This window comes from Erpetoichthys calabaricus, chromosome 11, assembly GCF_900747795.2.
Source record: "Erpetoichthys calabaricus chromosome 11, fErpCal1.3, whole genome shotgun sequence".
NCBI lineage: Eukaryota > Metazoa > Chordata > Cladistia > Polypteriformes > Polypteridae > Erpetoichthys > Erpetoichthys calabaricus.
In genome coordinates this window covers 82110877-82255055 of record NC_041404.2, presented here as the reverse complement: position 1 = coordinate 82255055, position 144179 = coordinate 82110877, and the positions used below count along the sequence as shown (strand labels likewise).

Genomic DNA, 144179 nt, shown 5'->3' with positions numbered 1-144179 from the left:
CCAGGGCACGTAGGAAAGCAGGACTATTAGATGAGATATCATTGTCTCCCAACAGACAGAAGTCAAAAGCCAGAAGGTCAGAAAATTTTTAAATAGCCAAAGCCCAAAATAGTTGCCAAAAATCACACAAGAATCCTCCTTTTAAAGCTGGTTAATCACAAAGGTTTTTTATTCAGAAATCTAACAGTTTGGTCATCTTAGTTTGATTCATTTTTTGCCTTTTTAAACTTATTTTTCTTGTTTATTATTTTTATTATTAATCTATCAACACCATTTTGTTTCTTGTTTTGGCATTGTTGCTGCCATTTTTTTAATGATCTTTACATGTTTGCAAGTAAATCGGTTACGGCTGCTATGACTGTTGCCAGTCACATGATAAAGAAGTCATGTAATGCATTACAAGATGTATAAGATAGTGGTGTACTGCTTCTGGCATTCAGGCATTGGGATTTGCAACAAAGCACCCTTATTAGTGCTAATTAGGGGTAACTAACTAAGTCAAGTTAATGTAAAGACCTTTTTTTGCTATGATTGTTTTATTTGTCAATACAGATAGTAGAGATCTATTAACAAGACCAGGCGATGGACAAAAGTAATTTGCTGTTTAAAAAGAAACCGAAATATGATAATTAATACAGACCAAAGAGAATGTAAGAGGCATTGCCATATCCATCTTCAGAAGCATCTCCAAAATGATGCATTTGTGCAGACATTAGATAGATAGATAGATAGATAGATAGATAGATAGATAGATAGATAGATAGATAGATAGATAGATAGATAGATAGATAGATAGATAGATAGATAGATAGATAGATAGATAGATAGATAGATAGATAGATAGATAGATAGATAGATAGATAGATAGATAGATAGATAGATAGATAGATACTTTATTAATCCCAAGGGGAAATTCACATACTCCAGCAGCACCTTACTGATACAAAAAAACAATATTAAATTAAAGATTGATAATAATGCAGGTAAAAACAGACAATAACTTTATATAATGTTAACGTTTACCCACCAGGGTGGAATTGAAGAGTCGCATAGTTTGGGGGAGGAACGATCTCCTCAGTCTGTCAGTGGAGCAGGACAGTGACAGAAGTCTGTTGCTGAAGCTGCTCTTCTGTCTGGAGATGATACTGTTCAGTGGATGCAGTGGATTTTCCATAATTGATAGGAGCCTGCTGAGCACCCGTCGCTCTGCCACAGATGTCAAACTGTCTAGCTCCATGCCAACAATAGAGCCTGCCTTCCTCACCAGTTTGTCCAGGCATGAGGCGTCTTTCTTCTTAATGCTGCCTCTCCAGCACACCACCACGTAGAAGAGGGCGCTCACCACAACCGTCTGATAGAACATCTGCAGCATCTTAGTGCAGATGTTGAAGGACGCCAGCCTTCTAAGGAAGTATAACCGGCTCTGTCCTTTCTTACACAGAGCATCAGTATTGGCAGTCCAGTCCAATTTATCATCCAGCTGCACTCCAAGGTATTTATAGGTCTGCACCATCTGCACACAGTCACCTCTGATGATCACGAGGTCCATGAGGGGTCTGGGCCTCCTAAAATCCACCACCAGCTCCTTGGTTTTGCTGGTGTTCAGGTGTAGGTGGTTTGAGTCGCACCCTTTAACAAAGTCATTGATTAGGTCCCTATACTCCTCCTCCTGCCCACTCCTGATGACCAAACCCAGTCGGTTTAATGCACCTGCTAACATTGTTATCCACAAGTAGCTACATATAACCCCACATTTTGGGACCAATATGTCACCCAAAAATCAAAGTCATAAAAAATTGCAAAACAAAAGAGTTGCCATTAGGTTAAAGAAAAGCTAACTAAACTGCCTGCAAAAATTTCATAGAATCCATCATTATTCTGTGCACTTCCGGAATAAATACCAATGCCTAACTGACATTATCTGGTGCAACTTAGGAATTAGCCTGCATCATAGGAATTGTCTAGATCCACGCCTGGAGGGATACCCAGGCTATCTGTCTCTTTTTCCTAAGCTAATGGCTGAGAGATATGGAGGCAAAGGTGACCTTAGGGCCCTTAACGTTCACCGTGCAGTTCCTAATCTCCTAAGGCAGACTATTGTCTCATAGATCTTTAATTAATGCTGACCATTTAGAATAAGCTTTTAAAGCACTGAGGAAGCAGATTCTCTCCCTTTTTTATGTCTTCTCCATTTATCTATATTCACTTATTACTCTATCTATTTGCTTATTTTTATTAGGTTTAATTTTTTTCTGCTGGCCATGCTCTCTTTCTCAGAGGTGGGGGTTGATTTGTTTTCAATCCTATTCTTGTAAAATTGGTGTATTTGTATGGAATGTTGTGTGATTTCAAAAAAATCAATAAAAATTAATTAATGCCGACCAACAACATTCTGTCACTCTTTATCCTAATTGGATCACAACATTATCTTTACTCTATTAGCATCCAATTTAGGTGTTATTTTGACACTAGTGTGTACTTTAAAACGCACATAACAAAATATCCAAAACATGTTTTTTCAATCTTAAAAATGTATGAAAATGAAGACATTTTATAAATATGAAAGATACTGAGAAATTAATTCATGCATTTATTTCTAGTAGAATTGACCATTGTAATGCATTATTCACTGGCTGTTCAAATTATTCTTTGGGGAGCTTTCGGTTAATTCAAAATGCTGCTGTAAGAATTATCATACAAACCAGATAATAAGAACATATAACTCCAGTTCTCAAGTCCTTACACAGGCTTCCAGTTAAGCTTAGGGCTGATTTCTAAATGCTCCTTTAAACATATAAAGGTTTAAAAGGCCAAGGCCCTGCTTACTTATCTAAGTTTATTATTACTTACAAACCTGAGTGCACATTCAGATGTCAAGACTTAAGCAGATCCCTATATAAGAGGATTGATAAAATAACAGTGGGAGGTTGAGCTTTTAGTTATAGGGCCCTGAAGCTGTGGAATGACTTGACTGCTACTATAAGACGTACCCCTTCAGTTTCAGCTTTTAAATTCAGACTGAATACCCAGACTAGAGTTGCTGATTAGCTGTGCATACTGCATTTCTGTTTGTTAGTCATTTGTACAGAAATATAAGCATCACAATAGCTTAAATCATTACTAACCTTCCTTCATTCTGTTTCTTTTCTCAGCATCCAGATGTGGCACTTGCTGCCACTGTTCTACTACCAGGCTGATTTCCTGCATATGGAAAAGTCATCTCAAATAAAGGAACACTGGAATCATAAAATGGAAAGATTCTCTCATCAGAATGGACAGATTCATCTCATCATTGGGTGGCCAGCACAGATTTCACTATAAAAAACCCAGGAGCGGGTAGGTGGACAGTTGGCTAAGGTCTCCAGGACTGTGACTTTATTTTCATTTATCTTGTACAATTTTAATCTCCACTGTTGTCACCTGGCCATAGTTCATCAATTAATTAATGGACAAGTATTGTTGGTTACCATTTATGTTAAATAATTTTCTACCTCATTCTTTGTGGTTACAGCCAGTCTGCATTTATATGTGTACCAGTTCTGTATAAAGCAATTAGTACAATGTTGTATTTTAACTTAGAATTGTTCAAAGCACTCTGCCCTTGCACCTAGTGAAGAGCACTATACAAAAAAAAGTTGTCTTGTATTGTATTTAACATCCTTAACCCTGCTTAACCCTTCAGTGAAATGTCTAAGGTGACACTCCCTCACCTGAATCTCAGACCAGAAATTAACATTTAAAAAGTTTAGTTTATTTATTAAAGCGCAAAAATAAAATGCAAAGATAAAAGGAATAATTGTAATTAATAAAAAAATTAAAGTTCTTACACCAGTTTGGAAATGATGACACAGATTCAGTCCTTCCACTGTATTTTCAAGGTAACACTAACAGCAACATTTATTTGTATAGCATGTTTTCATACAAGTGGAGTGGTGGCTCTGAGGCTAGGGATCTGCACTGGCAATTGGAAGGTTGCCAGTTCGAATCCCATAAATGCCAAAAGGGGACTCTGCTCTGTTGGGCCCTTGAGCAAGGCCCTTATCCTGCAATTGCTGAGGGCTGTGAGAAAAGTGCTATATAAATGCAAAGAATTATTATTAAATAAGGTAGTTCAAGGTGCTTTACAAGATGAAGAAGAAAAAATATATAAAAATTTAGCAATAATAATTAACAAAGAATAAAATAAGGTCCGAAGACAGAAAAAAAAAAACTCCAGAGGGCTGGAGAAAAAAATTAAATCTGCAGGGGTTCTAAGGTCATGTGATCACCCAGCCCCCACTGGGCATTCTACCTAACATAAATGATCAGTCCTCATGGTGTTCAGGCTTCACGTGGAAGAATTAGATGATGACAGTCATGTGGACCTCTAGCTTTCAATCCATCAATGTAGGGATTGCACAGTGCTTTGATCAGGTGGTGGTGGCACAGAAAACCACCTCAGAAAACCGGAAAGAGAACAGAAGAGAAAGCAGGGGTTAGTATGGATTTTGAAGCCATGAAAAAAAAATTATAATTAAATGCATATACAGAATATCAGACATATACTAAAATTAAGCTTTGAGAAAGCCATGTTAAAGTAATGTGTTTTTAGCAGTTTTTTAAAGTATTAGCCTGGTGAATTTCTATCGGTAAGCTATTCCAAATTTTAGGTACATATCAGCAGAAGCCGCCTCACCACTTCTTTTAAGTTTAGCTCTTGGAATTATAAGCAGACACACATTTGAAGATCTAAGATTTCGTTGTGGAGTGTAAGATGAAAAGCTTTCCAAGATATAGGATGGAGGAAGATTATTTAAGGCTATGTAAACTATAAACAGTATTTTAAAGTCAGTTCTAAATGACACGGGTAACCAATATAGTGACATCAAAACTGGAGAGATGTGCTCGCATTTTCTTTTCCTAGTTAAGATTCTGGCAGCTGTATTCTGCATTCTGCACCAGTTGCAATCAATTGATGTCTTTTTTGGGTAGTCCTGAGAGGAGTGCGTTAGAGTAATCTAGTCGACTAAAAACAAAAGCATGAACTCATTTTTCAGCATCTTGAAAAGTTATAAGGAGTCTAATTTTTGCTATATTTCTTAAGTGAAAAAATGCAGTCCTAGTAATTTGATTAATATGTGATTTAAAATTTAGGTCAGAGTCAATAATTACACCTAAATTCTTTACCTCTGTCTTAACTTTTAAGCCTAATGGATCAAGTTCATTTCTAATATCCTCATTATATCCATTTGTGCCAATCATTAAGATTTCCGATTTCTCCTTATTTAGTTTGAGAAAATTACTACTCATCCATTCAAAAACACAAGTAAGACATTGGGTCAGTGAACCAAGAGAATTGGGATCATCAGGCGCTATTGATAAATACAGTTGTGTGTCATCAGCATAGCTGTGGTAGCTCAGATTGAGATAATCTGACCTAATGGAAGCATGTAGATTGAGAAGAGCAGTGGACCCAGGATAGAGCCTTGTGGAACACCATATAGAATATCATGTGTTTTTGAAGTATAATTACCACAACTAACAACGAAATTTCTACCTGCCAGGTAGGACTCAGACCAATTTAAGACACTGTCAGAGAAGTCCACCCATTGACTAAGGCGATTTCTAAGAACATCGTGGTCAATGGTATCAAATGCGGCACTCAGATCTAAGATGATGAGAACAGATAAACGGCCTCTGTTTGCATTTACCTGCAAGTCATTTACTACTTTAACGAGTGCAGTTTCTTTAGTGTGGTTTGTTCTAAAACCTGACTGAAATTTGTCAAGAACAGTATGTTTATTTGAATGATCATTTAGCTGCATAATGACTGCATTTTCTAGGATTTTACTTAAGAAAGGCAGGTTAGAAATAGGTCTACAATTTACAAAATCAGATTATTTTTCTTGAGCAGGGGTTTAACAACAGCAATCTTAAGACAGTCTGGAAGACCCACATATCTAATGATGAATTTACTATGTCAAGAACACTCTCAGTTAGTGCATCAGATACTTCTTTGAAAAAACTTGTTGGTATTGGGTCAAGGATGCAGGTGGAGGGTCTCAGATGAAAAATTATTTTATATAAATTGGGTAAATCTATCCTGGTGAAAGAATTTAATTTGATTAACATGGAATGCTGGGGTTTAAGAGGAGATTGGAGAGTATTGGGGGGATGTATTATCAATTTTGTGATTAAAAAATATAGCAAAAGCCTCACAAGTTTCACTGGAGGTTTTCCAGAGGCATTCCATTGAGTGACCTGGGTTTAGCAAACAATCAATAGTAGAGAATAAAACTCTCAGATTACTAGCATTGTTATTTATAATTTTAAAGAAATAGCACTGCCTCTCAAGACAGACTATGTTGTTGTATTCTGTTATTTTAGCCTTCAATATCTCATAGTGGATAATCAATTTAGTTTTTCTCCATTTATGCTCAGTTCTCCGGCATGTTTTCTTTAAATCAGACACTCTTTGGGTCTTCCATGGTGTAACAGTGCTGGATCGCTCTCTGTCTCTCTTTTTTAACAAATTTAATTCTGTTGGTATAAGAATTTTTTGCATACAGGTGCCAGATTCTTTTTTATCTTAACTTTTGTATCACACTGTACTTTCCCTTCTGCGATGTTCTTATACTTCTTTTGAAATGTAAAGTTTCTTTTTATATTTAACAACCCATAAAACATTTAATTATAATATACACTTCTTTACATTTCTTTATTAATTACATGTATCCTAAGCTTCACGCCTACTACTATCTATTATGTTCTACTATCTACTATTATGATTAAACATTAATTATTCCAAAGCATAATTTTTGAATAATAAAACAGTTACATTTTTCTCCATTCCAATACAGGAAACTAAAAAAATTCTTAAATTAGGTTTTAAACTACTTATGACAAGAAACGACAAAATTGATTAGATTAGATATTAATAGGGGAAGTACAGAAAACCTCACAGTTCAAAAGGTGAGATATTCAGGTGGATTTCGAAATTTGTTATCCTCATTCTTGTGTTTAGCTCATTTCTTAATCTTCAACTTTTCCAAACTGACGGCACCATTTTTCACAAATCAATTTCAGTATTTTTGTATCTCACTGGTCCATTTCTGGCCTGATTCGGTTTTTATGCTGAGCCTTTGCTAGTGGAACGGTGTGTTCTGGTTTCTTAAAACAATGTTTTGCAGAATAATGACAATTGGTGCTACATAGGAAGCAGCAAATAAAAATTACTTACATAATACTCTTAAATAAATATTAATATAAAAACAAAAGCAAAACTAAACAACTTGTACATTTTGGGTTACCCAAACAATGATATTAATGCCCCGAAAAAGTAAGTAGTAGAATTAAGAATTGTTAACAAAAGCAGCAAACTAACTACAGATCATAATAATGATATTTTGACTTTGGGCTTAGTGTCTCTCTCTCTCTCAGCTTCCCTGTATCCCCTTAAGCACTGTAAGCCTTCATGTTCACAGGGTGTTCAATTGTTTTGCCTTAGATGGAAAATTGACAGAGAAAAATGTTTTTGTAAAGACCAGGCAGTGGAGAGGCAAAATATCAGGGCTGGGAAAAAAATACCTATAGAACAAAATTGTGTTGCTACATTTAAGATAAATGCATAAAATGCAAGACCATAAAATTAAAGGGGACAGACAGAGGAAAGTCTTCAAATGGTCAGAGATGTTATGAAAGGACCTGTATATAATTCATTCACCAACTAACAAACAGCAACCTGAAAGATTAGAAACAAAAATAACAAGCAAGAGGCTCAAACTACTAAAGAATTACTAATTTTACTGTCTAAATGTTGTTTTTTTTTATTTGTTTTTGTTTTTTGCAAAATTATCTATAAGCATGGATACAAACTACCAAGTGTCACCATGTTTTATAACAGAACTGTGATAATGTTAGAAATCATAACTTCTGTGGTCAATGAGTAGTAATGGTGCCATTGTTAACAACAAAAAAGTCACAAAATGATAGCCCCCTATCTTTAAAATACTCAACACAAAATGTCTGTGTGAAAAAGTACAAAACATAATGTTTAAATAATGAAAAATATGGAGTAAATAAATATTTAAATAGCATTAAGACACAAAACAATTAGCAATTCTGACAAAAAAGTTAAAAATGGCCCAAGATGCTAATCCAAACTCAAAGCTAAAACCTTTGACTTCAAAAAGTCTTTTTTAGTTCTTCAAAAACTATAGTCATTTGTTGTCCAAAATCTTGCCTGGCAAATAGCAGGTCATTGCCTTTTATACTTCCTAGTTGATGACATCATGACTGCTATGATTGGATTCCTTTTTCAGATTTTTTACAACATTTCTCTGTATCAATTTTGGTAATCTGACACACATTTTGTTTGTTTATGTCACTGAGTTTGTTTTTGACACCCAATTGTGAGTTGTCTCCATCATTTTGATGGTTAATAATTTTTTGGGGATTTGTCCACCATTTTAGTTTTCCTGCATATTGCAATTTTGGAGCCCCTGCCATTAAGGCAAATGTGCTCATTGTTAGGGATGTGTCCTTTGAAGTTGTGACATGACATAATGGGTTGAATAGTCTTCCAGGAAATCACTTCCTCATCCAAGTTGTGGATTCAAAACCATTTCCAATTTCTCTTTCAAATTTTTTTTGCTAAATGATTTTTGGTTAACTTCTTTACTCTTGTTTTTTTACCATAAGCGGCCTTAGCGCTTGTACTTTTTGAACTCCCAGTACTGGCCATTTTTTGGCTTTCGGCTTTTCGACTCACACTCAAACCCAGTTTGCTTGCAAGCATTACACTGACGATTCACTTCCTGGTGTCACATGATGGCAACAGCTCCACGTTGCTAAGAAATACAGTATATAGCCAACGAGTTACAAAATTGCAATGGCCACAATACACAAAATGATGGCAAAATTTAAAAACAAAGTAATAAAATGGCTGCAAATAAACAAAATAATATTAATAATAATTACATTATGTACAGAAACTAAAAAATAAATTTCCAAATCTCCCTAAATCCTAATATTATTATAATATATATATATTATAATATATTAATAATAAAAAGTGAACAATGCTGCAAATTGTACTTTTATGTCGGCAAAACATTTTATGTTTTATGTTTTATGTTACTCTGTCCTATATTTTGGAATACCTATCTCCCTACACTCCATGTTGTGAATTTAGATCTTCGAATGGAGGTCTGCTTATAATTCCAAGAGCCAGGCATAAAAGAAGTGTTGAGGCAACCTTTTGCTGTTATGCACCTTGTCACGCACATGCGATTAGGAGACAGTTTATGGACTCAATAAGTGCATGTTCCTGCCGGACCGGGTGTTGGCGCTGTCCTCTAACTCTTTCTCCTCCGCTCCTACAGAAAAACCAATGAACTGTCAACCTAACATCACTTCAGATTCCCAGAAGACAACCTAGCACTACTTCCTGTTCCAGTCCCAAGAACCCAATTATTCATGATGTCATATCCAGTCCCAAGATGCCACTCTACTATTACATCACTTACAGTTCTCTGATTATATGTGTTAGCCATTTTGTTAAACTCTTCAGTTCTGTTTTGGACTCCTGTCTGTAAAGACATATATCAGTATCAGCCGTTTCAAGTACACAGGGTGGATTCCCTACTCTTTCACATGGTTTTGTGTCTTTTCTTATAACCTAAAATCTTGAATACTTTACCTACATAAATTTTCCAAGCTAATACTGTGGAACATTTCAAAAAACTGCTAAAAACTTATTTTAATCTGGCTTTTTCATAGCCATAGTGGGACATGGATGTTTTTTTCCCAGCACCTGTGAAGAATGCTTTGAGCATTTTGAGTTTTTTTATTTCCAAAAAGATGGCTTACACATGAACTAAATACTTAAGCATTATGCTGTGGTCACAGCCATGGATTAATTGGGTTTGAAAATACATAGATAGATGGCATGCAGTCAACAAGTCTGCACTGCAGTTGTGGTAGACAAGATTACAAGGAAACTTTAAAGGTCTTTGAATAGTTTTGAGTTTCATATATATGTAATGACAATATTCCAACCATTGATTTTCACTGTGTATTAGGAGACATAAACTAATTTCGCTTCTGATGTCTACCATTCATTATTATGTGAGCAGAAGCAGAGTCTGGAGTGGAAGTAAAGATTTTCTTTTCACAACTGCATTGCACACACAACATCTTTACCATCTGGTAAAACTTCACCGCCTATCCCTTAAATTTGTCATGTTTCATCCATATCCTGTTTTTTGATGCTAAAGTTGTATATCTTCTGAATAAGGTGAAATACAAAAGGGAGACTTTTTGAAGCATGAGACAGGGCAGGAAGATTCACTGCACCAGGATTGAACAGTAAATGTGAATAAGATTTGTTATGAGTCCCTAAACTGATGAAATATTGGAAGGTCAGTATATTTGAATAAAATTTGTTATGAGTTCCAAAGCTGATGTAATACTAGAAGGTCTGTTCTAGCTGAAGTGCTTATCTGGGGAATGCAAGACAGCATTAGGTCTGAGCAGAAAGAGAGTGGCTTGGGAAATAACGGTCTTCTTGGCATTAGCTGCTAAAATACAACACTTGCTGTGTTATTTATCTCTCTTGACTTGCGGGGTTTTTCTTTTGCAATTTTAAGTCTCTGAGACCCAGATGCTTTTCCAAAGAGCTTTCAATCTTTGCAACTGCAGGCATGTTATTACGGTTGAATTCTGCCTTTATTACTCTGCACAGAATGCCATGTTTAAGAACATTTGTGTAACTAGAAAAGTGAAAAGAAAAGATCTGTTCATTTTATGTTCAAACATTTAACCTCTGGTGGATACATGCTGTACAGATACTCTTTATACTGGCAGATATCATAGGAAGAAAAGAACATTTCAGAAGATATTGGTTGTCTCCAGCTGGTGCTGTTTACTCCTAAATATTTCTTTTAGTGAAATGAAGCTTTAGGTCCTGACTGCTTGCTCATCTAGGAGCAGGCAGTTTGGAAGGTTGACAAAAATGGCACATAAAAATGGAGAGACATCACATTTTCCTATTATTTTTGTGATAAAATGTTGGAAATTTATGTAAAAATACTTAATGCAGTATTATTATTTATAATTTAAATCATTAAAATAGCAGAAAAACATTTTTTTTTGTCAAAGTCTTATTCACGATGCCTCTTAATAGTTTATTTAACAAAGTTTAGCAAATCAGGGAGAGTCCTAAGTGTTGGGATTCTGTTTTCTGCTGCCTCCAGAGCAATGTTAAAAAAAATAACACTCCTTCTACACAGTACTTCAAATTATTAGTCTAATTACATATTACAATGTTTGACCAATTCTAAAAATACAACACAGTGCCATGCCCATTTAGACATCTGCATCCACTGTACACTCCTCAAAAAATGGTTCTTTATTGGCTCCTTATAGTTCTTTACTGGTTTATATGGTTCCTCATATAACTGATGCTTGAGAAAGCACCGTTTAAATTTGAGACTATTTAATTTCATATGAAGTTGGTTCTTTGTGCTTTGAAAATCCTCCTAATATTTGGAAAAAAGCTGAAATCTTTCATGTACAGTAGGCTACCTACAGGGACGTGCGGTCAGGGGAGGCAGAACCTAACTTATCATCATGAAAAGTAAAAAAAAATAATAATAATGATAACATAAAAAAAATTTGTCCACTGGCATGTGCTATAAATTTGTTTTCTGTATGATTCCAATAATTTTGATCATTTTTATACTCAAAATCGCTGAATTTGAGCATTTCCTGTTCAAGTACAGAGGGGAAACGCGAGGTACGGCAGTAAAGAGCCGAGCCTCACCTTGGACTGCGCTCTCCCACACACACGGGGATGATGCATGCAATTGGTGCATGCCTGTTGCAGTCTCTCTGTATATACACCCTGACTTTCCACAGTCTGGCTAATATCTTTAATGAATGTGTGTGATGTATTTAGTCTTGCTGATCGGACATAAAACTGCAGTGAAAAGGCACAACGTGAGGCAGACAGTACCGTGCTGCCCTGAAGGGGGTCCATGTGAGCCAAACAGGTGTTTGTTGCTGCTCTTCTACACAGAGGCTCTGGGCACCAATACGTTAGCGATATCAGAAAGTCAAGTTCACTGCAGCGGTCCGTTTATTTTTATTTTTTGTTCCGACTGACTGCCAAAATAGAAGATTAAGACTTTTAAAAACTAAAGGAAAATAAGGAGGACTTTTACAAGAAAGTTGACTGAGATTTTCGCGTAGAAGGATAGGCGCATGGACTTCATTTATAAATAAATGTAAGACCATAAACGGTTTTCAATTTTGTAAAAAATGGGATCACACTAAGAAAAAAACAATCCAATATTTAAAAATTAAATTTTGTCCTTAAATAAAGTATTATTTTGTTTTTCTTGTTATCCTTTTATTGAACAGTCTATATTAAAATTGCTTAAAGCATCAGAATAAAAGGTTTAAAAAAACCTAAAAATTTCAATTAAGGTCAAAATTGAAATCCGTTGTTTTGTACACTACTCTATACTGTCATTTGTATTGTATGAGTAAGAATTGTGGAATTGCAAAGGCAAATTTAGAATACATGGAGAGTGCAGCGCAAACGCGCTCTCTCTCAACGCTATAAATGTAATGTTCTTTCTTAGCCAAATATGAACCGTACCTATGTGTGTGTAAAGATTGCTGATGAGATATGAACCATAACCAGTAGTCAATGTCAATTGAGAAGTGAATAAGCTATTCTTTTGGGTTCATATATCTGTAATTCTGACTCTGAAGTAGGCAGCGCCTCACCAGAAGAGACCTGAAAATAGCAGTCTACTGATGGTCTCCATCCAAGGTGACAGAGCTCCAGAGGATTGTCAGTGAAGAACAGTAGAAAATTCCCAAATTCAAGTGTGCATTGCTCATTGTGTCAAACCCAAGAAGACTCTGTGCTGTAATCGCTGCCAAAGGTGCTTCAACTAAATAAAAAGTCTAAATGAGATATTTCATTTTTTATTTTTAATAACTGCAATTCAAAACCCCCATTTTCGAGTTCTCATTCTTGAGTATTGAGTGTTGCTTGTTGTGGAGAAAAGCTAATTTATGATTCCTAGCATTATTGTTGAAGTAATCTGGCATTATTGGTGTTCTGTATGTGATGTCATGACTATAATTATTTGGATAGGTTTATATGGATGAATTTAAATCATCATAGAATGTGGTTATGGTTACCAGAGCGTAATTTATCTCCCTTTTTCCTGATCTGAAGGAAGAACTGTGACCCCAACCTGATTCTGTGTAGTAGCACAACCTTTATAGGGTCAGCCCAGGCCGCTGCCTCAGTGATTTCTAGACACAGATGAAAGCAACAAAACTCAATCTTTTCCTCAAACCACATACAATCATCACTGCAGATATGTATAATTGTTTGACATTTCAAAATCATTTTTTTTTCCAGATGTCCCTAACATATGCTTTACATTTTAGGTGTTTGTGGCATATTTTAAAGTATTGGGTTGTTAAAATTACAACATATAAGAACATTCAGAAGCATGTTCTTTGAAAACATATTTATAGACCTTGGCACTTACTGTTTTGTACTTTACGTATTGTGAAATAAACATCTCTGGGATATATGTTGATGTATGGAATATGTATTTATAGAATGAAGAGTATTCTGTCACAACTAGGCAACTGGCCAGGAAAATGATGGGCACAGAGGCCTGGGAAAAGAAATGTTAACCAAAAAACAAAGTGAAAGGTCAAAACCAAAATTACACAGCTCTGCCATTAGCACCCTGATCTCTTTACAAATAAGAGCAGGTTCACACTGAATGCATGTGACAGACGTGGAACAAAATGGAGACTCCATGGTGAACGTTAAGCAGCCTGCAACATAATCCAGCATGACCAGTTTGGCGGTGGGTGAGTGATCGTCTTAGGCTAGGTAACAATACCCTGACTGTTGTTAGGAACCAGAATGACATCCTCAGAGCCATTGTCAGACCTTATGTTGGTGCCATGGGCCATGGGTTCTTCCTGGTGCAGGACAATGCCCAGTCTCATATGACCAGAGTGTAATTGGGTGGTTTCCTGCATGATAATGGCATTTATACCATTGACTGGCCCGCATGTGTCCCAGCTCTCCTTGTGTAATGACCCATCTAGTGGTATCTCCTCCATGCTCTTGAGACTTTGCTAGGAGACATAGCAAACCTTCTTGCGACAGCACGTATGGATGTGCCATCTTGTAGGAGCTGGACTAGCTGCACAACTTGAATCGGCTGTGCATACCACCTCTTGCTACCAGTAGTGGAAAGAACTATAGCAAAATGCAAAAATAGAGAAGAAACAGTCAGTAAGGATAAGGAGAGAACAATTGTCTGTAGCCATCACCTGCAAAGCCATTCCCTTTAAGAAGGTTGTCTTGCTGTTGCCTCTCCACTGTACCTGTTGTCACTTTCATTTGTACCAAAGCAGGAGAAGCTGATTCACAATCGCTTATGCTTTCTAACTGGACAGACTGATATCCCTGAAGCTTCCCTTAATTTTTGTGAGCATATATTGCTGATGAACTGTCTAAATTAAAATTGCAGCACCTCAACTTTAGAACTGAACAGATTTGAGATAAAAAATGCAAATCACTATAATATGGAAAGAATACTAAACACACTCTGAATGACTTGAACTACAAATCCACACTTCCAGTAGCAGCACTAACAACCATGCAGCCACATGCTTACTGTTCAGTACAACCAGTATGATTTTCTTTCCACATCAGGATTCTATGCATCTATGAAAGAGGAGCATCATACTGCTGGATTCTTTTTCACATGATGCATTCCTGATATTGGACTCTTTTTTTTCAAATGAATGTAGTTTTGTGACCATTTCTCTGGCCTGTGCTGCATGGCCAGGACTGGGAAACACTTAAACATAACAAAAAAACAACAACAACACGTGGTCTTTCTTTTAATACTTCTGCTCGCTTTGCCTGCCAACCCCCCACCATTCCCCCCAAGGCCTGCGCTATGTGCCAGCCACTTTGTGTCTCTACCGCTCGCGTTGTGAAGAGGGGGGCTGAACGCATCTCAAGGAGACACGGTCACTCCTCCAAAACCCCCTTTTATATGGTGATACAATGGGAAACAAATACATTTTTTTACCTCCTCTTTGCTTAATCAGCTGTTGGCTTGCTGCTGCTGCTGTGCTGCGTGATCTGCATCGCGCATGGTGCTTCAAACATTTAAAAGCCTGAACAGCAGCTGTCCTTTTGTCTCACTGCCTTGTCTTGTCCCCCAAACATCCTCAGCTCCTGTTGGGGGTCCTGTTCCTGAGGTGTGCCCCTATGAAGAGGAAGATTTTCTATTCTTTTAATTGAGAGACGGAACTGTCCCCTCTGACTACACACAGAGCTCGATTCACTCATGAAAGAGACTTTTGTTTGTCTGAAGTGTCTGAATAACGTTTCTGTCTCTAAAATCTCCTGTGTATCTGTGCAACTCTGTGACCCAAGCGTATGTGGATTTCGCTTTCACCAAACAACAAATCTTTTAATTCTCGCGGATACGTCTCTTCATTGGGAAGAAACACTACTTTCCCTGATGGCAACACGAATTAGACGATCTGCAAGTCTCCAACTTAAAGTTTAAATCCAAACAATATATTCTATCTCGGGCAGCACGGTGGCACAGTGGGTAGCGCTACTGCCTCGCAGTTGGGAGATCTGGGGACCTGGGTTCGCTTCCCGGGTCCTCCCTGCATGGAGTTTGCATGTTCTCCCCGTGTCTGCGTGGGTTTCCTCCGGGCGCTCCGGTTTCCTCCCACAGTCCAAAGACATGCAGGTTAGGTGGATTTGGCGATTCTAAATTGGCCCTAGTGTGTGCTTGGTGTGTGGGTGTGTTTGTGTGTGTGTCCTGCGGTGGGTTGGCACCCTGCCCAGGATTGGTTCCTGCCTTGTGCCCTGTGTTGGCTGGGATTGGCTCCAGCAGACCCCCGTGACCCTGTAGTTAGGAATATAGCGGGTTGGTAAATGGATGGATGGATATTCGATCTCTTTTCACTATTCCGTTATTTCGTCGAGTAATAATTTCCATTTGTTTGCATTAATGCGATCTTTACTATCATTATTTGGAGACTTTCGAATTTTCGCACTTTCATTATCTCTAACCTGCTCTACATGTGTATCACGCCAACGTTTTTGAATTCTTTACGACATTCTACTTTGTCATCTACTCTTTGTCTCACGGGACGTGAAAGTGTCTCTCTGAGAAAGTCACGTCTCATCTCTCTGAAAAAGTCTTGTCTTCTCCCAAGATTTTCTATATAATAGAGAGATGGGTGATGCTCTTCAAGCCTCATCGCTAAACTGAAAAATTCAGGTTGGACATGTGCACATACATACTCAAAGGCATAAGGCATTCTCCCACTGCAGGAACTTTTTTCAGGAATAAGGGGCTTTTTAGAATCACAGGAACTTTCGTAGCATTCCCACTGCAGGAACTTGAGCCATTTGCTGCTCAAGGTAAGTACTTCCTGGTATTTTTTTTAACTCATACTCCTGGGTATGTACTTTTCATTTAACCAGGAACTATCATGGGTGTGGCTCAAGTGATGCACTGTGTTGATTGATTGACCACAAGCACTGACGCTATCTTACAAATCCATTTATATTTGAATTCTTTTGAATATGGAGTGCCACACTTCACACCGCTTCACTCTTCATCTCCACCTTCCAGGTGTGTCGTGGCATGCACCACATCAAAGCAATAATCTCCCCCATGAAGTCACAATCTCTTCATAGCAATAAGGTACGGTGGTCCTCCATAAACTCCTTTGCATCGCATCAGTCTTCATACCCATCTAATTCATTAAAACTATAAGTGTGTGTTACCCTGTGGACTGCTGAATGCACCTCATTTTGCACTGAATTTCTCTTCTTTGCATGTGACATATTTTGCATAACGGTTACAGTTCCAGTTGTGCAGTGTGAACACAACACACTAAAGTGGCCATAGACTATGAATGGCCCTGCCAATACATCATACAGCAACTCACTATTAAAAACAAAGATCCTGCAGCACTAAAGCACCTATAGACAACACTGCAGGGCCAACTAGTCCAGCCCCAGCTGGAAACATGCTTACAGCACCTGGCATGAAGACAATTTCACCTGGCAAGAAGCAGTATTTTTCTAGATAAGTAATTGCATTGAGAATATGTTACAGAAACTGGAGAAAGTTAAGAAAAGCAAGCATTTTATTAATAAATTAACTTACTGAGGGAAGCTTATTACTTATATTGCAAGACGTCTGGTGGAGCTGTTGAACCGGAAATCATTTAAACATTTAAATGAATTACTTTTCAGTTAGTAGGTGGCACAGTGGCACAGGTGTAGCAGTGCTTTCTTACAGTAAGGAGACCAGGGTCTCCTTACTGCATGGAATTTGCATGTTCTCTCCATGTGGGTTTCCTCCCACAGCCCAAAGAAATGTAGGTTGGGTGGGTTGACGACACGAAATTCGCCATACTGTGTGTGTGTGATATGTGTGTGTTCTTTTGCGATGGACTGACACTCTGTTCAGGAGTTTGTTCCTGCCTTGTACCCTATGGTTGCTGGAATAGGCTCCAGCCCTATGCAATGGTGCTCAGAATTTAGTGGGCTTAGAATATGGTATGGTATCGTGTATTTACATTAATGCTTTAAAGGTACAGTTTTAAAAATGCAAGACATACATTCATAGGTACAGGATATGATTAATACATTTCATCAAATATTTTTTAAACTAATAGTAATGATAATAATTCGTTACATTTATATAACTCTTTTCTCAGTACTCAAAATGCTTCAGTGAATGGGTGAGCCATTTCAACCATCACGATGTTCAGCATCCACATGGATGAATGGACGTCAATCATTGTGCACTAGTATGCTCACCTCAATGACACATTAGCTGTTAGGTGGTGAAGTGGTGAGAGAAAGAGCCAGTTAGAGACAGTGGATGATTATGGGGCCAAAATGACTATGTGGGCAATTTAACCAGGACATTGAGATATACCTAGTCTTTACGAAGGATGCCCAGGGATTCTTTATGACCGCAGAGAGTCAGGACCTTGGTTTTGCCTCTCATCCGAAGGACAGCACTATTTTTTACAGCACAATGCCTTCACTGCTTCGGGAACATTGAAATTCACATTTAGACCACAAGGTACGCACACTCTGCTAGCCTATAAATGTTAGGAAAGAAAAAGATTTACAGAAACCTTAAAATTAGTTAGCATATTGTGACAGTAGATGGCGCTATACCAGCGCTTAACCCAACACAGACAGACGCGGGAGGCACACTTATAAAAACAAAAATGTTTTATTTTTTTTTCTTCGCCTGTGAGCAACACCTTCCTCGTTCCTCACAGGCACAACACAGTCCCAATAAGCACTATCAGAACACACAATACTCTTCTTCTCTTTTGTCTCCTCCACTCCTCCCGGCAAGCTTCATCTCCCTCCTTCTGACTCTGGCTCACCGAGTAGTCTCTACTGGCTCCTTATGTAAGTCACCCGGAAGTGCTCCAGGTGTTTATTGCCCCACTTCCGACTGCACTTCCAGGTGTGGCAGAAGAACCGCGCACACAGGCTCAGGAACAGCTGCAGCGGCCCCTGGCGGCACCCCCAGATCCGAACAGGGCTGTAGATAACTCCATCTCCCATGAAGCCCTGAGGGAGTCTGGGGCACCACTGCAACCCATGGGGGCTGCCATCTAGTGTCCTGGGGGAGGTACTGTTCTGCCCACACTTGCTTCCCCAGTCCTCTCAGTGAAGAGGCATCCCGGCCGGACAAGAACCCTGGCCGTCTGTGACAATATCTATAAACAGATAATAACTAGTTTGCAAGTCTCTCCACCCACACATTTTCTGTATATTTTAATATACAGTAGTGCAGAAATGTTTGTTTAACAAGAAGAGGAGGTGTCTTATATATTTTTCATTACATCTAAGTGATCTGGACTGAAAGTTTATTTTGTTATGGCATCTATATGAAATGGAGTTTTGTTTTCCTCTCCTGCATTACAAACTGGCCCTTTTCTTTCTATTCTTCATGTTTTCTTTACAGAACATAAACACACAACAGAACTTGACTGATATGAAAAGACACTATTTAAATATAAGCATACTGAATATTTTGTAAGTCCACTAAAGACATATATGAAACATTTAACCATACATATTTTTTAATATGGCAAAATATTATGAGCCAAATTTTAATATAAGATATAGAATAAATATATGTAGTTTGAAACTTAAAAAATGTAGATTAATAACATGTGCTAATAAATTTCTCATGCTGTTTTAAAAGAAAGGTCTCCAAAAGTAATGTGATATGACCTCTTCATTTATTGACGTAAAACCTTTTGATTTTTAATACAATGGAAACATCTCAGCATTTCTCTTTCATTATTTATTCATGCAGCCAAAACTCAAGTGACATTAACCTGCTTAACTTAAGGAATCCTTTTGAAATTTAAGAAATTAAAAGAAGTTGTCATGAATTGTATTGTTTTTTGAGAGGTTAAGCATAATTTTATTACATTAGTAGAAACACTAATACACTTGCAAGATAAGTATACAGAGCTGACAGAATTTAATTTAATAAGCTACCTTGGCACAGTGTGGAAAATGTCATCCACTACATGTTCGTATTTTGAATTAATGTTTCAAATATTACTAGTGTATTGCACATTTGACCAGAAGATGTTAAGTAAGAGGCAAAGAGATCTCTGTTTTTGCTCTGAGGTCAAAAATAGCAGGAGCCATTTGGCCTAGCTAACCTGGTTATAACCTGTGATTTTCTGCCATTTAAGTATTCAAAACATGTTGAAATGTATCAAGGTGCTATTTCTTGCATCTTTGCAGAGGTCTAATTCTGTGGCTTAGGGATGTAATTTAACTAAAGGAGCATAAAAGAGCACCCAGAATGCAAAGAACAATGACAATGACAGCCTCAGCTATGGTGCAGAGAGATGTAAAATAGAAAAGATTTCAGTTCTGGGACACACTGTGGCTGTAGGTTTTTGCTCAAAACTGTTTCACATTGAATCAGTTCACCTCTAATTGATCTCATTGTTTTCTCTTATTCTGTATACAGAAAAAAAAACACAAGTGTCCCCTCTGACTACACACAGAGCTCGGTTCACTCCTGAAAGAGACTTATGTTTGTCTGAAGTGTCTGAATAACGTTTCTGTCTCTAAAATCTCCTGTGTATCTGTGTAACTCTGTGACCCAAGCGTGACAGTGTATGTGGATTTCACTTTCACCAAACAACAAATCTTTTAATTTTAAAGTGATTTACATGAAATATTTTTATTTTTCCATCCATCCATTATCCAACCCACTATATCCTAACTACAGGGGCACGGGGGTCTGCTGGAGCCAATCCCAGCCAACACAGGGCACAAGGCAGGAAACAAACCCCGGGCAGGGTGCCAGCCCACCGCAGGGCACACACACACACTAGGGACACTTTAGGATCGCCAATGCACTTAACCTTCATGTCTTTGGACTGTGGGAGGAAACCAGAGCACCCGGAGGGAACCCACGCAGACATTGGGAGAACATGCAAACTCCACGCAGGGAGGACCTGGGAAGCAAACCCGGGTCTCCTAACTGCGAGGCAGCAGCGCTACCCACTGCGCCACCATGCTGCCCTTTTTATTTTTCCTATAGATTTAAATGCATAACTCTCTTTTGTGCTTTTCAATTTAATTTTGTTAGTCTGTGGAGTATGTTAGGTTAATTGTACCAAAATAAATGACAATTACTGATGAGTGGAGTAGACACCAGGGCAAATGACTCTCCGTGTCTGCAGCTACTTCATTCTCACCCCCACTAGCATGCTTATTAGTAAATAGTTTAAAAAAAAACCAGAACACCCACAAAACTGAAATGAAAAGCATGATAGTAATGATATAGCGGCCCTGAAGTGCAAGTGGAAAGAAATTAAAACAAGTGGTACACACAAAATGAGAGATGGCACATGAAAAATAGGATGGGTGTCAGCATTAAATTGTTGTGATTGGTGTTTTCTGTGCCTTTTCTGGATGGCTTGGGGGACATTTCCAGTATATGGTTAAACTGGGTTTTTTAATCCAAGGAATATGTCTCCGAGGTTGATATTTAGTTTCTCCTGAGAGATTGGAATGTTTTTTTATGTTATCCCATAATGCTATTTTGTTTATGGGCACCATCATTTTGCAGTGATCACGTCAGCTGTTGTTATGGCAATTTATTTGGTGTGTGATTCTTTATTCCTGGGAAATGCGTGGGTAATAAACGTCTCTTTTTCAGTCTTTGATTTTTGTTAAACGCTTTTGACATGGCAACATATTTGTTTGGTTTTTTTTGTAACAACTACTTCTATGGTATTTCTGACCATCTAATATAAAACAAAAAAAAACGGGCACGGACAAACTTCAAACTTGCAAACATCAGACCCATCTTTTCATGTTGTTTTGGATGCAAATCCATTTCATCCTTCAGCACATTGTTCCTTGTATATGCTATCTATTCTACAAGGTTTGACGAATAGTGTTTTGCTTCACTCTGGTTATTTTTCCAACTTTCATCTTTTATAGCTTACGACAATGTCCAATTCTAATCTTGGTTCTTTTAGTAGCATCAATATGTGACAAAGTGGCCATTTTACTGTGTAAACAAACTGCTTATTACTCAACAAGCCCCCTTCCTTTGACACTTGATGGTCAGAAATCAGGTCTTTTGACATGAGTGAACACAGCTAGGTTTAATTCCATCAGTACTGTTTGTTTTGATTTAATTTCCATCTTTCAATCTTTTTGTTTGTAGGTTCCCTTGCCCTCTTATTTATTCACTATTTATGTTTTTATATTAGCTGTAATTTCACCAACTGACTTTCCCCATAATTATATGTACAGGTGCTGGTCATAAAATTAGAATATCATGACAAAGTTGATTTATTTCAGTAATTCCATTCAAAAAGTGAAACTTGTATATTAGATTCATTCACTACACACAGACTGATGTATTTCAAATGTTTATTTCTTTTAATGTTGATGATTATAACTGACAACTAATGAAAGTCCCAAATTCAGTATCTCGGAAAATTAGAATATCAATTAATACCAATGCAAAAAAAGGATTTTTAGAAATGTTGGCCAACTGAAAGGTATGAACATGAAAAGTATGAGCATGTACAGCACTCAATATTTAGTTGGGGCTCCTTTGGCCTGGATTACTGCAGCAATGCAGCGTGGCATGGAGTCGATCAGTCTGTGGCACTGCTCAGGTGTTTTGAGAGCCCATGTTGCTCTGATAGCGGCCTTCAGCTCTTCTGAATTGTTGAGTCTGGTGTATTGCATCTTCCTCTTCACAATACCCCATAGATGTTCTATGGGGTTAAGGTCAGGCGAGTTTGCTGGCCAATCAAGAACAGGGATACCATGGTCCTTAAACCAGGTACTGGTAGCTTTGGCACTGTGTGCAGGTGCCAGGTCCTGTTGGAAAATGAAATCTGCATCTCCATAAAGTTCGTCAGCAGCAGGAAGCATGAAGTGCTCTAAAACTTCCTGGTAGACGGCTGCGTTGACCTTGGACCTCAGAAAACACAATGGACCAACACCAGCAGATAACACGGCACCCCAAACCATCACTGACTGTGGAAACTTTATACTGGACCTCACGCAACGTGGATTCTGTGCCTCTCCTCTCTTCCTCCAGACTCTGGGACCTTGATTTCCAAAGGAAATGCAAAATTTACTTTCATCAGAGAACATAACTTTGGACCACTCAGCAGCAGTCCAAAGGCGAGACGCTTCTGACGCTGTCTCTTGTTCAAGAGTGGCTTGACACAAGGAATGCGACAGCTGAAACCCATGTCTTGCATATGTCTGTGCGTGGTGGTTCTTGAAGCACTGACTCCAGCTGCAGTCCACTCTTTGTGAATCTCCCCCACATTTTTGAATGGGTTTTGTTTCACAATCCTCTCCAGGGTGCGGTTATCCCTATTGCTTGTACACTTTTTTCTACCACATCTTGTCCTTCCCTTCGCCTCCCTATTAATGTGCTTGGACACAGAGCTCTGTGAACAGCCAGCCTCTTTAGCAATGACTTTTTGTGTCTTGCCCTCCTTGTGCAAGGTGTCAATGGTCGTCTTTTGGACAACTGTCAAGTCAGCAGTCTTCCCCATGATTGTGTAGCCTACAGAACTAGACTGAGAGACCATTTAAAGGCTTTTGCAGGTGTTTTGGGTTAATTAGCTGATTAGAGTGTGGCACCAGGTGTCTTCAATATTGAACCTTTTCACAATATTCTAATTTTCCGAGATACTGAATTTGGGACTTTCATTAGTTGTCAGTTATAATCATCAACATTAAAAGAAGTAAACATTTGAAATACATCAGTCTGTGTGTAATGAATGAATCTAATATACAAGTTTCACTTTTTGAATAGAATTACTGAAATAAATCAACTTTGTCATGATATTCTAATTTTATGACCAGCACCTGTATATTCCCTATTTTTACTACATAATATTTGTTTTGGTTTTGATTCTCTTGTTCTGACTTGTTGCTTTTAAATTGTAGTTTTGATTTTAGATTTTCGTGGTGTCTTTATAAGAAAAATCCTCACGCAAGCATTCAGAAAGAACTGATTTGTTGGAAAAATGAGAACACCACTTTGGTATATGGAGTACGTTTGCTTTTCAAAAGGAAAGTTCAGGATTTTAAAGGGAAAAAATATGTTGTGTGTATGTATATAACCACCACATTGTTTTTAGTTATGATGCCCATTGCCAATTATATGAACACTGTGTGTGTGACATCATGGAACTGGAGCTAGAGTATCATTTGTTATTCTCAATTTAAGAGGCTGGCGCGCTGCATTCAGTACCTTAGCTTTGAGATAAACTAAGAAATTCAAACCAATTCCTGTCAGTTGCCTTTTTATTAGTGAACCTTTGCCTACTAACAGTTTTGACCTCTGAGTCCTGCTCTTTTTGTCTTTGTCTACTTGATGTCTGGGTTTTGGTTGATGGGAGTTCTGCTGTTTTTGGCTTTAGATTTCTGCTTTGTGTTGTTTGTCTTTGCTCCTTTGATTTTTTTTAATTTTTAATTTCCTGATCATTTTACTTTTTGTTTGGAGGACTTTGAACTGCTCGTTTCCATTATGACATAACAAACAATGCCAAAGTTCTTAATACTAAAACCAAAAAAAAATTGTAAGTACAATGTTAATAACTCAAAACATTAAAAAGACCAAACTAAATGGTCAGAAGACAACTAAATTATAAAAAGCAAAAAGGAGCAGAAACGTAGAGTTGGCATCTCAGACAAACCAGCTAATAATTCCAGTGTTACGAACAGACTGGTCTGAACCAGAATAAAAGAGAGGTGAGCTTGGAAGAATGGAAAAGTGCTTTCTGAAAAGGAATGCAAGACCTGATCAGAAGCCAGAAAGTCCAACCAAATCCTCAAACTAATCACAGGAACAATGAGAGAATCAAAGTCAGGAAATGAGCTGAACTTTCTGGCGCTAAAGTGATCAAAAAAGAATTTCCTTAACTAAAAACAAACTCGAGCATCCCAAAGATAGGATGAACTGAATGTTGCATTGCTGGCTTACATAGTCATCACAAGATGGGGTCAACATTCATCACATTGTATCAATCAGCATTGCGGCAAGCAAACAACTAACCCTTGAACCTTGAAAAAAATACTTCAGAATGGTGACAAGATGGCCAACAAGGCTAACAAAAGAGCGTCAAAATGATAGCTTTAAGTAAATGATATAAAAAATAAGAAAAAGCAATGCATGAAAATGAACTAAAGGAACCCAAAATTCACCGAATTGTTAAAAAAAGATTTTATTATAAAACTTACAGCAATTCACTTTTACTTAATGTCAAATTCTCTCCTTTGAGATGCAATACACTCCTGTCAATGCTTCTCCCATTCCTGTTAACATTTCTTGAACTTATCTTTTGTTACTGTATCTAGAGACTTCAATAGCTGTATTTCTTCTTTCATTCAGTCTCAATTTTAATTTCAGGAACAGAAAGAAGTCACAGGGAGTGATATCAGATGAATGCAGGGGGTGTGAAACAACAACCACATTGTTTTTGATGAAAAACTCTTCATCTGATATGCAATGTGTGCAGATGTGCTTTTTTCAAATGCAGTTTTGTGTGTGTGACATCTACAGATATTTTTTTTTTCTGTTGATTTCCCGTAAACACCTTAGTAATTCAATGTAATGCCCCTGATAAATTGTTCATGGTAGACAAAGTCTTTATTAACAAGTCTGTTCATGTTGAAAAACAAAATGGGGCCTGCGCTGCCTTGAAAGCTTGCATATCTGTTCAGTTAGCCAAAAAAAGGTGTCATTTTGCTTCACTTCTCATTGGATAATTAATCAAAAACTAACCTTTGACTGTGCTATGCTTTGGTTTTCTCACTTTTTGCTAAGTTCTATGGACTCTAGAGTTTTGTCATGTTTTGAATTCTGTTACAAGACTTGTTAGTTTAGTTCAGATCTCCTCTTTTCATCCATCCATCCATTGTCCAACCCGCTGAATCCGAACACAGGGTCACGGGGGTCTGCTGGAGCCAATCCCAGCCAACACAGGGCACAAGGCAGGAAACAATCCTGGGCAGGGTGCCAACCCACCGCAGGACACACACAAACACACCCACACACCAAGCACACACTAGGGCCAATTTAGAATCGCCAATCCACCTAACCTGCATGTCTTTGGACTGTGGGAGGAAACCGGAGCGCCCGGAGGAAACCCACGCAGACACGGGGAGAACATGCAAACTCCACGCAGGGAGGACCCGGGAAGCGAACCCAGGTCCCCAGATCTCCCAACTGCGAGGCAGCAGCGCTACCCACTGTGCCACCGTGCCGCCCCTCCTCTTTTCATTTAGATTAAAATTCCATCTCCTGGTGCAGCCTCTTCTTGCCATGTGCTTGCCACTTTTCACCTAGAGGCAGAAAATGACCTAATTAGTCCTTCATATGGCGAAAGGGGTGTGAAGCCTCCAAATCACTTCATAGCTGGCCTCCTTTGCCTTTGTGGAATAGACCTCACCACAGTGGACTTAATCCTAGTTCCAGTGGCTTGCCTCAGGCTTCACAGGCACAAAAAGGGCATTGAGCCTTAAAAATAAAGTAAAATATCACAAAAAATATAACAAAAGCCCAACAAGAGGAGGGATGGCTGTAAACCACTGACTTGTATAATTTATTTTATTTTTTTTTCCCTTCCATCAGCTTGTCGCCGACGATGAGGTCACCAAATATCACCATCTAGCCCTGTCTGTTGTTAAATCAACTGCTTGCTGCAGACTAATGTGCTGTGATTCATGGTCTTCAATGATGTTATCAATCCAGCATTTTCGTTGTCGTCCTCTAGATCTTCTTCCTGTTATGTGCCAGTGCATGACTCTTTGTGGTAGCCATCTTCCATCCATTCTGTTGACATGTCCAAACCACACGCTTGCGAATTCGTTCACTTAGCATTTGTTCTTGGTGTGGTCTGTTTCTTATGTCTTTGTTTCTTATTCTGTGCATTCTAGTTACTTTAAGAGGCCTCCATAGCCAGCTCATTTCAGTGACTTCTATTCTTCTTTCATTTTCCTTTCTTTGGCACCAGCATTCTGATCCTTACAGCAAAACTGGAATTACCAATGTTTCAAACATTGATACTTTTGTACTGATTCCTATATTCTTGGATTTCCACAATTTGTTTAGTTTTCCAAATACTGCAGAAGCTAGTCTGATTCTGTATTCTGTATTGTTGTATAAAATAGGATCTCTATAAATATAAGATTTCACAACAAAAAAATAGAAATATTGCCAAAATATTAAGCAGAGCAAGAAAGGCACAAAAAAGGATTTGCCTGAAAGGCAATCCACAGCAAACACGTCCAATCCACAGACCAAAAGAAGAATCCAATAACACAGAGAAAGATAATTTAAAAATTATTAACTCCAAACAGAATGCAAAACTTATATGAAACTCCATTATAAATAAATCAGCTTTGAACTTAAAGTTGCATCACATACTCCAAGTCATCAGTGGAAATTAAGGGGGAGTGCACTTAAGGCTGAAGTCAGGAAGCACTTCTTAATGCAAAGAATTGTGGGAATCTGGAACAAATTACCGTAATAGAAGAATGTAGTTGAAGCAGAAACCTTGACAACCTTTGAAAAGAATCTGGAAGAGCTACTGGGACATCTTAGCCAAACAAACTGGATGGTCTCCTCTCATTTGTCGAATTTCTTATGTTCTTATGTTCTTATGTCCTATGAATCATCTGTGACTCCTGAGTTTCTTACTCAGGCACCACCCACAAAATAAAAAGAAAAAACACATTTAAAGAGACAGTATACAGTAAACCAATAATAAGCAAAATTGACAAAATAACAAAAAAATGTGAAATATAATAATACAAAGACAACAAAATAAAATATATAAACGTAAATTAATCTATGACCATTAGGGGTCTTCCCCATTAACGTAACAAACAACACAATGACATAATTAAAATAATGGGGAATAAACTAAACTAAAAGAGGAGCTGAAAGAAAATAATAGTGAATTTAAAAAACAACAGAACATTTGGAAAGGCAGGAAAGAAACAAAACGCAAGAAAAATTGCAGGGCGAGACCCATGAGGACATTTATCAGTACCAATTAGCCAATCATGTAGCTGCAATTCAATATTAATAACATGCAGACAAGATTGGAGGCCTAGTTGTTCTTTAACAAATATAATGGGTAAGACTCATAATTTTTGTAACTTTAATTATGGTTTGATTGTTTTAGCATCTCAGAAACAATTGTCTTCCTTCTATTTTACACATTACAGTACATAGAGAATACAGAGTATAGCAGGATAAACAAATAAAACATGCCCTGAGTTGCTGTAAAGGGAATAACTACCATTTTAATGAAAGAGGTCAAATGAGAATGAACAGACTCATATGAGTTAACATAAAGTCTACTGTGGTTGAGAGAAGAACAGCAAGTCCCATGAAGAAATGTTGGGGTGGGGGGGGGGGGGGGGGGGCAACCTGGTCATCCCAATTTAATCAAAATTAAAAAAAAATCAAACAAAAGTAGCTGCTCTGGGCCCAAAACAAAACACAAGAGTCCAAAAGCCAAACAAAGGAGAAGTCAAGCATTGTAGTGTTTCTGTCAGTCACTAGGGTGGTGCTCCATCCTGCAGTGCGTTCTGTTCACAGTGTGACGCCTCCTTCTGAAGGCCTCAGGATTTATAGGTGGGAGACTGGAAAAGGTGGAGTCAATTACCCTCACCTGGGCATCTCCTCAGTACTGTGGTGAGAATATAAGAGGACATAGTTAGCGCAAGTGCCCCCTCTTGACCCAGGGTGGTAGGACATACCTCACATGAGCCTGGACAGTGATCAATTGACGCACATGAGTGACATACATTATGTACTCAAATAACAGCTGTCCAGCTATTGTGATAGTAAAAAGACTGGAGCTCATGACAGTCTTCCTGTCACTGTAGTTAGCAAATTAGATTGCAGTATTTACAGTTAGCTATATCTTTAAGGCAAATGTGTTTTCTCCTATTGTTAAGATATTCTAAAGGTAATTTCTGTCACATCCATATATCAAAACCCCTACAGACCAATGCCTTAATAAGGCCTTTGCATCATTTGAGTGGCTGTCAGGTTAAGGCAACTTGTCTCAAAAAACACAATTTTATTATTTGCAGCTGTGAGTGGGTTTTGTCAGATCTGAAGAAGGTAGTGTGTTTAGCTGACACAATACATTGTTTGCCAAAAATCTGTAGGCAGATGCAGAGAGTAAGGAGAGAGTGCATTTTTTTTATTTGAGTTTTATTTGATTGCTTCTTTGCAAACCTGTTATGTTATTAATGAAACATAGTATATTTTCAAGTGACCTCAACTTATTTCTACCCATGGCCATTTTAAAAATGGCATCGTTGTTAACAAAAGCATCTTGGAAGGCAACAGAAGGCCCTTTTTTTTGTTTATCTGATTTTAATGAAATACTTGTACAAGCAGGAACATTCATCCAGGTTCTTGTCAGCTGAGGTGAACACCCATCTGAGTTCTTTTTATTAAAACCTAACCAGCCTCTTATTCTTTAAAAGCAGACTCACATTTCATACTGTTATAATGTCTAAAGTTTTAATTAATTAGGCTTTATTCTAATGGCATCCATATATACAGTATACAGAGGCATTAAATAACATCCCACCTGTACTTAAGTGTAACATACAATTAGTGGTTTTATATATTGTAACAAGGAAGGACACCAGACATTGCAAAGGTTTAGGGAAGCCACCCATATAATGTGTTCCTGACTGCAAAAGCAAAAAAAAAGGTTTTAGAGAGAGTAATGTTTTCAAGACAGTGTCCAAAACAGAACTAAAATCCAGAGTAAAGGAGTGAGGTTTAATAGGGAGTCTGGGGGAAGTGATGTCATCCTCGGGGCTGGGACCGGAAATGATATTGTCCTCAAGGCCGGGACCGGAAGTGATGTGTCCCATGCTGAGGTAGTGGCTCCTGGTGGGATTTCCCGGGAAAGATCTGCAGGAGACTTAGAAAAAGAGTTAGTGCACCCCGCCGCCACAGGGGCAGATATGTTACTACCAGTTGTTAAGCCCTTCGGCTGCCTCCTATTCACATGTGTGTGACAATATACACTTGGGGGTTCAACATGGTGCAAAACAAAACAGTACCTGATTGATTAGGGATTGAGTACAAAATCCGCAAAGAGCAATAAATGCAATGGCAAATAATAATAGACAGGACACATATTACTGCAAATTAAACAGGTTGGTGTTGAGATTTGAGAAGCATGATGGAAAAAATGGTTTCACAGTCAAAATTGCTCCAGATGCTCTGGGCAAAGTGTCCATGAGAGAGGTGAGAGAGGTCCTCCACAATGTTGGAAGTCCTACAATCTAATGTTTCTATAAGGTGACCTGAATGAAAAAGGGAGAGATCCCAGTGATATTTTCACTGTGTTTTCCATCTGGTGCAGGGTCTTGCATTTTAATTCTGATACCAGATCCAGCCGATCAGGATTTTTATCCAGCCAGTGAGTCTGGAACGCCTGTCACTAACCTAACCCTATTAGAGAAATATTGCAAGACATCTGCAAAAAATCTGTGTGCTATCCTTGACAATAGTCTTAGCTTGGATAAGCAGATAAACTCTGTAGTAAGAAGCTGCTTTTTCCAGTTAAGAATCATTTCAAAAATCAAGCCTTTTCTTTGTTTTGCTGATTTGAAAAAAGTTCTTCATGCTCTTGTTTCTTGACTATTTTAAGTCATTGTACAGTGGTTTTAGTCAAAGACTTCTCTCTCACTTGCAGTTGGTCCAAAACTCTGCTGCAAGGCCCTTAACTGGGTCATGTAAGCATGAGCACATCACTCCTATTTTGGCGTCACTTCATTGGATTCCTGTCAGTCTTAGAATTGATTTTAAAATTTTATTGCACACTTTTCAATATTTAAATGGTCTGGCCCCGGCTTATCTATCTGACATCCTTGTCTCTTATGCTCCTTCTCGATCCCTGAGATCATCTAACCAGTTGCTACTGGCCTTACCATGATCAAGGTGAAAGAAACGGGGTGATCATGCTTTTGTAGTGAGTGCTCCTCAGCTCTGGAACAGCCTACCGCTTCAGATAAGAGCAGCTCCAACCATGTCAATTTTTAATTCTTTCCTGAAAACATATTTTTTCTCCCTGGCTTTTAGTCGCTCATGATATGTTTTTATGTGCTGTTAATTGTTATTTGTCAATTGTTTATTGTTTTTATTTAATTCTTTTCATTAGATAGATAGATAGATAGATAGATAGATAGATAGATAGATAGATAGATAGATAGATAGATAGATAGATAGATAGATAGATAGATAGATAGATAGATAGATAGATAGATAGATAGATAGATAGATAGATAGATAGATAGATAGATACTTTATTAATCCCAAGGGGAAATTCACATACTCCAGCAGCACCTTACTGATACAAAAAACAATATTAAATTAAAGATTGATAATAATGCAGGTAAAAACAGACAATAACTTTATATAATATTAACGTAACCCCCCGAAAAGTCGCATGGTTTGGGGGAGGAACGATCTCCTCAGTCTGTCAGTGGAGCAGGACAGTGTCAGCAGTCTGTCGCTGAAGCTGCTCCTCTGTCTAGAGATGACACTGTTTAGTGGATGCAGTGGATTTTCAATAACTGATAGGAGCCTGCTGAGCGCCCGTCGCTCTGCCACAGATGTCAAACTGTCCAGCTCTGTGCCTACAATAGAGCCTGCCTTCCTCACCAGTTTGTCCAGGCGTGAGGCGTCTTTTTTCTTAATGCTGCCTCCCCAGCACACCACCACGTAGAAGAGGGCGCTCGCCACAACCGTCTGATAGAACATCTGCAGCATCTTATTGCAGATGTTGAAGGACGCCAGCCTTCTAAGGAAGTATAACCGGCTCTGTCCTTTCTTACACAGAGCATCAGTATTGGCAGTCCAGTCTAATTTATCATCCAGCTGCACTCCCAGGTATTTATAGGTCTGCACCATCTGCACACAGTCACCTCTGATGATCACGGGGTCCATGAGGGGTCTGGGCCTCCTAAAATCCACCACCAGCTCCTTGGTTTTGCTGGTGTTCAGGTGTAGGTGGTTTGAGTCGCACCATTTAACAAAGTCATTGATTAGGTCCCTATACTCCTCCTCCTGCCCACTCCTGATGCAGCCCACGATAGCAGTGTCATCAGCGAACTTTTGCATGTGGCAGGACTCCGAGTTGTATTGGAAGTCCGACGTATATAGGCTGAACAGGATCAGAGAAAGTACACTCCCCTGCGGCGCTCCTGTGTTGCTGACCACAATGTCAGACCTGCAGTTCCCGAGACGCACATAGCTGAGGTCTGTCTGTAAGATAGTCCACGATCCATACCACCAGGTATGAATCTACTCCCATCTCTGTCAGCTTGTCCCTAAGGAGCAGAGTTAATTTTAATTAATTAATTAATTTTATCTGTCACTCTTTTTGATTTTATTTATCTGATTTATTTTTATTTATTTTACTGTTTTCGTGTACAGCACTTTGGAAACCATTTCTGTGACCTTAAATGTGCTCTATAAATAAATTTTGACCTGACTAGACTTTTATGGAATCTCGTGAAGGGATGGCACTTGATCTTCTCAGCTGCAGCAGGAAGTGGAGAAGCTCCAGCACGTTCTTTGCAGAGGAGATTGTATTGAGTGTTCTGATGAGGTCATCCCCCAGATATATAGAGCAGAATTTAATGCTTCTGATGGACTCCATCACAGAGTCATTCATGTCCAATGGGGAGTAACAAGCATGATCCTTCCTAAAGTATACAGTTATCTCTTTTATGTTTTTATATTGTTGCTCTTGCACCAGATTGCTAGCTACTTTACTTCCTATCTGCATGCCACTCCCTCATCTTTTCTGATGAGGCCTATCAATGTTTTGTCATCAGCAACCTTGATGTTGCTGTTTGAGTTGTACTTTGCAATGCAGTTGTTAGTCAACAGGTTGAATAGAAATGGGCTCAGCACATAGCCCTAGTGGGTGCTTGTGCTCAGTGTGGTGGTGTTACTTAATTCCAATGTCGACTGTCTGGTGTCTCTTGGTCAGGAAGTCCAGGATCCAACTGCAAAAAGAAGTGTTAAAGCCCAGTAGGCTTAATTTCCCTTTCAGCTTTGGAGGCATGATGAATTTGAACTGAAATCAATGAACAGCATCTTTACATAGGTGACATTTTTGTCCAAGGCCAGGTACATAGAATAGGATATGGTAATGGTTGGAGCAATAAGCAAATTTAAGTGAGTCATGTGAGTCTGAGACCAGTTTTAATGTGCTTCATAATTAGCCTCATATTGACAAAGTGTGAGTCCGACACTGCATTATGGAAGGAGATAGTTAATTTCTTTGGATCAAGTATACTGGTGGTAGACTTGAAGTATTTGGTGATGACCGCCTGGATTGGGGGCACATTAAAGATGTCTGTGAAGACATCTTCCAGCTGGCCTTCACATTTCCTGACCACATGGCCAAGTATTGCACGGATTCACTTTCAAAAGGATTCTCCCCACTTCAGCTCCACAATACCTAATCACCAGGAAGAGAAGTGATGTTTCTTGTAAGCACACCATTCATTGCCTAAAACTATGCATAGAAGTTGTTCAGCACGTGAGAGTGGGGCATTAATGCCACAGGTGTGTGATGAGGTCTTATAATCATTAATCACCTGAATGCTCTACCATATTTTCCACCCCTACATGTGCTTTGCTGCCCTGATAACTTGCATTTAGTCTTCTGAGGGATGTGTTGTCCCCTGATATGAAGGCAACATCATGGGTTTTCAGTAGCCCACATACTTCATGAGTGATGATGGTCTCTGCATTTGTTGATGTAATTAGTGACAGATGATGCATAATCCTGTAAATTGGTGATATGCCTGTGCCTAGCAGTCTCCTTCACCATATTTTAATCTGTGGGATCAAAACAGCACCGAGGCGGCACTTTCTGCGCATATTCTCAGGGCCGACTCTACCACTTGGGTGAACTAGGTGGTTGCGTGAGAGTGGCATTAAGACAATACAGCCCTTGACTTACAAGCACTCAGGCTCCATATAACTTGTCCGACTCCCATTCACCCTATTAAATTGTTTGGTATTTTTTGTGTGTATTAGCAATGTTTGGTCTTATTGTCTGACGATTTACACAAGCCCAGTTTGGTGGTTTTCCATATCCCAGGATGCACCACCATTATTTTCACAGAGGCACCCTTTTTATATCTAGTGACCTTGTTTTTATACTTTTTTGGGTGCAAGTTCTTAGTTTTACTTTTGTTTTAGTATTGTTTTCCTTTCAGAAAGTTTTTTCTTTATCATTTTTTTCCATCTGCATTTTGACATTGGGTTGATGCAGATTATCGATACACATATTCTTTTTTTCTGTCCGTGTCTTTAATTTGCAAGCACAGTGCATTGCAATTACTAGCAGCTTTAGAATGATGAATCTGACAATATGAGAAACAACAATACTCCAAGGCAGCAGGTCGGCCTAATCGCTAAATTGGTCAGCATGGACTTATAACCTTAATATTTCTTGAACTGCAAATTTAATATTAGGAATGTTATGCCTGTTTTATGATACTATAATGATTATTATTAATCTGTATTAGTATTTACCTGAATAATAGTGAATATTATAGAAAAACCCTATCATACAACGTAGCAGTTATCTGTATACTTCATCTATCTATATATCTATGATTCTTATAGCTTTCAGCAACCCAATCAGTGGACTCCAAACAAGAAAAAAGCAGTTTTGAATTTCAGTAATCTGTATTTTTATTAGTGTAAAAAAGTTTCAATAAACAGTATTATTAGTAGTATTTTCCTTTTTAAAATGCAACTACCATCAATCAACATATTTATAATTCTATAATGTTGTTATATAATGTTGTTATATTATTATATTTGTGTTTACACTTTTTGTAAATAAAATACCCTCAGTTCTATAAAGCTAAATCAAATTTACCTAATATCCATCCATCCATCCATTTTCCAACCCACTGAATCCGAACACAGGGTCACGGGGGTCTGCTGCAGCCAATCCCAGCCAACACAGGGCACAAGGCAGGAACCAATCCTGGGCAGGGTGCCAACCCACTGCAGGAATTTACCTAATATCTGTTGTAAAGTACCAATGACTCCATAGAGAACATGCAGCGCCATTTTTGCATTACAGTCAGGAGGGATGTTACCAGCTACAATAATAAGGACAGTAAACTTTGACAGCAGGTAGTAAGGATTCAGCATTAAAAACACAATGTTGTTCAGCACGAGAGGGAGGCATCATGATACTTAGCAGTGGCTTGTTACTGGCAAAGCATGTATTCACCATTGTTTGTTAATGAGACATTTCAGTTTGTGTGGAAATGGTCAGTCCATTCAGCCGAACAGCCAAGTCTGGGTTGTTTTAATGAAGAAACAATTTAACAAAAATAAAAAGTCCACTGTCTTGCACTGTGCAAATGGATGTAGATGGGTGTGCTCCAATTTGTTGTTTGATGAGTGGACACTGGAAAGCATAATGGACAAAAGAGGTGGCATGGTAGGATTAGCCTTTAGATTGTTGTGAATGCTGAGCTGATTGCCACATTTCTGTTTCTCCGAAAACCACCAGTGGCACCTCCCCAGTCGTTACTGTGATCTTCAATCTCATTTCCATACCTGCTCAGCTATGACTTGGTTACACAGATGTTACACAGGTTCTCCATCACCAAAACTTTCCAAAATTCAGAGGTGTCTGTCAATAAAAGACTTGTGGAATGGTGTTCCTGATACTGATCTTTGGCAAATGTTTCGTTGAATTATGACAAGAAATTACATTTAACACACTTGAAGATATAAATTCCCTAAAGCACTTTTTGCATTTAGATGGTGTCTCACTTGGTTCTGTTCCTACAAGTGAACTGTACTGGGAACACAGGGGGAACCATTGGAAAGGAAATTGAAAATTCTAGATGCCTAACTGCATGGTCTGCATTTTTTTCACAAAGGAACTGTAAATGTAATGGGCAGGTCAAGCTACTGAATGTCCTTAGAAAGTTCTAGTCCAGTCAAGAAAGGATCACTCCATTCAGTTACATGTCTCCAGGAGGGTATAAAAGAAAACAAGAAAGAAGGGAGTCCAGTTCTATGGAGGTTAATACACAGGAGAGTTTTTGGTAGTTTTGAAAGTGAATATAATGCAATCTACAAAAATTCCATTTTTTCATTACTTAGAACCCATAATGCTTTTTGTGGTAATGTTTGCATAAAGAAAAATGTTTTAGGATCATAGCTAGACACATCTCGTAGTATGTAGGTATCAAGAGCAATTCACTTCAAATCAAATGGATACAGTAATGCATCTTTAAGTGGGGTTGCCAACAACCATTTGTTGTACAAACCTAGAACAAGAAAGGTCATTTTGCCTTTATTTTTAAAAGGCGATGGACTCCAAAAGAGAGGCTGCTTCAGGCCCACAAATTACTCATCCACCTGGACTTCAGCAATCTGCATGAAACTAAGTACTAATTGTTTGGCCCTGGTCAGTTTTTGGATATAAGACCACCAAGGAAAAGGTTTGAACTGCTGCTGGAAGAGGTGTTGGTGAGGCCAGCAGGGTGAGCTTGTCCTGTGGTCTTTGTGTGGATCCCAGTGCCCCAGTGCATTAGAAGCATACTGTGCTGTAAAAATTGACACTGTCTATGGTGTATAAAACAGAGGTCCTTTCCAAAAAATGGGTTGTCTTCTAATATTCCAGATAAATTGCCCACCACACCCTAGTTATTCTGTCCCTCTAATCACCCCCTGTCCCTAATTGGCCTACTATCTCTCTCACTCCTTGATTGCCTAATAGCTAATGTGTGAAGAGCATACTGTCCCAAAAATGGTTGCCAATGCATCATTCAGGTGGATTCTGCACATTGGTGGTGGTTGAAATGGTTTCCATCTGTCTGTGAAAAACTCTTTGAGTAAGTGTGAAAAGCACTACAGTATATAAAGGTCATTCATTATTATTACTATTGTTAATATTAGGTGTCCTTACTCTTGCGAATCTGGGATTCAAACTCAGATGTAAAAAAGGAGTCTGCAAAGATTCCCATTTACTTTGTGATGTACAATTCATAAATGATTCACTCTTTTTGAACAATTCTTTTCAGTGAATCATATTTTTTTATTTCTTCAATGCCTTCAGTATCATCCAGCCATCTCCTTTAAGGGGTAAACTCATAGATATGCAGGTGGATGAGCCTATGGTGTCCTGGATAATGGATGATCTGTCTGACAGACCACAGTTTGTGAGACTCAAGGACTTTGTTTCTGATACGGATGTGAGCAACACTGGAGAACCACAAAGACAGTCCTGTCTCCTTTTCTCTTCACCCTGTACACCTCTGACTATAAAAATAACAGCAGATCATGTCAATTGCAGAAATTGTCAGATGATTCTGCACTTATGATGTGTATTGATTAAGGAGATGAGACAGAGTATAGGAGTCAGGGGGAGAACTTTGTTTCTTGGTGCAAAGAGAATTGCCGGCATGTTAACATCAGCAAAACTAAGGAACTGCTTACTGACTTTCACGGCACCAAATAGCCTCTATATCAATAATGACAGGTTGTACTGGACTCAGAACACAGAGGAACTATATAAGAAAGGGTAGAGCAAGCAATTTTTTCTTAGGAGATTGCATTCCTTTAATGTGGAAAGTAACATTCTTCACATCTTCCACAAGTCTCTGATGGCTAGTGTGATATTCTACACTGTGGTGTGCTTGGCTGGTAACATCACTTCAAGAGAGGCCCACCGAATCAATAAGTTAATTAAAAGAGTGGGCTCTGTTATTGGACACACTCTGGACCCCCAGGGAGGTAGTATTAAAACAAAACTGATTGCCATTATGAATAGTGCTGCGCATCCTCTCTCTGACACACCAACACTGAGGACTTTCAGGCAATGAATTATTCAGCAGAAGTGTGTCAAGAAACATACAGGGGCTCCTTCATACCAATAGCAATACGTCAGGATATTGCCTCACTGGGGCTGACAGTTTGTGAATATTTATTTATTTACTTATCAACCTATTTATGTATAAATCTATTTAAAGAGCTTGTATAAAAAGTCCTGTTTCCCCCTTGGAAGAGATAACGTTCTGTCTATCAGTTGGAACAAATCGGTTAGTGGAGCTTAATGGAATCAGTGTTAAAGTGAATGAGTGTCCAGCATGTCGACATCATAGTCTTCCACTTTGCTACTGCTGCCTGCTGGTGGATGTAGAAAGCGCTTGCGCAACAGCCGCCTCACTCATGAGCCTTGACTCAATTGGTTCATGAATGAGTTGCTATGCTAGAATCAGTCAAATTCTCGTAAATTTCTTTTGTGAACAAGTCACTAACTTAGAATCAGTCACATTATTCTCATTCACTTGGGATTCTGTAATGTAATGTCTTATTTTAATTATGCATTCTTAAATGTTTTATCATGCTTTGTGTATGGAAACAGGAGAATGGCATATGAAATACCATATTAAATATATAATCAAATATTTATAGATAATGATTTAAATACATATTAACAAGCAATAGTATTAATTATGTATTTATATATATACACATATGTGTTTATATACATACATAATTAATATTGTGGAAAGCAGCCCCAACACAGACAGGCGGAATCACCACAACATGTTTATTTACAAATACTACTATTTACAAAGGTGCAGACAACCCCAAAACTCCCCCAAAGTCCAGGCCTCACAATGCCTTTCTCTTCTCTTCACAGCCGCCGCCACTCCTCTCCTCCAAGACTTTGTCTACTCCGCTCCCGAATCCAGCCATTGAACGGAGGGAGGAGGCCCCTTTTATAATCACCCGGATGTGCTCCAGGTGCCTCCCGATAATCTTCCGGCGGCACTCCCCAATGTGGCGGAAGTACCGGCTGCGCACCCAGAAGCACTCCGGGTGTCCCTGGTCGTCTTCCCCCCAGCGTTTCCGGGTGTGGCGGAAGTGCTGAGGACCAGAGCTCTCTAGGTATTGGGGCGCCCCCTGGCGGTGATCACGGGCCCCTATAGGGTTGAGCTTTCAAGCTCAGTTCCCGTGGTCCCCAAAGCCACCAGGGCGGTTGCCCCCTCGTGGTCTGGAGGAGGCGTAATCCCTCCTCTGGTTCTTCTGGGCATCCCAGCTGGGTGCCACCCCCAGCCGCTTGCCACAATATGTATATAAATATATATATATGAATATAATTTAAGAATTATTAAAATATATATTTGTGATGTGATCAGAGGGGGTCCACAGGAACTCACACCCACCTCGCTACCTTGAACTACAGTATAAGCTAAACCTAAAAATGAAACATATGAATTAAAAGAATTGATTGCATAAATGGGTAGTTCAAAAGTATTGATTCAGTAAATTGAATTGAAATGCCCATCACTAATTTCACTTTGCTTCAGGTACTCCTGATTGCAGATATTGTATGTGGTACTTTGCATCTAGAGAATGTCATTGTAGTGTGGAAGCTGGCCCGGACACAGACAGGTAGACATGTTTAAATCACCCAACACACGTTTATTTATACAACTAATATTTACAACAGTGCACACAACCCCAAAACTCCCCCAAAGTCCAGGCCTTCTCAATAGTGCCTCTCTCTGTCAGGTCCGCCTCCACTCCTCTCGTCCTCCCGACTCTAGCCATCGAATGGAGGGAGGTGGCCCCTTTTATAATCACCCGGATGTGCTCCAGGTGCCTCCCGATTAGCTTCCACCGGCACTCTCCAGTGTGGCAGAAGTACCGGCTGCGCACCCAGAAGCACTCTGAGTGTCCCTGGTCTTCTTCCCTCCAGCACTTCCAGTTGTGGCGGAAGTGCTGAGGGCCAGGGCTCCTCATGCATTCAGGAGCCCCCTGGCGGTGACCACGGGCCCCTATAGGGTTGAGCTTCCAAGCTCAGGTCCTGTGGTCCCCAACGCCACCAGGGCGGTCACCCTCTCGTGGTCTGGAGGAGGCGTAAGCCCTCCTCTGGTCCTCCTGGGCGTCCCGGCTGGGTACCACCCCCAGCCCCTCGCCACAGTAGTTAATATAAAAGTTAAGATTTAACATTAGATGAGGAAACTATGATGAGTGTTTACAGATTACTATAAGTTAAATACTTGCCTTTTTGGACTCTTAGTTAAATTCTTTCTGATTTCAAAATTCCAGTAATCATCTAAACTTTACTTTTGTAAGTAATCTGTTTGAATATTTGCAAAATTTGTAATGTTATATTCATGCATTAATTCTGTCCATTATAGGTCTAAGAATTTATTTCTGAGTTAAAGTTAAAGTAAAAAAATAAACAAATGGCTGATGTCTACAACAGCATGAATGACTGTGTTATTAGCTGCTCCAAGATTAAATTATCAATCAGTTCATACACATTAGTGTTCTGCTGTAATTCTTATACATTGTTTCAGGGAGCTGGAGCGTACACTGGATAATGCAAGTATTAAAAATTAATGTAAGTGTAGATGAAAAGAATACTTTTTATGAAACCATCTATTCATCTTCTGAATTTTCTTATCACAGAATGCATTGTTATTCATAAATGATATACTTATTATTTTTATTCCTATTTATAGGATAGTTATACACACATCATAAAAATGCTACACTACGAGAAGTTTATTTATATAGGTTAGATTAACAATTCTGGCACAACCACCATTAAATTGATTTGAAATGGTAAAAAAAAGTCTCTCAAATATAGCATCAAAATGCAGAAGGTTCAGAGAAAAAAAAACAACTCAGGGCTCTCAATTAAGAGTTGGACATATTCTTCTTAAAAAGGTCCACTATTTCCAGCATACTGTATGTCCCAGTACCATAACCCAATGCTTGCCAAATCTTTGCCTCGCATTTACACTTTTTCATTTTTCTCAGTTTACAGAAAGAAAAACATTAATTTACCTTATTTATACCATTTAAAGACCATTCCTATGTCTTCCTTCATTAATGTTCTTTCATACTGTTCTTTCTTCTGTTCCACTTCTTAGTTAACAGTACAACTATTAAATCTCAGTATCTGCCATGTTAGTCCTTTTGTGAGTAATGCAAAGAGATCAATGACCTCCAGATAGCATGGTGGGGGCAGCGGTCCAGGTGGGGCCTTGACAGTTTGTTTTGTAACCATAACCTCTTATTTCCAATATACTGTAACCAAGCATTCTACTTGCTTTCTTGATGGTCTCTAAATGTTTTCTAAAGGGGTGGCCTGACAGTGCAGATGAGATGCTTCATTTTCATTGTATGGTTTGATTACTTGCTGTAAGGCGTTTACCTTGAAAAAACTTCATTCTTCTCCTTCCCATCCATACACCTTTATCTACAATAGAAACACAAGTTGAAACTGTATTCTAATTATGAATAATAATGATAAGAATTATAATGTTCCACACTTGTTTTCTTTAAGTGCTATTTATATGTAATTGTAAATGTAAATTTATTGCCAACACATGACTTTTAAAGTTTTAAGTTAATAAATATATTTTATATGGCATACTGTAATATATGTTGTTTTGCAGACAGATAGACAAACCAGAGAAAAAAGTTCTTACAATGTGTATATTATTACAATATTGTAATAAAGTGACCCTAAATCTTACTGGAAGTCTTCTCATCTGTTTTATCCCAGGATCATTCCTCTCTTCTTGAATGTTTGGCTAGATGGAGTCTCAAATACATTTACTAATCATGTTTTCAACCATGTACAGTATAGACATACATCTTATAGGAAGGCACCAGGACAGCATAGCTAAGCAAATAAGCCCAATACTTTAATGAGCTGTTAGCTGGGGATCACATGAATGTGCAATTATCTATCTATCTATCTATCTATCTATCTATCTATCTATCTATCTATCTATCTATCTATCTATCTATCTATCTATCTATCTATCTATCTATCTATCTATCTATCTATCTATCTATCTATCTATCTATCTATCTATCTACTGTCTGCTGCTTTTAAGTAGATACAGTCAAAGTTTATCACTTGCTTGTGGCAGACTGGTTAATACTGTAACCATTATATTTAGTGAGGTTTTGGGGAAAAGCCATAACTTTACATGACAGGAAAATTTGACAAATGTAGACCAAGTAAAGGCCCAGTGGCTAGGTACTGTGCATTTTGCAGACTGTGTCTGCTCTAACTTGCACTCTGAAACAACTGTGTGCCTTATGATATGATGAAAATCTATTTATCTACCGGAAATGCATGGCTGCTGATGCAATGTTTTGCCCCCAGTTAGTAAAACATAATGAACTTTTTGGCTTATCACTCTGTCACTAAAGAAAGGTTCCACTTCCTAAGGTTTTTCTATTCAATAACCCACCACTCTGCTAAAATTAAACCATAGTGAGCCTGGGCATATTATTATAATGATGTGCTGTTTCGCTTGTTGGACATATCAAGGTTTTTATCTGCAATGATGAAATAAAGTCAATTGTGTTTCACTTTGTTGGGGCATTTTTAAACAAAATGCTTTTAGCCTACTTTGATCTGCGTGCTCTGCTTTGTTTTATTCTTCTAATAGAGTTTAGCATACAGTCATATGAAAACGTTTAGGAACCCCTCTCAGCCTGCATAATAATTTACCCTACTTTCAACAAAAAAGATAACAGTGGTATGTCTTTCATTTCCTAGGAACATCCAAGTACTGGGGTGTTTTCCGAACAAAGATTTTTAGTGAAGCAGTATTTAGTTGTATGAAATTAAATCAAATGTGAAAAACTGGCTGTGCAAAAGTGTGGGTCCCCTTGTAATTTTTCTGATTTGAATGCATGTAACTGCTCAATTCTGATTACTTGCAACACCAAATTGGTTGGATTAGCTCGTTAAGACTTGAACTTCATAGACAGGTGTGTCCAATCATGAGAAAAGGTATTTAAGGTGGTCAATTGCAAGTTGTGCTTCCCTTTGACTCTCCTCTGAAGAGTGACGGCATGGGATCCTCAAAGCAACTCTCAAAAGAACTGAAAACAAAGATTGTTCAGTATCATGGTTTAGGGGAAGGCTACAAAAAGCTATGTCAGAGGTTTAAACTGTCAGTTTCAACTGTAAGGAATGGAATCAGGAAATGGAAGGCCACAGGTACAGTTGCTGTTAAACTCAGGTCTGGCAGGCCAAGAAAAATACAGGATTGGCATATATGCAGGATTGTGAGAATGGTTACAGACAACCCAAAGATCACCTCCAAAGACCTGTAAGAACATCTTGCTGCAGATGGTGTATCTGTACATCGTTCTACAATTCAGCGCAATTTGCACAAAGAACATCTGTATGGCAAGGTGATGAGAAAGAAGCCCTTTCTGCACTCACGCCACAAACATAGTCGATGTATGCAAATGCTCATTTAGACAAGCAAGATTAATTTTGGAACAAAGTGCTTTGGACTGATGAGACAAAAATTGAGTTATTTGGTTATAACAAAAAGCGCTATGCATGGCGGAAGAAGAACACCGCATTCCAAGAAAAACACCTGCTACCTACTGTCAAATTTGGTGGATGGTTCCATCATGCTGTGGGGCTGTGTGGCTAGTTCAGGGACTGGGGTCCTTGTTAAAATCGAGGATCGCATGAATCCAACCCAATATCAACAAATTCTTCAGGATAATGTTCAAGCATCAGTCACAAAGTTGAAGTTACGCAGGGGTTGGATATTCCAACAAGACAATGACCCAAAACAGTTCGAAATCTACAAAGGCATTCATGCAGAGGGAGAAGTACAATGTTCTGGAATGGCCGTCACAGTCCCCTGACTTGAATATCATCGAAAATCTATGGGATGACTTGAAGCAGGCTGTCTGTGCTTGGCAGCCATCAAATTGAACTGAACTGGAGAGATTTTGTATGGAAGAATGGTCAAAAATACCTCCATCCAGAATCCAGACACTCATCAAAGGCTATAGGAGGCATCTAGACGCTGTTATATTTGCAAAAGGAGGTTCAACTAAGTATTGATGTAATATCTCTGTTGGGGTGCCCAAATTTATGCACCTGTCTAATTTTGTTATGATGCATATTGCATATTTTCTGTTAATCTGATAAACTTAATGTCACTGCTGAAATACCACTGTTTCCATAAGGCATGTCATATATTAAAAGGAAGTTGCTACTTTGAAAGCTCAGCCAATGATAAACAAAAATCCAAAGAATTAAGAGGGGTTCCCAAACTTTTTCATATGACTGTACCTATCTGAAAACTGAGTTTTTATTTTCTGTTCACGTATGGCCTCTTTCATAAGGTTCTGTTCTGATTTGCCAACTACAGTCTCCTGAGGTTAATTAATTTGAAATCTCTCACCACTTCATGAGTCTCACTTTCTTATACATAAATGTCTTTGCCTTCCAATATATTTTTTATGCACATGTCTTGTAATAAACTTGCTAAAGCACCTTTGCTCTGGCTTTACTCTTTACTGCTCTGCATACATTTTAGAAATTTGTTGCAACTCACCTTGCTTTTGTGGGTAGTACAGAAAAGGTTTGGCGTTACTTGTTTCTCCATCGGAACGCCGACGTAGTTGGACATAAACAGAAACAGGATTGTTGATATAAATGTCAAAGTATTTTGGTGTTTTGAAAACAATGGCATACTACAATTAGAAATTAGAAAGATAATTAAAATCAAAACATTTTTAGGCTTAAATAAAGTCTATACTTTAGTAAGATGTAAATTTAAAGCATTTTAATAAGTTATTCAATTTTATTTTAAGATAACAACAAATTCACTTAATTGGAAAATCTATTGAAAGGTGAACTGAGAAATTCTCCTTTAAGATTCTAGTTCAAGATATTTTTAAACATTTAAAATGACATAAATCTTAAAATGTTTTACTTGAATTTTGTTTTTTGGTTATCCTCTAAAATGTTAGGGTGTTTGACCCACTGATCCTCTTCTTTTGCAATGCCTGTCAATGTGGGTTACAGAACGTTTTTTTGAAAAGAGCAGAATGTGGATGTCATCGCAACAACAGCAGGTGTTTGCAGCAGAGTGTGAGGGTGAGACATCGTAGTACACAGCAAACAAAACTGAGTGCTTTTAATATACAGTTGTGAAGACAGATGTGGTATGAAAGCAAGCCAGAGTATTAGTGGTGATGAAAATGTGTTCTCGCCGAGTTCTTAGAGCTCAGTGAAGTGATGGCAGCTGCTTGTGGAGCTTTTTTTTTTTTAACTCTGAAAAGTCTTAGAAAATGCTCATCAAGTAAAATTGTTTTCATTAATACTAAATATTATACAATAACATCTGTAAAATTTTCTGTAGAATTTTATGAATGCTTATCCTAATTTAGATTTGGCCCAGCTTCTGGTGCTATCAAATGCATAAAGCAAATGAGGAAAGGTAAATTGACTCCGAAACATGGTGCTAGGAAGTTCACTGTGGCTGCTAGTTTAACTGCAGCTAGTGACAGTAAGGTTTTAATTTTACATTAGTGAAGATTTTTAACTGTTTTTTATGTTCATTTGTATAGAACTAAAGTGAACAGTATTTCACTTGAACATCAGTCTACTCTCATCACAACACCAATTAAACTAGTCCATTACTGAAAACAAGTGTCTCAAAAGGAAAGCCTTATGTTGCTTATTTTAATATCAATGACAATTTCAAATCATTCCCTTTTTTATCCAGCAATTTTTTATTTTGATTTTTGTAAAATAAGCAATATCATACAAAAACGAAAAACTGTGAATTAGATTTTTTCTCCTATCCTATCAATGAATTGTCCTATTGATTTGGATAACCCAAATAGAATACTAATAGATTGGATTATTAATAATTCATTGTGACCTCCATTATGGTTGTGAACTTGGCATAACAGCATGGCTTAGATACACAAGTTATCCCTGGAACTATGCATTCAAGGCCTTGAGTTACTGTTAGAGAGGGTCCAGACAAATAGTAATCAAAAATCTGCCAACCATCACGGTTCAAATTAAAATACATGGATCCACTCCTGAAATTGGGATACCAGTGACTTAATGACTTGGTGACTCACACAGTTAAGTCAGGCACACTCTAAAGAAGGGGAAGGGATTAGATATAATGGCAGCTGAGTGACAAGCATTTATGGGACAGATCCAGACATAGTGGAACATGACATTGTAAAGTAGCTCACTATAGAGTTAAAAAGCTTGGGCAGGAGGGTGAAAGTTCCTGGCTTGTTATAGTTTGGCAGAAATATTTCTTTAAGATGGATGTTGTCTCTGTTCTGCTCTAGATTCACCCCAGAGAGGTAGCCCTGGGTGGGTATGGTATAACTCTCAAGACCTGAGGAACACATATCAGTGAATGTTCTAAACACTCCCTGACAGTTTTGTTCAGATAACTTCTGGACACTGTTCAGAAGCCATTAAGATGGCTAACATAATGTTTGGTTATATAGCGGCCTAATGTGTAGAGTACAAGTCCAAGGAGGTTGTGCTGAAGCTTTATAACGCACTGGTAAGACCTCATTTGGAGCATTTTGTACAGTTTTAGTCTCCAGGCTACAAAGAGAACATAGCAGCATTAGAAAAAGTCCAGAGATGAAAAACTAGGCAGACTCCAGGGCTACAGGGGATGAATTATGAGGAAAGATTAAAAGAGCTGAGACTTTTCAGTTTAAGCAAAATTAAATTAAAGGGAGACATGACTGAAGTGTTTAAAATTATGAAGAGATTTAGTACAGTGGATCGAGATTGTTACTTTAAAGTGAGTTCATCAAGAACATGGGGACACCGTTGGAAACTTGTTAAGGTTAAATTTTGCACAAACATTAGCACATTTTTATTCACACAGAGAGCCATGGACACATAGAACATGTTGTCAAGTAATGTTGTAGAGAGTAGGACTTTAGGTACTTCCAAAACTAGACTTGATGTTATTTTAGAAGAATTAAGTGAATAGAACTGGCAAGCTTTGTTGGACTGAATAGCATGTTTGTGTCTAAATTGTTAAAATGTTCTTCCACTGAGAGATCATCAGATGAAACATTGTCAAAAGGCTATGCAAAGTTTTCTAACTAAAATTCAAAACCAATCTCTCATCAAAGCCTAAATGGAGTTCCAAAAATCAAATTCAAGACAATCACCCACTAGGGCTTTAGCCAGAAAATCATTAATTAAAATGAACTCAGCACAGTAAAGACTTTTATCCACAAACACAAATAACCAGGAAGTCTTAATGAAAGCCTTTATAGCTAATCATCACTGACATTACATACTGCATTCTGTGAATCATCTGAGCCTAACAATGCTGCAGTTACTGCAGTCACAATCTTGCAATGGAGCTCCAGAAAGATATTGCAGCAGACCAGAGACATTGTAGGCGGATTGAGGAGAATAACTGTCAATCAAATTCAACTTCAGCTCTACTTTTGGAGCTCTGGAAGCCCGTAGCTAGACCAGTATTGTCTGGTCCATGTTTTTCTCACCCGATTGGGCTATTTGTGATCATTGTCTGCGAGAAAAAATCAGCTTTTGTGGGTTTCTTTCTTTTTGGGATACACCAAGGGGTACCTCTGATGAAGAAAAGAAGTTTTTACCTGACCTGGAGGTGATAGAAAGTCACATGGACTGAGGGACAGAAACACTTCCGGGTCACGGACTATAAAGGACTCAGGGAAATCCCAGACTGACGAGCTGAGCTGGGTTGAAGGGTGGCAACGCATCTGGGAGTGGAGGATTGGTTATTGATTAGTGATTTGTTTATTGTTTGAGTATTGTGGAGAGTAGGGTGCTTTGTACATTTATTTATAATAATAAATATTCATTTTGGACTTTTATCTAGTGTCTGACGTCTGGTCTGAGGGTTCAAGGGGTCACGGGGACCCTTAAACTGTCACTATATATATATTCATATATATATACATGTATATACAGTATATATATGGCGCTGACATCCGAGGTTCGATTCCCAAGAGGGAGTGCAGTGGAGTGTGTACACCTGATGAGCCCAGAATGAGGGCGAAACACGTGTCGTGTACTCTTTGCATTTATTTGACAGTAAACTATTTCAACCATATATATATATATATATATATATAATGTATATAATATAAATCAAGAGTGCTTTAAATACATTCTTTAACCTTATTTATGTGTGAGAATAATACTGTCTTCACCAGGCTATGATCTGTGGAGAACATCAGAGCAATTGTTAACTTAATGCAAGTAGATGGAATGACAGTTGTGGTCCAATCCCCATCAATGTCTGCTTACTCTTTGCATGTGAATGAAAGCACTCACTGTTCCAAATAGAAAATTTCAAAAACTCAGGTATTTGTTCATAAATGAAGGTATGAGAGATAAGGACATACCAACAGATGGATGCAATGATGCCATATCTTTAATCTTTGTACTGAACTAGTGTAGTAAAGTGAGAGCCAAGTACTTTGATGAAGTTCAGTTTTCTGGTCAATCTACTTCACCATCGACTCCCATGTTTACGAGGACTGAGTAAATACCAAAAGACATACTGTGCAGAGCTGCTATGCTTGTTCTTCAAATTAAAGTAAAGAGCATCAAGATGGAAGAGCATCACAATAGAACCACTAGTTCTTTGGATAAACAGAAGTTGCTGTATTTGAAATGTGTGGAATATTTGGTGAAGATACTTCATACTGAGCACATCCTGTTTTGGGGTAACCTAAGTAACACTCCGGTCATATTGAATAAATTATAGATTTCGAATGGCATTAAATCACCTAGGAATTTCCTGGAAGGAGCTGTGAACTGATGCTAGGGATAAAATTGTCTGGGCTTGACAGCTTAGTGTGTAGTCACTATGACAGTCATCCACATAAGCAGATAGTGAGAGGGTCTGTGATGTGTGATGTAATTCACTGTTTACTTTAGGCTTTCTTAAAACTGTCTTAGCTCAGAAGGACAATCTTGCAATTTTTATGAGACATTGTGAGACTCCCAGTCACACCAAAATTACAATGTCAAAATGTTTGTATCGAAAGAAAGATGTAGTAAAAGTTAATAGTTTGGAAGAGGACCTTCTGAGTCTAGGGGGGGAACAGTGCTGAGACATGGAAAATTAAACACAATTTTTTTAAACTTCATTTTGTTAAAGTTTGTTATATTTTGACAACATTCTTCTTTTAAAATAGGTAATGTGTGAAACCTTTTCAGCTGTTAACACATAACCCTATGTAACTTTAGAACATTATCTTTTCATTTTTGTTTAAAATTGTATACAAGACTAGTGGTATACAGTAACAAAAAGTTAAAAATGTCAGTGGTACTACCTAACACTCCAGTGACCTAGTTTCAAATTCTGGTCTCAACACTGTCACTGCTGAGGTGTTTATATGTTCTCTCTATATCTGTCTGGGGTTTTTCCAGATGTGCCAGTTTTCTTTAAACTTTCCAAAAACGGGTAAATGGGTAAGCGGTAATCAATGGACATTTCATCCAGAGCTGATTTTTGCCACATGATTAACATCGCCAGGATAGGATATGCGGCCGCAGCTCTTTACTGAAATAAGTGAATGAATGAGTGATAAAATAAATTAAGCTCCTGTTTTAGATACATTACTTGTCTGTGAACATCTGTAGGTCCAAATTTTCCAAATCCTTCCCAAAGCAGTTCATTTTCATTTTCTTGATAGAATCTCACCTGTATGTCATCTAAGGAAAAAAATATAAATTAAACCTTTTTGTTTTCATCCTATTAATGCATAGATTTTGAAAAATTAAAAAATAGAACTACTTTTCTCTTCATATTATGGTCATTTAAAAGCTTTCCCAAATTTCCAAGAGCATGAACACTAAAGTTAAAACATCATCATTACAGGAACATAAGCATGGTGGCCACTGTTTGGGACATGGAGCTCATATCTGTAATCCATACAAGTGCTCAGCTCTGTGCTGTGCAGTTTTGGTTTTCTACTTCCAGCCTGCACAATTTGGAGTGAAAATAAAATATCTGCAACAGTGGTATAGTGCATACATTTATCTAATAACTGTTTACTTTCTACAATTACTTCATTGATCATGTTATAAACCGACTACAGAAAGGGTTAAGTAAATACTTGAAATGAATGTATGCATTTCTTTAACTTGCTGTCCACATCAATGAAACAGAACAAAGTTAAAGAGACCTTTTAATATGAGACATTTGGGGAAAAACTAATTCATTAATCTGTTTCAAGCAGAAATAATAAACTGTTCAAATCAGTCGGTTACTGCGGTATTCACAGTTAATTCAAAAGGCCATCACAATGTGTTATGGTACAGCTAGGATTATTGCCCAGGGTAAAGTTTTTTGTGTTTTTATTTAAATATAATTTTGCATATTAAATTATTTGTTCTGTTTTTGGTTTTGTTTTGTATCTGTATTTGAAAATTTTATGATATTCTTTGTTATTTTGTTCTATGCAGTGATGTGATCTGTCTTTGCTTCCTGTTAGTAGAACCTAAGGAGGTGGGACCACCTAATCAGACAGTTGGGGTTGTGGATGCAACAGCACTTGAGCCAAGGATGCACTTCTTGCGTGCAGTAATTCAAAGGCCTGAAGTTAAAATATGCTGATCATGAAAACCTGTATTTGAAATGCCTTATAAACCATCTTTTACTTGGATCATGAGTGGAAAATGTTTTAGCTTACTTGTAAGGTGTGTGCACTGTAACTCTCTGTACAGAAGTGAGAGACCTTTTTTGAAAATAAAGTCATTCTCTATACTTTGCATGCCTAAGCAGAACATTGTTGTTGGCAAATCACATGGATGGAAAAGACATTTGAGAAGGAAGCGATGTAGCTAGACCTCGTACAATTACTCACCTGGCCATATCTCTACTGAACAACAGGAAAAGATTTTGGTAGCTGATCAAAAGTGGCCAGAGTCTGCAAACTGGTAAAAAACTAACACTATAAAATAGGTGAGGAGACCAACTATTATTAAACTGCTTGTTTTTTGAATATTGATCTATCCTTCTTGATTTTTTCGACCACCTTTTGTTAAAAACATTTGCTTTACTTGCTTGCAATAGCTCTTTATATATACAGTATATTTTTAATCAATTATAATGTGTCTTATTATTATTCAGAAAAACTATGTATGATATATTTTTCTGTGTATATTATTTGTGCTGATTGTATGTAAACGCAGTAATTACACTTAAATATTTCTATTTCTTTTAATAGATAGTATTTATTGATTGCTACATACTGTAATGCTCAAGAGTTGTGTTTAGATCCTTTTACTTGACAATAATAATCTTTATTATTATTATTATTGGTAATTGTATAAGCAGTTTAACAATAGGTGGTCTCCTGACCACATTTTTCTAGTGTCAATTTCACTGCAAGACACCCATCATTATATAAACTGCATGTTTTTCTAATTAATGGTAGAAAACAAAGCCTACTTATATGCTTTTATTTTTAAGTGCATTTCTAATTTTTGCTTTCACGTTTTCTTAGTTTTACCTTAATATGTGAAAATACCTTATATATTGTAAAAAATAATTGGATGTCAGAAAAAAGTTTTTAATTTTTCTTCCTCCTCTGCTTCTCTTTTTCACTTTGTTTCAAAATAAATAGTGGAAGGATCAAACTCTGTTTTTAATATTTCATATGGCATATTGTGCTCTAATGGCAATCAAGTTTGATTCTAAGGTTTAACATTGCATACTATGTCCCTGTCTTTCTTTATCATTCCTAAATTGTGATGCTGTTTCTGTGGCTTGGCTGCTATTTGTAGACCTACTGCATACTCTCACACTACTTGCTGTTTGTGTCTAATGCCTGTTCAAGTTTAGTTAAATTGTAAAGAAAAATGGTTTCAAGCAAGTTGCGAGGCACAATACACGATTGTGATGAGCAGGGAGGTATCCATTTATTTTATCTAAAAAGAAAATGTGGTCAGTGTTACTTGTTAATATAATGTCCAGGTGGTTCGGTGTGTGATGGCTGAGTCAATGCTCTATCAGCTCATGCTCCCAACCTCCATATAATGTGTTATTTTTGGCCCTCAATATAATTGACTTTAATGCTCCTGCTGTAAACCCTTTTCATAAATGAATGCACGCAAGAAGAACCAACACATTTTAGAATTATCAACAAGTTTGGATAATAAGAGTAGCATACCGCCATCTTATATAGGAGGGAAGAAATTACATAACATGACCAATAAAAGGCAGAGCAGCCATAAACAATATGGCCACCACACTCCAAAAATACAGAAGGTGGTCTGTCAACCAAATGTTAGTACAAAATGGTTCCATAGTGATGTCACGAAAGTAATGATAAAATGATTTCAAAACTCTAAAATCATGACAATTATCACTTTAAATTCAGAACAAAACTCATTTTTTCAAAAAAAGTACAGAATGTGTTACTTTTTAATGTTTCATTCTCTATTGATATTTAAATTTATGAGCATTGGCATTATTAAACTTTTACCCTGACAGTTCCCTGTTAATAGAGATTAATCTTACTTATTTGATAGGCTGTCAATTCTTTTTCATATTTTTCAGAGAAGATCACAAAAGGTTACTACAAAAAAGATGAACGACCAACAACCTGTTGCCACTAGTCCTTAAAACATTACATTTGAACATTACAATGAGAAAAGGACATTTAACTTGATATAGAAAATGTAATCGAGATGAAATTTGAAGTCCCCCAAGTACTACTATCTACCAGATGACTTGGTAACTAGTTCAATGTGTCTATGATTCTCTGTGTGAAGAAAAAGTTTCTAATTCCTATGTTAAACCTAACCTTAACAAGTTGCTGTCTGTGCTCACATGTTGTTGTTGAAGAACTCATTTTAAGGTAATAGCTGTGATCTAGCATTCAAATTCACTTAATAATTCTACATATGTCAACCATGTCATCTTTTAATCTTTGTTTAAAATTCAATCTTTTTACATAGCTCATACCTTGCTTTCTTGACTGGTATCACCCTCTCTGGACTTACTCCAATGCTATTATCTCTTTTTTGCAATTTGAAGACCAAAACTACCTCTGGTGTCACAGATGAGACCTCATAAGCATGCTTAAGCATAACATCCCTTTATTTGTACTCTGCATTGTGCTACAGTGTGTAACCTAAAATCCTGTAATTAGACATCTTCATTGCTCTTGTACACTGTCTGTCACATGTACTCACAAATATTTAACCTTTGCACATGAGCATTTTAACCATGAAACCATGGAAATTGGCTCTTAAATTGTTCAAATTCAGAGATAGCCAGCTAACTATAACAACTGTAAAAAAGTAATTGCAAGTATGATCAAAAAACCTAGGCAAATAGTAATGTGATCCTATTGTTGTCAGTTGGAAGAATCCTAAACTTTTTATTGAGTGTACACCTTGGATCCTTATATTTACACAGAGGACAATACATCCATCTAGCCATTCATCCTTTCTTCCATTACGAAACTAAATTTACTGTATCTACGCTCTACATGAAAAGTGCAACTAAAACGTGAAACATTATTACCTTGTGGTGTTGGGAATTTCAGCAGAGGAAAAAATATCTATCAACTGTTTCCAAAATATCTTTAAAGACTGTTCAAATTATAGAATCGTCTTGTAAATGCACCAGTAAATATAAAATGATTTATATATAATTTCAAAGAACATTAACATTAGTCTAAACATAAAATCCAGTCATTGAAAAAGGCTATGCAATAAAGAGCTGAAAATTTGAAAGCATATTCAAAAATGAATATGCAATTATTAGTGATCAGACCTTCGTATCTGGCAACTAATAGGAGAGATTGCAATGAGTGGCAAGATTCTTCACACTAATGATTTTTTTGGGGAAGAACATTGGAAAATAACTGCAATAATATCTTACTTTAATGATCAAATTGTTAATCAATCACAAGCAAGATAAAATGTCCATGTATTGGCTGTGTTTGAGAGGTTAATTTGAAGCACTGGCAATAAATATTTTTACAATGAAATGTGTTGATCTGAGTAACTGTAATTCCTCAGATGTAAAAGGCATAGAATTACTGTACAGTGAAAGAAATCGACATAACTTGAACTCATTCACTTTTTTAATTTATGAATTGATAGCACTAATTTATTTAAAAACCTCAATTCCCTTAAACATGTGTATTCTTCACACAGTTTTCTTACAAGTACCAAAGCATACAAGTTACTAGTCTCACTGTTGAAGCAGAATGGCTGACAAATCATCCAGGCTGTGTCTTCTGTTCATATGATTACCTTTTTGGACTTTGTCACACAGGAGGAACACTTCTTCTCCTCCAGCCACTGAGCCTGAAGTCTTGTCCATTCTTAATATATTCAAATTTGATGCATTAGGAGCCTCTATATTAAAAATACAAAAAGAGAAACTTAATAAAGCTATTTAAAAAAAAAAAAAAACATTTATTAACATTTTCAAATTTTAATTGAAAATAGTTTCACATTTATTTCTTTATCTCGGGATTTGGATATTTGAAACCCTATTAGGTGTTCCAGGTAAATTATCACGTAATTAGAATGTGAAAAAGTTCCATTAGAATTTGCAGGTGGCGAGCATCCATTTATCTCATGACACTTTTTCTTAACTGCTCACAAAAGACAGTATTTGATAAATATTAATAAATAATATTTATACTAAACAGAAATGTAGAGATTGCTCAGCTGCTTTTAAACATTATAGGTGCCTTGGTAAATGTGTTTGTTGGACTTAACATCACCTAGGCTCCCAAATAAAACATTTTCTTTAAAAGAAGCTATTTTTTCCATGACATTTTTTTAATAATGTTTAATGACATTTTAATATTTTGAACAATTTAGCTGAAAGTACGTTGTATGGTTTCTATTAAATAAAATGGAGTTATGGCACTGAGTTGCGATGCCAAGGAGTGGCAACATATTGCGTGTTGGTTGGACATGCAAGTAAGAATTTGACTGTACTCTGCATACAAGACAGTACTGCAACTAAAAAGGACATGAAGTGAATGAATGTCAGTGACTACATTTTTATGAACCCCTGTTTTATTTGATTGTGGTGTAAGCATGGATTTCTAGATTTCATTCCTGTTCCTTTCACTATTAATATTGTTTAATTTATTTTATTAATTCAATTCAATACCGACCAGATCAGTGAGTTCTAAAATACTAATTCTTATTTAGATCTGACATCTGTCTACTACCCTCCTTGAGAGCAAAGGAAAAAAAAGATTTAATACTGAAGCACCAAAACGTTAGATATGATTCAGCAACATTTGACCTTACAGAATCTAAACAACAACTTTTGAATTGTTACTCATAAAGTGACTTTTTTGTAATATTCAGTTAAACAGGATGTACTTTTGACATTATGCTAAGGTAGATGTGTTTGGATTTTTCCATCTGAGCAAGACTAGGCAGCATGGTAACAGTGTAGTGTAAGTTATCAAAATAGACTGTTCATAAAGCTGTAATGTCCAATCAGGTGTTAGACTAGGTATTATTGTGAATGCACGTCTGACTGATAAATCAATAAAGATTTCCAATGCATGATTCCCAGTGAAGCAGGTGCTTGACAATGTCCCATGGGGTCTTCAGTTGGATTTGTTTTGAGTTGAGACTCAAGGAAATGTGCAATGTATACATTTGTGTTGTGTTAAACCATGTTTCACACAGTATGAGTGTATTTTATTGGAAGTTGGCTTCCATTCATTATGTTCTAGTGCTACCTCAGATTATATAGAGGTACTGTATGTTCTTTTTAAAACATTTGTGTAATCTCGGAATTCTACCTACATCTTAATCACAAATAGAATTTATAAATTTTAAAGTAGACATCAAATGAAGATAAGTATGATGTTTCTTTAAGCAAAGTCTCTAATTTTCCTGTAGTAAAAGAAATCTTTGATAAATGGTTGCATCTGAGGACTGGTGGCACAGCCAGCTCCTCCATTTAGGAAAACTAGGCAGGCAGCAACATTTGGAGTGGGGGGGCATTTTACAATACAAGCTTTCACTTATAAACACTTGGACTCAATACTGTAGACTGATTATTATATTGTTTCATATCATTTTTACATACTAGAGATGTTTGGTCTTAATGTCTGACAACATACATGTGGTCTTCTAAATTCCACGTTACATCATACTCAAGTTCTGTAGCTTCCGGTTCAGCTATGTAGTTTTAGATTTGTTATCATGGGTGCTGCCTTGTCATAAACTGGGCTTACAACATATATAATAATCCAACAATAAAATGAACAACATTAATGATCTTTATATATAATACACTACCGTGTCTGTCCGTTTGTCTGTCCAGGATTTTAAATCACTTGTAGCTCACAAACCGTTTGACCTATTGACCTGAAATTTGGTACACATATACTACATGACGTCTACTATCCACTTTTGGGGTGATGATTGACCTCCAAGGTTATTCCTCTTTTTATTTTTATTTTATTTTATTGTAGAATGAAGTCTTGGTAGCAGCCAGCAGAATGGCCATACGGCGCATGCGTACGGGCATCGTTCTCATCCCTACCCCTTTCGCCATCACTTCCCCTACCTTTTCATATCTTAAATCATTCTTGAGGCAGATTGAAGACTTAAGTGCCAACTTAAGTGAAAAATTAAAGAAAACATACTAAGTAATTGCAACACAAACACTGACTTAATCAGTTTTAACGCAAAAAGATGCTGACGAAAGAAGAGAAGAAGCGGGCCGTTAGGGTGGAGAAAAGAAGTGCTGCTCAGGAAGCAGCAAGCGCAACAACCTCTGAGTAAATGAATGCTAAACACACAGAGAAAGAAAGAGTATGAAAACTATGAATGCTCAAGTCAAGTGTATTCACTGCACCTTATTGTGTAGTGCGCCGTTACTGGTAATGATAATAATTGTCAAACTGGCACAGAAGAAACAGACATGGAAATAAAAACAAACTGTCAAAATGGCAACATGACTACAATGCATTACTAAAGGCTGATTTAATTCAAACTATAATCATCTTCTAAATGGCCTTACATTAATACTTGCATTAAAACGTTGCCAATATTGTTCTCTGTTTTTTGTTACTATCTATAAAATTTCCTCCTGCTGGAAAAACTCTCTGAAGTCATCCCACACTGGCACCTTTTTATGATGCGTTTGAGGAGAACTTCTTAATACAGTAAGCGTTCCCACACTGGCATCTTTTATAATATGTTCATGGAAACAATGGTGAGATTATACTTAGGCAGCAAGCAGAACAGAAACTTAAATACTTAAATAATTTCTTGGATTAATAACATAATATTGTTAGCACCACAACAATGTTTATCATTATATATAGCAATTGTCAATAATAATTAATAATAATTTATATAGTGCTTTTCTCACTAATCACAGCACAAATTGGGAGCCACTTCAACCACCACTAACTGCTTTAACAGTTATTACCATTAATGGCTTGGCTTACAGCTGGACTGGTTTTTCTGTTTTCAGGTAGGTGAATCTGCACTTAATAGGACTGTATTCAAAATCTTTGCGTTCTTCTTACATATTAAAACGGTATTTGTGTAGTGACTTTAGAAAAGTATTTTAAATGACTTGCTTTATTTTACAGATTTTAGAATTTCGTGGTTTGGCAATTGGTTGGCTTCCTAACAGTTCCCCAGCTTTTGAATGCAGTACTTATTTTGCCTGTTTTCATTCCCATATGAAATTAGCACTTTTCACATTTGGAAGCTGTGTATTCATTCTCCCTGTGGATTAGCCATGGAGTGATAAACTTAAACAAGTCACTTACTTTTTAGTGTTTGCTATAACAGGAAATGAGGGCACACGTGAGTAAACTTAAAATTGGTTTACTCTGCATTATGCAAATAAGTCATTTACCACTTAAATTCATTTTTACTCTATTTCCTTTTTAACAAGTTGTAATGAGGCTGATGGACTTTAAAAACAAAGAGAATCTGGCAAAATTAACAAGGAAGTCAAAATCCTTTACATTTTCTTTACTCCTGCCTTCTGGCATAGAGTAAGTGATTACATATTTCTGATTATTTATACTAAATGTTTACTACATTCTTTGGATTTTAACATCCCTAGTTTGTGTTTGTTCTTGTTTTCCTTTTTATTTTTGATTTAAACCTTAAATATCTAGAAGAACGTTGATATATTATTTGGGACTTAATGATTCAGGCTGGTCCATTTTGACCTGTGCAGGCCGTGAAGCCTTCTTTTTGAGTTGGGGCTCAGGCTTGCCCTTGTTTAGCCAGGAGTGCTGTTCTCGACTATGAAAACTGACACATCATAACATTCATTGATAAACTTTACCGTTAACCAAAGGCATTATGTTGTTAAAAGAAAACACAATGATTTACATCCTTTACTAAATGGTTGAAAGGTAAGTTTTGGAAACATTTGGAAATAGCCAAAATGCACATACATATTGTAAGTCGTAGGGCATTCAGCAAAACAACAGACAGGACATCAGGGATGGAAACAAAGAAAAAACAGCCAGGCTAGTTACTGTATGTTTAATTTAGTCATAAGTTATCGTATATAGATCAGCGTCTTCTTAATATGTTTCTGCACCTGACGTATTACAAGGAGGCGCCTGCTGTGCTGAGTTCCTACTCGTGGAATTAAATAGTGAAGTAGATTTTTTTCTTCACAGGTTTGCTAAACTTTGTGATAGGTATTATAAAACCAGGGCGGCACGGTGGCGCAGTGGTAGCGCTGCTGCCTTGCAGTTAGGAGACCCAGGTTTGCTTCCCGGGTCCTCCCTGCGTGGAGTTTGCATGTTCTCCCCTGCGTGGGTTTCCTCCGGGCACTCCGGTTTCCTCCCACAGTCCAAAGACATGCAGGTTAGGTGGATTGGCGATTCTAAATTGGCCCTAGTGTGTGCTTGGTGTGTGGGTGTGTTTGTGTGTGTCCTGCGGTGGGTTGGTACCCTGCCTGGGATTGGTTCCTGCCCTGGGATTGGCTCCAGCTGACCCCCGTGACCCTGTGTTTGGATTCAGCGGGTTGGAAAATGGATGGATTATAAAACCAGTTTATGCTTAGTCACAGAAGTGAATCTTTGCTATCTCTTAAAAATATAATAATGGCTGTGATGATGCAATAAATTTATCAATATGGTCAAATTCCTTTTCCCACAGTAAGGAAGCATGCATACTTTTCTCAACTCCACCGCTTTATGAAAAAATAATCATGGTTAGAACAACCTGTAGTTATGGCTCCCTCATAATGATATGTTCAAATAAAATTGCCTTTTGCTCTTATTTCAGCAACCACCTCTTTTTAATAAAATTCGGCACTGGTGTATTACATCATAAAAAGGACAACAAAATTCTGTCTCATGTGGTAAAAAGTGTCAATGAAAGTGTAGGTAAGACACCGCCCAAACATATAAAAATAATTTCTGAGTTTTTCACTTACTCTTGTGTCAAAGACAGGGTGAAATAAAATGGAAATTCAGCACAGTCTCTTGTCATCAGTTACCTTCAAATTTATGTAAATAGCACTTGAGAAGATGGTTGCTGCTGAAAAGTACAGGCTCTTCAGCCTTTTCTCTGTTTTAATTACTGTCTTTCATCTCTCTCTGGAGGGACGTAAATTATACCATCCCTTCTAAAATCTTTAATGTGACTTTTTACCTTGATAGGTGTAATGTATGCTTCATAAAGGAGCTGTCATGAAACTGCAAAATAGAGTGAGTGAATGAGCAAGAACATAAAGGATAAGGAGAAAATATCTAGAACAGACAAGAATGAAATCGAAAATAGTAGAAAAATGATATTTGACAAGAAAGATTTAGACATACAAGATGATATGGTGGCAGCAAGAAATTTTTTCAGATAGGTAGTGTGAAAGGTATAGATTATCCTAATAAACTCTATAAAGGCTCTAAGAAAGAAGTGTATAAAAAAATAATAAAATAAAAACTACCTATTTAAAGCATACAGATGTGCCAATACATGGAGTGGGAGAAGCCCTTAACAGAATTATGCATAATGATATTTGAACCGAAATGTGCACTTGCCAGAACGATTAGTGTAATTTTCCCAGAATTAGGAATAGTGTTTAAGATCTCAGATCTTCAAACACTAACACCCTCAATGTTCTGAGGGAGAAATATTAAAGAAGTGGTGATGCTGCCTTTGTATACTAACAGAATATTTGATCGACAGAGGTAGGTTTGGTTCTTGAACATTTCAGAAAACTGCTCAAAGCTTACTTTTTGAATTTAGTCTTTTCATTACTTTTTTTTCTAACACAGTGATTTTAAAAGACTAAAAATAATTCTTCATTATTATGCATTTGAAGCTTTAAATTTATAGTATTCACAGTGGCCATCATAGCTATTTTCTTAGACATAACTATTTCACAATTCTCAATCTTAATATTTAATTTCTCCAGCACGAATCACTATTTTTTCCTTCTTCTCTTCATATTATCCTGTGGTGGCATTCTGCACCACTAACCAAAGTACTCTTCCACTTTCAGTTTTGAATAGAATGAATGATGCTACAACTAAGATGACATGTATGGCATCAGTTCTTCAAGAACACTGAATCATATATAACCATTAATGAAATGAACATTAATGAAGGGCTGGGCAGTCTTTTGGCCTTGGAAACCCTAAGGGTTTATTTTCTCCAGCATCCGTGCCAGTCTTCCTTGGCCAATTGACCATTGCATTGTGACGGTCCAGGTTGCTCCACTGTCCCTAGTGCTTCCATCAATAATCATAGGCTGAGATGAGCCAGGCAAATGAGGACACACAGTCAGCAAGGGTTGTTGCAAAAGTAGTTCAGTGCTTTTATTTAAAACCAAACGGAAGTGTTCAACAGTGTAGTGCTTAAAAAAATCTTCCCAATAAATAATCCAATAAAATCCTGTGAGCGTGCAGGTTAAAAGTCAAATAAATATATTCCAATTAAACGGGATTAAAATCAAAAGTGAACATATTCTCTTTTAAAACCACGAGCTATGGTACTTCCTTCTGAAATCAGACATCATACCCTGCATACCCTTTTCAGATTCCTCAGCACGAGGAGACGTCCACCAGCTGATGCAAACAAATCCAGCTTGGGCCCCTGTTGCCAGTTCATCTGCATTTACAAGGTGCCATGCCGAGCTTTGCTCTTTGCTCCCACTACACCACAGTCCATCGGGCTTTTATGGGAGCCTCCCAGAGCACTTGCTCACTCCTGCTCCATTAATGCTCAGCAGGAGCAGCCTCCATGACCCAAAAAGCACTGGCCAAGTGCTTCTCTTGAGCTCACTTTCCTGTCCTTCCTGCTTCCCCGCATGATTGTACCTGCCTCTGTCCCGTTCCTGCCCTTCTCTCTCTTCTCGTTCACCTCCATTCTTTATCCTTGTTTATATTATGTACTTGTGCGCAGGCTCCACTTATATCCTGTCTAATTGGGTACAGATGTGATACTCTGCTTCCTCCGAGGTGTGAATGCGGCACCTGACTGATCCTCTCACATTTGCAAATGAGTGTGTGATCGACTCTGGAGTGACATGTGTTGGTGCGCACCCACACCTGATTGGAGCCTGCACACTCTAGGACATGATTATTTATTTAAAAATTGCACTTTGCTGTGGAGGCTTCATTACACACATATATTTTTAGACTGGCTACTGGCTTTTGTCTTTATAACCGAGATTTTCTTCTTTCTATTGACATTTCTCTTCTGTCTTTTGTAGTTCACTTTGAACTTCACTTTGGAACAAAAATGTTTTATATGCAGTAAATAAATGTTAAGATGCTTCTGATAAGGTTAGGATGAAAATCAAGATATTTTGTTGTGAAAATGTCAATTTGAATCAAATTTGAAAAATGTATCAGCTACAATGAGAATCAATAAGGAACTTTTAATTGATTAAATATAGTTTATTTAAAAAAAAACTTTTGGACACTAGCAAACTGGATAAAAACTAAATGACATTCTGAAGAAAAAAGAAGGGCACTGGAAAAAAAGAAGCTTATTAGCACACTATAGACATATAACTCAATGGAAAGAGGTGGACAGGTCTGGAGAAGTTTAAAGCTGGGTTAACTTACTTTTGCTTTACTGCTTTTGATATTTTCAAAAATGATTAAGTCTGAGGCAATAAAGTACAATATCATTTTTTTTTGTTCTTTATTTCACCTTATACAATTTCTTGTATTAGGAATTTGTTAGTTTTCGCATACCCCTTGGGGTCAGAGTGCAGGGTCAGCCATTGTACAGCGCCCCTGGAGCAATTACAGGTTAAGGGTCTTGCTCAAGGGCCCAGCAAAGTAGGATCTCTTTTGGCAGTGATGGGGATTCAGTAAATATGGGAAGTATGTCATTAAATCTAAAGGAATGCTCAAAACAATATTTTATATGTTATACATTTGTAGTGATAGCTGATAAAATCTTTTAATCTCATTTAGAGGAGACCAGACATGACAAGGTTTGTAACATAATGGGACACAATGGTGATTAACACAGGACAATAACAAATGTTAGTCATGATGCATAATCCACGCATCACATCAAACAATTTTATGCTCTCAATGTACAAAACGCATATATTTGTTGCTAAAATATTTTAAAATGCTGTAAATAATTCAGGAAAATGAAGTAGTCAACAAGCATGAAGCCCCTCAGTAGGCATCACAATTTTGAATTGAAGACAGGACCCAAAACCCATGGATAAGGTGGGGAAACAGGTCTTCAATTCAAAAAAATAATTTCTGAATGGAATATTCCTTTAACTCATTACAGGCAACTGGTAATGCAGAGTTAATATTAGAGTGCTTAAAGATGTATTCAACAAGAAGAGAACAAGGCTGTTAAATAAGGCTGAAAATATGAAAGTCAAGAGGATAATTATGGCAGTAGTATAGAGTTAAATTTTTTTGGGCAAACCCATTTAGCCTTATTTTTCCACAGCTTTGCAATTTTTGGAATTCTTTTGTTTGTATAAATAAAGCATATATTTATTAAGATTCTTCATTTGCCTTTGTTGGTTTAAGTCAGAGGTTTGTGGTTATCCTCTTTCTTAAATGCCATTTTTGTGTTTTTAAAGTATTTTTGGAAAGCCAGACATGTAATGCTGACCTTTTGATTTTGGGGTCAGGTCGCCTGGGGTAAGGCCTATTTCTGAGGGTAACCAGTAGTAAGCAGTAGTATTTTGAGGCCTGATCACTCTTTTTGACAGTTTTGTGTGACTGATTCACAATATATGGGATGCTACTTTACAAGGCAAGCTTTTGAAGTCCAATCTAAATTGTAAGAAAAGAAATTCTTGCATTTTGCCAGGAGGAGATATGTAGAAGCATATTAGAATGAAGTGTTCAATAGGGCATTCTGTAAAAAGTTTGGTTTAGGCTAATACTGTATAAGGAGATTGAAAGATGAAAGAATCAGAGTAAGGTGCCATACCCTAGGCCGAATAATGGACAAAGCAATACTATACAAAAAAGAACAAAAATGTTCAAAACAGAAGAGTAGAGGGTTTTGGAGACCTAACTCCACAGGTCTGTGCCCCACCATTCCAGTAATATTGCTGGTCCTCTTGTCTAGTTCTTCATATTGCTCTCATTTGTTTCTTTTTTCTCTTTTGAGTTTTCTTCTTACATTCCTGCTTGTAAAGCCCATACCATTTAAATCCACTACTGACTGCATGCTAACCTAACAGGTGGTGAAAAGGAGGTTTTAAGTTCCAAATAAAAGAAATACTTCTAAGAACAGCCTTGGACTATGGGGTTAGGGATGGCATCTGGAAACTCTGGTGGCCATCTCCTTGAATTCCCTGAAGCAGGCCCAGGTGTCTCTTCTGTCTTGAGCCCCAGCACCTATTTAAATACCTGACAACTCTTAGGTCAACTGACATTTATAATGGGTAGCAGGTCAGCATGGGGCAGTGCACATAGTCCACAATGCAGATAATATTGCAATTCAGGCTTCACAATACAATATTCCAACAATTTGAAAATTTCATAAAAGAAATGTACTGAATGTTTAATGTTACTTATTATTGGACATTCCAAAATCAAAACACCACAAAATTAATTAAAAAATACACCACGTTTTAACGTGAATTTGTGTAAGCTTTTTTTTAATCTTAAATATAAAATATTTGCAGCACAGTAACATAAGACATATTGCATGTTGATTAGCACGTGCAAGTAAGAATTTCACGGAACTCTATACCCTACAGACATTTTTGTTTTATGAAAAAGAAACAAACATTGCTCCAACAATGGCTGCCCTTTTGTTTCCTGCTTGAATGCCTTACTGATATGTTAGCCTTGTGTTCTGACTGGATCTGTGAAGAACTTATAATTTTACATTTCCTTTTAAGAAAAATGACAATGTCAACACTCTGCATGAAGCCGAGACGTCTCTGCTGTGACAGGATCCCCTGCACTCAAAACACTCCCTCATTGGGAACAAATGTAGAGCAGCCGGGACAGAGCTGACCAGAAAAACAAGCTTTGGGAATTTGGCTGCTTTCTCTTGCCACCATGCTAGAGGACAGCTGCAGTAAAATTCTTCCTTGCTGTAATCTACCCCTATTTCTGAATCAGTATCATTGGAAGGTGTATGAATGTCTTGACCACTCATTCACATCTGTGAACGGCAGTAACTGCAGCTTGCAGATCCCAAGACAACTGTTTCAATAAGATGATAAGTTTGTGTTTTGCTGGTCCCAATCGATTTGAAAACAAGTTTGTGGACGCAGTGGTGCATCTATAAAACAATGTTACTCGTTCGAGGATGTGACTCCCTAAACTAAGTATGTATGTAAAACACTTAACTTGCAGTCCTGGCTTGCAGTACAGTGATGTCTATTGTGTATGCCAAAAATGTACACGTTCACATCATTATACCGAAGGTGAATAACAATTCAACTAAAGTGCAGTCAATCTAGCATGTTGGCATGTAACTTAGTTTAGTCTAGTTTTTGTTTTTAATCCCTTGCATTCAATGAAGCATGTTTTCATCTGAATTTGCTTTATTTCAGTCATGTGGTAATGTTGTACAGTACACAATATACAGTAAGGCCAGATTTCGTATTGCCAGTATTTTGTATCATGAAATTCTATACAACTAAATTGTGTCTCATGCCTTTATAGCATGACTTCCCATCTAATGCCTGTTGGGCTTAGAGAATCTTACTCAGCTACACAGGATTTCACTTTCCAGAGTAAGTAACTGCAGCACTACTCTCATTATTAATTCATAATGCCCCCTTGGGTGGTGCTTCAGTAGCACAGAATTTGGATTTGAACGTATTGACACCACTAAGGCCAGTTACAGTCGGATTCTTATCCTGAAAAACTCTAATCCCAAAGCCGCAATATCAACTGTGATTTCTTCACTCTAGAATGTGGAACCTTAGCACAACTGCCTTCACTCTCAGTTCTTTTTACCACTGGAATTCAGTGACTTACAATTAGTTAGTGAAATCAGCCGAAAATCCAGGAAATTATAAGATAGGGATATGGACTCAAAGTTTCCATTTATACTGATGATTAAATTATTTAGCACTAAATATGTAGACCCATTGCTTTCACATGTGTGAAGTATAATGGATGAGTTCCACATGATTTCTGGGCCTAATATTAATGTGAGAGAATATTTTATTTCTGTGAAAACCCCAGCATGTGAGTTTAATCTTGAACATTTTCCCTTTGTGGTCCTGCATTAGTTTACATATAAGGATGTTATAATTACACAGTACTTTAAAAATCTATTCAGATTTTATTTTAACAGCCTTCTGGAATGCAAGCAAGCAGGGCTTATATCCTTTCACATTAATTGAGAAGAACTACCATTAAATTGGTGATTGTGTCTAAATTCTTATACCTCTTCCAGTGCACTACTGTGAATATAAATAAAACATTCAAAACATGGTTTTTACATTATTATTTATTTGGAAATGGAAACATTCATTTAACGACTTATAGCTGGAAAATGCCTGGTGTTGCCCAAATTTCAATTTTAGTGCTAATAGTAACATTAATACATTAAAACTTTGGTAATATGTGTATCACACTGGACCCATGCCTGCTTGGCAAGCCATCAAAAGAACTTCCTACGCTTCTTCCTCAATGAAAGTATTGCTTTTTGTACCAGTGTTCACAAAATGTCATAAACATAGCACAATTCATGTGTTTCAATAATAAATGCGAGTTTCATCTCAGTGCAGGCAAAATCTGAAGAAGGAAGCATAATAGATACAGTATTTAAAATACTGTATAACATATGTTTGGAATCAAGACCCTTATAGACTTGTATAATAGTAATATAGTTAAATTTTATAAACAACTGTACTGTTAGTAAAATTTCTTACAAAGTACATTTTCCATTCACACAAATCAAAAATTTGCTTAAAGCAAGACAACTGACTTCCTTAATCTTCCATAATAACTTCACTAAAAAATAAAGTAAAGTCATACTAATAAAGTAAGACACTCCAGGCTATCCCAGTACATTGTTAAAATGTAATTTAAGACTGGGCTGGAAACTGGAACTTAGAAATAAAATTTCATATAACAAGTGGAAATCAGGGGGAAACAAAATACATTGGCACAGATTTCTACATCGCTCATACAGCACCTCATCAAAATCTTGGATAAGCAAAATTTCCACCTGGGATTAGTCCCTTCCTGCAAGAGGGATACATTAGCTTTCCTAGGTTCAGGAGTCACCCTCAGCCTCAACCATTCTGGGGAATTCTTCTTACTTTGATTTACTTCATAAGTCCCTATCCTCTAATAACTCAGTTAAGGGCAATAGCACTGTAGATGCAGGACACTTTCTCAATAAACTATTGACATAGCCTTCACAACATTACTAGTTCACTGACACATTCTGTTTAATTGGAGGAATCCCAACCTACTAAATTGGAAAAAATACATTCTTTATTACTGACAGTTAGAGAAAGTTAAGTTCACTTTCAATGGACAACTGAAAAATTACATGGAATATGGAAGTCCTTCATTGACACCCTAATGGTGTATCAGTGTAATTACTGTCCATTGTTAATTACTGGAAACCTTCTTGCCATCCTCTTTTTTATCTTATATATATTTTCTTCATTCTGATTAATTCTCCTCATGCCTGTCACCCAAATTTACTGAATATTGAAATTTACTTTACAATGCACATATTTACCTTTTGTTTTGAGGCTGATTTTATGACTTTGTCATTATGAAGCTAGTCGGTTGTTATGGGTGTGATTTTTGTGGGTCATGACTTCTAGGTCACTTATGAAGATGGGTCAAACGGGTCTTTCTGTTGGCCCTTTTCTGTTTGAGAATGTTTACATGTCCCTGAAGACTATGTAGTGTTACTAACCGTCTGACATCCTTTATGTTAACCACTTCTCCTTGTTTCTTTTTGGCTCAGTGTATTTTTGTGTCTCTGAAATTGTGTCTTGAGTTCCTGGTTATGATACTAGCAAGTTTTTTGGCTATGTCTTATTTCCTTGTTTTCTGCTTAAAAACTGTATGTTTTCCTTTTCAAGAGAGTACAGGAAAAAGAATTGAAAATGGCCAAAATATGTCCCTTTGAATCCCTTTTTGGTGGCTCTTTGATTATTTGGTTTGCTGACTTTAGCCTGGCACTGACTATGATTTTTAGTTCATGTTTACATCTCTCAGTCTTTTGTCTTCTCACAATAATCCCTGAAAAAACAACATTACTGACTGGACTTGTTTGCTTTGGGTTGCCTATTTTGTCTTTTTTTGCTGTTTTTTCCAGTTTTGTCATTTTGTGCTTCTTTTTGTTTATATAAATAAATTATTTATTTATAAAGATAGTTTGCTGGATTTCATCCTTTCAAGCAAGAGATTTATGGTCATCCCCTACCTTGAAGGGCATGTTTGTGTATTTTTGAGAAGTTGGAAATTTTCAAAGCCTGAGCCCAAATTTTGCACCTGTGCACGTCTTTGAAGCCTGCCTTTTGAGTTTGGGGTTGGGATACCTTGGTCTGGCTGGTGGTAATTGGAGATCCTGCTGACCCTTTCAGTCACAACTATACATATAAAAGGATGTGTGCGGCTAAGAGATGGAAGGTATCACCACTGTTGACGTATTTGACTCATACAGAGATTTTTGCACTAAAACATACTGGGCTGTGTGCCTTCGTGCTTTTGTGGAATGAACTGTTATGGTATGTCGGCAACCCTAGGTGAGTTTTCTCACGTGCTAATGCTAGCTCTACACCCTACAACCTCCACAATTGTCACCTCTATCCCTTTCTCCTCAATGGAGAGTTGTTTGGACACCATTAAAGCTACATTTTTACTGTTGGCAAGAACACAGTATGTGTTAGAACTTTAGAATAATAAAGGGATGATTATAAATACATTTTTAGCAAGAGTATTTAGAGATTTAAAACTTTATAAAAAATTTTATCCATAAGATTTTTAGCTTATGGATATCATTTTGGTTTTTGCATTTCAGGGTAATGTTTTTTTCCACACAAATGCCCAGTAAAAACCCTTCTGGTGAGTTAGCATCTCTCCTGCTTGAAAACAAAAGATAAAATGGATTTTGTTCCTTCCTGTTATATCTGAAATTTCTTCATAGTATTGAAAGTTGTACTTTTATATGTAACAAGCATTGACGAATAAAATTAGAGTTTGTTCAAACAGCCTACTTTGTGATCCCTACAATTCTAGACATTAGAAAGCCTCTGTGTTTAATGACTTTTGTTGGCAAACCTGTGCTTATTAACTTTATAGCAGCTTTCCTTTAAAACAGTTACTTGTATTATGTACGTAGAATAGGGTTGTGAAAGGTGATCTGGATTGGCTGTCATCCTGGCTGAGATGGTTGGTGGTTCCTTACCTAGCTAGGGGTCAAATATAATGGATGAACAGAGGAGGAGTGCCTCTTGGGTCCATGTGTTCCCCCAGTATAGTGGTTGGCAGCATCTCTCTGGAGTACTCCCATTTGAACACTCGTAGGACAGCATATTTCCAATGGGCATCCCTGTTGGGGTCCTCGGGTGCTGCTAGAGGAAGATGTCAGAAAGGGGCTCCCCTGTAATGTGACGATTCCACCTGACCTGGGAGTGCTTTCTAGTTAGAGAGCTGACATGCCAGTACTACTCCTGGGTTCGTCTTTAAAAGGGGTCCTCCATCTCTGTCAAAAATTCAGGAGTACAGGAGGAAAATGCTCGGTTGGAAGAGGATGGAGACGAGAGGAATAGAGAGCTATTGTTTTGTCTCTTGCAGGGATCATTAGGAGTGCATTAACATATGGCTTTAAAATGTATTGTGTCCTAAAAAATCATTTTTCTAGGACCAGAACTGGTTTCTGATGTACTGTATTTGTGTCTGGGTACTGAGGTATGAGACCCCACCTATGGTCCTCAACTGTGTGTAGTATTAAACTTGTTCCTTCCAAAAATTACCTTAAATGGCAAATCAAATACATGATGACAGCAACCAGTAATTACTGTACCTTTCTAAACAAATATAATGGAATTTTTAAAAAGCAGTTATAAATTTGTATGAAAGTGTGATTTTTTTCATTATTTGATTCTAATAGTCTGTTTTCTGAATAGATGTAAACTTGAACTTTGAAGATTCAGAAGAACAAGTGAAATACCCTTTGTGTTTATCTGCACTTGTCGCATTATAGCTACTAAACATATTATTTTCATTATTTTTCATACTCTAAACTTCTTTATTTTATTATCACTCAACGTCAATTGATATTTGCCACGTTTAAAGTTTTACTTTGTGTTAATTTTCATTTAAGAGTATTTTTATATGCTTTTTGTAAGTCTGTGTAAGTATGGATAATATTAGTATTGAAAAATTCATTATAAATTACTGTTTACAAAGTGAAAAAAAGGTTTTCAAGAATATATGGAAAATATAAATATATTAAAAATGCTTTTTGAACATACTGCTGTCATAGATTGGTCCAGAGACAACTGGCTCCAGCATGCGAGTGAAGTGTCCATTCTCATCTGGCAAATAGGCAGTAAACATAAGACGTACAACTGAAAGATCCATTTTCTTAGCCCTCTGCTCTGCTGCTTTGCGGATGCTTTGTCGATCTTCTCCTGGAGGCAAAAAAATACACAATCCCATGCAAAACTTTTTACTATGAATGATTTGCTAATTAGGTGTTGACTGACTGTTAAACTGACAGCCAGAAGCAAACAAACATATTAGACCTTAATATATAGGAGGGTGGTTCTAAAAATTCAGGCACACACTTACGAATGAGCTACAGTTTACTTTGAAAAACCTTTTAAATCTTTTAATTGTGCAAGCATTTCCTTACTAGTAAGTTCTTTACTTTCAAGTAACCCACAGTTTTCCTTCATCCATCCTTGGATGAGCTGTTCTTCTAACACATCCATGGCAATTCTCCTTGGAACATGTAGGATTCCTAAATTAGGGAAGCTTAAAAATATGCAAAATTAGACTTTAGTATAATCATTTGAATATTGACTCAGTCACTGTATAAAGTTTGCAGTTTCTCCCAAAGTTTTCCCATGGTTTTCTCTGGGAACATTCCAAAGATGTATGTTAGGTTATTTGGCAACTTAAAATTGGCCTAATATGAATAACTGTGGGCATGGGACAGTGTGCTGTGCAATGAGCTGGGCCCCCCATGAACTGGAATCAGTGCAATAAGATTGAAATGATTGTAATCTTCAAAAGAGTAATGAATGTATGTTGGATGTGTAATAATGTAACTCCAAGTTACACAATATACTACAGTGTATACAGCAGTACAAAGAAGAATGGTGCTGAAAGCAGTATACTATTTGTTTTTTTATCCTTAGGTCATATTGAGTATTAGTATTACTCAATATGAGTACTATTAGTAGTACTATAAATACCTGTCAAGCACATGTTCCAAACGTTTCTGTTTTATAATAGTTCTTAATTTTGTAATATTTAATAATATTTGATATACATCACATATATCACATGCAAAGCATTAATATGTTGGTTTTAGGGTCTGCCAAGCAATATTATAACCTATAGTAGCCTCCAGGTACCATCAAGTGAGTCTTAGGCCCACATCACATTACATGACTTTTTCTATAATTTTCAGTTGTAGCTTTTATTTACATGATCTCAAGGAAAGTACACCATGCTTTAGACAGCCATATTGTGCCCATTACCATCATCTGAGTAATGCGACACTCACAGCAACTCAGGCATAGTGCGCGTAACAGTCCCTTGTGCTTCACTGATTTAATTATGTCGTAGCACATAATTTTTTTTTTTTTAAGATCGTCGCAAGCTACGTATCTGTACTACGAAGTTTAATGCTAAGCTTACTGCCCTTTCCCGGGGCAGGGATGCTGCAACAGGGAACTGGGGCTTGGGGCGTTCGCTATGGCCAGGGTACTGCGCAGGCGCAGGCGGAGCCCTGTTATGACACGCCCCCACAAAAGTCAATAAATAGAGTGCTCTCATCAGAGGAGACCATTCCAGACCACGGTTGCATCGTGAGCGTGGGCGTGGGCGTGGACTTCTTCCCATGTTTTTCTGTCGCGTATAAAGCTTTCTTCCCTTTTTCTCCTTGGCATTGGCCTTATCATACTTTGCTCATAATTGCGTCTTATTCATGTTAGCAGTTTCGCACGTATCATATTAATGTGAAACGCAGTTATCCATCCAGTGCTGCTAAACAAAAGAAAAAGGCAGACGATGTAGCCTTTATTGGAACACAAAAAGGAGCTTTGCTGAAATTTGTCGTGGCCAAAAAGGTGCATTCTCCTACTGATTCCTTTCAAAACCGACCACAGTAAGCAACGAGAAACTGTGACGATGCGGGTTCGGCTCCATGCTCCCATCTTCTGTTAGGGAGCCCTTGAACCCAACACCGTCGGTAATGTCACCGATGAGCTAGACAGTGAGGCAATAACAATTGAGCAAGGGGATGGTTTAAAAGTGCTAAGTGCTTTTATTCACAGCAATCCAAAACAGTGTTCTAATAAAGTGCAGCAGTGCAATGTCCAATAAATAATCCTTAAATGAAACATGTGGAGGTTAAAATATACAAAACAACAATCCTTTAAAACAATGTTATTGTGGAGGTTAAAACGTTCAACAGGAAGCAGTCTTTAAAAACAAATGACAAGCCCGGTGCTTCTTTGGTTACCCTGGCAGCTCCCTGCTACTCCCATCTGGGCTGCTCAACAGGACATATGCTCTTTCTGTAGCTGTCCTTCTTCCTACTCCTGCTACTACTGTCAGTCGCCTTTCCGATCCTTGGCTCCGGTCGGCTTCCCATGACAGTGACCTGGGAAATCCCACCAACGGCCAAGGCTCTCACGTGGTGGACACCACATTCCCAAGTCCTGATTCCCGCGGTCATCCACGGAGAATCATCCACCTTCCAGTCACTCCCGTCCTTCATAAAACTCTGCAGGAGCGACAACAACTACTACGCCTGGGATGTCGGCCTAACACCCAGGCTGCATAATCAGCTGCTGCAAGCCTATTCACGCTCGCTCACTCACTCGCACCAGCGCACTCTCACTTTCTCTTGCTTCCTGCTTTCTTCTACAACCTCCCGTGCTCTTTCCTTTCTTTTCTTATTCTCTTACTTCTTCTCCTAACCGTCTCGGGCTTCTCTATATATGCAGAGAGGACATGGCAGCTGCAGCCCATTAGCCACAGGAACAATCACGGATGTGGGCAGTCTCTCACCTGTGCACTTAGGTGAGAAACGCCCACACCGCAGATCGCCCTGCGGCTCGCTACAGTCACCACACCCCCTCCTAAGCTGCGAGCGCGGTGATTATTTATTTAAATAAAACTGCTGGCCTTTGCTGGGAGAGCTGTGGACCCATAACACCACAGCAACATTCACATCACATTCCACAAGAAAATGAGCAGCCAGATGATGATGTTCATCTAGCAGTTGCTGAAAGTGAAAATGACGAGATAATCATTGAAAATGATGTTCGCTGTGTTGACTGGAATGATCCAAGCATGTGGCCCTCATCCCTCACTGATTCAGAGCAAACCTTCTTGGTCAAAAAGGGTCCTTTTAGAGATGTTCTTGCAAAACATGCAGCAAACGAAAAAGTCGTCATTTTTCTAACAGTTTGCAGTCAAGAAAACTATAGAACGGGGAAGTTGCAGATCGTACATGGTTAATTTATTCAAAACACAAAAATTCAGTATTTTGCTTTTGTTGCAAACTTTTCTCCGACACCAAAATTAAGTTGACTAGTACCGATGGAAATAGCGACTGGAAACATATGCATAATATTCTCTTCGAGTATGAATCTTCTACAAAACACATGATTGCTATTAAGTCTTGGTATGAACTTGCGGTCAGGCTGAACAAAGGAGAAACAACTGATAAGCAAAGTCAGCAGACAATGGAGCAGGAGTGTGAGCATTGTGCAGTTTCTTGCGGAAAGAAACATGGCATTTCATGGCACAAGTAATTGCTTATGGGAGCATAACAATGGTAATTTTTTAGGCCTTGTTGAGTTACTAGCGCGATTCGATCCATGCTTAAAAGAGCACTTATGTCGGATCAAAAATTCTGAGATCCACAACCACTATCTGGTTAACCAAATCCAAAATGAGCTTATTCATATGATGGGAAATGCTGTTTTGAAAAAAATCGTGGCAGATGTGCAATGTGCAAAATATTTTTCGATAATTCTTGACTGTACTCCCGATGCCGGTCATCAAGAACAGATGACAATGATAATCAGAACCATTAATGTAGGAGTCACACCTGTGGAAATTCAGGAACATTTTGTCAGGTTTTTGCCCGTGGAAAGCAGCACGGGTCAAAGTCTTGTCAAAGCGTGCCTAATTAAACTCAAGGAATTGGAGCTGTGTCTGCAAAATTGCGAGGGCCAAGGGTACGACAATGGCTCTAATATGAAACGGCGGAATAGCGGAGTTCAGAAACGCTTGCTAGATCTAAATCCGAAGACATTTTACATCCCGTGTGGTTGCCACAGTTTAAATCTTGTTCTTGTGACATGGCAAAATCATCAAAAATGGCCATGACACTTTTTGGTATATTACACCAGATTTACACACTTTTTGGTGCTTCCACACAGCGGCGGCAAATTTTGAAAAATCACGTCACAAATTTAACCGTAAAACCCATCTCGGACACTTGCTGGGAGTATTGTGTAGATTCAGTTAAGGCTGTGTGATTCCAAGTTTCATCAATTTACGATGCATTGATAGACATTTCTGAAAGCTCAAACGACCCAAAGGCTAGAACTGAAGCAACCGCGTTAGCCAAACAACTAAAAAGTTATCCGTTCTTGGTATCACTCATTATCTGGTACGATCTTCTGTCACAGATCAACGTGGTAAGCAAAATACTGCAAACAAAGGACTTGCAGTTTGACGTTGCTTTGAAGAGCATTGAAAAGACAATTTACTTTTTGAAATCCTACAAGGAAACTGGGTTTGCTGGCGCTCAGGTTACAACTAAAGAATTAGCTGAAGAATTGGAATCCACAAACAATTAGCTTTCCTGCACCAGAAGGCTTGCGCAGAAGAAGAGTGCGCAGACAATTTGAGTCAAATTTTGACTACAAAGCGCAAGATCAACCAATACTTGATCCAAAGGATAAATATCGCATTGAGTTTTTCAATGTATTGCTTGACCAAGCGATATCGTCAATGACTAAGCGCTTTGACCAAATGAAAGGTCATTATGATTACTTTGGTTTTCTTTATAATTATGAAAGAATAAAATTTCTACGTGATGCGGATTTGATTAAATCCTGTCAGGATCTCAATGTGATATTAACAGATGAAACGACTCGTTCCGATATTTATGCTTAGGACTGGTTCTCTGAATTGCGTATTTTGGCAAATCTGGTGCCTCCTAATGCTTCTACTCTTGAAACATTGCAGTTTATATACCAGAACAGCTTGCAAGATTCTGTTTCAAACATCGCAATAGCACTACGTATCGCCTTGACCATACCAGTTACTGTCACTGCTGGGGAACGTAGCTTTTCTAAGCTAAAGATAATCAAGAATTACCTCAGGACAACCATGTTACAAGAACGATTGAATGCTTTAGCATTAATGTCCATTGAGCGAGACGTTGTCCAATCGCTTGATTACTCGGCATTAATTAAATATTTCGCAAGTGTTAAAGCACGAAAAGTTGATTTCATTTGTTGAGCTTTTTTCTGGAATGTTCTTTAGCCCAAGTTTTAATTTGGTAGAAAAAAATGGAAAACGGTATAAAAAACACACTTTTTAATTGTGACAAAAAAATAAATAAAATGCTCTAAAATGTATAAAAATATGCACCACTGCACTGCACATTTTGCACACCCTGGGCTTAGCTACATACCTCCATGCAGTGCCCAGTGAAAACAGGTCAAATCTAGCTGAACTGTAGCTAATACTACACACATTAGGGCCCCCACAGTCTAATTATGCCCAGGGCCCCCAGTGTCCTAAGAACGGTCCTGATCCCAAGTCATAGCAGTGGGTTCTGGTGTACACGGGTCAACTATCAATGAGTACACTGCCAGAGGTACAATGCATACATTGCCCACAAACAGTAAAGAATGAAGGAGGCTGCAAGAAAAGAAGGAGACTACTTGCTCTCCATATTGTTTGCTTACTTTCATTTAATACCCCTTTTCTTATAAGGGTGTTTTTCACATTGATTAGTTGCCAAAATGACGGGTCCTCTGTGTATTTTGTGTACCATAATACTAAATTTGGAACTGTGGTGAAAAGTCATGAGCACCTTGTGTTATCAGTCACCCCCTATAATTCTTAGTCATATAATTTGATTCTGTCAGAGGCAGCAGAATTCAACAAAGGCAGTGGTTAAATTTAACATGCTCTCCGACTAGGCATCTTGTCAAGTCATGTGGTTTGTTGCCAGCTCCAAGCACTAAAAGACCAACAGGACATGGCTACACCCTAAATTCTGAAGTCGAAAACAGACAAAGAACGAGAAAGTTTTCTCCTCAGGGTGTCTGGGCTCTCCCTTAAAGATAGGGTGAGAAGCTCAATCATCCGGGAGGGGCTCAGAGTAGAGCCGCTGCTCCTCCGCATCGAGAGGAGTCAGATGAGGTGGCTCGGGCATCTGATCAGGATGCCTCCAGGACGCCTCCCTGGTGAGGTGTTCCGGGCACGTCTAACCGGGAGGAGGCCCCGGGGAAGACCCAGGACACGCTGGAGGGACTATGTCTCTCGGCTGGCCTGGGAACGCCTTGGGATTCTCCCGGAAGAGCTAGAAGAAGTGGCCGGGAAGAGGGAAGTCTGGGCATCTCTGCTCAAGCTGCTGCCCCCACGACCCGACCTCGGATAAGCGGAAGAGGATGGATGGATGGATGGATGGATGGATGGATGGATGGATGGATGGAAAACAGACAAAGTGAACAAGATTAAATCCATTCTTTAGCACAGTGAAAATAAAATAAATAAATAAAGTTCCATGAGTTCATTTATGTAGTACTAACCCTACATATTTTTAAATCCCAGGGCATTCAGTGCAAGAAATTACACTGATTTGTTATTTTTATTTTATTGTTATTTTGCACCAGTTTTATCTCTGGACCAAATGTACTTATAAATAGAGAGACAACAAAATTCTTTGTAGAAATAGATTTATTTATATGAAACCCAATGCAGTCACAGCCAAGTACATTTTGACAAGGAAATAGTGTTACAACCCCAATTTCACTTACTCGTTTGCTAATATGATCAATTAACATAATCTGAATGTGCTCAACCATCACATCTGGTTGGAGGTGAAGGGCAGTATATTATCTCCAGAGCTGGGATCTTCTGACAAGACTACTTTTAACGTAGCACAGCTGTATGGTGTAGATGTAAAGACCTGAAATCATTTACTTATTTGGCTGATGCCTTTATCCAAAGGTGTCTGAAAACATTTGAAACACAATTATTGACGTCAGTGGCGTAGCGTAGTGGGGACGGCAGGGGTGGCACTTTTAGGGGGCGGCAAAATTCTTTAGAATTACTGTATATTTTAGTCTTTTAAATTGAAATACCTAAATAAGGGGGCGGCGGAATTTTCCTCCGCCCCGGGCAGCTGACACCCACGCTACGCCACTGATTGACATTTCTTTTTATTTCCAATTACAGCACAGGCAGGTCAAGTGACTTGCTCATGGTCACACAGTGTCAGTAGCGTGATCTGAACCCACAACTTCAGGGTTAGAAATCTAAAGCCTTAACCACTATACCACACTGCCCCCAATCAAATCAGTGTATAGTCATGACTGTACTGGGATAAAGTGCCCAAATATAAATAAGAACAAACTGGAATCCCAAGGTATTTGTGAGTGACAGCTGTTTCCACAAGGACTGAGCAGGAAAACATTCCAAACTGTAGCAGGATTCGGTCCGCAGAAAACCAAACTCTAAGTCAAAACACAGAAATAAAGTCTAAAACCAGAATGTTTTCCTAAATAAATAAAAGTTCTCCCCTCTTTGCAACCAATGTTTAGACATTTCATTCTGCATGCAGCTGTCTTTTATAGCATGTTAATAACCACTTACCCAGGCAGTCCCAACAAAATAGAGGTAGAAGAAAATGAAAAAGAAATATTCTAAAATGGCCAAAAACAAAAGATCGGCAACATGCTTAAGTGCCATCAGGTTGTATCAGGAGAGGTCAGCTTCCTACTGATTACTCGCTTTTGCTTACAATTATCCTATACAGCTCAGATTCATTATAAAATAGACGACACAGTGTTCTTTATCTAGTTTGACTCTATTCTGTGTCTCGATTAAAACTGCACACTATATCAGAATGCCTTATTTTATCTTATTTGAAAATATGCCAACCATTACAAATTACCAAAATGACTGAATAAATCGTGTCCCGTCTGTCACTGATTATAGCCTTGACTGTTAGGCAGTTATGTTTAATTTATATACGCACACGAGGCTGTAAACACAGCATACTAAATACATAGTATTGACAACAGACACTTCCCTTTTAGATACTGACTAAAGAAAAAAGGTTATTAGATCTGGTAATTTTTGTAGCTTAATTATTATTATTTTATGCAGGGTTCATTAAGAAACAAATTACTGTCTAATTATTGGATTTCAAGATAATTGCACCAATGATGCCATACTGATCACTGGTCAGTCATACATTTGCTACAAATGACCATGCCAGTGCTGTGGATATGTGTTCATGTGTTCAGAACACTGAGTGTTTCAAGTGCCTGAAATTTGCTCAAAGTGAAGATAAAATAAACTGCAAGAATTTTTTTTTAAGCATTTCTAAATATGTAAGACGGAATTCATATAGGACTGACCTATAACTCATTTTGTGTTGTCTCTGTAAACAGATCTTTTATTGCTGAATTTCAAGTTAAGTAAACTTTATTGTCATATGCACATTGTGTTTATAGTACAACGAAAATCTTACTTGTGTGTCTTCTTGGAACAGTTGCCAATAATACAATACCAACAAAAAACACACACACACACATACAAAGTATATATACACAGTGTTTGTTAAATTTCAGTATTTATTCTTATAACAGTCCAGCATCCTTATGGCCTATGGAAATAAACTGTACTTAAATCTAAATCTTTGCCTAAGATAAATGCACCCGCTAAATAAATTAATAATAATAATAATGAATCTAGCTCACACAAATGGAATCTCTTGATCTATTGGACATCTCACAGGCCTGTCGATATCTTATGACATCCTTCCTTATGGAAGGCCCACTAAAAATATCTTTTCATTAATTCTAAAGAATCTCTGCATGCCCAGCTAGAGGTGACTCATTCCCCCATTGAAGCACTTTAGGGTAACTAGCATTAGAAACATATTCTAGACCAGCTGGAGTCTGCTGTATTATTGGTCAATTCCCTCTGGAATTTTCTACCTCCCTAACTTAGTCATTAATTTCCACCACAGTGATTGCTGCAACAAATTTATCAGATGGTATTATGGAATAAAAAGCAAAAACAAGGATCAGCACGCCTGACAAGCGTTAAGCCTCCTGGCAGATTTTTAAATAAACCAAATGCTTGGAATAAGTTTATTTATATAAGAAAATAGGTTATTCAGGTCCCTTAGGCCAGTGGCACTGCTTCTCTAAAGCAAGCTTTGTTGTTAACAAATCATAATCACCAACATCATTGTTTTGCTCTGAGTATGTTGTTTTTAGAAAAGGGTACATGGGTATACCCTACATGTGTCTTGAAATTTTCTTGTATAAAATTGTCCCCACACCTACACTAGGAGCATCAACCTCAAGTTTGAAAGGTATGGAGCTGCCAGAATGACTGAGTATATGGTGAGGTGAACAATTCTTTAAATGTAAAAACACTTCCTGAGGTTTTTTTTTGTGAGCATTCCAGGAACCATTTTTGTAAAGGAAGTAGCTGATGCAATAATGAACCAAACTTCCTAATAATTCTCAGATAATCATTGGCAAATCCAATACATTTCTGACTTTGATTAATGGAAGTAGGAGGTTTTAGGTTTCTATATTGACTTAATCTTGGCATGAACCATTTTTGGCCCAGAGTGCAACATTTCAAAAACTAGAAAAACTACTGATTGCATGAGGGATTCACATTTGTCAAACTGCACAAAGATTATTCTTCTGAAGCATGGACAAAACTTCCTTAACACACTCTATGCGCTTTCCATGTTAAGTGAGAAAATCTAAATATTATCAATGCGCAACAACACAAAAACTCCTAAAATAATCTAAAATATATCATTTACACAAGCCTGAAACATTGCATGGGTGTTAGCAGGACCACATGGAATCCTGAAGTGACTGATGGAAGGCAGTCTTTAAACTTAGCACCCTTACTAATTCAAACTAAATTAAATTAAATTGACCCCCTTACTTAAGTAAGCAAAGAAGAAATAATGGAAAGGATAATTATTTTTAACTGAAATTTTGATGACCTCCCTGCAATTAGCGCATGGTGGTAAACAACTATGTCTACAAAAAAGCAGATGCTTATTTGACTGTTAAATGTTCTGATGAATCCATTAACCATCCATCCATCCATCCATTTTCCAACCCGCTGAATCCGAACACAGGGTCACGGGGATCTGCTGGAGCCAATCCCAGCCAACACAGGGCACAAGACAGGAAACAATCCTGGGCAGGGTGCCAACCCACCGCAGATCCATTAACCAGATTTTCCTTAATATAAAATCCTTCAATTCAGGATGTGAGAGGACATAGATTTTATCCCTTGGGTAGCACAGTACCTGGTAACAGATCTGTTGCACAACTGTAAGAATAATGTGAGTGCTAAATCAAAGATCTCCACTTACTAAATACATCTGCAAGAGTGCTTCATACTCCTGATGTAATACTTCTGACAAAAAAATGCAGATCTGTGCCTGTACTTATCAGGTATCCCAGATTAGGAAAACATTCTTAACTGGCTCAAAAAAATCAGAGTGACGCAAATTTAGTCCTGCTCTTAGGAGTAAGACTATAAGCATTTTATCAGTTTTCCTAATCTAGGAAGCTACTCCTAACTTCACCAGGATTTAGGAGAGTACTTGAGCTGTCCTAACTTGCTAGGAGCTGCCAGAAGATGGCATTTAGGCAGTGAGCAGCATGCACATTCCAGTAAAGTGTGAATGTTTTGAAAACCCCGGACAACAATGAACTCATAAAAAGATATTGATTTGACAGACATGGAATAATATCCAGAAGAAGTCTTGCACGTTATATAGTTGCTTCATCTACACGGGGAAGCCATGTGCTGTTGGCCAAAATGAAAATGTTGGTAAAATTTACGTTTTTTGGCCATAGGGAAAATGTAGCTTTGTGATAGTAATGATTTGTATAAGTGACCACTGGCTTAAATCTCCGAGGGATACCACTCCCCACCTTCTGGCTCATTTTATTTTTATATGTGATGTTCTTAGAGTGTAAATATATGCATGGACAACATATGCATGACACCCTGTGATTTCCTTAATCTGATAATGCTATAACTCATTTTCTTAATTATGTAGATAATACAGAAGAGTCAATACTTGTTATTCATTATGCACCCAGCTATTCCTAATAACCGAATTTATCAGTCACCAAACTGTATAAAATACCTGGTGGAACAATATTCAAAAAGAACTTCTCATTGCAAATAGCTAAGTAGAGCACAGGCACTATATGATATGTATGTGCATCTTGGGAACTGCAGGTCTGACATTGTGGTCAGCAGCACAGGAGCGCTGCAGGGGACTGTACTTTATCCGGTCCTGTTCAGCCTATATACATCGGACTTCCAATACAACTCAGAGTCCTGCCACATGCAAAAGTTCGCTGCCGACACTGCTATCGTGGGCTGCATCAGGAGTGGGCAGGAGGAGGAGTATAGAGACCTAATCAAGGACTTTGTTAAATGGTGCGACTCAAACCACCTACACCTGAACACCAGCAAAACCAAGGAGCTGGTGGTGGATTTTAGGAGGCCCAGGCCCCTCATGGACCCCGTGATCATCAGATGTGACTGAGGGTGCAGACCTATAAATACCTGAGAGTGCAGCTGGATGATAAATTGGACTGGACTGCCAATACTGATGCTCTGTGTAAGAAAGGACAGAGCCGACTACACTTCCTTAGAAGGCAGGCATCTTTCAACATCTGCAATAAGATGCTGCAGATGTTCTATCAGACGGTTGTGGCGAGCGCCCTCTTCTACGCGGTGGTGTGCTGGGGAGGCAGCATAAAGAAGAGGAACGCCTCACGCCTGGACAAACTGATGATGAAGGCAGGCTCTATTGTAGGCACGGAGCTGGACAGTTTGACATCCGTGGCAGAGCGACGGGCGCTGAGCAGGCTCCTGTCAATCATGGAGAATCCACTGCATCCACTGAACAGTATCATCTCCAGACAAAGGAGCAACTTCAGCAACAGACTGCTGTCTCTGTCCTGCTCCACTGACAGACTGAGGAGATCATTCCTCCCCCACACTATGCGACTCTTCAGTTCCACCCAGGGGGGTAAACGTTAACATTATACAAAGTTATTGACTGTTTTACCTGTATTTTTATCACTCTTTTATTTAATATTGTTTTTCATCAATACTGTATGCTGCTGCTGGAGTATGTGAATTTACCCTTGGGGTTAATAAAGTATCTATCTATCTATCTATCTATCTATCTATCTATCTATCTATCTATCTATCTATCTATCTATCTATCTATCTATCTATCTATCTATCTAATACATATTGTGAGAGATATCATATCAGATCTGGAGAACACCTGCAAAGATACCTCTACAACACTCTGAAGGAATATAGTATGGAGAAAACAATCAGCATCTTTTACTACATATTGTTCAAAACCCGTGGCCTAGCAGTTTCTTTATCAGAGACAACAGACTGTGTTTTTTTAATGACGATTAATAATATTTAAATATATGTTGATCCAGGGGCGGCACGGTGGCGCAGTGGGTAGCGCTGCTGCCTCGCAGTTGGGAGACCTGGGGACCCGGGTTCGCTTCCCGGGTCCTCCCTGCGTGGAGTTTGCATGTTCTCCCCGTGTCTGCGTGGGTTTCCTCCGGGCGCTCCGGTTTCCTCCCACAGTCCAAAGACATGCAGGTTAGGTGGATTGGCGTTTCTAAATTGGCCCTAGTGTGTGCTTGGTGTGTGGGTGTGTTTGTGTGTGTCCTGTGGTGGGTTGGCACCCTGCCCAGGATTGATTCCCTGCCTTGTGCCCTGTGTTGGCTGGGATTGGCTCCAGCAGACCCCCGTGACCCTGTGTTCGGATTCAGCGGGTTGGAAAATGGATGGATGGATGGATGTTGATCCAGGGGTGGCACAGTGGTAGCGCTGCTGCCTCGTGTTAAGGAGACCTGTCTGGGTTCGCTTCCCAGGTCCTCCCTGCGTGGAGTTTGCATGTTCTCCCCGTGCCTGTGTGGATTTCCTCCGGGTACTCCAGTTTCCTCCCACAGTCCAAAGACATGCAGGTTAGGTGGATTGGTGATTCTAAATTGACCCTAGTGTGTACTTGGTGTGTGGGTGTGTGTGTGTGTGTGTGTGTGTGCCCTGTGGTGGGCTGGCGCCCTGCCCGGGGTTTGTTTCCTGCCTTGCGCCCTTTGTTGGCTGGGACTGGCTCCAGCAGACCCCCGTGACGCTGTAGTTAGGATATAGCGGGTTAGGTAATGGATGGATGTTGATCCATATTTTTCTGATCCATATTTTTCTATTTCTTATATTACACAGTATAAATATTTCCAACGCTTGTCTTTTTGTGTACCATTGAGTTAAATAATTCAGTATCACACTATACTTCAGTCCAAATATAAAATATGGTTTTGTTATTTTTTCATGGCATATTTGTGCTTTTTCATGTCTGTAAGTCTATCTGATGTATGCAGCATTCGTTTTGTAACACTACCTACCGTATTAAGTCTGTTAAGCCTGCTCATGAGGTGGTCTAAGTTAGTGGACAACTTTACTCCCCTTCTCCGACTCCAAGCATCACATTGCACCTGCACTTAGTCTTGGTCTTGGTCTGCTGCTAGTCCAGAGCTCTAAAACACACTGTGCTAAATGCTAAACCCAAAAGTTAGTCTTGTTACCTTTGATACGTACTAAGACCAGACTACCACAGTTCCGAGCACACTAACACTAACCCTTTATGTTCTGTTTTTTCCAAAACAAATAATTTTTTTTCATGGTGAAGATCTCCATAAATTGTATGGCTGGAGTAACAAATAAAATGTGGCTCAACCTAATGTTCAGATGAATGAATCTACTAGAAAAGAACTTTGAATACAAACTGGCACCATTAATTATTTTGTTATGCTTTCTTATAGGTGACACCTGTTTACCATGATTCTAAATAAAGATTGCTCTGTAACACTAATCCATTGCCAATCCATTATCTTAAACTACCACAAGAAAAGCAATACTTTCACACTAATAAACTGTAAAACAAATTTTACACTTTGTAAATTAATTTTAGTGTTTCTCATTTATTTTAGCAAAGAAAACCTCTTAATTTGATGAATTTGTTTTGCTGGAAAAATAATTTCAACCCAGTCCCAATTAAAACAACTCCTGGTATTGGAGCTGCACTGGAATACTACAGATATACAGTTTGCATTATAATAAATGAATAAAAAATGTCTGCACCTCTAGGTCACTCATGTATAAATCCAAGTATTCAGTTGTGATCACCAAAGAGTAAACAAGTGCACAGGAATGATTAGGGTTGATGCAATGTTTGACCGGGAGATGCAAGGAATTTTAACAACTAAATAGAATTGTGGTCAAAAAACAAAAGAAACCATCAAAACCAAAATCTGAAACCAAAGTAATTTTCTGAAGATATGAAGCAAAATCTTCACTCGAATATGGGTATTTCTCTTAACTCACAGTAATAACTGTGGTTTGTTTCTTTCTGTCTTCAATCCAGTCGTTTGGCTGGTGACGCATATCATCACTGTAAAACAACATGGCCCAGACCATCAAAAAAAACAAAAAAAAAACAAAAATTGTGGTGACCATGAAAAAAACATCTAAGATAATGTCAATTAAAAATATGAAATGCAAGTCTAAAATTCCAAAAATGAAATGAAATTAATCTAATGATGCAAAACACATTCCTTATAATTTATTTCAGTGTTATCAATCTAATTTAACTAATCTTAAAAATCTGTATTGTAATGCCATCTTTACCACTCACATATCAAAGTTTTTGTTTATTAGTAAGATGTATCGTGGAATGTAGAAGTGTGCCATCTTCTTTTACAGATGAGTTTTTTTTAGTTGACAGGTAGAAGCTAAACACTGAAGACACTCTTGAAGAGTATACAATGCTGAAGCAGTGGGTTAACTACGGTCAGACTGTCAAATATGGTAGCATGGTTATTAAAATTGTCATTGAAAGGTTTTGTTTGGATCTTGTGAAGTATGGAACATTCTTAAAAAGGGTAATAAAACAATACCCATTTTGAGAGAACCAGCAAACTCCATGGACAGTAAAAGGCACACCAGGTTGAGAACTGAAGCAGCTACCACCCAAGTAAATGGATTGTAGGCCTGCTGTTTTTCAGCATTGTACTCTGCAAAAAAATGAGAACTGATGGCATTTTACTTAAAAATAATTTGGATTGATAGCTAGCAATTGACCAGTTTATCTGAAAAATTTACCTTGCGGTCATATTGTCTGGATTTACATAGCCCACACAGACTCCATTTTCACATTGCTTGCCTACTACGCTGTCAGCATGTAGCAGTGGTGGCTCATCTGTAGTGACACATTGGACTATGATTTTAGCAGGTCCCTCATAGTTGAATATCTGAATAAAAAAATGAAAAAAAATGAGGATTTTTGACAGTGTCTCATTTTTTTTTGCTTTTATTCATAATTGCTCCTGTATCAAGAAGACTAAAATATTAATGATAACAAATGTCATCCAAGGAAAAATGCTGCATTTTTCTGAAAAATTTTAAAAAGAACTCTGTGTGCTTAAAGTTTTGCTTATTTAGTATGATAATTTGATCTACAGCTAGCTGGAAGAGACTAATCAGAGGTAATTGAAGTGGTGATGTCTTGTTGAAAATGCTCCCATTTAAATAACTCTAACTAGAACTTTTTACTCTCAGCTTTAGCACTTTTGGACTAACATTTATCATGGCAATCCAAAAATGCTGTTTTTAGACATAAAACACACGCTGCATACAGAATACTGCACATTTTACTTAAACTTAAACCAGCTAATCATGCTGCATTTTAATTTATGAAGTACATTGTATCACTTGTACTGTACTGGAATAAGCTTTATCATTATACTGTAGTTGTTCTGCCTAGAACAAAAGCAGATTGGATAATTTTGTTGTGCTAGAAGCAGCACATAAATAGTAAAAAGGTGAGGCCTTCAAAAAAGACCTACAAAAACAGGCAAGAGTCCAAAAAGGATTCCCCCAAAGTAAGTTTTATCACAGTGGAGCCTGACAAGTTTCAGCTTGTGTAAGTCTTAAAATGGAGATACGGCTTTTAAAAAGCAAATCATGAGAAGTGAAACAAAATGACACCTTCTATTGGCTAACTGAACAGATTACAATATGCAAGCTGTCAAGGCAACTCAGGCCCCTTCTTCATGCAAGTTGTAGTAGGTGTCATTTTGCTTCACTTCTCATTGCATCCATAATGGTTAACATGGTACAACACCCTATTACTAAAGGTAAACCGTAAAATTCCAGTTTGTACAGAGACACATTCCTCCAGAATCTTTATAAAAGGTGGATGTATTAATATAATAGCAAAAAAAAAACAAAGTACTCAAAAAATATCAAAAAGGAAGCAAAGGATTTGCCCAAAAGGCCATATACAGCTAATAAAGTCCAATCTACAATCCTTAAATCATAATTCCAAGAAATAAGAGCACAATTAAATCACAAAACAGAGAACCAGACAAAGCAATAGCAATTATAACTCACCCACTTCAAACCACATACAATGTACCAGGAGAGACTGTATTTCACATGTGCTTTTATTGGAATGGGACATCCTGAACAGTGATAAACAGGTGAGTCCACCTCTGGGTGAACATCCCACAAAGCACAACAATCAAGACAGAACATACTGTCATACACAGAAACTAAATAACATTCAAATCTGTCATCAAACATCAAAGCTAAACACTAAACTTGTACTTAGAAATTCTAAGCCAATAATTCTTTAATCACAAAACCTTAACCATAAACACTTGCTAAATTTCTTGGTTTCTAATTGTATTCCCAGATGACCAGGGATTTCATATGTTGACCTTTATATTTTTTTGATGGTGATACCATGTGCGGCACACTTCCACTCTGCTTTAGCTAGCAGTGTTGTGGCAACTGCACCAGAAAATGGTGGCGCCCATAACAAACAAAATGGCATTGGGAAAAGATGTGAATATGTTTCACATATAATAAAATAAAACTGAAACAAAAAAACTAATGGCTAGAAATGAATTCAGCAGTCCAAACAAACATAATCTACTGAATAATAAAACACTATGGCCTGTGTATGTGGATGTCCTGTCCCTCCTTGCAATCTGATTGTTCAGTTTGGCTTTGGTGACACAATCACAAAAGAAATTGGCAGGCATACAAAGAGAAATGAAGGCACAGGAGGCACGTTAAGATTTTAAGCATAAAAGTGGGCAAAAATTTGAGCAAGGCATATCAAAGTGTCAGAATCTGAGAAGCAGGTTTTACTGGCAGGAATGCTTTTGAGAGGGGGAGCACCAGGCAAAAGAGGCTCAAACAGATGAGAATACCATGAAAAAGCGAACGAGGGACATCGAAGGTACGAATGGGGCAAGAGATATCAAATGTTAAGTATTTTTAAATGTATTCTATTATCTGTTTTTGACTGGTAACATAGCTAATAAATCTCCATATAACCCATTTCAAAAGACAAAACAATAATAATGTACTATCATTAAAGTAGGATGGAGTGGTGGCTCTGAGACTAGGGATTTGCACTGGCAATCGGAAGGTTGGCGGTTCAAATCCCATAAATGCCAAAAGTGACTCTACTTCGTTGGTCCCTTGAGCAAGGCCATTAACCTGCAATTGCTCCATCCTGAGTATGACATTAATCTGCATCCAGCCCTGCATGTAGGCCCTCCAACCTGCAGGGAAAAACCTGGGGGTTGGTGGCAGAATTGACACTCCAGCCACTATAAAAAAACCTAATACTGTTCCACTCCATATGAACTAGTCTGGTGCTGAGGTGTCATCTGTTACATGGCTGCACTCGGGTCCTAATCTAGGATCCTGAGGTTTTTTGTCATGTGGTGGGTGCGACAATGCGCTGTATCAGCACATGCTCCTAACCCCTACTCTCTCTATTATTAATGTAATACTAGGGGGCTTTGCCCCCTGCTTGCTTTGCTCGCCAACCCCCGTGTTTGGTTTTCCGGATGCACACTATTAAGATTTTTTTTTCTTTGAATTGTTGCTATTTCATTAGTTTCACTTTTATTTCAGAACTTCTGTAAAAACAATATTTGTAATCTTGCGAGTCCCAATATGCTGAATCTTTTTAATGAGGTCAGGATAGGTTTCTCTGTTTGGAATTTCAGCACAGACAAAACGATCTACATCATCAGCAGTTAATATTTTTATTATACAAAGTAAAAAAGTGAGTAGAGTTCTGCATTGGACTCCTGTCTGTAAAGTCGTGCTATTTTCCTCTCACAGTTTCAAAAGTACATGGGGTTACCAAGGTGATACCCCAGCTTTTGTCTAGGTTTTTGTACAAGGGCTAGACAGAACGTTTTTGACTCCTGGGGTAAATGTAGCTTTTTAAATAAGCAGACAGTTAAATATATATACATGAACAAAGTAACCAATAAATGCATGTGCGGTAAACACCGTTTTTGAAATTCTCAAGATTTTTTATTTGTCACATGCATAGTTATACAGGACAACACGCAGTGAAATGCATCCTGATCCGCTTATCAAATCTGTGCAAAGTTAGAAGAATATCAGTTAGATTAACAAAAAGTCATAGATTGAAAGATAACAGTATAGTAGAACATAACAAATAAGTAAAATTATGTGAATAAAGTAGAATTAAGTGTTAAGATGCAATAGTGTATATTATGCAAAACCAAAGTTAGACTGGTGCATAGTTAAATAAGGCAGTTTGTTTGTTTGCGCCACTGCGATCTTTACTTTCTTTTTTTATATTTTCTAATTTTCCTACTTTCATATCCTTTAACTTTCTCCACATGTGTATAGCCCCGTTTTTTTTTTTTTTTTGAGCCTTTCTAATTTCACTGGTTTCATAGTCTCTAACCTGCTCTGCATGTGTTTAGCGCCAACGTTTGTAAACGTCATTATGAAGTTCTACTTTGTCATTTTACTCATTGTCTTTTAATTCTGAGCCATACAGTACAATACATAGAACAGAATAAATCCTCAATACAATATAAAAATAAAAATTCTAGAAGTACGGAGTAGAATTTCACATTAGATGATATCACATAATATGATTTGGATTTGTTTTAAGTCCTGGAGACCTCATTCATCAAGCTGCCTCCCCCATTTTGCCATTCCACATCTGAAATATCGCTAATCCGATGAAAGGACCCCTCATTCCCACGTCCCCATTCATCAGGGATGACTTTATCTTAGGTAGACAATCTACAATTTAAAGAGATTGTTATTTTCTTGTGAATTGTTACATATGCATTATTTTCACTTTTACTTTAAAAACTTTTGTAAAAACAATACTTGTTTCTTTATTTCCTGCCCCGCGTGAGGTTACATCTCTTTCTTCCCAGACATATAATACTGCTCGTGTTGTGAAGGATGTTGCGGCTGAACGTACGCTAAGGATATGCCTTTGGATCATTTGGTGTCTTTTTGCTGCTTGCTAGCTGCCTCTTCTGCCTGTCGCATGTCGTTGTTTTAAGAGCTCAGAGCACATGATGCTTGCCTGCCAAAAGCAATCCAGCAACTGCTAGCTTAGAGGTCTGTTGACTTGTTTTAAATGATGGCTCACTGCCTGGTCTCGCGTGACGTTGTAAAAGCAATACCTGTCTTTTATTTCTGGCCATGGGCGTGGTTGAATTCTTTCTTGCAGGATGTATAACGTTGCTCGCGTTCGGTTGGGGTAGCTGCTGTCGCAGCTTTCTCCACATGTGTATAGCGCCATTTTTTTTTTCTTGATCCTTTCTAATTTCACTGGTTTCATAGTCTCTAACCTGCTCTGCATGTGTTTAGCGTCAACGTTTGTAAACGTCTTTATGAAGTTCTACTTTCTTTTACTCATTATCTTTTAATTCTGAGCCAGATTGGACATGCTTTTTTTCAATTCCACTTGTTCCGGGCTGATAATTACTTTCCTTATTTTCTAAATTTGCACCTCGATTATTCTTTTTTGCTCTTTTTTCTGTCCAACACATTTGAGTCTCTTTTCTCCACGCCCGATTGGACGTGCTTTTTTTCCATTTCACTTGTTCCGGGCTGATCATCACGTTCCTTTTTTTCTAAATTTGCACCTAGATTATTGTTTTTCTTTCTATCATTTTTTTCTCTCCATCGCTTTTGGGTTTCTGTTCTCTGCGCTTTTCTTTCTTCTTCGTTTAATCGTCGACGTTTCATTTCTACCCTATTCATTTCATTTCTACCCTATTCATTTCATTTCTACCCTATTCATTTCTACCGTTTTGACCTTATACACTTTATATGCACTGAGAGCCCTGGAGTTGTGTGTGCTGCGTGACTGCCTTTACACTACTGATTTGTTTTTTTTATATTGCTTGTAAGTAGGGTGTGTCTTGCAAGACTCTCGTTCTATGTTCCCGTGAGACGCACCGTGGCAGGTCTCTTTCGTCTCGCGGGTCTTTAAATTATCTTCCGAGAAGATCACGTATTGTAGACTATCAGGACAGGGGACAGTAGACTATCAGGACAGGTGACAGGATTTCTTTTTATAATAGAGAGATAATAACAACAATTCCCACTATTTGTGTATAATTACAGAAATAAATGTGTTAATCCCATTAATTAAATAGCAGAAAATAATTTCCATAATGAGGCTCGAAATACCTTAATAGTTGGATATGTCTTTCTATTTTTCTCACTGGAGACTCCCTGTAAAACTCCATGCGTTGGTCCTTCACATCCATAGCGAAAGCGGAATCCTCTCTAGGAAAGAGTGAAATTTTAATAACGAATCGTAAATCTGCTATGCTTCTAATGCCTCACAATAGAAGGTAATCTGAGCTGGCCAGTACATGACAATATTTAAAATATCAGTATGGTAAATTTTTCAAAGTACATGCAAGATGCGATTGGACTGAAGTTTATTTTTCACACTTTAGTCCACTTTGCAAGCAAATATCATTGAAATAAAATATTTTCATGCATATTTTGGCCTAAATCTAAATAATTTATTAAAAAATCATATCACTTATAACTAGTGAATTTTGCATTAATTCATTTAGTCTTGGCTTGTTTCACTTCAGATGTTAAATATTAGGAAGAGTTGGAGGAGAAACTCCACACGTTTTTTCACGTAGCTGGGGTGGTCTTGGAGGTAGCATCCCCAACACATAAATTAAATTCAAAGTTTATAAACTTAAAGTAGAAAAACTTTTTCAAAATAAATAAAATATATACCTGCCACAAGCAAATAGACATCTTGGTAATTTAGTAAAGAGATAATATGTTATTAATGTTCCTTTTTTATTAAAGTTTAACTACAGTGACTTTTGCATTTGAAAATTGTGAACTTTTAAAGCTGAAAGTTTGAACTTTAGATTGAATCGCAAAACTCTTTATTTGAAAGTCCAAAAGGCTATATGAAGTTTTGTGAACTTCTGAGCAGTTGTTTGGCAGTTGTTGATACCTGCAATAAAAACTTTGAACTTTAAAAGTTTGAAAATGAATAGTTTAGATTCACTCACAACCTAATCATCTCTTAAAGACTAATGAGTGCAAAATGTCCACAATATTTCTTAAGTTTAATCCATTATTTTTCAAGTTACAGTGTTCATTATATGTTTACCCCAGACACACAAATACACTAATCCACAGACACATTGACACACATCATTTCAAAAATGCTCAAAACATGTTTTTGGGTATTTTAAAAAGTGTTTTTTGTTGATATTTTTCACTGTGACACTGATGTAGACCCATCCATCCATGTTCATGACCCGGCAAGCATAGGTCACAAGGGAGGAACATGTGGTCAGGGTGGCAGCCTGTTTCAGACTGGACACACACACACTAGGGTCCATTTAACAATGCTAATTCACCTGACCTATATGTCTTTGGACTGTGTCAGGAAACAACACCTGGAGGAAACCGATGCAGAGATGAGGAGAACATGCAAACTTTACATGGGGAGCACATGAGATGTGAACTCCAGTCTATTGGTTGCGAGGCAGCATAGAACTGTCAGGGCTTCAAAGCTAGCCTGTTTCTACTGATTTTGCTATATGTCATGTTTGCACTTATTAAACTCAAATAAAACATTTTATATCATATGTACAGTATATAGAATCATTGACAGTCATAAAAACGTAAATATATGGGGCTCTTTTCAAATAATTTCTAGTATCATAATTAATGAAGCCACACTGTTGTAGCGACTTTTATAAATTAAAATGAGAACATAATCAAAAAAGCTATGCAGGTCGGAGTAGGCTAAAGCACTCACCTTAAAATTATTGGTTTACCCCCTGCCTCATCCTCAATGGATGACTTTAAGCAAGTCATTTAACCTGCTTAAGCTTCAATTGTAAAACAGAAAACACAAGAAAACAAAACCGCTGTAGTCCTGTACTTTAAAAGCCCCTTGGGACATTGCTCATTGTAGGACAAAGCTACATTAAATAAAGGCTCTTTGCTGTTAAGAGGAGGCAATTCAGCCCTGATAGGATGGCAAAATACACTTAGTTCCACTATTTACTAGATTCATATCCAAGGCTGAAGGTAAACTGCTAGAGGTCAGTAAAATATCAGTTTAGTAAATTGGACTGTACACCATAATTAAACAGTTTGGATTGAAACAAACTTTTCATAAAGGTGAATCTGATATATATAATGTTTGTGTGTATGCTTATGCCCATCTCAACACTGTTTAAGGCTCCCCTTAAGTAAGGTACAGCATTACGACAGCAGTTTAAAGAATACTTTATTCACATGGCCCTTTAAATAATGTGGCTGGACTGAAGGAGTTAAAGCTGCCATAGAAATTTTTGTAGCTATCCAGAATAACCAGTAATTCTTGAAAGATATTTTATTATTATATGCTAGCTGATTACCCAGTGGCTTCGCTCACTGAGTGCAAGGGAAAAAAATAAAATGTAGTATTTATAAAATAAGTTTGTTAATTGCCAATTTTATTTTTCAACAAATAAAGAGCATTTACAATAACATAGAAATTAATATAAACAACATTATTAACATCACTATCATATGAGAATATGAAGTAATATATAAGAAGCACATTGCATATAAATATAAATTATTAAACAGTAAAATATTTTGATAAAAGAACTTGAACAACATATAAGAAGCATATAAATTATTAAACAGTAAAACATTAACATTTAAGAAGTAAAGATACATTGAGTACTACTGCAGTGCTTTCGGTTATACTACATTTTTTGTTTGGCCATTACATGCAGAAATGTATACATTTTTTGGTGTACCTACCCGAGAACACGCGACATATAACTGACCGTGGGAGAAGCATGGATTTTAAACACGCGTTGAGTTCATCCGCTGGTGTCCCTCGTGGAATAACTGGTAATGTTTGCCGAAAATCTCCTGCGAGTAAAACGACAGTACCTCCCATTATTTTGGTAGGATCTCTGAGATTTTGCATTGTTCGGTTCAAGGCTTCATAAGCTCTTTTATGTGCCGTGGTGCACTCATCCCAAACAATTATCTTTGAATGTTGCAAGACTTTTGCCTTTCCAGAGCCCTTGCGTATGTTGCAAATTGGATTTTCGTCGCGAGCGAGGTATAAAGGTACGGCCTCCATCTAATAATGTAGAAGTGATTCCCGATGACGCTACAGCCAGAGCTATGTCACCATTCGCTCTCTCGGCAAGAATCAGGTTTATTAAGAATGTTTTTCCTGTTCCTCTGTTGTCACACGTAATTTCCATTTCAAACGCAAAAAGAATTTTATATATATACAGGTGCTGGTCATAAAATTAGAATATCATGACAAAGTTGATTTATTTCAGTAATTCCAATCAAAAAGTGAAACTTGTATATTAGATTCATTCATTACACACAGACTGATGTATTTCAAATGTTTATTTCTTTTAATGTTGATGATTATAACTGACAACTAATGAAAGTCCCAAATTCAGTATCTCGGAAAATTAGAATATTGTGAAAAGGTTCAATATTGAAGACACCTGATGCCACACTCTAATCAGCTAATTAATTCAAAACATCTGCAAAAGCATTTAAATGGTCTCTCAGTCTAGTTCTGTAGGCTACACAATCATGGGGAAGACTGCTGACTTGACAGTTGTCCAAAAGACGACCATTGACACCTTGCACAAGGAGGGCAAGACACAAAAGGTCATTGCTAAAGAGGCTGGCTGTTCACAGAGCTCTGTGTCCAAGCACATTGACAGAGAGGCGAAGGGAAGGACAAGATGTGGTAGAAAAAAGTGTACAAGCAATAGGGATAACTGCACCCTGGACAGGATTGTGAAACAAAACCCATTCAAAAATGTGGGGGAGATTCACAAAGAGTGGACTGTAGGTGGAGTCAGTGCTTCAAGAACCACCACGCACAGATGTATGCAAGACATGGGTTTCAGCTGTCGCATTCCTTGTGTCAAGCCACTCTTGAACAAGAGACAGCGTCAGAAGCGTCTCGCCTTTGGACTGCTACTGAGTAGTCCAAAGTTATGTTCTCTGATGAAAGTAAATTTTGCATTTCCTTTGGAAATCAGTTGGCCAACATTTCTAAAAATCCTTTTTTTGCATTGGTCTTAATTGATATTCTAATTTTCCGAGATACTGAATTTGGGACTTTCATTAGTTGTCAGTTATAATCATCAACATTAAAAGAAATAAACATTTGAAATACATCAGTCTGTGTGTAATGAATGAATCTAATATACAGGTTTCACTTTTTGAATGGAATTACTGAAATAAATCAACTTTGTCATGTTATTCTAATTTTATGACCAGCACCTGTAGATTTGGTAGGTGCCTCTCCGCAGAATCATGGTGGATGACAAGAGTTTACAAATGTACTTTTTATAGTAAGAGTGTAAGTAAATGAGGGGGCTTCAGGGGTTGAAGGAATAGGATTTAAACCAGTGCCTGTGTATTTAAAAATCCAGTGCTCTAACGACATTGCCTCTTATACACATACTGTGTTTGATGCCAGCGGGTACATCACAATCATTCATTCATTTATTTTTTTTTTAACCTCGACTTCCATTACAGGGACTTGGTGAGACAGAAATTGTCTTTTTATTCATCAGTACACAGCAGGAACCAAACCCTGCACAGGATGCCAGTCCACCTCAAGGCTCACCCCACATTCTCTCAGTTCTCTCAGTCAACCTATTGACATGACTTTGAACAAGCAGAATATGCAACCAGGAAGTTCAAGTGCCATGACCCAGTATCTAAAAAATGTATGTTTTGCATATACCCGTGTTGATGATGTGACATAAAACAAAGCTGTTGACATACCTGTCTGGGCTGTTCAGTTATCTTAACATATGGGCCTAGTCCTACAAAACAAATGAGCAAAAAGAAATATATAAGTTAAAATATTACATTGATATTTTTAAATAATGTATTGTTTACTGTTTTCCAAAAATGAGAAAGGCAAAAAGTTTATATGAACAAAAAATTGTTTATCACCAGTTGATCTCACTCAGGAAATCCATGCAAACTTTACAAAGCAGAAAATCCTTTATAAAAAAATAAAGTCTGCAAGACACCATAAATTAATTACAACTCTGGCTAAATAAATTAAATCCTTTGGTACTGTGAATACTGTTTGAAAGCCTATAATTACATCTGAAACACAAAACTATATTTTTAGCTAAATTCATTTCCATCATGCATTGTATAAAGTTTATCATATAAAAGATGGCACAAAAATACTAAATAAATTGTAAACGGTATCGCTATTTTTGTAAGTTGTACTTTACATCCCACAGTAAATGGGATGCACAACTCTCTTAAATATCAGGCGATATGCAAGCGAACAAGGGGTGTTTAAACACTCTGACTATACATATCTACTCATCAAACCCCATAGCTATTACAAACGAAGGACACTTATATAGCAAGTGTCAGAAACACGCGCATGGGAGGCAGCTTAAGGACTTAACTGGGGGTAAGATGCAGAGTCAGGGGTTGACAAACGGTACTTGTTGCCTTTTCCAGAAGGAAAGCCCACCAGAAGGAAAGACTAAGACTCAGCCCACTTCCGGTGCTACAACACGCCCTCCCGCAGATCTCATTTCTACCTGAGATCTCGCCCTTTCCTGCCCTGTACCTATAAACCTTGAGCACTCCAACCTCCTTGCTATTTTTGACTCAGTCCTTTACGATTACTCATTTTAAAGTTCATTTTGTTTGTTGCCAACCATATACGAGGTGGATCCTCCAAACCATTATCTGCTTTCTTTGTTTATTCCACACAAGATAAAATAAATTTAGACTTCAAAGTCATAACAGATATGAAAGTGGAGATGTGAAGTATTATAGAATAGGCTCCACAGCAGACCAGACATGATTAACACTAGAGCTCCATTTGTTAATAGGACTTTATCATTTGGTTTGAAAGAAACAGTAAACATTTCAAGGAAAAGCAGAACTTTTTACAAACACAGGAAAAGGGTTTTAGGTAATGGTTTTCTGATAATTATTAAAAACATTAGGTTCATTATAGTTTTTCAGAGCCAGATGTAATTCTGAAATGGGAATACACATCTGGAGACAATCCATTAAAAAGTGTTTAGAGAATAGCAGCAAATTCCTGCACTACAAAGGCTTCATCCACAGAGCTTCTTCCTAAAACACCTAGCCCCAATTTCTTCAGTCTGTGCGTTTTAAACCTCCGCTGGGCTTTTGAGGGAGAGAGCAAAAGATACTGAACAAAAAGCTTTAAACTTAAAAAGCTAAAATTCTTGTCATCCATTCAGAAGTACAAGGTAACTGAGGCTTAATAATTAATATGCATGTTGTAATGAGTGCTGCCAGAGTGGAAACAGACACACAGACAAAGACACAGACCACCACAGCCACTGGGATGCACACATTTGAGAAGTGCCACTGTCTGCTACAATATCTTTCTGTCATTTTAACTTTTACATCACTATATGACATAACAACAGCACACAGAGTTTAGAGAAGCATTGTGGTCTATGAATATACAATGTGTTAAAAGGCTGCAACCATTTTGTCATGGCATGTTTGCATTTCCAACCAGAGAGTAATGTTGAATTTCTTTAGTTACTCATTTAGGCATGCAGTCAGAAGGTGGCTGCTGTGCTTTATTGGTGTTGTTAGGCAGATTTGTTGAATTGTGTTGAGTACTGAAATCTGCATCTCCTGTGGCTCTTTTTTATCAGCTCTCTTCATGGCAGTCGTTTTGATGGAGTGTGACAGACCGTTTACTTCAGATGCATATTTTACTGTTCATATTTTCATGAATATAGCTGCCCGTTTTTCAAGCTTACATTGACTCCTACACTCTTGTTGTAATGATCAGCAGAAAGCACACACAGCACCTGTGACACCTGTGAGAAACCAGCACGGCCACAGACAGACACCGAATGTCCCAATTATACACACACTTTATTTTACACAATGCCACAAAGCCTAAACAACTCAGTCTCTTTCTCTCTCTTTCTTTCACCTCTTCGGCCATCTTCTCCTCCTTACTCAGGCGCCCGTCTTCTCCCTCCCAACTCTAGCCTCGAGTGGAGTGCGGTGGCCTCCTTTATACAGCACTTGGAAGTGCTCCAGGTGTTTCTTGAATTATATCCAGGTGTGGCAGAAATGCTGCACATGGACTCAGCTCCTCTTCTGGCAACACTTCTTGCTGTGGCGGAAGTGCTGTCGACCGCTGTTCTGGAGCTGTCCAGGCGCACCCTGGCGGTGGCCACGTCCTCCCACAGGGATGAGCATCCCGGCTACGTGGCCCCCATGCAACCCAGGAAGGCTGCCCTCTCATGTTCCGGGGAAAATACTGCCCCCCTCCCGGCGTCCCGGTGGGGCAATGTCATCTGTCACACACCATAACATTCACATTTACCATTCAAATGCCACTGTTGTCACAAAAATGTTTTTCCCTTGCATCAGGTTATGTTTATTTTCAAAACAGGTTGTGTTTAATTTTAATATGTGCTATGTGCTCTCTACACACGCAACACACATTTAAATGTTCAGTTGTGCTGTTGTAGGACAATTTTCGATTGTAGACAGTTTATCGTAAATATTAGCTAGCTCTCTGTTAGACCAGGTTAACGAGAGCAGCTCTGATCTTTGGAGTAGAAAATCACCACCCTTACTTTGAGCGCAATCTTCATGAGGTGTTAAAATGATTTAGGAATTGGACATTCAGTGAGCCATCTAATTGACCCCCCCCCCCCCCAGTTTTAAGCAACATCCATTCATGGCTGTCAGCTTCAGCGAGACTAGGTCAGTAATATTATTTTTTTTGTATAATCTGTATATAAAAAGTATTGAACCCTTGGATGTTTTCACATTTTATCATTATGCAACACTGAAAAACAATGGTTTTAATTTGCCTTTTCTGACACTGATGAACAGAAAAAGACTATTTAATGCTGAATTATAAAAACAGATCTCTGCAAAATGTTCTAAATCAATTACAAATAAAAAGACAGGATAATTAATTGCATAACTATTCACCCCTTTAATACCACACAATTAGTTGGTTTTATTAGTTGCCTTATTAGTCCAAGGGATATCACTTGTCTGTAGTCAGGAGGGTTCCATTGATTGTAATAAATGCTTCTTATCTGTAAAGTCCATCTTGTGGTGAGTCAGTATTTTGGTCTAACTTACACGATGTAGACAATAAGAACACTCTAAGAACTCAGTGAAAGGGTGTTTAAAAAGAGTAAGTTAGGGGATAAAGACAAGAAAATATCCCTTGCATTACAGATAAAACAAGCATTAAGAAATACAGTAGAAAGCTGTAACAGGTCATTCACAAAAACTAAGTGTCTGTGCATGAAGAAGACTAGTGAGGTGGGCCACCAGGATACCTACGTATTATAACTCTGGATGACTCGCAAGCTAAACAGTCCCAGAGCTTGAGTAGTTTTGCAATGAAGAATGGGAAAAAATTGCAGTGCCCAGATATTCAAAGCTGGAGAAGAGCAAACTGTGCACATAGACTCAAGCCTGTCATGGTTGCCAATGGCACATTTACTGACTGCTGACTTGAAGGTAATTGACTTGAAGGTAATTCATTTAGACCTCTTTGCCAATATCTGTTTACACTTTGACATCAAAGAGTCTTTTGCTGTTGTTAAATGTCAAAAATATCCAACTAAATTCGCTATGATTCTATGCTGTATGATGAAAAAATGGGAAAACTACCAAGGGGGTCAGTTCTTTCAACAGACTCTGCACCATTGGCCTAATTATTAACATATGAAAACAGATCTGGGTCCCAACAAATTCAGTGAGGTGACAGAAGTTCATAATATTTGGTATATTGCTGCACCTAGAATCGTTACATCCATGCAGTTCATAATAAACTAAAAGTAAGAGTTTTATTGTACTCATTAATCACAAATTTGCAGTTTTGCAGAGTGACTGCTGCAGTCCTTGTTTATGTTCATCAAATACGAAATCTGGACTAAGTTATCTAGTGTCCAATATATTTTACATAGTGCACATGGCTTGAATCTCCCAAATGCACTGGACACACTGCAGGATTGAAAAATGTCATAATAATTTAAGATATTAAAAAAAAACATTATACAGTAATCCCTCCTCCATCGCGGGGGTTGCGTTCCAGAGCCACCCGCGAAATAAGAAAATCCGCAAAGTAGAAACCATATGTTTATATGGTTATTTTTATATTGTCATGCTTGGGTCACAGATTTGCGCAGAAACACAGGAGGTTGTAGAGAGACAGCAACGTTATTCAAACACTGCAAACAAACATTTGTCTCTTTTTCAAAAGTTTAAACTGTGCTCCATGACAAGACAGAGATGACAGTTCCATCTCACAATTAAAAGAATGCAAACATATCTTCCTCTTCAAAGGAGTGCTTGTCAGGAGCAGAGACTTCATAAAGACAGAGAATGCAAACAAATCAATAGGGCTGTTTGCTTTTAAGTATGCGAGCTGTTGAAGGCGGCAGCTCACACCCCCTCTGTCAGGAGCAGGGAGAGAGAGAGAGAGAGAGAGATAGAGAGAGAGAAAGAGACAGAGAAAAACAAACAAGCAAAAATCAATACATGCCCTTCGAGCTTTTAAGTATGCGAAGCACCGTGCAGCATGTCGTTTCAGGAAGCAGCTGCACAAAAGATAGCAACGTGAAGATAATCTTTCAGCATTTTTAGACGAGCGTCCGTATCGTCTAGGTGTGCAAACAGCCCCCCTGCTCACACCCCCTACGTCAGGATCACAGATAGTCAGCGCAAGAGAGAGAGAAAAGTAAGTTGGGTAGCTTCTCAGCCATCTGCCAATAGCGTCCCTTGTATGAAATCAACTGGGCAAACCAACTGAGGAAGCATGTACCAGAAATTAAAAGACCCATTGTCCGCAGAAATCCGCGAACCAGCAAAAAATCCACGATATATATTTAAATATGCTTACATATAAAATCCGCGATGGAGTGAAGCCGCGAAAGGCGAAGCGCGATATAGCGAGGGATCACTGTACTGTATGTGAGATGCATTAAGTATGATCAGCATGATGCAATTGTCCCTTGCTTGTATTGCATAGACTAGATGGAATAGTACAGTACCAACAATAGGCCATTAATACAACACAGGAAAATCAATGCAATACCATTTATGTATTATACTGTACATCAGATGACATACTGTACTTCAGAAACTCTCAAGCACTTAGTTGTCAGTATGAGTGGTTGCTTTGTAGCCTCATGGATTGAGGATGTAACGATCCCTGAATCTTGTGGCTTGAGATGGTCCAATACCATATGTAATAATACTGGTAGCCCTTGTAAATATTTTGAAGTACAGTGTTTTTACTCTGTTGAAGTAAAAGCTGTTGTTGAATCTTAACATGTACTTTATACATTGCACATTGATAAAAACCTATTACACAATTTTCATTTGGTTTCAATTTTGTGAAATTTAATTTAAGTAAGATCACTTACTTATTTCAGGATCAACTTCAGAGAAGTTCATTACCTGGATACTACAGCAAAGATCCATCTGAAATATGAAATGGATGTTTTAATAAGTATCATATCCACAGTCTGATATATCATATAGGTTGTGTTACACTGACAGTTTCTTTCAATACAATTCCTGGCATAACATCTCACTCACAAGGGTAAGTCCAGGGGATTCCTTTCTACAATTGTAACATCTGTTATCTTACACCAGCATGTAAGTGGACCTTTCCTTTTGCTAGTAACACCTGAATTGTTTAGCAGTTTTCTGTGGGAGTTCCTGTTGCCTTTTGACACCTTGGTGGTGCCCTTGCCAGTCAGAAACCCCATCCCATTGACACAGTTTTTTTTTCCTGTGGGTTGAAAAGCAAAACTGCACATGAAATTTAGTTCTTGAAGTTGATCTGAGGTCAGTATCAATTCTACTACTATTCCGATTTACAGAATGCAACCAAGTTGTGTGGAGACTCAGAGTGAATTTCTGAAGATCTATTCATCATTATCAAATTTTGCCAAATGCAAACAACACTAGGTGAAAAGTGATTGATAATACAGTTCACTGAAACTACAAAGAGGCACCATGGTTAATACAATTTAATTGAAAATGTTTTTGGGCAATGAAAGGCTAAGTAGTGAAACTAATACATATATTGGCATGACTGTGAAGCTGCACCGTATATATCAGTGTCAACAAAGAGTTATGGGGCCAAAAAAACAAAATGCACACTCTGCCTTCCCTGTTATTACCTTTGCTTACAATGATCATCAAATTATCATTTAGGCTCTTGCTCTAAGGCTCAGAAGTACAAGTATGTAGAGTTGTTGAAAAAAATGAAACTTTTAAAAGACAAAAAAGTAGAAAAAGATTTTAGGCAACACCCAATGATCCTTTGGCACTCTTTGGAACTTTTGCTAAGAAGAGCATTTTCCATCCATCCGTTTTCCAACCCGCTGAATCCGAACACAGGGTCACAGGGGTCTGCTGGAGCCAATCCCAGGGCACAAGGCAGGAACTAATCCCGGGCAGGGTGCCAACCCACCGCAGGACACACACAAACACACACCAAGCACACACTAGGACCACTTTAGAATCGCCAATCCACCTAACCTGCATGTCTTTGGACTGTGGGAGAAAACCAGAGCGCCCGGAGGAAACCCACGCAGACACGGGGAGAACATGCAAACTCCACGCAGGGAGGACCCGGGAAGCGAACCCAGGTCCCCAGATCTCCCAACTCCGAGGCAGCAGCGCTACCCACTGCGCCACCGTGCCGCCCCAAGAGCATTTTTTGTAATAAATATTTTTATTGATAAAGAATCTGCATCTGACCTTTTATGTTCACAATACGAAGGCTGATGAATCCTTCCTTTTGTGAGGACTTTTTGCTATAGTTTATTGAGACTATGCTGGGTTCGCTCAAGTTCATCACAATTTCAAGCAGGCTGAATAAATTAGAAAGATTTGTCTTAATTCCTTCACTTTCTGAATTGGCAGGTTCATTAGACATCTTGCTGTAGCAGTGGCTATACTAAAGTCCTAATGTCAAGATAAGCAAAATCCCTCGCGAATTGGATTGGTACTGTTCCATGCCGCTCAGAAGTCCTGCTTGTAATTTTGTAATTCTGTAATTTTAAAATCAGAGGATGTAGATTTCATGTCTATGAAATAGGATGCCATGCCGACCTTGGTAATTCTGTCATTGACAGAACCATAAGAGGCTTCTCTGTTAGATTGTGGAGTTCTGTCATAACAGGAACGACTAGGCCCAGGAAAGTTCAGCATAATTATTTTTAATATGGTTTTTGAGAAATTATGATACAGTTCTTTTATTGTGTTGTGGTGTGTAAGTAAAGGGAAAACTCCAAACTCAGCCATTACCCTTGGGAATCATGTAATTCTCCCCAAAGTTTAAAGCTGATGGTAAAGCCAAGGGCAAAGCCAATTTAAATATTTTTAGGGAGCACAAAGTGTCTTTCCATAATGGTCATAAAGATTGGAAATTGCTAATGGCCACCCCTTATTCTTAAATAGCTTTGCATGTTTTGGGCTACAAATTGACACATATGTGGCGGACGCCCCGCAACAGAAAAGGTGTATCTAGAAATTGTTTTGATAACAGCACTAAATGATATCACCAACAATGCAACAAAAAATAAATACAATGGAAAAAATATTCACAACATACCAGAACACTGATCAGCTGCAATTCTTGGCAGGTGCCTGATTCACAAAGATTTTAAACTATAACCAATCACTACGATATCAGTACTTGTCCAGAGTAAATAAGAGCTCAGCAAAAGGTGCTCGGAAGAGAAATAGCCATGTAGAGACAGGGGAACATGTACTCTCCACACAAACGACAAATGGACACTGAATTCAAACTTAAGACACTGGATCCATGAAGCAGCAGTGGTAACTACTGCATCAATGTGCTTCCTGACAATTAGTATAATATTTTCTGGAATGTGTGGTTTAATTATGAATAAAAGTATGTCAAAATGTCATTTATCATGGTACTTGAAAAAAGGTTTATATCATTTAACAACAAACTGTTTAAAAATAACATAACATTTTCAAATCTGCTTCTACCAACTGGACTGGTTTAAACAGGTTTGATAATTTTATGTTATGTTATTAATTTTAAAATGTATACTGTTTGTCAGAACTTGACAAGATTTTATAGGCTTATCAATTAAAACTTTGTTCACATTTAATTTTTATACTACTATTTTTTCTGCAGAGCCAGTGGTGCAGGTGGAGGGCCTTCCGACCCAAAGGTCCCCCTCATCAGACCTCTACAAAGGCAGCTACAAAATATATTTTAAATTTTTGTGCATTTTTACATTAAACAAAACAATGAGAAGCTTCTATGTCGTGTTGTGTGATGTTACAGTTAACAGATGTGTGTGCAGTAATACTTGAAATCTGTAAAAGACAGAAAGTAGACAACAAAAAGTTGCATCATGATACAAAAAGAAAATGTCTAAGCTCTTCTCAAAGTAAGCAACTGGTACAATAAGCATTGCCAAACTTTACCTAAGTTAGCATCTATGCTTAAATCATCAATGAAAGATGGAACTTGCTAAATGCTACCACTGAGTTTCATAACAGGAGATTGGTGTACGTCAGGCAAATCAAGCATCACAGCAAGCTCGACAGAAGAGGCTTCTTCTCCTTGTCCTCTTTGCCCACCACATCCAATTGCAGATGACTAAAAGCTTATTAATAAAGAAGTGCACAGCAACCTGACAGCCCTAGACCCAGGTATAAACAGCAAAATGTATTATTTGAATAGAAAAAAGTAAATAATAATATTGGTTTTTGAAAATGTTTCATACATTAACACCATAATGGTTTCTCCAATTTGCAATTATGCAAATGGCGGGAATTTAATTAAATTTGATATCCTAGAAAATATTTCTTTGAATAGTTACTGACTTAAGTGGACAGGCAGGTAATTTTGAAATATAGTAGAACATTCAGGCAGTATTTTTCTAGGGACAACTTTGCTCTACGACAGTGCCAATAGCCTCACTCATTTCCTGCACTGCACCCAGTGCTGCTGGGATAGACTGTTGCTCATTGTATTCCTAAACTGGATAAAATGAATCTGAGAATTAATGAATGAATGGTTCTGGAATTTTCTAAAATAAATGTGACATACATCAGCCATTGCATGGTGAACAGTTTTGTTTTATTAAGACATTTGCCAACCTGCTTTCACAAGTCATTGCTTTGTTTTTTCAGTATTTGTCCTTATAACATGAAGGACCTGAATAATGGACCTTTTATCTAGTAGTTATGTACAGTATACGCCTCAGCAAAGCTATAGGTGACACATATAATGGAGCTCTCTGTTTCTCTTCTAGCTGCATGGATTAGAAAATGCCCACTCAAGATTTACTTATCAAAATAAACATAATTTCGTAAGTGCATCTCCAGTTTCAGGTAAGATATGCCTGTATCATGTGTGCTATACAAGATTGGTTAGATATACACATTTTCTGTTGCATTAGTTTGGCTGCTTTATTTTATGTTTTGGGGAGCCTTAGGCAAGATAATATACATGGACACAAATCACATAACACAGTTCTAAATTCATAACACTAAACTACCCTTTTTTTCTGAAATACTTAAATTTGTCGTATGGCACAAATATGTCAGGTTTCATTGTCTTTCAGTACTCTGTTTCCAAGGAAGTCTATTTTGTCAACAATGGTTATAATTATGTTTCACACAGCAGGATTCTGTGGCAGGCGTAATTTTTTTGTAAAAGTCACAGAAAATCAAATTTAGCACATTATGTGAAACTTGACTTAGTGTAAAGCATTTTTTAATTTTAAGTAATATAACTATATAAAACTACTAGCTGTGTTACTCGGCTTCACTTGGGAAATTTCGTAAGACAATGGAGCCTCAGTTACAGTATACTGCTGTCATTTAATTGAATGTATCAAAAGTACTATGTAACTAGGCACTTTTTGTATATAATATTTATAGTTTTTTTTAGGAGTACTAAAAAAACTAATATTATTGACAGGCAGTGAGGTGTAGTGGACAAGGCTTTGGGCTTCAAAACAGGAGCTTTCTGTTAACTTTCCCATTAGAACTTTAAGCACCACCATTTAAGAACGGTGCTGGAGTTTTGTGTGATTTAAGTTGAAAAGGAGAGGATAAGAGAGTTCTCTTTGGAGTTACAAGTGCCATGTCTGGGGGCTGGAGGTAGAATAGATAATTATGATGAGTGTCAGTAGGATAGAAAACACTGTCACTACACATCTACAGTGCATCTGGAAAGTATTCACAGTGCATCACTTTTTCCACATTTTGTTATGTTACAGCCTTATTCCAAAATGGATTAAATTCATTTTTTTCCTCAGAATTCTGCACAGAACACCCCATAATGACAACGTGAAAAAAGTTTACTTGAGGTTTTTGCAAATTTATTAAAAATAAAAAAACTGAGAAATCACATGTACATAAGTATTCGCTGTGAATACTTTCCAGATGCACTGTAAGTGTATCAGTAATCAAAAGCAAAAAAATTGAGAGGTGCTAGCCCAATTCAGGCGGCACGGTGGCGCAGTGGGTAGCGCTGCTGCCTCGCAGTTGGGAGATCTGGGGACCTGGGTTCGCTTCCCGGGTCCTCCCTGCGTGGAGTTTGCATGTTCTCCCCGTGTCTGCGTGGGTTTCCTCCGGGCGCTCCGGTTTCCTCCCACAGTCCAAAGACATGCAGGTTAGGTAGATTGGCGATTCTAAATTGGCCCTAGTGTGTGCTTGGTGTTTGTGTGTGTCCTGCGGTGGGTTGGCACCCTGCCCAGGATTGGTTCCCTGCCTTGTGCCCTGTGTTGGCTGGGATTGGCTCCAGCAGACCCCCGTGACCCTGTGTTCGGATTCAGCGGGTTGGAAAATGGATGGATGGATAGCCCAATTCAACCCCCGATGCAAAGACGTTTGTGGAGCATTGGAGTGGGTGGGGTGTCACCGTTCAAAGCAAGTAGATACAGGTATGGTACAGGGTAGGGGTCCCCTTTCAAAGTCCATAGATGCAAACGTATATTATAATGGACTATCTTATGGAGAGACCATTAAATTTAAACACTTCTATGATTTACAGGTATCAGGGTCTTGATCCCCTCTGTGATTGCCATGCACAATCTTACATGTATATGAAATCGAAAAGCCTTTGGGATTTTGCATACTTTCACTTAATGATGTAACATTGCTCAGGGGCTATACTGTATATCATGAACAAAAGGATCAGGGGATTAATGCTATTGTCAAATATATAATCTAGATAAAGATCAGGTGCTGGGTACAATAGATCAGGGGTATTGGAGGAAACCACTTTTGTCTGTACTTCTCTCTCACTTCCTTTATGCATCTTGTGAAGCAACACCTACTTACAGCCACAGTGCCTGGCACTGACACTTGAGGTACAGTGTACTTGGTAACTATTGACATTGCATCCTCTTTGAGCATCACTGAACTTTCTACTTCCATTTCATACCTGGGTGTAGATGCCAAAGGTAATCATGTATCTATCTTCCTGTCCAGGACACCACTTCTTCTTCAGTTATTCATCCATTCCATTCATTAGCATTGCTGTACATTACATTAATTGCTTCACCTCCATTCTTTGCATAATGCCCACTATCAGTGAAGCACAGAACATGCAAGTTAGCAGAATATTAACAAAAATAAGTTCAATTATATCTACAACCTACTGTATTCTGAAGAAGTTCATTATTTATTTATTTCTATCGCGACACTGTTTCCTTTCCCATTTGAGCACTGCTGTGTTAGGTTTCTGTTTTTACAGTCTCCATGGTGATCTTTCCCAGAATTCCCAGGGTTGCACTCATTTGTGGTGTCAACAATACAAAGACCACCCCTCTGGGGTATATGAGCTTGATAGATGAACCTTGTTTTTCTGAATCAAATTTATTCTTTACTGTTTTTTTGAATCCTTGGTCTTGTTTTTGACTCGTATTTTTTAAATTGCATTCTGACTTTGAAGATTTCCTTGTCTTCCAGTTTTGAACTTTGGCCAATATTTTGACTTTTGATTGTCCCAGACATTTTCATTTCCTTTTAATTGTCTTTCACGACTCAGTATAACAGGCCCCTGGACTGGAGATGATATCAGGCACCCCTCACTCAACTGCCATCCAGAGCCAACCTACAGACATGTCTAATAAAAGTGTGTCAATTAAAAAAATGTTGATGTTTATATGCATTTCTAAGTTAAGTTAAGTGTAAGTGTAAGTTAAGTTAAGTATATGTTTATTAGACTCAGAAAGAGTCTAATAAACCTATACTATCTTAGTGGATATCACATACTACATAATTTACCCAATAATTTTTATTGAGTTTAGTGTGCTTTACATGAAGCACTGGCATTTACATAATGAAACAAAAGCCTATACATGTTTTTCATTCAGTAATAAAACACAAATACTGCAAAACTCTGTGATAACTAGTGCTGATCAGCAAATTTCTCCAAAGCATTATTATACACCAAATTTGCTGCGTTTGTGTTCACCCTTGTTCGTCAACTTTTTTACTGATAAATCGGACGGTTTAGGATAATTTTATTTTATTTATTTATTTATACCAGCGCCCCATATTGCTTTGCAAGGTCAGTGTGACATCCTCAGGAACTGTAACAGCCAATATTGATGGGATCGACCCCCGGGTGTATAATGCGATCATTTGATTCACAGACTCTGTGGGACAAGTTATTTGTGCTTGTAGCCAAATGTGCAGGTCGATCTTTGAGTTCCACATCAATATAGGAGAAGGGGGTACATGCCCTGTACATGCACAATATTTAGCCATGTGGTGGGGCAAGAGTGAAAACATACCTTGAAGGAGCATGAAGCAAAACAGAGGAGACTCTGAAATAATAATAATAATAACAAAAGATTTATTACTATTTATGAGATATTTCTATCTTTTTGATAGAATAAAAAGCGCAAAGCATCAGCACAGACATTTCAGAGAGCCTTCAGCGTGACTTCAAAAAACAGAATGAGACAGCGTTTTCAGTCATGACACGCCACTTTGAATTTTATGTCTTTAAAAGACCAACATATCTTTTCTGGCGTTTGACTGTGATTTCAGTATTTCTGCTTTGTTTTGATGAACGTGTCTCTGACTGCATTCTTTTTTCTTTGATATCACAGAGGCACAATGGTGCAGTGGTTGCCGGTCAGCTCAGGTCACCTTTTTGGCCACAATAATTGATCCAGTATAGATGGCAAACGTTTCCCTAGCCCTCTGGGACACTTTAAACACTACTGCACCATTATAATCCAGTATAATCCAGTCAAATCTCATTCAGTTAGTCCTTTCCCATTGATTTTAATGCAGTTCACCAAGTTCGGTGAATATTGTGATTATTTCCATGATTTTAGGGAACTCAGGCAATGTTCGCTCATCACTAGTGATAACACACAGTAAGAAATGACACAATCATCATTTGGCTCCCTGTCTTGGTCCCAAGTGATCTGTCATGTTCTGGGTACATTTAGTAATTTTCCTGAGATTTTTAGATGTTTTCTGCAGGTAAAATCCATATTTGTCTTGCTGGAGAATCTCTGGGTAATTGTATTTTCAGTATTGGAAGCTTTATTCGAAATATGAAATTTCTAGCATCTTTATTTTTTATTTTTACCACATTGCCATTTCATTTTTCATGGACATCCCATTTTATTGCCCAGTTATAGTACATAACGAGAGGTTGCTATAGGGCTGTGCCCCCAGAGGTTGAACTGGATGGTGCTATCAACATGACACTCTATAAACCAGCCTCATATACTCATTCACTTTCCATGCTGGTGTACATCAAAAGATCTCTTGCACTATTTCAACACTTGATTTCTTTAGTTACAACTCCTTACTTTGTTCTGACCTTCTTCCTTGTTTTCATGAAAGGACTTTTGGTTTTCCTAGGTTTTGACCTTAGCCTGTATGACTATGATTCATTTCCTGATCCTTCTAATCCTCAGTCTGCTTGACTTGTTGCTGGCAGAACATGATCACAAAAATCACAGTCACAAATTCCTTTGAGCTAAGTCTGTCTTCGCTGAATCTGACAAAAATTACGGCACTGAATTTTATTTGATGCTCATCATAAAGTGTTGCAACTGTTGGTGCTCACAAGTTGTGCTCTAAACATCCAGCACTGAGGTGTTCTTGACTGATTCTGTAGAGCTATAAACAAAACCATTACAGCCATCAGCAATATTTCTGTTTAATATCCTAACCCAACCATCAATATAAGCCACTAGCTTATAAGTCTAATTACAAGTCTAAATATTGTATAATAGCATATATGTGCACTAGTAGCTAGAGTCACCTTCCACAGCTATGCATTTAGTTAGACAACATTACCATTGCTGGAAAAATACCTGGAACGCTGTTTCTGGAATACTCTTCAGTTCTTTTGTCTCATTACTCTGGATGTCAGAAATGTCTGAAAATCTTTATCCTTTCATGGTAATTTTAATTTTTGGAAAGAGCCAGAAATCACAAGGGACTAAGTCAGGTTATTAGGGTGGTAACTGAATTCTTAGCCAGAAAGTCGTGAACACTAAGCTCACTGTGTTTTGGAGCACTGTCATGATGGACTATCCACTTCTAGTGTTGTTGTTCACATCTTCTTGCCCCTCCTGGAACCTTTTATGCTAAAGACACTCAAAAACACTTGACATTTTCATAGCATCCTCACCATACACCACTTTCAACACCTCCACTACATTCTGGGTCATTCACAGAATTGAATTGTCACACCTTGTACATTATTTGTAGAGGCCAAGAAAGAGCTGAAAAGATATAAAATAAATCTGGATCATGACAGGAAGATGTACATGTGCAGATGAAGCTTTACAAGTGGATATAAAGCGGAAACACCTAGCATTCGTGCACACACCATGGCTAGCTATAACAGTGTAGTGTAGGTGAAGCAAAATAACAAACAAAATTAGTATTTGTTTTAGAAGTAGGCAAGTCTGTATTGGACAGAAAGGTGGTGTTGCAATATTTTAGCACTCCTGCCTCACTAATCCAGTGTTCCTCCATACTTCATGCCAGGCTTTGGTTTACCTTCTACATCCCCAAGGATGTTCAGATTAGGTTTATTGGTATGCATTGTAACTGTGCATGTGTAGACCCAACAACTGGTTCCAGTCTTATGCCCAATTCTTTCAGGACAGGCGTTAGCCCTCTATAACCCCTAACTGGTTTTAAGAGTCCTGTTCTCTTATAAATCTATATTCTTATAAATTATCAGTTGTTAGATATGTTAAAATATCACTGGAAACTAAAAATCCTGTAAAGACTTTTACATAAAATAATTCCTCAGCACACTGCTGTCTGTCTTTTCAAGTTTAAACCTGCAAAATCATCATGTGATTGTGATACAGTGTGAAGTTAAACAGCAATCTGGAAAGGTAATATCTAATCAAAAATTCACTAGACTGTGGTCAAAGCTGCATAGCAAAATGAAGAAACAGAGAACAAGTATAAATTAAATATAAGGAGCCACTTGTCAAGCCTGACTATTTCAGACTGTAGTGGAATGCATTAAGTTCAAAGAATATTCATCAAGACCCATTTCCCTTTAACATGTGCATTCATGCTTTGGCTAATAAAGAATGCAACCAAATATTTCATGTTTAATAGTAGCACTCAATGTTGTAACATTTACATAAAAATAACATAACTGGGATAGAGGAGGGCAATGGAGGGTTATGTTAACCTCCTTGCCAGTGGTACGTAACACCACATATATGGACCAAGTGGACAGCAAGTAGGCTGAGGCCATGGCAGCCAGGACTCAAAGATCTAATTGGACTACCCGCTTTGTGGGATGGCCAATTAGTGCCTTCAGATTGAAACACTGCGAACACTATAATGTAACCTCAAGGGGGTGCCAGATAGCCCCAAACTACAGACACAGCAATTCACCACACGTTATATGAATAAAACATTCTCTCACAAGGCACTTCTTCACAAACCTCTCAGTAATAAGTCACAAAATGCAATAAATGAGCAAATAACCAGTTCTTTCTCTTCTCTCCTCCTCTGAGTTTTACCTTCCTTTTATGCCGGACCCATGAATGCTTCCGGTGCCATTCTGTCTCCTCTAGGAAGCACTTTCGGGCCACAGACAAAGTACAGTGGTCCTCTCCCGACAGCGCCCCCTACCAATCCCAACAAACCCCTACAGGGCTGTACTTCTGGATTTAATTTCCTTAGCACCCCTGCAAATGTCCTGACTGAGTTCTCATACAAGAACCACGGCCACCTAGTGTATGGGAATTGAAAAACACCCAATTTCCATTAGTTTACACCAGCTGGGAACAGAGTTATCTTTCTGCCCAGCCGACCAATCTGTCCATCATTCCTCTCAGGCCTCCTGTCCAGTTTAAAACTCAGGCTCCTCCCTGGCCAAGATGCCTATTCTTCTCCTCCAATATGTATACAGTATATATATATATATATATATATATATATATATATATATATATATATATATATATATATACTGTATATATATATATATATATATATATATATATATATATATATATATATTGTCACAGACGACTGGAGTTCTGACCCGGCCGGGGCCGGAAGGTGACCTTTATGTCTTCCGGGGCATGAACTAGGAAAAGACCACGGGAGAAGAGTAAAAAGGTTATAACTCGTTGGGACCCGTGGTCACCACCAGGGTGCGCCTTAAGCCTCGTGGAACCCGGAAATAGTTACTTCCACCACACTCGGCAAGATGGCAGAGGAACCTGCCAGGGACACCCGTAGTGCTTCCGGTGCAAAGGGCAGAACTTCCGCCACACCAGGAAGTGCTGCCGGAAGGACGTCATCAGCCACCTGCAGCACATCCGGGCGGGAATAAAAGGGGCTGCCTTTCTACAATCGAGAAGCCTGAGTCGGGAGTGGGAGTAGAACAAAGCTCCCGGGAGGGGAAGAAAGGTGGCCAAGGACTGAGAGAGAGAAGCCCTTATAGTGGTGATTAATGCTGTGTGCATTGCGTGTAGTGTTCGGGACTGTGAACCTGTGTTTATTTGTGCTTAATTAACGTGTACGTTTTATAAAGATGTGGTGGCCGACTGGTGGTGTCCGGGCAAATATCACAATATATATATATATATATATATATATATATATATACACTAGGGGGCTTTGCCCCCTGCTCGCTTCACTCACCAACCCCTACCCATTACCGCTACGCACATCTAACCGATCTGTATCATCAGTAGTTAATCATTTATTTTGCAAAGTAACCAATAAATGCATGTGAGGTAAATCCCTTTTTTGAAATTTGATCGTGTAAATGTATGCTCTGATTTGACCGAACACCGTTTTGATTCTATGTTGCATTGCTTCTCCGTGATCATAAATAAACATCTGACCGAATTTTGGTTTCTTTGAAATTAAACTTGTCGTAGCTTTAATTGTTGTGGCACCACAGATTCTCATAGCGTATGGTCCTGAATCGTGTAAATCTACGTATTGAACATTAAATGATGCAAATGCGAAAAGATTATTGCAGACTCAGATATTTTGCCTGTAGTGTTTGTGGATTTCACTTTCACCAAACAACAAATCTTTTAATTATCGTGGATACGCCTCTTCATTGGGAAGAAACACTACTTTTCCTTGATGGCAGCAGGAATTAGCCGATCTACAAGTCTCCTACTTAAAGTTTAAAGCCTTACAATATCTACATACTTCTGACATATCACCTATGTCCATATATTCGATCTCTTTTTGCTGTTCCATTATTTCACCGAGTAATAATTTCCATTTGTTTGCATTAATGCAATCTTTATTATCTTTTTTTGATACTTTCGAATTTTCCTACTTTCATATTCTCTAACCTGCAATGTAAGTTGTCAGAGGAGGCTGGGGGTCAGACCCAGCCGGGATGCCTGGAAGGACCGGGAGGTGGTCTATACATCCCCTGGGCCAGAAGGGGGCAACCACCCTGTTTGTTGAGGGGACCATGGGGAAGGAGCAAGGAGGCTCAAGCCCAATGGTTCCCGTGGCCACCACCAGGGGGCGCCCTGAGCGTCGTGGAGCCTGGGAAATTGACACTTCCGCCACACTTGGGAAGGTGGAGGAAGGACCTTCCAGGAACGCCTGGAGTGCTTCCAGGTGCAAGGACAGCACTTCCGCCATACCAGGAAGTGCTGCCGGAAGAACATCATCGAGCACCTGGAGTTCCATCCGGGTGTAAATAAATGGGCCCGCCTTCCTACAATCATGGAGCTAGAGTCGGGAGCAGGAGCAGGACAAAGCTCCCGTGAGGAGAGGAAAGGCGGCCCACAGAGACTGAGACAGAAGCCCGTGAGGAGGGTGATTGGTGCTGGGAGCACTGTGTGCTGTGTGGGACTTATTTATTTAATAAACCCATGTGTTTTGTGTAAAGTGCTGGTGTTAGTCTGATGGTGTTTAGACCAGAGCTCACAATGTGTATCGCGCCAAAGTCTTATTTCTGACCCGGATTTGACCTACGAGCTTTTCAGTTCCACATGGTCTGGGCTGATTATTACTTTCCTTATTTTCTGAATTTACACATAGATTATTATTGTTCTCTTGTGCATCCTTTTTTGCCTTTTTCTCTCTCCAATACTTTTGTGTCTTTTTTCGACGTGCTGCTTTTCTTCTTCGCTTAGTCGTTCACGTGCTATCTAGAACGTATAACAATTTTTTGAGCTGGGAGCACATGAAGTGTGTCTGCCAAAAGCATTCCAGCAACTGTGAGGTTATATGTTCGTGAACTTGTTTTAAATTGTTTGTAAGTAGGGTGTGACATACAAAAGTCTCACGGGTTTTGCTTCCTAAGGTTGTAATGTCTAGTCTCGCGTGACGTCAAAGTGTCCCTCCGAGATGATCACGTCTCGACCCAAAATTTTTTATATAATATATATATATATATCTTTATATATAAAATCCAACATCTGTCTGTATGGCTGTGTTCTTTTCATGAGAGAACTACTTAACGAATTTAGATTGTTTATTTCTAGAATTTGCTTGAATATTCTGGTTGATTTTGCGACTTCTCTCATCGTGCTAAGAATCTTTGCTTGCGGGAGAGATATATATTCGCACTAATCCAAGACAGAGGCTGAGGGCCAAAGGGAGGCGGAAATGTGATGTCAGGAGTGGGGAGTCAGTCTACTTCTGCATTTCGGAGTGTACCCTGCCTCCTCTTAGCTAGCAATACCTTTTTGTTTATTGATTTTTAAAGTTTGTCCTGTTTCACAACTACGTGGGCGGAGCTGCAAGGGACAGCTAGTATATACTGTATATATTTGTAGGTAATAATCCACAAAGAGAGATAAAGGAATCATGTATCTTAAAATAGTTTTTTTTTTCCTATTCTTTTGACAACCTACCAGGTGTGATCAAAAGGGAAAATGATTAGACAGGAATCAAAGACAATACAGTATATAGCAAATGTGGGGAGGTTGGTATAAGGGGGGTGGATTAATGGTGTGGGTTCAGAGGGTGTTTATCATGAAGTCAGGTCAGTCAGTCATTATCCAACTTGCTATATCCTAACAAAGGGTCACAGGAGTCTGCTGGGGCCAATCCCAGACAGCACAGGGTGCAAGGCAGGAACAAATCCCAGGCAGGGCACCAGCCCACCGCAGTGGTCATAAAGTCTTTTTTATTATTTAAATGTTCGTTCATTTGCTATATATTGCCTTTGATTCCTCTGTGTCTAATCATTTTTCCTCTGATGATGACACCAGGTAGGTAGAATTTTGTCCTTTGGTGTATTTCTACCTACAAATATGCAAACTGTATCACAGACCTTCACGAATATATACTGTATATATATATATAAATTTAAGTGATCAACATAGGCCTTAACATTAATGTTTGCAGTGCATACGTCTCTGTTATTTGCTTTTTGGTTTGGGATTTGTAAAAAGCAGTGTTAATGTTTGTAATGTGCCATCTGTTGTAATGACAAATGCAATGCATTTTACTACTAAAAATGTTTTTGATGTGCCATCTTTTAGAGTGACAGGGAGACAGCAACCAGACAAACACAGAGATACTTATGTTTTTTATTATGGTGGATTTTTTTAAAACTTTTTGTTAGTTTGTGGCCGCCTGTTGTATTTTGTTTGTGGCTATTGTTCTGTCTGTGTCTTTTGTTGTTTGAGGCATGGAGGCTCAAGTCACATTTTTGGCCCTAGTAATTGGTCCAGCAGAGATGACAGACACTTCTCTAGCCTTCTGGAAAACTTAAAAGACAATTGTAGCATTATAATCCATGTATAGTTAGTTCAATTTCTCCTTCCTCTTTGACTTCAATGCGCTTTTCAGAGTTTGGTGAAGTTCCTGAAAATCGCTGTGATTTTGTAAACTGATAACTAAGGGAGTCATGAGTTTAAATACCTATATTCCATGACTTTAAATCAGTACAAATGACAAGGTCACATAAGCAGACATAACTAGACAGTATATTTAATAAATATTTGTTTATATCAAAAATGTTATTTGTGAAAATCATTGCTTTCACAGGAAGTGCAAAGTAAGGCAGGAATTTTTCTGTTTTTCAGATATGCCACACTGCACAGAGATGAATAACCTGTCTACCAATATTTCATAAGTGTTATGAAGACCAAAGGAGTCCTTTGTTAAGGTCTTGCTATATAAGAGTAAATGAGTAACAGATGCATTCTTGTAACACGTAAACTAAAGTGTTACCACTTTTTTTGCTGTCTGGGTAATTCTGATTGTTTTTCCATAGTGTGTGTACTCTTTTCAAGTATCTGCAAATACACTCAACCTACTGATATTTTTAGTTTTGATTAATTTGTTAGTTTATGTTCCTTTAATTCAAAAGTTGATCATAAAATGAAAGGATATGTGCTCCTTGTTTACTTAAACTTGGTTGTTCATGTAGATGGCTCCTTTTCTTCTGCATATCATTCTCCTTTGTGTTCACTGACCTGAACAGTGGGGAACAATCCCAGCCTTGGGGGACCAAAGTTGTTGCCTTCTTTTTACCAGCTTAAACAAGGAAGAATAACCTTAAATAAAATAACAGCCAGTGATGTTTAACTGGACACAGCTGCAGCTGACCGCTGCACAACTCTGCAAAGATAACTCTGCGTTCAAGAGAAGCAATGAACCACTGCCACATCTAGGCAGAACTGGAGGAGATATTGGAAGCAAATGTACTCTGGTGGAACATGGTTTTCTTAAAACTATCCAATAATTGTATTCTTCAAAAGTCAGATGAAATTTCATTTAATAATTTAGTTGCATTATTAGGCAAGCTGCTTGAAGGACTAATTACTTGCATATTTAATGTAGTTTTTTTTTCCCTAAAAGAACCCTTTGTATATGTGTGCTTTCACTGTCTCACTGCTCAGGGAGTAACACTGCCTGTTCACCTCGCTAGCTGATTAAACAATAGTCTTAATCATTTTTGTCATTTGGAAACATCGGCCAAAAGGTATTGAAAAAGCATCAATTTGATGTACCCATTTAAAGGGAGATTTAGAAGTATAGCCTAGGGATGCAAGCCTAAGGCATTATTCACACTTTAGCATTAGCACTCAACCTGACAGTATGTCTTAGAGCTGCAAAAAGAGAATGAGATACTTTCACAAAAATGAAGAGAAGAAGAAAGCATCACATTTAAGGACTCTGACCCCAGACTCTGATGTTTATGTCCAAGGTAGCGAGGCAGCACTGGTATCTACTGTATCACAGGTTACAAGTTCTAATATATTTAGCTGAAGTTAGTTCCTGAATCTGTTACTAGCAGGTTGTTAAGTACTGACTTGTGAAAGGACTATTTAAATTACAGTCTGAAGAGCATTTTCATACAAAAATAAGCTCTGTGGTTCATATTGTACTCATGAATGCCCACAAGTGTAAATGTTCAAATGTTGACATGCTTTGGTAAGTTTAGTTTAAAGAGACTTAATAACATGGGCATTCTTCATGGTTGAACAGATGTGTTTTCTATCTACTTGCATTATTTTTGGTGCACATCTGGTGATATCTTCTATCTGTTATGTCAACATGCATTTTTTTTTACCTACAACCTTTGTTTGTTGTATATGACCATAAATGAATGTCATGGAGTGATTGGCCACTATTGGCAGATGTGTTTAGTGAATGAATGCAAATAATAGGTTATTGATGAATATAGCAGAGTATAGCCCTAGAATGTGGACTACAATTCCTGGCCAAACAAGTTTAGCATTGCAGCACCAAGCTAAGAGGAAAGGAAGCTAAGCAGTCAAAATAGCAGAAAGGTGAATAATCAAGAGCATATTAAAAATATAAAATGATGCAAGAAAGTATTGACACTGAAGTTTATTAAATTTACGAAGGGGGATAAGCACCAGCTCCCTGGGACCCAGAACTGCATAAAGGTTTTGAAAATGAATGGATGAGCAATAAAACCTCTTTTCAAAATAATCTGCAGTAAACATTTTCCATTTCACTTCAATATAGAGTCGCAGGGCTGCACGGTGGTGCAGTGGGTAGCGCTGCTGCCTTGCAGTTAGGAGACCTGAGTTCGCTTCCCGGGTCCTCCCTGCATGGAGTTTGCATGTTCTCCCCGTGTCTGTGTGGGGGTACTCCGGGTGCTCCGGTTTCCACCCAAAGACATGCAGGTTAGGTGCATTGGCAATTCTAAATTGTCCCTAGTGTAGTGGGGGTGTGTGTGTGTGTGCCCTGTGGTAGGTTGGCGCCCTGCCCAGGGATTTGTTCCTGCCTTGCGCCCTGTGTTGGTTGGGATTGGCTCCAGCAGATCCCTGTGACCCTGTAGTTAGGATATAGCAGGTTGGATAATGGATGGATAGAGGCACCATGGTTATTCCCGCCATCTTGAAAATTTGGAATCAATCCTGTTGGTGTTGTCCATATGTGCATAAGTTTTCTCGAATTAATATGTTAATCTCTTTAGCAGTTCTAATTTGAACCAAGACGTTTGAGGAGATGTGTCTAGGAGTGTGGACTGAAGTGGACTGGCATTCAGTTATTGGCCAGCATGGTTGCTTAATTGGAAAATTACAACAGGTGACCACTACCATTGCAGGTAATGCTGTATGAGGCCTTCTTATTTTTGAAAATTATTATGATGAAATTACAAATTTGAAAAAAAAAACCTTTTTGATGATATTGCATTTTACTACACTTTTTAAATCAATTTTCATCAATGACACAATTTTTAGTAAAATGTTTTTTACACTGAACCTCTGTTTTAGACATTTCTTGTTTTTCCATTTTTCTTTATATTTACAGTAAATCTGATTTTACTGAACTACTGAGTTTATAAATTTTTTAACTCAATAAAAATACAAAAGTTTTCTTTCAGACATTTTGCATGTTCACCTCATTAACTTCAAGATTTTTTATTTTCAATTGTTTTGTCGTAACATGTGATAACGGAAACCCATACATTTAAATATTGATATATGCTGGGTTAATCATATTTGATGAGGTTTCAAATATAAAATGACCTTAAGAACAATAGATTTCTCTGTCCATTTTCTGAGCAACCTGCTTATTCCAATACAGGGAATTGGCAGCTATGTTGGCAACATCAGATTAAAGGCAACAACCAGCTCTAGTTAGCATGCCAGTCCATCACAGGGCACATTGCATACGTACCAATATTAAAATTTATACTTGTCAGTTACAACACAGAAACAGAGCCTCTGCATCCAAGAGAAAACCAGAACACCCAGAGAAATACGTTCAGGTACAGTTAGATCAGGCAGACTCAACTCAAACAACAGCGGGACAGGATCTAATGATGATTATTATTATGTGGTATGAGTGATTGTGTGAAAATTGCTAAGAAAATACAGAAAAAAAGGTTTAAATGGTATGGGCATGTAATGACAAAAGAGGAAAAAACGTGGGGAGAAGAATCATGGATATGGAGGTGTTAGGAAAAGAGGATGAATAAAGAAAAAGTGTATGGACAGTGTGAAGGAGGATCTAAGGGAGAAAGGAAAGTAATGTACAACCAATGAGAACGGAGGAGGTTGGTCAAATATGGTAACCACACAAGAGGGAAAAGCCTTAGAAGAAAGACAAGTTGTGAGTGACTGTGCTCTGTGATGCAATGGTGTCCCATGTGGGTTTGGTTCATAAATTTCACCCAAAGAGCCCAATTATAGCCAATAGCTTCCAGTTACCCTTGCTTGAAAAAGTGGATTCAACTAGATGGATATTGTGATAAAAGTAGGAACATTCACTTAGATTTGTACATTCAAATAAGATTGGATATTTTGTTGGCCTTCATGTCTGAACTCTGACTGTTTTGTGCCTCTGACTGTTTCGCAATGTGACAAAATCAAGAGAACTTCAGTAGAAAAATATTGGGCCAGTATTAAAGTTCTTCATTTTAGCCTTTGAAAAAACTTGCTCTGACCTCAATTACATTGAGTGAAAAGGCACCCAGAAAATAAAAACAGATAATAACATAATATTCTCATACCATCTTAATTTAATTAAAGTTTGTGGGTGGACCAAAGCCTATCCTGGCAGCATTGTGTACCAGGTACGAGCCAGTCTTGGTCCATTGCAGGGTCATTTAAACACTCACATCTACACTGACAGAGAGCCATAGCATCAGAGTTTATGTTGCTGACTTACAAGAGGACACTGAGGATGATAAGATAGTCCTCCATTTTTATATGCAAGATCTTCTCGTGGGAACTCACAGATGTGAGCTGGCTGTGTTGTTGTCCATAATGAAAAGGCAGAATATAGGTTTCCATACTGAAGTTATGGTCATGAATTAACTGTTTCTTCTGGTGATCAATAAGTCTACTTGCAGTTTTCAAATGCTGGTATTTTTTCTTTGGTAACATTAACTTTATGGGACAAATCAATACCAAAGTAATTGCAACATTCTGCCTTGTGCAGGAACTGTTTTTAAATCTTCAATGTTTGTATTTCATTTTGAATATGTATTTCTTAGCCAAACAAAAATATTGATCTTTTGTATTATGTTGCAAATGCATGATTTTTAGATCTGTTTTAGTGACATTGCAGCGTCAGAATCAAAATCACAGTTATTGGCCAAGTAAGGTGTTTGACTCCATTTTTTGATGCCTCACCAAGTACAGTTACATGTCAGACCTACACACGCCTGAGCAAAATACAAGAAAAAGAATGTAAACATATGCATACAAAGTGCAAGGCAGTGTAAGACATTCTGAAATAAATACAGAATTATTTAAGCATTAGCCATATGTAAGAATATTGAAAGATATTGGTATGGTGCCCAGACTGGGCGAGAACAGCTGAATTATCCATTTTTGAGCTTGATGGCCATTTATCTTAAATTAAATCTGTTCTATGTATACATTAATATCAATAATGTGATCCTTAAGCAGCATGCAAAATATAAGGTAAGTAATTTCATGCATCTTTTCAATTGTTTTTTGGAACCTACTAATTTAATTCAAGGCATACACCACAACTATACCAAAGCCACTCAATTGCAGAGCACATGTCCATACTTACTAATGCCAAACCAATTTTAGTTGACAATCATCTCTACACATAAATATCCATCCATCCATTTTCCAACCCGCTGAATCCGAACACAGGGTCACGGGGGTCCGCTGGAGCCAATCCCAGCCAACACAGGGCACAAGGCAGGAAACAATCCTGGGCAGGGTGCCAACCCACCGCAGGACACACACAAACACACCAAGCACACACTAGGGCCAATTTAGAACCGCCAATCCACCTAACCTGCATGTCTTTGGACTGTGGGAGGAAACCGGAGCGCCCGGAGGAAACCCACGCAGACACGGGGAGAACATGCAAACTCCACGCAGGGAGGACCCGGGAAGCGAACCCGGGTCCCCAGGTATCTCAACTGCGAGGCAGCAGCACTACCCACTGCGCCACCATGCCGCCACACATAAATATGTAGGAAGAAATCTGTAGTAACTGGAAAGGCCAAGCAGACTTCAAAAGAACTTTCATACTTCACACCAAACATGGCTGTATTATGCTACCCCACATAGTAATTAAGCTAGTAACAAATACAGTGTTAATTCAGTGTTAGAAATGAAGTTGTTAATCTTAACTCAATGTTTAATAAAGCCTTTCTTTCTTTCTTTCTTTCTTTCTTTCTTTCTTTCTTTCTTTCTTTCTTTTTTTCTTGTCACAAATTACAGTTTCCATAATTTCAAACACTATCACGCTTGGCAAGTTTCTGTTTTTATGTTTCTTCTGGTATGACAAGAAAAGAGAAGTGAAAGAGAGCACACCTGCTTTCCATACAGAATTATTGGTACTTGTAGTTTAGATTATGTATATTCAAATTATTTTTCCAAAGCTCAATAAAGTACACTTTAAGTTTGACTTAGGTTATAGATTTTCAACATTTTTGAGTTTAAATATTTGTTTACCTCCCATTTCAGAGCCAGCATTGATTCTTTCATTGCAACTGGTACAGTAAAAAAATGCAATTGCAACATAAATTATAGGAAATTATACCAAATGTTTGATTGAATCTCCAGTCCATAATCACTTTTGCAAAGAAAAAAAAATTGTTTTACAGCTATCAATATACTAATTAAGTTTGTTTCTGATCTTTATACATCTACATCATTATATTTAAATTGCTCATTTTAGTATTAAATACACATTATAAAGCACATTTAACTTATATTTTATTTTATTTCTCTGTTAACCGTGCTTTAATAAAAAGTATCATGAGAAAAATATGCTAAAAGATAACAAAATGAAGCTTGAGGAATATACATAGTAGTCTTAACAGCCCACAGAACATTATGTGTAAAAAATACTTGCTAAAATGTAATGATAATGGTAATGTAAAATCAGAGCTTGTAAAGAACCAGGAAGTATTTTTTTTACTGTTTTCACTATCAAGAATATAAAAAAAAGTTAAAGTAGATTTAGTCATTAACATACTTTGACATTGATCCATTTTAAATAGAGCTAAATTCTCAACCTAAAACATTAAAGCATGCATAGATAGATCATAAGGCACACAGTTGTTTGAGAGTGCCAGTTAGAGCAGACACGGTCTACAAAATGCACAGTACCTAGCCACCGGATTTTTCTTGGTCTGCATTTGTCTAATTTTCCTTTCATATAAAGTTATGGCTTTTCCCCAAAACCTCACTAAATATAATGGTTACAGTATTAGCCAGTCTCCACATGCAAGTGATGAACTTTGACTATATCTACTTAAAAGCAGCAGACAGTAGATAGATAGATAGATAGATAGATAGATAGATAGATAGATAGATAGATAGATAGATAGATAGATAGATAGATAGATAGATAGATAGATAGATAGATAGATAGATAGATAGATAGATAGATGTGAAAGGAGAGCTATAATATATGATGGACAGACAGATAGATATGAAAGGAGCTTTATAATAGATACGTGTGAAAGAAACCATTACATAGATAAATAGTCACCCACCTTATTTGCAGTGCCACACATCATAAACCCATGAAGCACAAATAACCTTTCTGAGTGAATGTCTGAAACCAGGTTGCGAGAGATAAACTCTGACAGCTGTTCTGTTCAGCTGTGACTAGTTGATACATAATAATCAGAGTTCTAAATATCAGGTGTCTGCTTTTACAAATGCACAGTCGTGGAAATCATGCAGTTCTTTTTTTTTCACTCTTTTTGACATATTAATCCAAAGAATTTATTATTCCATTTGAGTGGTATCTATTATTTGTTAATGAGTTACATTAAAATATTCCATTTAAACTGTGGTTATACAGTTTATACAATTTATAAAACCTGTGAGGCAATGAACAGCTGAAATGGAGGAATCACTCCAGGACTATGTTAACACCACAGACTGGATTATGTTTAGATGCCTGCTGTGACTCGATGAGCTGAGTGATACAGTAACATTTTATATTCATTTTTGTGAGAGTGTCTGCATCTGTTAAAGATCATTATTATTACATTTGTAAAAAAAAAAACAAAACAATAAATTCTGCTACAACAGAGAAATAAAATAATTATAGAATAGCAAGGATTTTAAATTTCAGCAGGAGCAAATAGGCTGAATTTAAGAGCAAGTTACAAAATAAAGTAATAAATAGCAGAGGTAAGGTCTTCAGTTAACCACTGACTGAAAAAAGTGAAACATACTGTGTCTGCCGATAATCTCTCACTACCAGACAAACTAAATGAATTCTATTGAAGAGCTGATATGCAAAATAAGATCAAGCAGCAGGCTGAACAAAATCATTAAAATGTGAGCCTTCAGCTGACCTTTATTATTTACACAGCACATTGCTTGTATTAAATTAACCTCAGTGAACAATGTTTCCATGAATATACTTATAGTAGTAGGTTGTTGTACCATGTTAGTCATTATGGATGCAATGAGAAGTCAAGCAAAATGACACCTTTTATTGGCTAACTGAACAGATTACAGTATGAAAGCGATTGAGGCAGCTAAGGCCCCTTCTGCAGGTAAGATCTCTTGTCATTACATGAATGTACTTGTAAGGATACCTTTAACACTGTAAGATTTTGCTGGCTAGGATCATGATGTAAAGTGACTTTGCAGCATACAGAACAGTAAGAATGCACATGGCCCTGACCTTGTTTCCATGTGTCTACTGAAGCTTTGTGTTATTCAGCCTGCTGCTATTTTCATATTTTGATCTTTCAGTTAATTGGCATATTTCCAAATTGCTTAAAGGTGGCCATAGTTGTATCTGTGCAAAAGGCATCTACTGTGTGTTGCCTCAATGACTATTCAAATGTCGCCTTGACATATGTCATAATGAAAACATTTGAACAACTCATGGACCATTGCAGAAATAGATCGATTGGAGATGCAGGGTCCCTGGACCTTAATGACAATCTTTACCATTTAGAATCACTGATAGATTATTCCTGGATCTTTATATTGATTTACAGCTCTGTCTTTAACACAATTAGACGTATCCAACTTTTTGTCAAAGTGATTGACATGGGTATAAATCATTGCTTATTAGCTTAAATAAGTGGAGAAATTGAAGGACAACCTGTCTAAGCCTATTCATCTGCAGTACAGGTACACCACAAGGTTGTTTTTTATCCTTTATCCGTTGTACACAAACATGTGTATTTCACATACAAACTCTGTAAGAAATTTTAAGTTTCCTGATGCCACCATCTCAACACAAATAATGAAGAGTCTGTATGTAAAAATTAGGCAAATTAACTTGGTGTTGCCTAAATAATCTGGAATTAAATGACAACAAAATAAAAGAAGCGGTCCTAAAACACTTTCACATTTATATATCCATGGTTGTAATGGTAATAGAGAATTTCGAATAGCACCAGTATTTCCATTATTCTAACATGTCAGGACATCACATCTGTTATGGTCAAGAAAGATCACCAGCGACTGTTCATTTTGAAACAGTTAAAAAGTTTAGAGTGTCACAGGAGATAAAGGATATTTTCCACAGGTCCATTATTGACCTTCTCAATGATAGTTCGGTATTACAATCTCCCTGCAATCTGACTGCCAAGGAAAGGAAGCCCTTAGAGAGGGGGGTGAGCATTGCTTATAAAATCATTGCTCGCCACATCCCCACTGCAGATAGACTGTACTTATCCACAATGAAATATAAAGTTGTTAAAACCTTTTCTGATCTGTCACACTCTGTGTTCACTCTCCTTCCGTCTAGAAAACATCTCAAACCAATCTCGACGCAGGATGACCAGATGTAATATTTATTAACAGATATGAGATTTGCTAACTTTTCTTAATATTGAGAGTCATGCACAAATAATTTAATAGATTTGTCTAGGTGTGTTTTTATTAAATTGGTTCATAGGAGGCTGATGGAGAATGGTTAAAGCATAAGAAATATAACAAATGAGAGGAGACCATTCAGTCCATCAGGCTTGGTGGTTTAGCTAGTAGAGAAGCTGAACCCAAAATCTCATCCAGATACTTATTAAAGATTTTCAAGATTTCTGATTCAGCTACATTGCTTGTTTTTTTCCAGATTCCCACTGCTCCTTGCATAAAGACGTGCTAATTGGTTTCTGTCCTAACAACATTCCCCCTTGATTTCCAATGCACTTCCCCTTAATTTCATTACTTTTTATTGCCTTTGTCCTTATATTGTCTGCTTACATTGATGTTTTATTTGTATGAGCTTCACCAAATTAATTTCAAAACAAAAGACGTTGATAACGGCAATAAAGTATTTACTTACTTAAACACAAAACAGAAAGTTATGCTGCACTATGACATCTGCTTAACAAATCATGCTGCTCTTTATGTTTTTTGTTTTCTCTGTGTCATACGCAGAACAAACACAGATTTCAAGTAAAATGCTTCTTCACCTTGATTACTTAGTTATAATGTTTCTTGTATATAATTTTCTGCGGTATCAAATGTGTGGCCTTGTATTCATTGTCTGTTTTTTGTATTATACTACTGTCACTAGTCTGTGGCAAGCATCTAAGTAAGAATCTCATTGTACTGCGTATACAGGATAATAATCTTGAGGCGCTGCATGCCTGTTGAACTAGATTGCCGTAAATACAATGTCAAGTACATTTTTATTTTAGCAAACCATAATTGCTTCCATAGTTAAAACAAAATTGGAGAACAAAATAAACCAGATCTATTGCAATTTTCCTTCTGCTTCTCAATCATTCATTCATATTAATTTTCCTGCTCTGGTTACAAAACTTAAACTATTTTAAATCTGTTGACTCCCTTTCTGTCTCAGATCTCATGATTAAAGCTATTCTTTCCTCCTGGCAGCTGTCCCTTCCCCCACCATTTATTAAATGAATGTTGATCTATAGTCAATATTCCAATTGCCATAATAATTAATACATGTATATCTTTTAGTTGTGTTCCTATTGTCCTTAAAACTGCTGCTGTTTACAATATTCTTAAAAAACCAGAGTTGGATCTCCGTACAATTATAGAACCTATCTCAAATCTTTCTTTTCTAGCTAAAGTGATGGGAAGCATGGTAGCTATGCAACTTCAGACCTTTCTTAATGATAACACTTTATGAGCCCTTTCAATGTGGCTCCCATACACACCTCAGCACTGAGACAGGTCTTCTGCATGTTGTTAATGATTTTCTCCGGTTTGCTGATAGTGGTTCTCTCAATATTCTTCCCCTCATTGACTTAAGTGCAGCATTTGACACTGCTAATCATGAAGTACTCATTTCCCATCTCTCCTCTTTTGGTTTTGCTGGCATAGCCTCACAATGGTTCAGGTCATTTCTTACAAACAGACAACAGTTTATCACACTAGGCCCACACAAGTCCTCCATCTCTCCTGTTATGTGTGGTGTCCTTCAGGGATCGGTTACTGGGCCCCTTCTTTTTTTAATCTATATCCTTTCTCCTGGTTAAATTATTTTTAGCCTTAACTTTTACCATTATGTTATTATTCAGTTATATCTTAATAGACACTCTTCCACAAACTCTCCTCCCAATATATTGTAACAATCTGGGAAAGAAATTGCCACTGAGGCAGTGTGTTCTAAAAAGTAAAAAAAAAAAAGAAAGAGGGACGAGCAGAGACATAACTGTCACTCTTAATAAGCAGCCTCTGGGGTTCTGGGGAGGAGGGACTTTTGAAAAAGGAGGTTCAGGTAAAAGAAGAGTGTGTTTAACTCGTGGTGTGGGATGGTTTTTGAGTTTCAGTGTGCTTATTGTTAGCCTGACTACATTGTTTTTCGGCTTGTGAAGTCAGAAGAAAATTAATAAAAACATTGATTAATTTTTTTTTTTGGACAATTACCACCACTTGCTTGCGAGATTTATTTGCCCGCCTGGGAAGGGATATTGCAGTATTAATGGATTGTAATTCAGATTTAAAACTTGGATGCTGGATTACTTTCTTAAGTTAAACACTGACAAAACTGAAGTTTTACTGGTCAGTCATAAATATTTACTATGCTCCTTTTGTTAGAATTCTTGGTGTAATGTTTGACCCATTACTTAATTGTGATTATTTAGTATCAAGTCATGGTGGCGCAGTGGGTAGCGCTGCTGCCTCGCAGTTGGGAGATCTGGGGACCTGGGTTCGCTTCCTGGGTCCTCCCTGTGTGGAGTTTGTATGTTCTCCCCGTGTTTGCGTGGGTTTCCTCCGGGTGCTCCAGTTTCCTCCCACAGTCCAAAGACATGCAGGTTAGGTCGATTGGCGATTCTAAATTAGCCCTAGTGTGTGGGGGATGTGTGTGTGTGTCCTGTGGTGGGTTGGCACCCTGCCTGGGATTGGTTCCTGCCTTGTGCGCTCCAGCAGACCCCCATGACCCTGTGTTTGGATTCAGCGGGTTGGGAAATGGATGGATAGTATCAAGTCCCTCACCAAGATTGCATTTTTTCATCTCTGTAACATCACTCGTCTTCAACTGTTTCTTACTTGTAACGACACACAAACATTGGTTCATACTTTCATTATGTCTCATATTGATTACTGTAATTCTTTCTCTGTCTTCACTGGTTTTCCTGCAAAGTCTTTATAGAAGTTACTGTATATTCAGTACTCTGCAGCTGAACTTCTCACCTATATGAAGCATTCTGCTCACATCACCCCCATTCTCTTTCAGCTACATTGGTTACTGGTTCATTCCTTCAAAATCTTGCTTCTCACTTTCAAAGTCCTGCATAACCTTGCTCATATATACTTTAGTGAATTCTTGATCTCTTACTCCCCTCTTGCACTTTCAGGTCTTCTATCCATATCTACTTGCTGTCCCACACACTAGATTTTTCACAATGGGAGGCAGATCCTTCAGTGCCATGGCCCCTAAACTATAAAATTCTTTTCCTTGATCTCTCCATGACTGCTCTTCCCTCTCTACCTTCAACTCTAATTTAAAGATTTTTCTCTCCAAGGAACATATCTCTTTTACTTCCAATGTTCAGTCAGTTTTTTTTATTGTAAAGCAACCTTGGGATTGTTAAAGATGCTATATAAATGTTACTTATTATTTTTAATAAAAGACATCCTAACTTCAGGGTGCGTGATTATAATGGACAAACAACACTCTGTGGTACAAATCTTTTGACTTTTTTTAATTTAAACTGCTATCTGCTGTGGATATATGATTAGCTCTCTCTTTTTATTCTGAATATTTTGCCCTCACCTTCACTTCACCCTTTCTAAATCTTAATACATTCACAATAAGTAAGTATTTCTCTTGTTTTATTTCTCACTCTTCTAGCTCTGTTAACTGTGCGCAACTCTTCACACTGAAACATAAGGGAATAACTGCATTTAATTTTTTATTGCAGTTCCTCAAATCACAATTATTTGTTGCTGAAATTCATAATGCTTTCACAGATATTACTATCTAGGTTTTTATTCACATCTTACATGAGTAAAGTGTTGTTGGTATTTTGGTCAATGGTAGCATTACAATGCACTGCCAGAAAAAAAAGTTCAAAACATCTGCACTGACTGATAAAGTGCTTATTTGTACAGTAGTCCCCATTCTACCAATTAACAGTTTTAGAGACAATTGGTTAGGTGTATGAAGGGTGTACTTCCAATCTTTCATTTGTTAATGACCTGCAAAGATTTGGATTTGGGTATTTAAGAGCTCATTTGCTAATTAGTACACAGCGGCACTGATGGAACTAATCTTCTGTAGTTTTTTCTGTTATTTGCACCTATGTTCGCTCTTGGATAATTGTCACTGTTTATATGCAATTAAAACAGCAACGACTACAAGAAAAAAAGTCTTTTGTAAGGAGAATTTGGGCTGCATTAATTGATCCCTGTTTAAGGCATGAACGATTAGTGTGCCGTGAGAAAACCCTGCGTAAAATAAGGTTTGCCCTGAATGCATAATCAAAATATAACAAAACCAGTAATGACGTACTGCATGATAACGTGCAGTGAATACACTTGACTTGAGCATTCATAGTTTTCATACTCTTTCTCTGTATGTTTAGCATTTGTTTGCTCAGAGGTTGATGCGTTTGCTGCTTCCTGAGCAGCTCTTCTTTTCTCCACAATAGCGGCCCACTTCTTGTTTTCTTTTGTTGGTATCTTTTCGCTTTACAACTGCTTAAATTCAGTGTTCTTGTTGTAATTACTTAGTACCTTTTCCTTAATTTTTCACTTAAGCTGGCACATAAGTCTTTACCACCTCAAGAATGATTTAAGCTATGAAGAGGTAGGAGAAGTGACAGCGAAATTGGTATTGGGATTAGAATGGCACCCGCAAGCATGTGCCGCACAGCCGCCCTGCTGCCCACTGGCGAGAGTTGATTCTACGATAAAATAAAATAAAAATAAAAAGAGGAATAACCTTGGAGGTGAATCATAACCCCCAAAGCGAATAGTAGACTTCACGTAGTATATGTGCCCAAATTTCAGGTCAATAGGTCAAAAGGTTTGTGAGCTACAGGTGATTTAAAATCCTGGACAGACAAATGGACAGCCACGGTAGCGTATTATATAAGAAGATTCTCACAACTCATTTGTAGTTCAGGACTGAAATGTATTCCTTAAAACAATGACAGACACATTCTTTCCTAGTACTTGATTGGGATAAAAAGGAAATAAAAAACAAGGAATGAATATTTGGTTCATTGCTTGTTGTGTTCTTGTACAAAAAGGAGTAAGACAAGCCCGAAAATAAAAGAACTAACCTGACTCCAAGAATCTAAGACTTCCTAAACTGGATATCCTTAGGCCATTGGGGGTGACGTATTACAAAGACAGCACACATGTATCAAAGACTGAAGTCTGGTTCTGTGACATGGAGTGTAACCTAGTGCAAATATCTCCTTTAACATGCAGTCACATCAACCTCATACTCCAGCCTAGTCCATAGCATGGCATATTGGTCTCAAATGCTCTTTATGACCCTTCTGAGTCTACAGCCAGTCTTGATGAATTTCTCTGTCATCTACTGTGACATCCCAGTAAGCCTGCTTTACTTGTTGGTCAGTCACTGGTCTGATTTAAAACAATACAGTATAATTTATTTTTAAAGGGTCAATTAACAAAATTGATTTAGCTGTTTGGTTCATTCTTCATCATTTTTTTTCCAATTGGTGGCAATCTTCCATTGCTTTAAGAGGCCACCATGTCAAACAGAGCCATGTGGTTTAGAGTGTGTCAATTTTGATATATTATAAAAACAGATCTGAAAACACAGATTCTGGATACTCCATCCATCCATCCATCCATCCATCCATCCATCCATCCATCCATCCATCCATCCATATAACTTACTCTGTTTTTGCCTGAATATTTGCCAGATTATTTTGTTAGGATTTTTGAGCATGCTTTGTTTTTGAACTCCAATATGTGTTAGAACATTACAACATTAGAACAACCCAGATGAGAATAGGCGATTCTGCCCAACAAAGCTCACCAGCCCTATCCACTTAATTCCTTCAAATTAACATCCAGTCTAGTTTTCAAGGTCCCTAAAGTTCTACTGTCTACCATACTACTTGGCAGCTTACTTCATGTGTCTGTGGTTCTTTGTGTGAAGAAAATCATCTTAATGTTTGTGTGAAATTTACCCTTAATAGGTTTCCAACTCTGTCCCAGTGTACTTGCTGAACTCATTTTAAAGTGACAGTTTCCATCCACTGTACTAAATTACTTCATAATTTTAAACACTTCAGTCATGTCTCCTCTTAATCTCCTTTATCTTAAAATGAATGGCTCAGTTCTTTTAATCTCCTCATAACTCATCCCCTGTAGCCCTGGAATCAGCCTAGTCACTCTCTTCAGGACTGTTTCTAGTGCTACCATGTCTTTGTGTGTGTGTGTGTGCGTGTGTGTGCGTGTGTGTGTGTGTGTGTGTGTGTGTGTGTGTGTGTGTGTTGTGACATCTGCCTGTTTCATAAATCAAAAAAGGTGAAGGCCTCAAAGATTAAAGTTATCCCTGTACTCCCACACAAGTGATTTGATAAGAGAACCAGGAGAGAGACATGCACTAAATTCTATTATAGGAAATCAGACCAAAAATGAAATTGTAGTCAAAATAATGCTGCCACAGAAACTAAATGCGAGGAAGATTTGAATAGAAAAATAAAGTACTTAAAGTCAAAGGTGAGATCTGGGGACCCGGGTTCACTTCCCGGGTCCTCCCTGCGTGGAGTTTGCATGTTCTCCCCGTGTCTGCGTGGGTTTCCTCCGGGCGCTCCGGTTTCCTCCCACGGTCCAAAGACATGCAGGTTAGGTGGATTGGCGATTCTGAATTGGCCCTAGTATGTGCTTGGTGTGTGGGTGTGTTTGTGTGTGCCCTGCGGTGGGTTGGCACCCTGCCCGGGATTGGTTCCCTGCCTTGTGCCCTGTGTTGGCTGGGTTTGGCTCCAGCAGACCCCCGTGGCCCTGTGTTCGGATTCAGCGGGTTGGAAAATGGATGGATGGAAGTCAAAGGTTAACTCGTCAAACTCAAATAAGAAGTAAGTATACATTTCTCATTTCTCAGGTATACCCTCAATTCTTATATTATTTCTTCTGCACTCATCTTCCAGGGCCGCAAGTCTGTCTCCAAATTTTTTGCATTCAGAATTCGCAGCTGTAGCTTTTTTCATCGGCGTTAGACGCCAATTGTTCCGCTGTTTGAACTCGAGCCGTGAACGTCATCCAGCTGATCTGTAACGTCATTAATCTGGTCGGCAAGTATTTTCAGTTTGGATCTATTTTCTTCGATGTGTTCCTCTAATTTCTCCAACATGCTTTTAAAGTTCACGTCAAAACGTTTAAATAGACGCGTTTCCCGGTCTTTGTTATCCTTCTTAAGATCAATGTTAGACTTCTTAAGCTCATTCTTAAGCTCATTCTTGTTATCCTTCTTAAACTCATTTATGGCCGTAGCCATGGCAGTGACCAGTGTAGCGATCATCTCTTTCAGTTCGGACAGTTCATTTCAGACTTCGTGCTCCGCGTGTGGAAATGCAGCTCCTGTTACAGCAGGTGCTGCGGGCTCGCAATGAGTAGATGAGAGCACATCCTGCAGGAGCTTTTCTAGTCTCGAAAGATCCTCAGAAATCGGCGATCCATCGCGACCTGTATCACTTGCTGAAAGTGGAAGTTCAAGACTAATATTATGTATTTTCAAGCAAGGAGGAAGCTGAAAAGGAACTAAAGAAGCTGTTTCCGACACTCTTTTGAAAGTTAATAAGGAGCCGTATTCTGTCAAGGCATGGGAAGGACCTATCATCTGCTGTTGGATCTACTTTTAAAGAGGCTGGTATTATAATTATACATCCTTTTCTTTACTTGGACATTATATGTTTATGTCTTAATTACAGTTATAGACGTGAGTGTGGAAGTGTGGAAGTAATTAAAGTAGGGTTTGGTTTTTTATTTATTTATTTTTTTTACTACCTTAAAGTAGACTGTTTAACATCATACTCTTGGTTTATTGCTATTTTTACTATTACATTACTATTACTATTACATTACTATTACATTTGTACAATTACATTATACTATTATATTAGGATTTACTATGTTTATCCTAGATTACTTTTTAAAATTATTCCCAGGGTTCATTCTTTTATTATCTTAATATCTTAAAATTGCTGAAGATTATTTTAAGCTTAAAGACTGTTAATGATTATATTTTCGGTAGATAGTATTTAGAATTCAGCTGCAATAGATATCTCTTTGTTTTAATTCTCAAACGCCGCTGCGGGGTGGGGTTTGTTTTGTTTTGGATGTGCTCTGTCTCTTTGTATGTCAGAGGACCGGGACATTGCGAAGTGGGATCAAGCCTCATGTGGGTAGGCAAAATGGGGGGGGGGGGGGGGGGATAAAGGGGGGGAGAGAAGGAAAGCAGGCTATACAGTATCTAATCTATTCTTCTAATCCTTATAACTATAAATATCAATGCAACAATAGGCTAAAATGCAATAACTCATGGGGAATTTTGAAATTAAGATTAAAACTGCCTCACTACCAGTTAAGACTATAAAATGACATTAAAAACTTAGAATCAATGTCTCCATGATGGGACAGTTAACTTTGTGAGCTGGAATTTTAAAGGCCTAAATCACGAATTAAAGAGAAAGAAAGCATGCTCTCACCTCACAGGCTTAAACGCTAAAATAGTATTTTTACAGGAGACCCACTTACTAAGCAAGTGTATTATCGTAGTATTTCCCTCTACTTACCCTTTACCTGTTTTTCTGCTCTAGGGTAAATGTTCTCGTCAGGTTTGTTATCGGGTTGGTCTACTGTTGCACTTTAAAATGATAATACACACATACATAGATTCACACACACTCAGACCCTAACCACAACAGTGCCCTACAAATGACTCACACACAGTTGGCTAACTTTTAGCACTTAAAAACCACACAAATGCTTTAAGTATAACACAACTTGTCACTCTCTCAGCACATCAAGAGACTTATTTATTTATCGGCACGGACAACGTATGATGTTTTAAATAGACCTCAGACCTAAATGTTACTTTTGGTCTCCAAGAAAATATTAAAACATACAAAGACTCAGTATCCTTGACTATAGGCCATTTATCAGCCAAGAATACCTTCTTATCATACTGCCCCCTAACTATTGAGTGGCGCCTCACTCTCAGCCTTAAAACCCCGCAGCACAGAGCTAATGGCAAAATCTCCAGCTACGCCAGGTGCTCTTAGAAATCTACCTTATTACTTCAATCACTCTAGACATTAAAACAAAGCATAGAATGTTAAAAGCAGCATGGTATTTATTACAAGAATAATAATAATACCACTGGAACAAAGAATAGAAAATAAGTACTGATAGGAAAGTCTGAATATATATATAGTCTTTAGGAAAAGCTTACGAAAAAGTTGAAATGACAAGGATGAATGTCCCAGGGAGGCGTTTGATTTAGCAATGGATGTTCATGATGCCTTTCTGACGACCAATGTCGTCTTCGTCTGTTCCTCTTCTTCTTCTCCTCCCTCCTGCTCCTTCTTCTTCCTTCTTCTCCTTCTTCTCCCTCTTCCAGACCAAGGCATATTTATTATGAAATATCATGCCTTGGTTACACAACACATGCACCTGATTGGCTGGCTGTCCATGTGATTGATGAAGTTTGCTCAAACTCTTTCCCAGATAATAAAATTCTTTGATATTGCCTGTTTCCCTTTCCCATGCCATAAATCCCAGATGTCCATCCATAAAGTAATCAATAGCCTGGGGTGTCAGCAGAGCATCCTTTCCCGGGTTGTAAAATAATTGAGCCCCAGAATGTCTTCCTTTCAATGTAGGAAACAGCTGTTTGAAAGTGAGGTGTGACAAAACCTGCTTTGATCTGTCTTCGTTCATCTGTTGTCTTGTCTCAAACAAAATATAATGGAAACCAAAATGTACAGATTTTATACACCATAACAGCAAGGATCAGTTCAGACTACAAAAAGACTAGACTGGCCAAATGTTCCATTCTAGCTTTATAAAGAAAACTAGAGGGGTGGGAATTCTTATACACAGAACAGTTCCATTTGTAGCATCAGATGTAGTATCGGACCCTGAAGGGAGATATGTGATGGTCATAGACGACTTATTTAACAGTGAAATGATTTTGATAGGGCGGCACGGTGGCGCAGTGGGTAGCGCTGCTGTCTCACAGTTGGGAGACCTGGGGACCTGGGTTCGCTTCCCGGGTCCTCCCTGCGTGGAGTTTGCATGTTCTCCCCGTGTATGCGTGGGTTTCCTCCGGGCGCTCCGGTTTCCTCCCACATTCCAAAGACATGCAGGTTAGGTGGATTGGCGATTCTAAATTGGCCCTAGCGTGTGCTTGGTTTGTTTGTGTGTGTCCTGCAGTGGGTTGGCACCCTGCCCAGGATTGGTTCCTGCCTTGTGTCCTGTGTTGGCTGGGATTGGCTCCAGCAGACCCCCGTGATCCTGTGTTTGGATTCAGCGGGTTGGAAAATGGATGGATGGATGATTTTGATAAATGTTTATGCACACAATGTCGATGATAAGGAATTCATGCAAAATCTATTTGCATCCATTCCCAATGTGAACACTCATAAAATTATAATGGCTGGGGACTTTAATTGTGTTTTAAATCCACTCTTAGATAGGACTTCTGTGACAGGGGGGACAACATCTAACACTGCAAAGACAATTACACAGTTTTTAACTGACCACAACTTATCAGACCCCTGGAGGTTTCTTAACCCAAACTCAAGATCATATTCGTTCTACTCACCAGTGCATCATAGCTACTCAAGAATTGATTATTTTTTTATAGATAATAATCTCCTGCCTACGATTAAATCATGCAGATATGACACAATTGTTATCTCCGACCATGCCCCTCTAGTCTTGGAGCTAAAATCATTAAACCCCTCACACTCACCTCGTAGATGGCGTCCTATCCCTCTTCTATTAGCAGATGAGAACTGCACAGAATTTATATCCAAACAAATCAGCTTCTTCCTAGAGACAAAAACGCCCACAGAGGTTTCTGCAGGAACACTCTGGGAAACTCTAAAGGCCTTTTTAAGAGGACAGATTATTTCATATCTTTCCCACAGAAATAAATTAGAAACCAAGAAAGTGTCAGAGCTAAGAAGCAAAATTACTAGAATAGATGAAGAACAAGCCAGGTGTCCAAGTGAAGCTCTTCACAGGAAAGGGCAGGCCCTGCATACAGAACTCAACATCTTAACAACTAAAGAAACTGAACAACTTATTTATAAGTCAAGACATCATTACTATGAACACAGAGAAAAAGCTAATAAGCTTTTAGCTCAACAAATTCACAAACAAGAAGTTCGCAATGCAATCCCAGTAATCACCAACACGAATGGAGAAGAAATTATTGACTATAAAAATATAATGCACGCATTTAGAGATTATTATAAATCCTTATATTCTGCTGAGTTCAAAGAAGACAACACACAATCTAATGCATTTCTGGGTACGTTACAGACACCACAAATAGATGCTTTAAGTGCTGAGGAACTGGATAAACCTCTTGACGCTAACAGAATTACTAGATGCTATAAAGTCACTTCAAAGCGGGAAATCAGCAGGCCCTGATGGTTACCCCGTAGAATTTTATAAGAAATTCTCCACTCAGCTAGCTCCCCTCTTATTGGCAACATTTACAGAAGCTAGAGACAACCAAATACTACCTCAAACATTTCGTCAAGCAATTATCACCATCTTTCCTAAACAAAATAAGGACTTGTTACAATGTGCATCATACAGACCAGTTTCACTCCTGAATAATGATGTTAAGATACTCTCAAAAATTCTAGCTAGAACGATGGAGAAAGTGCTGCCCTCGGTAATATCACAGGATCAAACTGGATTTATTAAAGGCAGACACCTATCTTCCAATTTCTGACGCTTGTTTAATGTTATATATTTACCAGCAAAATCAAACACCCCAGAGATATTACTATCATTAGACGCTGAAAAAGCATTTGATATGATTGAATGGAACTACCTTTTCACTGCATTGGAGAAATTTGGGTTTGGCCCGAATATTTGTGCATGGATCAAACTACTATATACCAATCCAGAAGCTTCAGTTTGTATTAACAACATTTGTTCAGACTACTTTAAGCTAGAACGTGGTACCAGACAAGGATGTCCTTTGTCACCACTTATGTTTGCAATCACCATTGAACCACTGGTGGTTCACTGTCGAAATTCTTATCAGATAAAGGGGATTATCAGAGAAGGACTGGAACAGAACATTTCTCTATATGCAGATGATATGGTTTTATATATATCAGACCCAGAAAACACTGTGCCTGCAGTTTTAACAGCACTCACAGAATTTCAAAAGATATCTGGTCTTAGAATTAATCTGAATAAAAGAATACTCTTTCCAGTGAATTCACAAGCATATAATATTAGATTGGACACCCTACCTTTTACCATGGCAGATCAGTTTAAATACCTAGGGGTAAATATCACAAGTAAACATAAAGCTCTTTATCAACAAAATTTTGCCGTCTGTATGGAAAAAATTAAGCAAGACTTGCACAGATGGTCAACCCTTCATCTCACTCTAGTGAGAAGAATTAACGTTGTTAAGATGAATATCCTTCCTAAACTTCTTTTTTTATTTCAAAACATTCCAATATATATCAATAAATCATTTTTTAAGCAATTAGATTCAACAATAACCTCATTCATTTAGAACTCAAAACACCCACGTATCCGAAGAGTGACCCTACAAGACCTCAGGCAGAAGGTGGCATGGCTTTACCTAATTTTCAGTTTTATTACTGGGCAGCAAGCATACAAGCCATAAAAACCTGGACACAAAAAAATGAACATACACAGGCTTGGTTCGCAATAGAAGTAAAATCCTGTAGTACTTCTTTATACTCCCTGCTCTGTGTTCCAATAAATGCAAGTTATCGCAAATATACTAATAACCCAATTGTGCTTTACTCACTCAGAATATGGAACCAACTTAGAAAGCATTTTAAGATGGAAAATCTTTTATCTGTGGCACCTCTGCAAGAGAACCACCTCTTTCAACTCTCTTTCAACTTATCCAGTTTTTAATACCTGGAAAAGTTTTGGGATTAAAATGCTCAGAGATCTTTATATAGACAACATATTTGCATCTTTTGAACAATTATGTTCCAAATTCAACCTCCCAGCTACACATTTCTTTCACTATCTTCAAATTAGAAATTTTGTTAAACAGAAACTGCCTGATTTTCCTCACTTTGTACCCTCCACCATGCTGGAAAAAATACTGCTCAATTTCGAGGAATTAGACACCATTTCCGCATTATATAAAATCTTAGATAGATAGATAGATAGATAGATAGATAGATAGATAGATAGATAGATAGATAGATAGATAGATAGATAGATAGATAGATAGATAGATAGATAGATAGATAGATAGATAGATAGATAGATAGATAGATAGATAGATAGATAGATAGATAGATAGATAGATACTTTATTAATCCCAATGGGAAATTCACATTCTTCAGCAGCAGCATACTGATACAAAAAATAATATTAAATTAAAGAATGATAATAATACAGGTGAAAAAAACAGACAATAACTATGTATAATGTTAAATATTAACGTTTACCCCCCCTGGTGGAATTAAAGAGTCGCATAGTTTGGGGGAGGAACGATCTCCTCAATCTGTCTGTGGAGCAGGACAGTGACAGCAGTCTGTCACTGAAGCTGCTCTTCTGTCTGGAGATGACATTATTTAGTGGATGCAGTGGATTCTCCATAATTGATAGGAGCCTGCTGAGCGCCCTTCGCTCTGCCACAGATGTTAAACTGTCCAGCTCCATGCCAACAATAGAGCCTGCCTTCCTCACCAGTTTGTCCAGGCGTGAGGCGTCTTTCCTCTTAATGCTGCCTCCCCAGCACACCACTGCGTAGAAGAGGGCGCTCGCCACAACTGTTTGATAGAACATCTGCAGCATCTTATTGGCAGATGTTGAAGGAAGCCAGCCTTCTAAGGAAGTATAAACCGGCTTTGTCCTTTCTTGCACAGCGCATCAGTATTGGCAGTCCAGTCTAATTTATCATCCAGCTGCACTCCCAGATATTTATAGGTCTGCACCATCTGCACACAGTCACCTTTGATGATCACTGGGTCTATGAGGGGTCTGGGCCTCCTAAAATCCACCACCAGCTCCTTGGTTTTGCTGGTGTTCAGGTGTAGGTGGTTTGAGTCGGACCATTTAACAAAGTCATTGATTAGGTCCCTATACTCCTCCTCCAGCCCATTCCTGATACAGCCCACGATAGCAGTGTCATCAGCGAACTTTTGCACATGGCAGGACTCCGAGTTGTATTGGAAGTCCAATGTATATAGGGCTGAACAGGACCGGAGAAAGTACAGTCCCTTGTGGCGCTCCTGTGTTGCTGACCACAATGTCAGACGTGCAGTTCCCAAGACGCACATACTGAGGTCTGTCTTTAAGATAGTCCACGATCCATGCCACTAGGTATGAATCTAATCCCATCTCTGTCAGCTTGTCCCTAAGGAGCAGAGGTTGGATTGTGTTGAAGGCGCTAGAGAAGTCTAGAAACATAATTCTTACAGCACCACTGCCTCTGTCCAAGTGAGAGAGGGATCGGTGTAGCATATAGATGATGGCATCTTCCGCTCCCACCTTCTCCTGATATGCAAACTGCAGAGGGTCAAGGGCGTGTTGAACCTGTGGCCTAAGGTGGTGAAGCAGCAGCCTCTCCATGGTCTTCATCACATGTGATGTCAGAGCAACAGGCCGAAAGTCATTCAGCTCACTAGGACGTGATACCTTTGGGACTGGGGTGATACAAGATGTTTTCCAAAGCCTCGGGACTCTCCCCTGTTCCAGGCTCAGGTTGAAGATGCTCTGTAGAGGACCCCCCAGCTCCGATGCACAGACCTTCAGCAGTCGTGGCGATACTCCATCTGGACCCGCTGCTTTGCTGGCACGAAGTCTCCTCAGCTCTCTGCTCACTTGCGCTGTTGTAATTATGGGTGGGGATGTCTTTCCTATGCTGGTATCAGCAGAAGGATGTGTGGAGGGTGCAGTACTCCGAGGTGAGAGTGAGAGTGGGTTAGGATGGTCAAACCTGTTAAAAAAGTTGTTCATTTGGTTTGCTCTCTTCACGTCTCTCTCAATGGTGGTACCCCGCTTCGAGCTGCAGCCAGTGATGATCTTCATCCCATCCCACACTTCCTTCATGCTGTTATTCTGCAACTTCTGCTCCAGCTTTCTCCTGTACTGCTCCTTCGCCGCCCTGAGTTGGACTCGGAGTTCCTTCTGCACGCGCTTGAGCTCATGCTGATCACCGTCTTTAAAAGCCCTTTTCTTCTGATTCAAAAGGCCCTTGATGTCACTTGTAATCCATGGCTTGTTGTTAGCATAGCAGCGTACTGTTCTTACTGGAACTACAATGTCCATACAGAAGTTGATGTAGTCAGTAGTGCAGTCAACAACCTCCTCAATGTTCTCACTATGAGATCCCTGCAGGATATCCCAGTCTGTATCTGTATCTGTATCTTATTAGAGTCCCTACCTTTCAAAGACCCAAGAGGACATTGGGAAGAAGATCTCTTAATCAATATATCAGAAAAGGAGTGGAAGGTAGCAAAGCAGAGAATTCACTCGAGGTCCATATGCGCAAAGCATAGAATTATTCAACTACAAATTATATATTGAGCTTATCTGTCTCGCTTAAAACTGTCCAAAATGTTTTCAGGGCAAGATCGAACCTGCGAACGCTGCAACCAAGCTCCTTCCTCACTGGGTCACATGTTTTGGGCCTGCACCAAACTAACATCATTTTGAACCAAACTTTTTAAGTGCCTTTCAGACAGCCTTGGGGTCACAATCCCTCCTAACCCATTAACAGCTGTGTTTGGTGTTCTTCCAGACAGACTTGAAGTGGAGAAGGACAAGCAAACGGTGATTGCATTCACTGCACTTTTGGCACGCAGACTTATGTTGTTAAATTGGAAGAATCCTAACTCTCCTCTGATAAGTCAGTGGGAAACCGATGTTTTATATTATTTGAAATTGGAAAAAATATCATTCTCAGTTAGAGGATCTGTACAGAATTTTTTCAAAACCTGGCAGGATCTAATCTATATTATTTTAGAATAAGAGAAATAACTATTACCGCATTTACTTCCCTTCTCCATTTTTTTATTTACCTATATATATTTCTTCCTTTATTTTGTTTATTGTTGCCTTATTAAAAAGCCCTAAGCAATTCTCCTTTGGCTAAGCTCTCCTTCTCAGGGTTAGGGTTTGATTTGTCTTCAATTTTTTTTGTTATAAATTGATCTATTTGTATGGAATGATTACAATAAAATTAATAAATACAATTTAAAAAAAAAAAAGAAGAAGTAAGTATACAGTGTGACCTTTATACCATTGCACTGTTTATGTCACAGGTCACAACCTCCAACCCAATTACCATAGTGATGCTGTGTCAACTGCACCACAAAATGGTGGTATCCACAAAAAAACAAAAAAACAAAATGGCATTGGTAGGGATAAAAAAAAGACAAATCAAAGTGGAACTCCAAAGGTATTAGATACCATTGACCATGCTATTTTATTACATAAGTTGGAAAATTATATTGGGCTGTCAGCCCTTGCCTGGCTTAGTTCTTATTTGTCAAATCAATTTCAGTATGTACAGAAATGTGAGGACAGTACGCCATCATTGTATTCAGAAGTTAAATATGGTGCCTCGCAGAGTTCAGTACTAGGACCTTTACTGTTTTCACTTTATATACTTCCATTGGAAATTATCATTACAAAACATAACATTAGTTATTGTATCTTTATTTTAAACCAAATTACATTTTTTCAACAGGAAAACTTAATGAATTTTGTCAATGAGTTAAAGGAGTGAAGAGATGAGAATTACTTGTAGCCCCTTTTTAGACTCTTCTACAGAATGCCCAGGAGGGGGTAGATGGCTAGTTAGCCGAGGTCTCCAGGATGGTGACTGTGTCTGTCTTTGACTTTCTCTCTTACAACTGACTGTGGATCCTCCAGAGGTTTATTTTTCCCAATGATGCAGATGTCTGGAGTTTTTGTTTCCTCTCATCTCTTGTTAACTGGCCATAGCTGAATAATTAATGGACAGATATTGTTGGTTTCCATTTAAGTTAAACAGTTTCTACTTTTTTTCTGTGTGTTTTAACAAAACTGTATCTTTACAGTATGTGCACTTATTCTGTATTTAGTAATTAGTAAAATGTAGAATTGCAATTTATTTGAGAATTTTGTCACATCACTCTACAGCTGTACTTCGTGAAGAGATCCATACAAAAATAAATTGAACTTCAATTAAAAGACAGTAAATTATAATAAAAGATTGTCATGAGAGGAGAAATATGCATGTGTATCTTGTGGACTTCTTATTGTATGCTTTTCTCCACCAGTCACTTTGAGCTCATTATATCAGATGCAGTCTGCATACAGAACCACACATCAATGTGTATCATCCCCACACTCTCGCCTTTACATTTTCTCACCAGCTGAGTTCTTATCCAACTTGAAGCTCACTGACCATGTAGCTAGGAAAGGGCTTTTAAACACAGGCCTATTTTTTACTTCTGACATCCCGTATGACACCACAAAACCCTACTATCATACTGATATAATGTTTCCTTGTAGCACCAGGTGTTTCTGCATATCCCCATCACCACAGATGCTTCCTGAGAACGTCCATGCTGTATTTTCCAGTATGAAATTTCAATATATTGCACTCAACCTGTATACTGCACCATAATAACTTGGGAAACCGTCAGTACAGTAATTAGAGTTCCACATTTACTCTGCTTCTTTAAAGCCCAAACTATCTATTCAGGGATTGTAAAATCCAACGATTATAAAAATGACACCTGTTTTTTGTGCACAAGGTATTTTGAACATGGTTAAAAATGTTAACATTATGCTCTGACACCATCTTTGTTATATTATGGACGCAACCATTTCAAAGCAATCAAAATTACCCAGAATGATAATAATAATAATATTAGCAATAACAACAACGATAATCCATCTATCCATCCTCTTCCGCTTATCCGAGGCAGAGATGCCCAAACTTCCCTCTCCCCGGCCACTTCTTCTAGCTCTTCCGGGAGAATCCCAAGGCGTTCCCAGGCCGGCCGGGAGACATAGTCCCTCCAGCGTGTCCTGGGTCTTCCCCGGGGCCTCCTCCCGATTGGACGTGCCCGGAACACCTCACCAGGGATGCGTCCAGGAGGCATCCTGATCAGATGCCCGAGCCACCTCATCTGACTCCTCTCAATGCGGAGGAGCAGCGGAGCCCCTCCCGGATGACTGAGCTTCTCACCCTATCTTTAAGGGAGAGCCCAGACACCCTGCGGAGGAAACTCATTTCAGGCCGCTTGTATTCGCGATCTTGTTCTTTCTGTCACTACCCATAGCTCATGACCATAGGTGAGGGTAGGAACATAGATCGACCGGTAAATTGAGAGCTTTGCCTTACGGCTCAGCTCCTTTTTCACCACGACAGACCGATGCAGAGCCCTCATTACTGCGGACGCTGCACCGATCCGCCTGTCGATCTCACACTCCATTCTTCCCTCACTTGTGAACAAGACCCCGAGATACTTGAACTCCTCCACTTGAGGCAGGATCTCGCTCCCAACCCTGAGAGGACACTCCACCCTTTTCCGGCTGAGGACCATGGTCTCGGATTTGGAGGTGCTGATTCCCATCCCAGCCGCTTCACACTCAGCTGCGAACCGATCCAGAGAGAGCTGAAGATCATGGCCTGATGAAGCAAACAGGACAACATCATCTGCAAAAAGCAGTGACCCAATCCTGAGTCCACCAAACTGGAACCCCTCAACACCCTGGTTGCGCCTAGAAATTCTGTCCATAAAAGTTATGAGCAGAATCGGTGACAAAGGGCAGCCCTGGCGGAGTCCAACTCTCACTGGAAACGGGTTCGACTTACTGCCGGCAACGCTGACCAAGCTCTGACACCAGTTGTACAGGGACCGAACAGCCCTTATCAGGGGGTCCGGTACCCCATACTCCCGGAGCACCCCCCACAGGATTCCCCGAGGGACACGGTCGAACGCCTTTTCCAAGTCCACAAAACACATGTAGACTGGTTGGGCGAACTCCCATGCACCCTCCAGGACTCTGCTAAGGGTGTAGAGCTGGTCCACTGTTCCGCGACCAGGACGAAAACCACACTGTTCCTCCTGAATCCGAGGTTCGACTATCCGACGGACCCTCCTCTCCAGAACCCCCGAATAGACTTTTCCAGGGAGGCTGAGGAATGTGATCCCTCTGTAGTTGGAACACACCCTCCGGTCCCCCTTCTTAAAGAGGGGGGCCACCACCCCGGTCTGCCAATCCAGAGGCACTGTCCCTGATGTCCATGTGATGTTGTAGAGACGTGTCAACCAAGACAGCCCTACAACATCCAGAGCCTTAAGGAACTCCGGGCGTATCTCATCCATCCCCGGGGCCCTGCCACCAAGGAGTTTTTGGACCACCTCGGTGACCTCAGTCCCAGAGATGGGGGAGCCCACCTCCGAGTCCCCAGGCTTTGCTTCCTCATTGGAAGGCATGTTATTGGGATTGAGGAGGTCTTCGAAGTACTCCCCCCACCGACCCACAACGTCCCGAGTCGAGGTCAGCAGTGCACCATCCCCACCATATACAGTGTTGACACTGCACTGCTTCCCCCTCCTGAGACGCCGGATGGTGGACCAGAATCTCCTCGAAGCCGTCCGAAAGTCGTTCTCCATGGCCTCCCCAAACTCCTCCC

At 38.3% G+C, this 144179-nt stretch overlaps 1 protein-coding gene across 1 annotated transcript; it reads right to left on the bottom strand.

Moving 5' to 3' along the window:
- Nucleotides 1-39167: 39167 nt before the first annotated feature.
- LOC114660644 (nuclear factor NF-kappa-B p105 subunit-like) lies at nt 39168-122515 on the bottom strand. The gene is made up of 11 exons (XM_028813470.2): nt 122398-122515; nt 100379-100436; nt 94725-94765; nt 90087-90185; nt 84684-84832; nt 69841-69962; nt 69458-69616; nt 53824-53928; nt 49172-49263; nt 44102-44240; nt 39168-40968 (listed from the first exon to the last, which is right to left on the bottom strand). Exons 1-11 carry the CDS (start codon nt 122419-122421, stop codon nt 40886-40888), a joined length of 1071 nt encoding a protein of 356 aa, XP_028669303.1. The 5' UTR covers nt 122422-122515; the 3' UTR covers nt 39168-40885.
- Between the last annotated feature and the right edge of the window lie 21664 nt (nt 122516-144179).

What these genes read in the sequence shown, in the direction of transcription:
- LOC114660644 (XM_028813470.2), bottom strand. Translation starts at nt 122,421, where the DNA reads ATGATGTGTGGCACTGCAAATAAG. An exon ending in TGTGTGGCACTGCAAATAAG is followed by an intron (nt 100,437 to 122,397) that starts GTGGGTGACTAT and finishes TTCATATTTCAG; the next exon opens with ATGGATCTTTGCTGTAGTAT. An exon ending in TAACTGAACAGCCCAGACAG is followed by an intron (nt 90,186 to 94,724) that starts GTATGTCAACAG and finishes ACTCTTTCCTAG; the next exon opens with AGAGGATTCCGCTTTCGCTA.